The 144179-nt window shown below is 38.9% G+C and overlaps 7 protein-coding genes across 12 annotated transcripts in view; 4 read left to right on the top strand and 3 right to left on the bottom strand.

Moving 5' to 3' along the window:
- LOC102237581 (glutamate receptor ionotropic, NMDA 2C-like) overlaps positions 1-43873 on the bottom strand; it is a 61990-nt gene extending 18117 nt beyond the window's left edge. For both annotated transcript variants that reach the window (XM_023341426.1, XM_014471607.2), the window contains exons 1-8: positions 42659-43873; positions 31194-31548; positions 27620-27718; positions 11852-11917; positions 10997-11185; positions 9257-9597; positions 7776-7890; positions 5250-5461 (exon numbers count right to left, since the gene is read on the bottom strand). In XM_023341426.1, coding sequence (XP_023197194.1) covers positions 5250-5461; positions 7776-7890; positions 9257-9597; positions 10997-11185; positions 11852-11917; positions 27620-27718; positions 31194-31532 — 1361 coding nt within the window. In that variant the 5' untranslated portion in view covers positions 31533-31548; positions 42659-43873. The remainder of the gene's footprint in view (positions 1-5249; positions 5462-7775; positions 7891-9256; positions 9598-10996; positions 11186-11851; positions 11918-27619; positions 27719-31193; positions 31549-42658) is intronic.
- Positions 43874-62203: 18330 nt separating this feature from the next.
- On the bottom strand, positions 62204-80582 carry LOC102227314 (regulator of G-protein signaling 9-like). 3 transcript variants are annotated; one of them, XM_005794692.3, is made up of 19 exons: positions 79485-80582; positions 76633-76729; positions 76084-76134; positions 75846-75952; positions 74805-74856; positions 74658-74716; positions 74109-74185; positions 73941-74022; positions 70879-70941; positions 70485-70514; positions 70329-70390; positions 69366-69479; positions 69167-69282; positions 68971-69058; positions 68671-68809; positions 68313-68395; positions 68056-68179; positions 66446-66843; positions 62204-65796 (listed from the first exon to the last, which is right to left on the bottom strand). In XM_005794692.3, exons 1-19 carry the CDS (start codon positions 79551-79553, stop codon positions 65634-65636), a joined length of 1974 nt encoding a protein of 657 aa, XP_005794749.1. In that variant the 5' UTR covers positions 79554-80582; the 3' UTR covers positions 62204-65633. The 3 variants fall into 3 exon arrangements, with proteins under 3 accessions (XP_005794749.1, XP_023196489.1, XP_023196488.1); XM_023340720.1 differs by lacking the exons at positions 62204-65796; positions 66446-66843 and having other exon boundaries at positions 67375-68179; XM_023340721.1 differs by lacking the exons at positions 73941-74022; positions 74109-74185; positions 74658-74716; ... (3 more) ...; positions 76633-76729; positions 79485-80582 and having other exon boundaries at positions 70872-70932.
- Positions 80583-80694: 112 nt separating this feature from the next.
- gna13 (G protein subunit alpha 13) lies at positions 80695-100408 on the top strand. The gene is made up of 5 exons (XM_005794691.3): positions 80695-81066; positions 86843-87069; positions 93583-93633; positions 97714-97914; positions 98296-100408. Exons 1-5 carry the CDS (start codon positions 80784-80786, stop codon positions 98665-98667), a joined length of 1134 nt encoding a protein of 377 aa, XP_005794748.1. The 5' UTR covers positions 80695-80783; the 3' UTR covers positions 98668-100408.
- Positions 100409-104189: 3781 nt separating this feature from the next.
- c10h17orf80 (chromosome 10 C17orf80 homolog) lies at positions 104190-111537 on the top strand. Its single transcript, XM_023340738.1, has 5 exons — positions 104190-104722; positions 106774-108036; positions 108230-108340; positions 108873-108989; positions 109074-111537. Exons 1-5 carry the CDS (start codon positions 104713-104715, stop codon positions 109100-109102), a joined length of 1530 nt encoding a protein of 509 aa, XP_023196506.1. The 5' UTR covers positions 104190-104712; the 3' UTR covers positions 109103-111537.
- On the bottom strand, positions 110734-123072 carry bicral (BRD4 interacting chromatin remodeling complex associated protein like). 3 transcript variants are annotated; one of them, XM_023340736.1, is made up of 13 exons: positions 122972-123072; positions 120942-121006; positions 118697-118742; positions 118424-118472; positions 118279-118344; positions 116697-117941; positions 116574-116622; positions 116435-116475; positions 116320-116342; positions 116081-116226; positions 115900-115994; positions 115487-115589; positions 110734-114254 (listed from the first exon to the last, which is right to left on the bottom strand). In XM_023340736.1, exons 3-13 carry the CDS (start codon positions 118735-118737, stop codon positions 113785-113787), a joined length of 2328 nt encoding a protein of 775 aa, XP_023196504.1. In that variant the 5' UTR covers positions 118738-118742; positions 120942-121006; positions 122972-123072; the 3' UTR covers positions 110734-113784. The 3 variants fall into 3 exon arrangements, with proteins under 3 accessions (XP_023196504.1, XP_023196505.1, XP_005794871.1); XM_023340737.1 differs by lacking the exon at positions 122972-123072 and adding an exon at positions 122709-122773; XM_005794814.3 differs by lacking the exon at positions 122972-123072 and adding an exon at positions 121095-122425.
- A 2226-nt stretch (positions 123073-125298) lies between these two features.
- On the top strand, positions 125299-127745 carry tbcc (tubulin folding cofactor C). Its single transcript, XM_005794813.3, has one exon. It carries the CDS (start codon positions 125319-125321, stop codon positions 126348-126350), a length of 1032 nt encoding a protein of 343 aa, XP_005794870.1. The 5' UTR covers positions 125299-125318; the 3' UTR covers positions 126351-127745.
- Positions 127746-129684: 1939 nt separating this feature from the next.
- Positions 129685-143361, top strand: prph2 (peripherin 2). Its single transcript, XM_023340464.1, has 3 exons — positions 129685-130681; positions 133745-133991; positions 140984-143361. The coding sequence occupies exons 1-3, from the start codon at positions 130101-130103 to the stop codon at positions 141188-141190; spliced, it is 1035 nt and encodes a 344-aa protein (XP_023196232.1). The 5' UTR covers positions 129685-130100; the 3' UTR covers positions 141191-143361.
- Positions 143362-144179: the final 818 nt, after the last annotated feature.

Below are 144179 nucleotides of genomic sequence, written 5' to 3'. Positions count from 1 at the left end.
TGATAATCAAAGACTCTCTCTGTTGCTATATTTGGCTTAAGGCATCAAAGCTGTTGTACTCGTTTCGCAGAGTGAGTGCTAAATACTTCCAGACTCTCATGCTGACAGCACCCATTGTCAGCTGCAGCAAAGTGAAGGACAGGAGCGCTAAGGTTCATTAGCTAAAATCAATGGCGGTTAAAAGGAGTATTTCAAAGACTTGGAAGGGATGCCAAAAAAGCTGCACAAATCCACTTTCACACAGTCCCACGGAGGCCTTGGTGAAGGGTTGCGTGACTCCGATGGCCTCCAATCAACATCTATTATGGTCTGTTGTTTTTCCAGCTTTTTCTGTGTAACCTTGCTACTTACTGAGGTGAAAAATAAGACGAGAAAGTCCTCGTAAATATAGGCAAAATGTAATCAAACACATAGAGAAAATGTTTATTTCTAAATTAGATGGGAATTTAGGTCAACAGAAGAAACAGCAGCTACAATTCCTGCCAAAAATCTATTAGGGGCTGTGTGTTTGTGTCCTTATTAACTGAAGGATCCATTCAACATGTCAGCAAGTAAACATAAGCGTTGAAAAATGATAAAGACAACCTGTCGGTGGAATAAATGAGCCATGCATAAACAAAAAAAAAAGTCAAGTGAGCAATTAAGATTATTGTTGATTGTTTTCCAGAATGTTTATTGTGGACAACATAGCTTCACAAGGATTTGCTTCCTTCATGAGACTAACTCAGAAAATTAGAGCGTTAATTAACTGTTGTAGGAGCCGGCCACCTGTCATCATTAACCACACTCTGATTGCCATTCTCCTCACAAACAGTCTGAAACTGGGCCGCTAACGCATAAACACATGTTCACATGCAGCTCACTTCCATCTGGGAATTTGTAACAGTTATGTGTTTATGTTGCAGTGTGTGGTCGCCGGAATAATACAAAAAAAAAAAATGCATAGAAACTGGCACAGTGCGGAGGAGTGCATGAGGCAGCTGGACCAAGAAATAGGAATGGAAAGGGTAAACAGCTGACAAGTCACACATGATGAACACCCGGACAAGTACTGGGTGTTACTTGTCTGACAGGGCAGCGGCTCCGTTTGGTGGGAAAGGAGGGCAAGAGGAAAAGAGGACAAGAGGAGAAGATGAAGCAAGAGATGAGTTTATTACTTCTGGGGAGAAACTGAAAAGTAAAACAGGGTGAAGTTAGTCCAGTCCCTGAGCCACAGATCATCACAGCAACTATTTTCCTCACATAATCAAGAACCTAATGTTTCTAATTTAACTGATAACTGCTTTCATTACAAAAAAGAAAGTGAAATTGCTTTTTATTGTGAATTTAATGTGTGGACTTCACTGCAAAAACACAAAATCTTGCCAAGTATTTATGTCTTAGTTACTGGTGCAAATATCTTGGTGCACTCGAAATAAGACAAAACTGATTTACAAGCAACTTTTCTGCAAGATACAGGAACTTGTTTTAAGTCAATAATCTTTGAATATTGATAGAAAGTGCACTTACAACTAGACATTATTCCTACATTTGAGTGAAAAGTACATTGTGCACACAAATATCCTGATATGTCATGCGGCTTTGCATATTATATAAATAATCACATTGAGCCACTATAGCCAAAAATGCCAGGGCCATTTTCTGGTCCCAGTTTCTTTAGAAAGAAAACTTCTTAAATCAGTTTGAATAAAGGCCAGAAATTAATGCAACATTATAAATAGACTAAATTAGATTGTATTTGATTAAACTTCCTTTCTGACTACTACTTATTCCGAGCTCAAAATCTCATTACGATAAAACTGTTCTTTTAAATCAAAAGTTTTTAATTGTGATCTACATGACAACTAAATCATTTTTATAGGACAAGAAAACTAAAAAGAGCCCATGTTTGTCCTGGATGCTGGCTGACTCAAGATGAAAATGTCACATGTAGGAACATCCATCTTCAACAAGCAGAATCATAGCTGTGATACTGAATGATGAAACTGGATGTAAACACGAGAGCCACCTATTTTCACACTTTTATCAGATTGTTATGTTGAGAAAACAAAGTTTTTTTTCTCTCAAGAAAACTAGCTGTGTGGCTTTCAGAGAAAATCACATCTAAATTAATCATAGCAGGAACAGCTGTACACAGTTTTTGTCTTTTTTTTAAAAGAATCTTTAGGTGTTATATTTGCATGAGGTTCAAAAAATTTAATATCTATTATGTATACTTCAGAAAGCAAAGATTTGATTTTCTAATGTTCTTTTTAAAGCCTGAAATATATCAACAAAAATGGAATACCACGCAGAAGTGGGGAAGATTACCAGTACTTTTTAAAAATATGTTATAGTATACAAGCTATGCAGCACTAGAAGTTGTGATGCATAAATAAGTAGAATATGCTTCAAATATGATCTGTTTTTCCAACATGTCTGAAAGAATCAATGATAAAAACATTTTTTATAACTGTTACAGTTATAGCTGTTGAAAAACACTAACTGGAATAATAGCAAAAACAAAATGTTCTTTAATATTAATTTATAATCTTTGTCCCACGTCTTGCCAAACGGCTGCTGGAGTCTTTTCCACTCAAATGACTGCTGGAGATGGGCAACACCCCTCTAATCGATGCAGCGTCTTTTACTAAGCTAACCTGAAATAAATGCCCTCAGAAGTCACCAGATAAGTGAAGAAAGTCCATCCATGTGTCATTTATTCTCAGTATAAATCTAACTCTTCTCTTAAGGTGTGTTAGAGAACATTAGAGAACAAACAAGATCATGAAGACCAATAAATGCAGGTGGGGTTTACAGTAATGGAGATGCTAGGTTTGAAAAGCAGGCTTAGGTCATAAAACTACAGTGGTCACCAGTTGCAATGGTAGAGCAATCAGTAAAATGAGCTGAGAACACATGAATGATGCAACTAAGAAGAAAACTGCAAGCAAAAATGTTGCAATCACAGAAAAGTCATAGTCATAAAATAGGATAATGATCTAAAGCACAATAGTAAATCCATGACAAAATGGCTTAAACAAAAAAGAATGAAATCGAGTTGTTGGGATGGACCAATAGAAGTGCACACCTCAACTTGATTGAAATGGTGTAGTGAAAGAGAGATACAAATAAATAGATGTCTGGAAACCATAAGGTTTGAATTAATGTTTTTCTTTTCACTGTACATAAAGTCTTCCTAAAATAAAATTGTAAAAACATCCATTGCAGGAACTAATTGTAGCTGGTGGAAAAAAAACTTCATAGCCTCAGCTGTCTATAAGAGACTCCACTTTTCACAAGGTCAAACACTGATGCTTAGTAATAAATCTTTACCCGAATGCATCAAATCTTTCTCTAATCATTTTGTACTTATATTTTATAGGACACAACTACCAGTGACAGATCAGCGGTGTGCCATTTCAACTACTGTAAAATCAGACTTCCAGCGAAAGCACCTGAAGGCATCTGGCCTGGATCTCAAATTGGTTTCTTATCTGATGAATCTGCTACATGTATTAAACTAACTTCGAAAATCTTTGGATAAAATGTCTTGTACTGGAGAATGAGGCGTTAAAGATGATGAATGAACTCAACTTCAAAACAGTCGCGATAGAAAATGAGCACTTCATATTTTTTCTTATCACTAGATTTTGTCATCCTCAAGATTAGTCATTCCTAAACATGAAAAAAGCCTCATAAGTCACAATTCTGCATAGGATATTTACATAGGCTGCAAGTGGACACTTATTTACTCGCCAATTATGTGCTTGAAGCAGGTTAAAGGAAAAAGTGTCAGGATTTGAGTAAGTTTAGCAAGGTTTAAATTGTTAGAATTCAACAAGTGCGTCTCAGCACATCAATAAAGATGAAGGAATGGACATCGACCTGTGACCAACGCAATGTTAGAAAGGTGGTCATAATGATATGCCCACTTGGTGTGCCTCAATTTTACTTAGGTCAGAGTTGGGGGACAGCTGGATAAAACTCTGAGAAAGAAGAAAATTCTTAAATTAGTCAAAACTGGACAAAAATACCAAATCTGGTAATGAAAACAAAGCAACTTTCTGTCAAAGACCTAATTGAATTATGGGCAACTATTTCATAACCCACATTAAAATTAGCATCTGGTCAGTGCATAATTCGCCACACTATAATACATCAGATAGACAGAAGTTGGAATTTAGGGATGAATTTATGCTCTTAATCAGCACTGAGAGGTGGGCTCAGCCCCCTGGCAAAGGAAGCTATCATCTGTCCAAGGGAAGGGGGCTTAATGAGCAAGACAAAAAGTTTTAATCATGCTAAACATCTGCTGTACGGTGAAGCTTCTCAGAGTGCCACAGAAAGATTATGAGATTTATATAGCAGCAGTCCGCTCTCCTGCTTCCTGTTTGTTGGTATCAGTCCAAATGGGACAGAGCGAAATAGTGAAAGAGAACCAGAAAGAGGCTACGTTGTCCCATGCTTTGACAGATGTCCCAGTGTTGAACAGATAAATCTTCTTTACTGGCAGTCACTGTTTGGTTGCACCCAAGAACAGCCGGTACATATCTCTTTCTATAATGAATGTCCATGAAACGATTAAAAAAAATAATAAATTCAACACATGTGTTCCTCCTTTCCACTTTAGCATGATGCATTCCCACCACACAAAATACATATACAATCTGACAAAATATGCAAAAGTTCAACAGGTATGAACGCTTGTGCAGGACACTGATTCTGTTGTCGAGTCGGAAACTGTGAAGATCAAAATGAAGGCGTGTGCTAGAACATTCTCTCCGATGTTTGTACTGATTTGAACATAATGAAGAAGCTGCATCCCGCTGATGGTGTGGAAGCAGCTGGAGGTAATAGCTGTTTAATGTCTGTTTTCTGCTATGCACCAATCTGTTTGACACCAAAGGTGTGTTTTTAAACAGTTTCAAGCAAACACAATTACTCTGCGTTAAATGAACTGTGGAGGTTTGCAATGAACTTAACTAGAGCAGACAAAAAGGGAGGGGGCAGATGTCTGGCTCTTATTGGGACGTCTAGCTCTGTGGGTCTAGAATTACATTTGAACTTAAATTATTTATTTTATAGGAAAAGCTAAGGATAGGAAGGCATAATCAAAATGTTTCTATTCATAGATTTCACACATTATATATATTTTTGTCTCAGAGATCTACGACTAACTGTATCCGGGTCAAAATCTATATGTTTGTGTATATGAATATGACGGTAATTTGTATGAACATGCAAGAAGTTTGTATCCTGCTGTGTACCTGTCTGTGTGATTGGACTGACGCCTGCAGGGCACAGTGTTGCGGACGCATGTGCCGGTTCCCGGGTCCACGTTCTCGACCATGACAAAGGGATGCTCCTCGAGGGTGGCCACCGTCAGGTGGCGGTCATCAGATATGTGCTCCAGGAAGCTGCCATACCGCGGCCAGATGGGGTAGCGAACCTGAAGGATGCCGCGAGCAAACGTGCCCACCTGAAAGGTGGAGAGAAAGAGCTCATTGGTAACGCGAACATTCCCGTTCGGATCTAAAACGACCTTCATGTCAACCTTTCTTTATTTCACATGCCATTCCCCACAGGCAAGGGTGAATTTATTAAATTATTTAACAGCATTTGCATGTGCTGACCTGGGGACTGCAACATAAAAGGAAAGTAGAGTCGAGTTTATTAACAGATTCTGCACAAAGGGAGTGACAAACACCTACAGCTAAAACAATAGACAGTTTACAGCGCCACATTTATAATATAGTTCATTATGAGTTGTCTTCATTATGGGGTTTTTTTTTGTTTTTTTTACTAATACTTCAGTTAAGAATCTTTCTGATTAAACCAGCAATTAAAAGTTACACTTCATTTATGTGGACAGTTCCAATGACAATGTCTGAGAACACGGGTGACCAGAAACATTCCAGACAGATATAGTTCTGGAGAAGTTTGAGGAACATTTAGGTTGTGAAAAACATATTTCAAGGAGTACTATTCAATCCTTCATTAAATAATGAAGCAAATAGGAAATATGCAAACCCACCGAGACATGGCAGGGCATTTAAGATTGTGATGATGATGAAACAAAACGTTGAAAGTTAAAGGGATGCTCAATTCCTAGAATGTAAGTGTAGAGCAAACAAGATCAAACAATAAAAACAAAATGAAGATAATTTCTACTAAAGCAACAAATATGATTTTACCAATCCAAATTATCCCTACGGAGCACCAAACAGATATTAAAAATGATCTGCGATACCTTAAACGGCCATGTAGTCACAGTTAAGGTAAAAAGCTTCAAAAGAGCACAGTGACATGTTATTATAACAGATGAGGTGCACAACATGGCGGAGAGAGGTAGAACAGAGCACGAAGCATCAGAATGTGGTGACATGAGACCGATTTCCAACTTAACATGAGGTCTGTTTTGTTACCTGCCAACTTTGACTCTCATGGGAATATGAAGACACAACGTGACCAGAGATCCTCTGAGAGTTTTGCACATTTACAGCGCAATTACACATCTAGGTTTGTACACACATTAAAACATACAGTTCTGCCAGGAAGTGACATTGACAAAGTGGGTTAGTCTTCCCAGGACAGAAATAAATGAGTTCAACCGCAGCAGTGAGATTACATTCAGACCTTTCTGGTTAGTCGCAGTTTTTCCAATACACCCTCAGGCTCCAACCGTGTGCGTGTGCTGTAGTGTGTAAAAGGGAGTAAAAACGCTGTAGAGTGGATGGTAAGGTTGTGAATAACAAGAAAGAGAGGGCTCCTCTGCAACTCAAGACGGTAAATTATTGAATTTTGTGTCGTCTTAAACACACAAGTGCACTGCAGTAGATTAGAAATTTAGTTTAAAATGTCATAAATTCAATTAAAAACATGGAAGTGGAATGTCAGCCTACTGTAGTTTATGCACTCATTCTTGGTTGTGGTTATTTTTTCACTATTCTGTGAATCTACAATCTCTTAAATGGACTTTTTAACCTATTCAAGGGTCTCCAAAGTTGTTGCCTGTCCAGCATGTTAACAAAGGTTTTGGGTTGAGTGTCACTACTGAGTAGAACACATTGTATGAGTTCTACTGTTATAATTTAATTACTGAAAATTAAATTAAAGAGAAAGACATTTCTTCAGTCTGTCTCTCCATAATATCTAGATGAACCAGAGAATAAATTTGGAGACTCTATCTTTGCTTTAATTGATGCTCCAAATGTCTGACATTAAGAGGTTTTAGAGCTCAAAGCATCATGATGAGGGAAGTGTGCTACAAGTGTGTGTTTGTATTGCAAAGTCTGTATTTTATTTGCTGAAGCCGAGGCTTGTTTTTAACATTTTTCTACCTGTAGGTAAAATAATTTAGAAAATGTTCTCAGCAAAGCTGGAGTACAGACAGGCACAGACATCAGAGAGCAGAAACATGGACAAAGAGATGCTCCCAGGGCCATATGGCTCAGGGTGATGGCACAGCTATATTTAGCCTTCCATATTCTGTAATAACAATAAAATTAATCCCAAATCTAATTTGAAATTGCTCCGTAAAAGGAGTTTTTTTTCACTTGCATCTAATTAGAACATTAAAGTAAAAAAAAACAAAAAACGTCTTTAATGTTGGTGAGTGCAAATATCAATTTCTTGCACAACAGTTACAAATCTTTTGATTATGCACCAACACCATGGAGAACAAGGTAAACATCCTTGAATCTGAATTTTAGTGCCACAGAACAGACAAATTTTCATTAAACTTTCTTGTAGACTGAAGGTCAGTGTTTGACTCATGTCATGCTGCTGCTTACCTTGTCCCACAGTCTCTCCCGGTCCAAAGTAATGATGACCATAGAAGGGTTGGATAGAAAGCCCTGATTGTTGAATGACAGGTCTTTTTGTTCCCACGTTACATTCAGCATGTGCCTATATGTCAAACAGAGATAAAAGTACAAAAATTAAGCAATCAAAGGGTTTAGCTTTAGCATTCTACGCACTGGATGTTCCATATTCATTTAAACTAACACACACTCACAACAACCTGATTCTAATCAAGCCTAAGGCTTTCCTGGGAGGGTTTAATTTAATGTCTTGGATGGGAAGCAGCTCATCCTAGCTGATTGGTTGAATGTCAGGATGCTGCTACTAAGTGGTCTTGGTACTTTTTAAGGTCTAATTTCAAGGCACACTGAGTTTTGAACAATTAATCCAGGCTGATTTAAAATTTACAACAAATGTAAAAGAGGTGCAAACAATGTCTTTTCAACAATGTTTACTCCATGTTATGCTCTGAGGAGTTCATAAAGCAAACACAAAAACTGTCCTCGTCTGCAAACATGGAGGCAACAATCACTGCTTAGTGGAGCGGAAGAAGATCTCATATGAGATCTTACGATGTTCAAAACACCGCAATGTTTTGAATGAAATCTGTCCCAGGATGTGTGATCCACTTGCTCTCATACAGTCACTTCATTCGTGTGATGAAGTGACTGTACGTTGTTATTATTATGTTGTTACATAAGGTGTGTGCATTAGGTTGACTATTTACCTATTAATTTGCCCCTATGATTTGCTATTTCCTCTTTTCCTCTCTTTCACTCAATGTATATCAGGTGTAGTAACACATCAGAAAATGTACTCAGACTTTCATTTTTCAGGAGAAGGCTGCTAGCACCTCCCCATATGCTGTAGCAACATACAAACACACTGCTGTCTGCTGCTCCCATTCTTAGAAGCCACATTCTAATGACCGTTTATCGGTTAAACAAAATTGTAATCTGTTTAAATGTACATAGAGGTGTCACAAAACAAAGGCCAGCAAGCCACCACAGGTTATGCCAAGTAATGATGAGCAATTGACAGACGGGACACAAGTAATTTCTGAGCGCTGTGAGAATACAGCAGCTCAGCAGCTAACAATGCTGCAGTCTGAATATCCTTTGGAGCTTCCCATCAGCACCCAATTAAAGGGCAATTTCAAGGTTTTATTCAAATTTTATCTGGGCTGCATTTGATCATCTTTTGTTCCAAAATAACATAATTAGACAAGTCAAACTTGAAGAGTCATATAAGTGACTCTGTATATAATAACTATGGCTGGTATTCTTTTTGTATCTTGTCTCAATAGTTTTGGTCTGTACTGTGACTGTTTTGGCAAATTTGAACATCATTTTATATGCTGGCGCAAACTCCACAACAATATTTAGATCATCCAAAGTAAGACGAAGGGAGAGATGATTAAAAAGTCATGCTGTTAAAAAAATGAAGAAGTGATGAATTAAACATGCCCCACCTGAACAGGGTGTTGTTCTCTGACTGTTTTGCTGGTTTACTGCAATCTCCATGTCCTTCAGGAATGAAACCATAAACCTTCTTAAAACTCTCTGCCCCTTTGGCTACAATGGCGACACCCTCCCTTACTCTCTGCCGCAAGCTTTTCCTCCACTGGTCCGTGATCACACCGATCACACCTACAGGGAAGGTGGCAGGTGGGGGGCTGTTGGGGTTGCCTACGGCAAGGCTGGGGAGGATCCAGATGTAGCCGGGCCCCAGCAGACCCAACTCGCCTGCTAGACGAAAAAGGTACTGCGCTTCCTCGTGGGAGCAGTACGCCAACAGGACCTGGGAGTCCAACTGCAAAAAGACAAGAAATCTGCTGTTTATGAAATATGCAGGACACAGCATCAGATTTATAAACTTCTTCTGGTTCTTTCAAGTCAGTAATACCGCAGTATTCTGGATGTTTTAACAAATGGACAATTCAGGATTTAAAATATATGTTTCCCTTTATAACATGATACAACATCCAACGGGTTTTTTTTTTTGTTACACTTAGGACTTAAGATTTCAGCTCAGAACCTTTACAACAATTTTTGGAAAATTGCACATTTTTGGACTTTGAAACTACTGTAGAATTTGCCTGTCATTTTTATATAAAAAAATGAAAGGCCATTCACTTTTAAGAAAAAAGATTTATTTATATAGCACCATTTATGCACTGTATTTCATAGTAATCAAAATATAAAACAAAACATATTTCAGATACATGATTGATATGAAATCCTTGATTTTTACAGATAAGCTGCAGTAAACGGCAATGTTTTCAGTTTGATTTAAAGGTGCCAACGGTTTCTTCATGTTTCAGGTTTTCCAGCCTGAGAATCAACAAAACTAAATGCTCCCTCCCTTTGTTTTCTTCCCTTTTAGAAACTAGGAGAGAAACAGTGAAACCTCATTGATTGTTTTTACAGAAGCCGACTAACCCAGTGAAAATAAAAGTATGCACGCTTTTTTTTTGTCCTATAAAAATGCACTAATGGCAATACAAAGTAAAAAAAGAAAAAAAGTATTTACTTAATTATAAAACTAAACAATTAAATGGATAAAATGATGCATCAGATTCAACTTAAATACAATAATTGTGACTCAACATGTTCATGTGAGTGAATCATTACAATGTTTTACAGGTAGTGAGAATGTTAAAATACAGGTTTCGGTCCATAATAACACCAACGTCTCTTGTGTGCTGTGTGGCCTTCAGCCTAATTGAGTCTAGTTGAGTTTAGAGATCTCTAAATAAAATGGACTGACCTTGTGGTGACAGAATTAAAAGTTGTGTCACCAGTATGCACAGTGCTACAAAAACAAAAACATTTTCCTTCTCTCAGATTGCTCTGTTTTTGATACATACAAAATGTTTCAACTCAAAAACATTTGTTGACACAAATATCAAGATGTATTGTTGGCAAAAGATAAATCAAAGGTCCGCCATCTTGGTGTTACAATGGCTCTCACTGTGGTTCAACAAAGTCTTAAAACCTTAGAAATTGATTCTGTATCTTTGATCATTGTCAATTATTTTTTTCCCATCTAATCATGAATTTCTTTCTTTCCAATTATTGATTGGAAAATTATGAGTTTGCTCCATGCTTAAGAACAAAAAGAAAAAAAAATATGAGATTCATCTGGCTTCCTATTTTCATGCATCATATTTAATGTTGAGGAAAATATGCAAACTGCTGTTTAACTTTACCTGCTGCAGCATGCGTTTGGTCTTCAAATCATTGGCACCAACCGACATTTCCAGAGACATGATGTCCTGCAGATTCCAGAGAAAGTAGGATGTGTCTGTGTAGGACTGAACTATATCCACAAAGGTGTCGTAGCCCGGCATCAAGCTGGTGATTACAGCAAACTCTGCCCAGTCATACTCCTCCAAGATCTGACAAAGACAGGTAAAGGTAAAGGCAGAAAATTACAAATATGATTTGCAGTGTAGTGACCGGGTTCCCCCAACCCCATTACTCTTTATGAAATAGATCAACCTCAGTTAGATTAGCAGAACATCTGTACATATGACTATGTTTGCAAGGCACTGTAATTGTTTCTATTAGACCAAATGGTGGGATCTAGTTGTTTTACATGCTGCAGAATTACTAAATTGTTCCATAATTTCCCAACTGATCTGCTTTCAAGTTTGTCAAAGTGAACTACAACTCGACAAATAATTATGTCCTGCATGATTTTCCATAAGTGTCAAAAAGACAAAAGTTGTTGAAAATATTCTGCCCATGTGAACAAGGTGAAATTAGGGTCTGACAGATTTTACTCAGATTGTCCAATTGACTTGGAAACATGTTTTACAATGATGTTATCCAGTCCCAAGAGAACATTTACAATCTGCCATAAATCCAGATTGGACTGGTTTGTGGAAATTGGGCCAGGACTTCAAATCAGGGATTCCCCACAGGCTCTTGGGATGTCCCTTCATGGTGTTAATCGGCCTATGAAGGCCCCAGGAGTCATGATTGACCCTTTAATTAATTGTTATGATAACCCTTTTCTTTCTCAAGGGTAGAAAAGAGATTTGGCTGATTGATTTTCGTACCTTGAACATGCAGATGACCTGCTGCTCCAAAGAAGCTCCCATCTGTAGAAAGGAGGATCCTTCAGCCTGTAAAAACAAACAAAATGTACTGATACAGTTCTATGAATTATCATGAATGCTATAATTTCTCATGTTCTTTTGAATGGACTCCATCATAAGGCTACAGTGAGTAATTTGACTGCCTTGTATTATGTCCAGAATAAGGAGGTCAACAAAAGTTCAAGAAAATACCATAAATGAATCTGAACCATATTTTAAATGTTGATTTTAGATGAATTAGGTCAGTAATTGAACAATGTTCTAAACATACAAGCAATAAACTTCTATCGACTCACAGGCAATAAACATTTGCTGCAGCATGTGCCCTCCAGCAGTAATGATACAAACACAAGTGATGCTTTACATAATGAACTTTTGCTATGAATATAAATGTTACATTTTGAATATTTATTGACGCATTCATTGTACAGAAGCCTAGGATTTTTCATTTTCTGCCTCAGTCTGGTACAAGTGTGTTTAAAGTGCAAACACTCAGTTCTGCTGCTCTCTTTCTGTCAAGAAGGGGAGGTCCAACGTTGTTCATGTCCGTGTGTTTGCATACATTTGCATACCGACTCAGAGTGCATTGACAGGGGAGGGCTTGTTAAACACATTTAACAAGCTTCTGCGTAAAAATGGCAACAAGAGTGAGGGGAGGAGAAATAAATGACAGTGTGGAAACATGACAAGGACAAATCATGAAGCATGAATCATGTCTATTCTTGTCAAAGACACTTTGACAAACAGGGGTGCTTCTAGAAAGTTTTCTAAAGAGGGCACCAGATGAAGCCACTGGTGGCTCGACAAAAGATTCAATTAACTTTTTAAAAAAATAATTCAGATGTATTTTGAAGTGCTTTATATTATAGTATGATTAACTGTTTATCACATACAGGCCCTGACAAAAATATTAGTAGTCAATATTGGTTAATAGTATTATTGAAGCCCAAGGAACACAGCAGACAGATCACATAGAACACTGAGGTGTGAGGCTATAAAATAAATCCAAAATGTACTTTTAGGTACATTTTATATTTGTTTTGTAGACATCACTGACTCAATGGTTCTTTATAGGTCAAGACAAATTTCCCCAGAGGAGTCAATAAAATAATCCTCCTGCAGTCTATCAATCTAAGAAATGTTGCATTCCTATTCATTCACAAATATTATGCAGGCATGGTGTTAAGAGGACAAGCAAATAAGAAGAATCATTTTGTCATGTAAAGGAAGAACATTAAAACCGAGTCGTAATTAATCAGAATTTCACCTTTTACAAAAAAAATGAGGTCATTCGTAATTATTGTTTGAACAGACGTGTTTTCATAGTGCAAACATGAATAAACCAAATCATGTCAAGATTTCAAAGCAGGTAGTGCTGATGAAATGTTTTGAATCTCTCAAAGGATTTTACATCTTGATTTTTTTCAGAATCATTTAGAAGATTTTTTTTTTAATCCCATCACATAGTACATATTAAAAAACTACAACTGTGTACACTGTATGAAAATATAAGGCATACTGTATATATACTATTTTTATTGCTTCTGAAAATTCAGAATTATATGCAATGAGATTACCATGTATTCAAACAATTTGCAAAAGCTGAAATGGGTGTAGTGGTGGTTTGGTACACTTCACAACATTTGAATTAAGGCAACAAAGTAAACAAGCTTCATTTGGTTGAAATCTATTTAAATAAAAAGTTACATCCTCAAGTCTTTGTCATGCTGAAATTAGTTGACCTCCTTTCTCTGGGAGTTTGTTCTGTTTTGTGGCAGATATGGCATTCAGATTCGGAGTATCAGTGAACATCTATTTTAAAGCCCGAATCAGAGAGACTTGGGTCACTGCCTGACTTTGTTAGAGTTGTCTCACAGCCAGCTGTATATTTTCTGGTGGCATCATTTTTAATCCATTTTCTCCCTAGTCTGACCAGTCTGATTATCACTTCACTGCTGCAGAAAAACACATCTGCATGATTCAGTGTGGAAAGTCATTCATGTTGGAACATGCCCTTCAAAAATGCACTTAGACAGTCATTTGTCCATGCAGTGAATAAGGCCAAAGCTATCTGAGCATACTGGCAAAACTGATGTAAAGAAGAGAAGGTAAAGATATGGAAGTATCCAAAGTCTGTGCTTCATATGAGGATTCAGGATAGAGGTTATTTCTCAGCAATGACCTTTTCACCTTCAGACTCACTGACCTAATGAAGAAGCAGGGTGGCAGGATGTAACTGGATGAAGTGACAGTGAAGAAGTTTGCCAATTAATTATGAGGTATCAATGAGGAATTTATTTTTTGTGTTGTTGAGATGGAAAAGAAGGGGAAAGACGGGAAAAATAAAAGCAACGGTGTACGTAGGTAGCACAGCAAGGAGGGGCTGAATGCAAATCCACACCACACTTTTCAGCTCTTTAATTGTAAAAACATTTGAAAATGATGTGCTATTTCCTTTCAACTTTCCAGTCACACAGTACTTTGTCACATAAAATCTCTATAAAATAGATTTTAGTCTATAGTTGTAATATGACAAAACATGAAAAAGTTCAAGGATTCAAGATTAAGAAAAAAAGGAGTTAAGCTGTGTTCGAGGTTATTGCAAAGAGTTCAGACACTTATGTGAAGAGGATTTTGTGTTAATTTCACTAAATTTATAAAAAATATTCTCAATTAGGTTGTTTTTTTAATCTCAATTCTCTTGTGTGTTTTAATATTAAAGTATTACAGGATTAAAAGTGACATTTAGAAAACTTTGAATTCTCTAAAAAGAAATATGCCTCACTGTCTAAATGGTCTAACCCAACCTCTACCTCAAAGTTAACAGTGTTTGGGGATCTAAGCAGGCTAATGTTGCTGCAGAGCAGGAGCAGGTCTGTGATGTAACAAGGTGTAAGAGTATGCAGGGCTTTGACAAGTTTTCATTTTCTGAATTTGATTTGTTAACTGGCAGCTGGTGAAAGAAGATGAAGATCAGCGTAACACAGTCTTCTTAATAATTCTGAACATGTGTTTGGTCTATGAATCAAACACAGAAATATATGAAGAAGTCGGAAACGTATGTTTAAGAAAGAATGCATTGGAGAAGAAGTTAAGCCAGGGAGCACCCCCAAGGACGAGGTCTCAGATCTTTTCGTTCTGTTCGTGTCTCATAGGTGACTACCTGTCATCGCTCCCTTTTGTTGATTTTCTCTTTCCCACAGTTGAGAGCTTCTGCAAAGCCCAAGAGAGCGCCGCAGCCTGAGGACTATCACAGGAATATCAGAGCGAGGCTCTTACTTGCTGAATTTCCACAAGCTTTATCTCTGTCTGAGCTTGTTTTGAGGCTCACCTTCACAGACGAAGTGGCATCCAGACCACTGGCTGGGCTTTGCTTCAGAATAGCTCGTAAAAATAGCAGAACACAGGCATGTCAGGCTGTTACTAAAGAAATAAAAAAATTGATTGGCAGCTGGAGTTCACTGTAGTGCCCTACTTCAGCTGACATATGAGAAAACTGCTGAGGTGCATCATTTTAATGGCTATTAGACATGTTGAGCTTTTACACAAACTATTAATCTGATAAAACCTTTGGTCTGCTCGCTTTTATGTCTATCTAATTAAAGCAAAAATCAGACTTATTTCAGGATTTTCGGTTGTGGATTCTAATAGGAATTACAACAAAGTGACCTTCTTTTCCACATCTGCCTCTCACAGGAGCACATCCAAATGAAGAAACAAGAGTTCGCCCTCTCCTCCTCTCATCTATCCCTCCCAGCCGCCGTGTTGCCGCCACCTTGGCAGCACGGCTGTCACACGCAGGCGTAATTAGCAGTCTTACTGCAGGAGCGTATGGTAATGTGACAGGAAGACCGTGGACATGGTGGCTGCTCACATACTCCTTCCTTCCCAGGGGGGGTAGCTTTGTGCTGTCGAACTTCAGGCAGATCTTTTTGGCAATTGACTGCATTGATCCATTTGTGTTTTTCAAGAAATAAAACTGCGATTATTTTCGGTAAACTGGGTCACCAACGTTTTAAGTAGCTTCGCTTCGTAGATAGAGAAGAAAGGTTTTACAATAAGCCTTACGAAAAATCCTTGCCAGACCCAGCATGATATTTTGTGATTTTTTTATTCAAATTTATCTATTTCATCTGTAGAAGTTGTAATTTACCATAGAGTATGTTTCTCTAGCTAAGTTTACACATTTTCTCTCCACATAACTTTACTCAGACTTCTGACTGTAGCTCTTTTGCCAATATATAGTCTGGATCACACAATAAATACAATGGTTTGAATGGATTGTTTCAATTTGAATATTGCCGGTGAAACTTTCCATTGATTTTGCAATTAAATTAGAAACTTGAAATAGTTTCATGAATCATCATCATGTAGTTAATCTTAAATAAAAACATTCCTTATGTAAATGGGGAAAACTTCATGGGTGCTGCAGTTTGCAAACTCCTGGTGGAACTGCAAGTCTGCAAAAGGCTATAACACAAATTACTTCTCAGTGCAACGCTCCAAAGAAGAGTTGTAAACGGCATTGTAAAGGAACGCTGTTGTGATGACGTTCTGAAGATGGAGCAGGAGCTTCTTAAAGAGACAGACACCTAATTTCAAATTAAGTTTGATATGTCCAGCATTTTTATAACAACTGAAGGTGACATGGGTAATTGACTGTGCTATAAATTACACTATGTACCTGTAAAACACTGTACATTATTCCCTTGGCCGCCCCTTTAACTATACATACATAATCATATTACTTGAACTTTTTGTTACATTACAACCACAAACATAAATGTATTTTTCTTGTATTTATGGAATTTCTTTGTATTTTTTTTACAATAGACAAAGTAGTGGAGGGAAAGTTTTTCAAGTTAAGTTCTGAAGGGTGGTGGGCTTCAATGTTTTTGAAGCGCAGCATCCTTCCAAAATATTATTGCACCTTTTCATGCAATAATAACAATAAGTCATTTGTAATTCTTGCCAGATTACAGTATCAAAAATATTAGGTCATTGTTTCTTAAAAGGCTTAGGCATCAAACTGATACAAATTTGGTTGTGACTGATTAAAAAATGGTGGGATATGTAGTGACTTTTGACATCTGACCTTTTAAATATACAAAACCACAATGCAACTCCATGCATACTCTATTACATTACCAGTATGACTGACAACTTCATTAAACTTACGAGAGGCCAGCTGTCACGCTTAGTGGTGACTTGACCATTACAGTAGTTTCTAGCTTCCAGTGGGAACGCTGTGCAGCGGCTCCGATTTTTTTCAAGACCTCTTTATGAAGCCTCTGCTTTCTGAATCATGAGGGCAGGGAAGAGCCTAAACGAACGGGGGGTTGAATTGAAGACACTCAATAACAGAAGGTTAAACAGAGAAAGCAGGTCAGTTTGGCCACATAAACAAACCGACAACCCCCTCAAAAAAGAAACAAACACCATGATCCAGTAAGAGACGTTTAGCTCCTTGAACCAGTGCAATCCAACATCTCAAGTTCAGTGTGACCTTCAAATGTAGTTAGCTCTTACAATTGTCCCTGAAGCAACTACATCATGCACTTTGCTAGCAGATACAGTAGTAATAGTAACCTTGTTGATGCTCAGTTTTAAAACAAGTTAATTTTGATAACTTTTGCTGAAGCACAGATATTTAATACTGCTTCATTATTTTTAAAATGTGGTTAACAGCAAAGGTTGATCTTTCCTTTAATAAAATAATAAAAAAGATGAGGTCTAAAGCCATGTTGCATTTTATCCATTAATCTAAACTGACTAGCCAGATCATAGAGAAATAATAACAGATACAGTCAAGATGCTCATGATAATTATAGAGGAGCTGTAGCGATCCAAAGCTCAGGATTTGGAATTTATGGACAAGACAACTAGTTGTGTGCTCAACAAATTTGGCCTTCATGGAGAGAAAGCAACAGAAAAGCCATTCTTAAAACGAGTAAATTGTGAGAATCATTTCCAACTTGCCTCAAGCAAATCAGGGGACAAAGCAAACATGTAAAAATGAAGTGATCCGGTGAAATAAAACCAATACAAAACTTTTAAACTGCCCTGTAAAATACGTGGTAGAAAACAATCACTGCACATCATCCTTATGACACAATCCCTATAGTGAAACGTCATGGTGGCAGCGTCATACTTTGTGGTTGTTCTTTTGATAGTAGAAAGCAGATGGAGCAACATTTCAATTCTTGAAAACTTTTTTACAGGCTGCAGAATTCAGGATTTGGGTGGTGGTTTGTTGCACTTCCAACAGAATATAAATCATAAACATACAACCAGATATTCAAAGTAAAGCATGCTCGTTTATAAAAACGGCCCAGTCAAAGTATAGACCTATAGTGAATAGAGTAACTGTTTAAAATCTCACCTTGATACCTTTATAGATTATGCTTGTTTTCCATTATCCTCTACTTTGTTTTGGTCCAAAACGGTCTACCTTTTCAAGATACTGTAATATTAGAGCGTTTGAAGAGTGTTGCCATAATTTATCCAACTGTGGAATATTTTTGCAGTTAAGTGAAAGTTTTGTTCTATTTCATCCCTACTGACCGCCAGAGGCGGTGCTTCAAGCACTGAATGATCATTCTTGCGCATGCGCAGGTCGAGTACTAATGACAACAAAGTCACCTGTGACCTGCCGGGGACCCACGTGACTCTATATAGTCACGTGGCACCCGGCAATCAATCCCTTTTGTTCTTCTCGCGCGCAGGTGTGTTGAGGACAGGTGTGTGGTCGTGTGAAGCCGGTTGCTTCTGTGTATACCACTAATTTCCTAGCTGCTTGTTGCTGGTAGCCCCGTGACCGGGTTTGGTCGGAGCTGCGGGTAAGTCTCGCCCTCCAGGGGCTGCACAAGCTGCTTTCACCTTACCAGATCCGCGGTGACTGGTAAGTTTTTGTTCTTTTCTCAGCAGTAGTTTACTGTTCGCTTTGATTTGCCTCTTTTGTGGCTCTTTTGTCTCACAGTAGCGTTTCTGCTCGCGCTGAGTTTTCAGTTTGTTTATCTACACTCACCAGTAGCGTTTCTGCTCGCGTTGAGTTCTTCTACAGTTGTTTATCTACACTCCCCAGTAGCGTTTTCTGCTCGCGTTGAGTTCTTCTACAGTTGTTTATCTACACTCACCAGTAGCGTTTCTGCTCGCGTTGAGTTCTTCTACAGTTGTTTATCTACACTCCCCAGTAGCGTTTTCTGCTCGGGCTGAGTCCATTTTACTTTGCTGTTGTTTATCTGACTCACCAGTGGCGTCTCTGCTCGTGCTGAGTTCATCTTTGGTTGATTATCGATTTGCTAGTGGCGTTCTGCTCATGCTGAGTTTGGAACCTCTACGGGGGGTTTTCTGCAACGGAGTCGCCGGTAGCGTTTTCTGCTCGTGTTGACTTCTGTTGGTGGCAGGCTAATCACGCCTTTCAGCGGTATGATGCTGGATAATTTATGCTGCTCGTCCTGTCTGGCTCCACTTCAGCCCGACGACGGACATGACTTGTGTCCCTCCTGCCTCGGTGTGGAACATCTCCGGGAGGCGCTGTCAGATAACGCTTGCCCCAACTGTTGCGTCATGCCCCGGTCAGTCAGACTGGATCGGTTGGCTGCGCTGGAGCAGCCTACCGACTGGGCGGGCGCTGCGCCGCGTACTCATTTGCCGATGGGGAAAGCGATGTGCAAACGGTCTACTGTGGCTGCACCTTCGGTACCGACAAAACGAGCCAGACGGACCGATGCAGGGCGGTTGTCCACGAGAGTGGATCATCTCACTACTGAACTGGCCCAAATGAAAGCCCTCCTCCAGTCCTTTCAGACTGCTGATGATCGCGGCCCGGCTCTCCCTTCCGAGCAGGATGAAATGTCAGTCAACGCCGATGATGCTGTTTCTGTGGCGGCCTCTGGCACCCATTTCTGTGAGGACCTGCCGGAGCTGGGCTCCGGGGCCTCTGGGTCGGACTCCATTGCCTCCCTGGAGGATACGGCGGAATCTGTGACATCCGCTATTAGAACGGCTCTTGCCCGTTTACAGATTAGTGTTCCTCAGGCCCAGCCTACGGCTTCCAGCGCCTTCTTTAAGCGCAGTAGGTCAGAGACTGCCTTTATGGTTCCTCCCTCGGCGGAGTACGTGCGGGAACTCCATGCTTGCTGGTCAGACACCAAGGCGCTTTCGCGTCTGACGACGGATGGCAGGGTCCTGGCAGCTATGCTGGAGGCCCCCAAGGTTGGCTTGGGGCAGATGCCAGCGGTGGAACCGGGCATTGCCTCTCTTATTATCCCACCTGATGAGGCTTTGCGGTCCAATGCCCGTTGTCCGCGCCCTCAGTGCCGTATTACCGATGACCTTCTCTGCAAGGCCTATGACTCTGGGGCCCGCATGGGCCGGATTGGGAACTCTCTATCCCATCTTATGCTGGCCCTGTCTTCCTCCTTGGAATCTGTTCCACTGGATCATGCCACGCAAGGCCTGGTTGATGCATCTCTGCAGGCCTTTGCTCTTATGTCGAGGGAACTTGGACGCACACTATCCACACTGGTTCACGCTCGCCGCCAAGTCTGGTTGGCGCAGTCACCACTTACTGAGCCTTGTAGGAGGACCCTCCGGGCCCTGCCTGTGGTTCCGGGGGAACTTTTTGGTTCTGCGGCACTGGACGCCTTGGACCGTACAGCTCAGGCTTCTAGAACGAGGCAACAGCTGGCAGGGCTTCACAGACGTGATCGCCAGCCAGTCAGCACCTGGGCGGCTGCGGGTCCTTCACGGAGGTCCTCAGGGCCTTCTCCTTCTTCCACTGAGCCCCAGGGGCTGGTACCAGGTCAGAGATCGGTCCAGAGACCTGCTCCAGATCGGAGAAACAGGGCTCGAGACCAAGCTGGGACGAGGTCCTTTCATCCCTTTCGAGCCGCGCAGTCTGGCCGACGTCCTCCCGGGCCTTCGAAGGGCCGGGGGGCCCGCAGATGATGCCTTAGGGCCGGCGGTCGGTTATTTTTCCCCGGGTCAGCTCAGCTTCTGGGCTGCCCACACCCCGGACTTGTGGGTGTTGTCCACCCTGTCCCGGGGGTACCGTCTTCAATTCCGCCGCCGGCCACCTATCCCTGGCCGGGTCAGGATGACTGCGATCTGCGACCCGGTGAAGGCACAGGCACTGAACCAAGAAATCTGCACCTTGCTGGCCAAGGGTGCTATAGTGCCTGTGGACCCCCTGCTGGATCCAGGGGGCTTTTATTCTATGTATTTTCTGGTTCCGAAGAAGACCGGGGGCCTGCGTCCAGTCTTGGACCTCAGAGGCCTGAATGTGTACTTGAAGGTCATGCCCTTTCATATGCTGACCACCAAGGAAGTGTTGCAGGCGATTTCCCCAGGCGATTGGTTCACTTCCGTAGATCTCAGGGATGCTTATTTTCACATCCCAATCGCTCCGCCCCATTGGCGGTTTCTTCGTTTTGCTTTTCAGGGGAGGCATTTCCAGTTCAGGGTCCTCCCGTTCGGACTTTCACTGTCTCCCAGGGTGTTCACCCGATGTGTTGCGGCGGCCCTCTCTCCTCTGCAGGCACAAGGATTGAGGATCCTCCCATATCTGGACGACTGGCTCATTTGTGCCGCGACACAGGACCAGGCGGTTCGGGATACTCGGTTAGTGCTCCATCATGTGGGATGCTTGGGCTTGCAGGTGAACATGGAGAAAAGCACTCTGACTCCCTCACAGGAGACTGTCTTCCTGGGCATTGCCATGGATTCCATCTCAATGGCTGCTTGCCCGTCACCCCAGCGGGGGGACAGTATATTGAGCATGCTCCCGGAATTCGGGCGCGGCATGGCACCGCCTCTTGTGCGGTATCTTCGACTTTTGGGCATGCTCACAGCTGCGTCTGCCGTAGTGCCCTTGGGGCTGCTGTCATTGCGGCCCCTCCAGATGTGGTTGAACAGCTTGAATCTGGATCCCGCACGGTACACTCATCGTCTCCGCAGACTTCGGGTGGGGCCTCAGTGTCTTCAGTCTCTGTCCCAATGGAGGGTGAGGTTGTTTATGACCACAGGGGTCCCGCTCGGTTCCCTCCCGTGTCGTCGGGAAGTTGTGTTTACGGATGCATCCTCCACGGGCTGGGGTGCGACTTGGCGGGGTCAAATGGCACAGGGGACATGGTCCCGGCGGCTGAGCAGGGAACACATCAATGTCCTAGAGTTACAGGCTGTCTTTCTGGCTCTTCAGAGCTTTCTTCCAGGCTTGCAGGGGAAGCATGTGCTGGTGAGGTCAGACAACACCACAGTGGTTTTTCACATCAACCACCAGGGGGGAACCAGGTCAAGGAAACTGTTGTGCTTGACTCGACGGCTTCTGACCTGGGCAGCTCCATGCATAGCCAGCCTCAGAGCAGCCTACATACCAGGGCCGGAGAATGTGCCAGCAGATTTTCTATCCCGTCGGAAGCCGCTTCCAGGGGAGTGGAAGCTTCACCAAGAGGTAGTGGAGCGCATCTGGACGGTCTTTGGCAGGGCGGCCGTGGACCTCTTTGCCTCAAGGGACGCATTTCACTGTCCCCTTTGGTTCTCATTGGACAACACCAGCCCTCTGGGCCGCGATGCCCTGGCACACGACTGGCCCCGGGCCCTCCTTTATGCCTTTCCGCCATTCGGCCTCCTTTATCAGACTCTCCTCAGGGTGCGTCAGGAGGGGCACAGGGTTCTGCTGGTGGCCCCCTACTGGCCAGCGAGGACTTGGTTTCCTCTACTGTGCGAGCTCAGCTCCGGCTCGCCAATGCGTCTCCCCTCCAGGAGAGATCTTCTTTCCCAGGTGGGGGGTCAGATTTTGCACCCCGAACCGGACCGGCTCCAGCTCTGGATTTGGCCCCTGCAGGGCCGGGGTCCACCTTCTCAAGATACCCTGGGTCCATAGGGCATACGATGGCTAATGCATGGGCACCGTCCACGCGAGCTGTCTATGCTAACAAGTGGACGGTCTTTGCGACCTGGTGCCGTGATAGGGGGCAGGACCCGGTGCAGTGTTCAGTTTCGGACATCCTGACCTTCCTGCAGGCATTGCTGGATCAAGGACGGTCTCCATCTACCTTAAAGGTGTATGTGGCTGCCATTTCCTGTTGGCATGTTGGGCTGAATGGTTTTTCTGTGGGCCGAGACAAAGAGGTTGTACTGTTTTTAAGGGGTGCTCGGCGTTTGCACCCACCCAACCGCCCTGTGGCACCGGCCTGGGACCTTTCTCTTGTGCTTGAGGCTCTTCGGTCCCTCCCATTTGAGCCCCTGGCATCGGCAGACCTCAAATGGCTCTCACTAAAGACGGCGTTCCTTTTAGCTATGGTTTCTGCAAAACGTGTGGGGGAATTACAGGCTCTCTCGATAGCCGAGCCCTGCTGCCGGTGGAATCCTGATGGCTCGGGTGTTACACTGTGGTCTGACGTTGCATTTATTCCTAAGGTATCACTGGCGGCTGGCAGTACCCAGCCGCTCCATCTTGCTCGGCTTGACACCGGGAGCCCCTCTGAACCACTGTGTCCTGTTCGTGCCCTTGAGACGTATATCGATGCCACGGCATCCTTCCGAAAGACTAATAGCCTTTTTGTTTGCTACGCTGGCTCACGGAAAGGGCAGGCACTTTCCAAGCAGCGACTTGCACACTGGGTTGTGGATTTGATCTCCAAGGCTTATGCCTTGCAGGACCGGCCACTGCCGGCGGGAGTGAAGTGCCACTCTACACGGGGCATGTCGACGTCGTTTGCTGCCATGACTGGGGTGCCATTGGATGTTATATGCCGTGCGGCCTCCTGGAAATCACCTAGTACCTTTACTCGGTTCTACAGGGTGAATGTGGCTGCGCCCCATCCGCTTCAAGGAATTTTGGAGCAGCATGCCTCTACATCACATTAGGTGGGTGGTGTAGTCGCTGTTCCTTGTTGCTGATTCCTCGTGACCTTGTTGATATGAGTCATCCAGTGCTTGAAGCACCGCCTCTGGCGGTCAGTAGGGATGAAATAGAACGAAAGTTACTACCGTAACTACGGTTCTATGAATCCCGGATGACCGCCAGAGTGCTTGGTCCCTCGGAATCTCTGCTTTCGCGAGAAGATTGAGGGATTGATTGCCGGGTGCCACGTGACTATATAGAGTCACGTGGGTCCCCGGCAGGTCACAGGTGACTTTGTTGTCATTAGTACTCGACCTGCGCATGCGCAAGAATGATCATTCAGTGCTTGAAGCACCGCCTCTGGCGGTCATCCGGGATTCATAGAACCGTAGTTACGGTAGTAACTTTCGTTTTACATGCTTAGGTTTCTTCTTGTTTTCTCCATAACTCCCAGAAAGGCAGCACCCTCTAAAGGTCATCCAACACACTACCAGGCCTGCCATCTAAGAGCAGAGAAACTGAAAGAGAAAACTTATCCAGGCTATGATTTCCAACTCCTTCGAGAGGTGCGTGTTTTTTCCTCTTCCCTCGCAGGGCCCATTGAACAGTCTTTATGCCTTTTTCTCAACCATTCCTCACGCTTTCTCATTTCCTCCTCCTCGCTCCTTCTTGATGTATGTACCGGATGACAAAGGACACACTTCCTCTCCTCCCTTCAATCTTTTCATCTTTGTCTCATTCCCTCCTTCCTTGTTGTTAGCAATAGAAAGAGATCATTGAGACAGCAACCATAAACAGGCGGCCCGGGCGGCTGCCGCTTCTTTTTAAACCATCATCAAAGGCATTCATCATCATCAGGCTATTGATAATTAAGTAGCATTGAGCTCTTTTATCCCTTAAGAGAATCATGCGCTCATCCACGAGTCTTTCTTCATCCAATCCACCTGCCCCATTGAGCCAGACACTGCTAATTAGCTTTTTTCTTCCTAATGACAACAAACCAACGTTCAAGGAAGGAAAATACAGTATAGGTGAGAGTGTACAAGTATGAGTGAGGTGCTACACAGAGAGCTGTCACTGAACACTGTGAAATCTTAAGAAAAATAGTATCGCCAGGGCCATGGATAAACTGCTTGTCTGTTTGCTGCTGTTCTCACTTGGAGAGAATAATTAAATGATCTAGACTTGAACAAGTCCCAAAATAATAGTTATAAAATCATGGCAGACATTATGTAGGAGTGACAAACTATATAAAAATATTTAGAACCCGAGAAGTGTTGCCACAACGGCAGATTGCAACGGTGTGACATCAGTATACCAATTAATGCTCAGTCCCACATACTTCATTCGAAGCCAAACGGTCAACACACAGTCATGTGCTTCTTGGTCATTTATATTCTGACAGTGCAGATCACCTGAGGGACACACCTCCTACGTCTGTATATGTCACGCCGCTATCTGCCGCTCTTCTCCCTCCCTTCCTGCATCTTCTATTTTGCTTTTACAATATGGTAACAGAGAGGGGGCCACACTTTTCTGCAAACAGCCTCCCCCATGGGCAACAATGCTGATATTTCCAACCAGGAGATGTTAGCCATTTGACAATTTTGGTAGTTATTTAGTGAAGAATCACACAAATAAACACTCCTCAAAAGCATTTATGTTTCCTGCACAGACAAAAACTGGATAGTGGAAGTGAACTAGTTGAAGACAAATTTTAACATTGAAGTTCTAGTCCATGTTTGGATGCATGAACTTGTTAGTTCCTCTGTCCATTGTAGTAGCTGATATATTGTGAAAATCCGGTAGAAATGATGCACTAATCAGTCATGTTTACATAGAAACAACGCGCCGCGAGGCTTTGCTTGTGAGACTTGCGGTCACGTGGGTCGGTTGTGGGCGGAGCTTGGTAAGGTCCATTAAACACGGCAACAAACTTCTGACCTATAACATAATACTTTGCACAGAGCTCTGTCAAAATAGTTCGACCTGGGCATGATGTCATGAAAATGCACAGGGAGAACCTGCAGGAAGAGGCCGGGAATCAAACTCAGGACCTTCTTGCTGCAAAGCAACACTGCTACTAACTGGACAACTGTGAAGTCATATATCAAAGTATTCTGAAGCCAAATGTCAAATTATGGGCAATCATTGCAAAAAGAGCTACAAATATATGACAGCTTAAATATAAAAGAAATGAGTCAAGGAGTTGCAATTGCAACCACCTTTTCAAAGTCCAGATCTCAACTTGACATTTAAAGATAAATGGGCTGAAATTCCTGTACAGTGCAAGATTCCGATGGACAAGTAATAGTCATTTCTGTTAAAGGTTGTATTACAAGTTGCTTTAGTCCAAGTGTGTCTTTAGTTTGTTTTTATTACAGAACTGTAATGACAGTTATTGAAACTTTGTTTTTCATTGGACATAGAGAAGATGCAGCCAAAGATGGCAGACTGAATGAACAGAGAGACCGTAGACTCCTCATAAGCAAATGTTTTACAATTCCTGATTTTCAAGGGATCACAGAGGAGTGTTGGCCTCTGGCATATTTCTGGAGCATGCATTACAGAGTTTAGCAACTGCATAAAGATAAACTTACTTAAATAATTTGTCAAAGACTTTTTGGAAGAATAAAGGATCTACAAATTCAAATGACACAAATTAAGAGGGGAGGTGAACTGAAATGGAAAGCATAAAAGAAGTGTGAGAATGAGGACGATTGTTTCCCTCACAAAAGAGAGGAGGGAGACTTATCAGTGAGACAGTAAAACGCTGCCTGCAGGCAGCTGTCAGCCAAGCTTCACCGGAGCATCTTTCTCCTCTCTCAGCCTCTAACTCACTCACTTCTGTATTCTTTGCCATCAGGATACAGTAAATCAATCAGCCCCCTGCGGCTCTATTGCCTCCTGTTTAATACCCATATATAACTTGACATCTGTGGATAACTTTTGATTAACAGGAAACTGGTGACTACAACACAGTTTAAAAAAATGTGGAATCCATTATTTACAGGCGCACAGCTACACTTCAGCTCAGTGTGGAACCCTCGCTGGTGGATAGGTGTGAGAAAAAATACTTCGCCTTGCCTCTCTGCGTGCACTTGTAGGTGTGTGTGTGTGTGTGTGTGTGTGTCTTCTCATGTGTGACAGGGTTTATTTGCATGTGCTTCACTATGTGAGAGTTGGTTCTATAAATACGAGGTGCTCAAAAGTGGCAGTTCAAGCAACTAAGGAAAAAGGGCAGATGAGCGGAAAGTGGGAGAAGAAGGGGTGAATCCATTTTCCTGATTCAAAGTAGAGACAAAACAGAGATTAAAACTCCATCTGGTGCCATCAATCTTTTCTTTACAATAACTACACAGCTCATGACTTTGCCTCTCTATTCATCAAGGAGATACAAGCTACATCTAAGCAGAAAAAAACCTGCCGCTCTTCTTGTACATCGGGATGATTGATTGAAGGCAAGATTGCCTCTTAAAGTCGTCTATCTATGCAAAGTTTTGTTGCCAGCAACTCAGATTTCTTCCCAGGCAGGGATTAAACGAGTAAACAAGGGTCGAAGGATGATCTTTCACACGTCTGTATTGCTCATATCCAAATATTTGCATGCAGCAAGTTTCTTGCCAAAGTAGTTTTCACCGCTCTGACCTACATAAGTTGTTCTAAAGTGAACAATGTCAATGCAAAGAGATTCTAAGACAGGAGTCTGTGAAGAGCAAGCACAGCTTCTGACATGTTCACATATTACACCAAAACACAAACACGCCATATATATTCGTAATTTTTGCATGCTCTTTTAAAACAAGATCAGCAGTGGAGACAATTCGTCAGCTTGAATATCTATATCATTCACAGACGTCATGTCGGTGTATTGACTGTACCTTGTATGGAATAACAACTGCAGAGCCACCACTGATGCCCACAATTGGCAGAGCTGTCTGTGTGGAGAGGAAGTCCAAGATTTGTGCCACTTCTGCTACCTGAGGAAACAGATGGAAATCAGCTTTAAGACTGCTGAAAGAGAAACTGAAACATTTTTTAAAGTAAAAAAAAAATAATCCAGAGATATTTGAAACTAGCGTAAGCAGATTTTAAATCATTTTAGGTAGGATGAAGAAACACACATGGAGCCCAGGAATCGTAAAAAGTAAAGGTGGCATCAACATGTAGAAAATGAGCCATAATACTTCTTCATGGGAGACTTTTAATCTTTTGCGAAATGGTTAAAACTACTGTAGAGCTGCACAGTTGTTCCATTGTTGCCTTGAAGCTAGTGGGATTTGGGGTCTACACCTGACTGGGATTTTCTGTGTGGAGTTTCCATGTTCTCAAGATAACTTGATTTCCTCCCACAGTGCAAAAAGATTACTGTGAACTGACTCTAGGCATGACAACGGTTGTGTCTCTGTGGTATCCTGAAATGAACTGGTAAACTGCTCCTGCTCATTGACTCCTGGAGAGCAGACTAAGAACATTTGTGATTAGCTAAATCGACTGACAGTCAGGAATCCAATCATACACTCACAACCAAAAGAAACAAACTGGAATTTGGTTCTTATGCCTTGTAGGTGGGTGCTGGTCATTTTTCCCATTTCTCCATTTTATATCTTTGCGGTTTAGGTTGTCTCCTATGTAAACAAGTTGGGTACAAAACAACCAAAGGTGCCATCTGCCATGGGACAGTTTGCTTGGACAAAGCATAGAATTGAGCAAAATGGGGTGATAAATCAGGGTAGGGACAAATATGCCTAAGACAACATTACCGATACTTCATAAAGTTTGATGGACGTCACATTTTTGAGCTTGCATCAAACTGGGTGATTCTGATGTTAAATTTCCTATTGCCTAGGTGAAACAACTCTGCAATAGAAAATTGGTGGATGTCTCAAAATCATCATCAAGAAGAGCAAGTTGTGAAATTATACACTCACTAACAAATGAAATAGACTTGATGATGCTTTGTAGATAGTTTCACCATTTTACACATTTGTAGTTTTGGCTGTTTTGTGCCCAGCTTTTCCATGATGTCCAGGCATGCTACAAGTAGGAGTCTGCCAGGCATCGTTTTGTACTGATTGTGAAGTCCAACCCATCATAACCTAAACCCTAACTGTAATCCATCAACCATTTAATGTATACTGTATTTCAGTAACCTACCCATCTCCCTATGGTCTACTCATGGCCCACTGTAAGTAAATGTTAAATAACTTCTGCCAGCAGAAGGTTGCCTTCAAAGAATTTAATCAAATGCTTGAATGGAGGTTGTACTTTTGGGTTTGCATGAGGCTAGGTGATTGCATTTTGCCACTGCCAAGCATGTGAGGTACACACTTTGGGAAGGCATGTGGGTGCCCTCAAGTTCTTTACTGGTTCCAAAACTGGGCCATGGTGATTTTTCTTCTCTTAATGCTCCATTAAGTGCTTATGTCCTCCAGTACTCATTTAAAAAAATGACAATAAGATGAATTGCTGAGATAGCTAGTATTAGTTTGAATTATCGCTTGCATTATGTCAAATTAAAGAGCATTTTTAATCTATGGATTTGAGGTTATTTCTGAATGTGTTATCATATGATAACATGTGTTGGTAACAGTTGTCATACCAGCCCTTTAAAATATTAAAAGCATAAAAATGGGAAGGACTTGGAGGTGTGTGGTTTTTTTGTTTTGTTTTGGACTCTGGCCACACCGTTAATGTGAAAGTTTGCTAAGTTGAAGAGTCTCCAGTGTCCTTCACAGTTTGTTATAAAGGTACAAGAACTGAACAAGATTAAGTAGAAATCAGTTCATTCTTTAAGGGTTATTACCCTTAAAAGAATACTTTTACAAGGTACTATATTGAGCCAGTCCTGAGAATAGAGCCATATGGCATCAGTTCATTGTGATATCCTCTTTAAGATATGTTGTATCTTTTACACTTTTATGCCATCTAATTGTCAGTTAGCTTGTTTTTAGAGAGATTTTGGTCTATCTTTCTATTTTGTGAACCTAGTTTTGTGGATAACAAGATGAATAAAGGATCAATAATTTTTTTTTTTTTTGCTGTGTTCTTCTTCCTTTATGCACAGAGCTACTCAAATATATTTCCCTAGCAGGGAGATCAGCGTAACTCCCAGGATCTACATGTATGGATTCAACTTCTATGTACTTTTTTAAAGTTTGCAAACTGAGGCTGAATTTGTGTCGATCACACCTCAGTCTTTTTACGTCTGACTCAACAAAACACAACTTTTTTTTTTTTCCAGCAGTACGTCACCATTTAAGGGAACTAAATCTTCGTGAATTGAGTTAAATGGAGGCTTTGATTGGCATTTCTAGGAATCCTATAAGCATTTTCCTCTGAAATGCTTCAGACCTCAAATTGACCTCCATAGATCCTTAATTACATCATGACCAGAGAAAATAGCTTCCTATAAGTGCTTTGCTGTAGTTGTGGGTTGTGGTTGGTCTGATTGTTTGCATTGGATGAGTGTTTCTACCACAAAAATAACATTTATATGGGGAATTTGTTTGACATCAACCCAGAGAATATTTCTGTTATTTTTTATAAGTAAAGTTAAACTGTTTTTGAAACTACAAACCTCGCCACAAGTGCTTTTTATTTTTAGTGACATTCATTTTCTTCAGCTAATTATGATGCAAGAGTAGCCATGACACATACATTAGCCTTTCATTAATTGTTAAAAGTAGATTTTATCTTTCTTTTTTTACAAAAGTACATCGAGAATTTACATTGATCACAAATGAGTTTGTCTGCAGGAAGTGATCAGATTTATTTGACTGAAAAAATGGGGTTGCAAAGCAATAAATTTGTACTTCCTTCTCTTAAAGAAAGAAGTTGTTCCACTTGTCCCAATTTTGAGACATCTGTGGTCCACACCATAAATAATCTGGTTGTCTCAAGAAAAAGAAAGCTGTTGGTCTCATGGCAATGGCAAGAATTTCTTATGATCTTCATATAAAAAATCTGTGCTTAACATTTGAGTTAGAAAACTGCTTTTTTTATTTTTTATTTAAATCTGTGGGTTTTGTCTTTTGAGTATAATTGCTGAGTTTATCCATGTTTTAGACTTGCTAATCACTTCTTTTGCTCTACAAAGTTTCCTCTAGCTAGTGTTGGAGGGAACCTTCACCACTTTTCTTGTTGAGGTAGTGACTGGAGTTCAGGAGTTATCCCAAGGGTTTTCTTAGTTGACTCTGGGTTCACGGCTTACTAAGGGGCTTTGACAAAGTATAGGCTTTAGGTCCAATGTGATTGCAGTCTCGTGGTTGTTGATGTGTAAGAGTGGGTCATGGGTGTGTGTTAGCATTCTGGCAGCCACTGGCAGGTTCCCGATGTAGATTTGTGTTGCTTGGCTATTGTGTGTGGTATACCTTATTTAAATTGTGTCGATTAATTGATTGATTTACCAACTCTATGATAAAGTTAGATACAATAGAAAAAAAAGGCTTTTACCTGAGCATCTGCACCTGAGCCCACATCATCCTCAAACACCACCCCATGCAGCTTCTCCGTTGCCATCGTGTCGCAGAGATGTGTTAGCAGGTCCCGGGGGTTGGTGTCGTTGACGAGCACGGTCACAGGGCTAACTACCACTGGCAGATCGACGAAGTTCTCCCCGCTAAGGCGACCCCTGACCTCGCTCTGATAGCTGGAGCCACTGAACACTACCGCCACGTTAATGGACGAGTGGACAAGCAGTGGCCGAGCCTGCAGTGGGGGCAAGAGCAGGACAAGCAGGAACACTGGAGGCCAAGGAGAGTGAGGAGGAGGAGGTCTCCTGGGTATGGCCATGTTGGCAGCCTACTGCCTGGAAAGGAGAGGAAGAGGAAGAGGGGGGGAAGCAAAAAGAGCAACGGTCACACATTCAAGCTGCGTTACATTTCTGACATGAATCCTAATCCATCCCTATACATCCAACCCATATTTCTCTCCTCTGTTTGACCATTTGTATGACAGTATTAGCCTTGAATTTAGACTCTTGTGTCATCATGAAATCTGCACATGTATGTGTGTCAGAGTCAGTGTGCATGTAATCCTCCATAATCCAACCCCCAGTGTCATGACTGTAATCACCTCTTCATCTCTACACATCTCTGATTCAGCGCGCGCACACACCTACACACGCCTACACACATAAAGACAGGATGCCAGAATTATTGCACAGGTTCTCAATCCTCATCACTGAGATTACATTATATTACGATACTTCAGACAGAATCTCTCCACATGGTGCGATTTCATCAGTCTGCCATCAGAAGCACTCAAAGTGACAACATGACTCAAACAAGTGCATTCAGAGCCTCATTGGACAATGTCTGACTGTGTTAAACAACTTTAATCAATTTTGAAACAACCTCAAATAAAAAAAGCTGAAATGAATTAAAACAGAAATGCAAACTGAGATTACACCCACAATTGTATCGAAAACAGTCAAATCAAAATGTTATGTATAAAAGTTACAATCTGAGTCGGTTTTTTTACTGCTCCACAAGGGACTACAAAAACTGCTTGTTGTTCAACATTTGTGGTTGTTCTGTTTCAAACGGATTCAGCAGTTGTGTCGTGTTCAACAACACACCAGATTTGACCTCTCACTTATAAGGATTGTTTTTCATTAAGTTGTTTCTAAATATCTTTGACAGGAAATGGGTCCAGTTACAGCATGTTATTTTGCCACAATAAAACGATTAACTCTTGTACGACCAAAATTCTAAATAGGCTGGCTGGATTTATTTTGATTTTTATGGCAGTAGGATTACCAAACAATGTGCAGTAGGTGAATGCTTTCTTTCTGTCTTTTTCCCAAACAACTTCTATTTAAAGGTTTTGGCAGACATTCAGTATTAATGTGTTATTTTTGACTATGTATTAACAGTTTAGAGGGCTAAACTAAAAGGCAATTCTTGTCTGAACTGATTTGATGGTAGAAAGAAGTTTAGGGTTAAGAAAATGGTACACATATGTGATTTATATGTAAACTGGTTTGCTCTTCCCGTGCATGTTGTTGTTTCTTTTGATTCTCTGACTGTTTAATGAATTATATTTATGCTATCAACAGTCTATAATCACAAAATTGTCAAGTGCAGGCTCTTCTGCACTGTCATTTTTGCGGCAGCAAGAAGAGCTTTTCTGTTCGGCGCTTGCATGTTTTCCTGATGTACGCATTGGGTTTTCTCTGGGTTAATCCCATAGTACAAAAATAACTAATGCTAAATTTCCTTTCTGAAGGAGTGAGTAAGTCCATTCTTGATTGAGTTTCTGTTCCTTTATTTTGGTTTGATTGATGACCTCAGACCTGTACAACTTCCCTATTAACCACTGGACATATATAAGTAGGCAGATAACCTTTGACAACATTTGTACAATTTTCGTCTGTAGAAAATAATTTATTGAGCAACTGTCACTTTATCTTGATGACCTTCAAGGCCTTTCTTGACCTTAGTAAGGGAACTGCCACTGTTCAGTTCAACACGACTCGATTCTTTGATGCCACAGATGCCGAATGTTAGGCATCTGGGATGCGGGATTTTGACCCATCTATTCATTCTGACATAATCCCAGTGCAGACTTTATGCCTCTACAATAACATCATCCTAATTCCTGCTTGTTTATCAACGTTGAAGAGACATAAATAGTGCTGTATGTGGGTGTGTTTTTAAGTAGATATTTTTGCTACTTTTTCTAGTTGGTGTAGGGAAGGATTAGGGTTTGGATTTTTTTTATACAGTTCCTGTGATATCAAAAGAAAAATAGTGCTTGTTTTAGATAATTTGCTAACACTTTATTTGAAGGGTTGTGAATAAGACTGTCATGACATAATCATAAACATGACATAACACCTGTCATGAACATGAATAAGTCTTCATGAATATTTATGGCTGTTGTCATAAAGAGTCATTCGGTAACACTTTTAATACAAAGTTGACATTATTCAAAATGTCTTCGTTCTGACAACTTGACATTAACCAAGAATGTTTTACATTTTACACTTGTTACACAAAGAATTGGGCATACAAACTAAAATATAATTATTAGAATAACAAAGCGTTTATAATATGGTCCAAAACCAGAGGACAAAAGGAAAACAAAAATGGCAACAAGAAGATAAACCCAAAAATAATACATGTAGTTTTTCTTACAAATCTGTTGAAAGTACAGGATTGTTTGGTGAAGTTGGTCAGTTTTGTAATCATCATTTCCATATTAATTTCCTTAACAATTCACACCTTCAGAATCTGCATATGAACTAGGCTCCTTTTATTAGAACGTTTGCTGTTTGAAGATCGACCCCTGTTGGAGCAGAACCTTTGAACCTTTGGTAAAAACACGAGGGCTTTCATACAGCAAAGAATGGAAAGAAATAAGGGAGATCTTCAGGTACATGGGCATATTTAATAGGTAGAATAGGATATACAGTGAGTCGGTGGCCATCAGAGACTGTCTGCTAATGAACAACAGCTCCCAGCTTTGAATCAAAGCAACACAGAGTTAAACGTGCACCACCTCCTTTAACTCTCTTCACCAACCTGGCACACCAATCATTCATCTTAATAAGGTTTTCAGCTCCTGGGATTTTGGAGTTCATATGAAGAAAGATACAATTTGAAACCTAGAAGCAATCCATTGTTATCAGAAACAGCCGGATGTAAGCAGAAAGTCAATGGTCAAAGATTGCCTTATTTGAGCAAAGTTTACAAATTGATGTTTTAAACTTTTTCACACTTTGCCTCAATACAATCCAAAGTTTAATCAGGACTTTACCTGGCATATAATAAAAACTAGTGCATAATTATAAAGTAGAAGTAAAAATATAAATCTTAAATTGTTTAAACTTTTTAAAACCTCAAATGTGTGATGGACATTTGGGCTCATGAATAAAATATAATGGAGCCAGTTTCCTTTACAAGTCACTTAATTGGTAAACAGAGTTGTGTGCATTTTATTCTCAGTGTAAATTTAACTCTTCTGTGAAAACCAACACACATTGACATTTGTCATTGTAGTGTGGCAAAATATGAAAAGGCTTAAAGGCCTTCACATGCCTCTCAAGTTGTTTAGATCTTACAGATAAGCACAAACGCACAACTTTAGCTCAGCCGAAAAACCGTGCCCCATGTAGAGGTACTGTTTACACAAGAACTTTTAGGGGACAATAATGCACTAGTCAGTGTCAACTCAGAAGAGGAAAAGAGGAGAAGAAAGAAAATCTAAGCATGAAGTCATTTTTCACCAAATCATCAATGTAGTTTTTGCATTGTTCCTTCAGCCTCGGTGTGCAAACTTCCTCCACCTGATTTTTTTTTTAAAGAAACCTTTTGTTGTTTTACTCATTCCACAAATAATATGACCAGCACACAGTACAGACATCATACACACAAAGATCTGTATGTAGACATCGACAGAGAGTAACAAGCCCTAGCGGATTGGATGGGATGATGAAAATTAAGTTACCGGTACTCAGGATTTGCTGTTGAATGGAGAGCAGAGTGGACTAGGAGATTTAAATTAGGCCTTTAGGTTGTTTGAATACTTTAGCAAGGCAATGCAAATGAACTGAAAAGCATACTTTTGTTTTGACTATTGCAACATGCAAAACATTTTTTGATCTTTTGATTTGTGTCATTGATTCAGTAAAGACAGGGGGATTACAGTAGGAAATCCTTAACCTGGCATGTGAGAGGATTTGTCATAAAAGACCAGTGGGGAAGAGGTTCATGAAAAGTGTTTGCAAAACGACAAGGACATTAAATGATTGGATGAACCATCTGTCTCCCACCATCTGTAATAAGCGAATATCAACCAATCAGGCCAATGAAAGGGAACGAATGAACCACATCAACTCCCTGTTGAGTTAAAAAAAAGGACAGACAGTAAAGGATTTAAACCATCTCTGCCTTTGCTGCACATAGATGGACTTAAAACTAGACAGGATGGAATATTCTTTAGTAAAGATCTGCCAAAACTAATACAAATAGCTGCACTAGTTTTTAAGTCGTTGCCTGAAGAGGAGATGAATCAAATTATGCCAACCCGAAAGCAAAAGGGAATCTATCTTACAGCAATAAATGCAACTTTACAGATCTCCCTTTCTATATTAAAACAAAGTTTAGTTTGATCTTATCTTTTTAGCCTAACAATACAGTTTATAGAACAAACAAAACCTACATTTTTCTTATTAAACCTTGGCCAGTGCCACAACACTTTAATCACTACACCCAGATTTCGGGCCTGATCTCTAGTTTCTAGTTGTAATAACTGAAGCTGTGTGCTGACTCTAAGTCGTCTAATTCAAAATACCAAAGAAGAAACATTTAAATGCAACAGGACAAACCAAAGAAAATGTAATAACTAAAGCATACAACTAATTATACTGATAATAAAACAAAATACCTGCTCAAGCAAGATCTATTTAAAGTAAGACTTAAGCATACCATTGGGGAAGTATCAAATTACTGTCATTTCATCCTGAAATTAGTGGATATTATTGGGGGTTTTTCTGTGTATGAAACACAAAAAGTGAATCGAGACATGAATCATGTCCGACACAAACCACAGATACACAATCCTACTAAACCACTGCTCATTTTTTGGTTACAAAAGTATAAAAATAACCTTGTATTTGGATGAAAATTAAATAAATAAATAAATGAACTACATCAACTCAGTGACACGAATATGAAAATCACCACAGTTAATTTTGAATATAATTGTTTGTTCATAAAGTGGCTATCATTCACAGATTCTTAAGTACAGCTGATGAAATCAAAAGGAACAAATGATGCTTATGTTCTGGCAAAAACACAGAAGGGAGGTGAGAAAGCAGAAAAGTGTTTACTGGGTGGATCATTTGACTGGATATCAGGTCAAGTGTTCATTTCGCTGTGTAATCTGATTGCATAGTGCAACATAACGGGGTCACAGATAAGCACTGTGTGTGGATGCGAGTGTAGAAAGTAGAAATTTGCTCCAGATTGCTTGCAGTTACAACATCTTACAAGACACGAAATCCACACAAACTGCACAGCTTGAAAGTTTTCAATTTTAAAGAGGAGACTAGTATGTGAAACATGCGGGAAACACCTATACACACACCAATTTGCCAACCTCATGGATGTTTGATTTCCGCATGTTTTGAAGTTATCAGCATCTACAGTGGTGTCAGCAAACTGCATCTGTCATATTTCCTGTTCTTATGGAGCTCAAGCAGCTTAATCATGCAGGATAATCCTAAATCTATACCTGCACTGGCATCAACAAGATTACAAAAATTGAGACTCATCCATAAAATGGAATAATGTATACAATCTGTACAGCTGCGAAATCAAGATTAGTCTAAAATCTGTTAAAAAAAAGAAAAATCAGCAGACTTCTTAATATCTTTTTGGTTTAACAGGCTTTTCTTTTCTTATTTCAGTAAACATAAGCTCTCACTGGTCCTTCCGCTGATTAAAATATTGACCAGTCTTACATCAACATAAAGATCAAAAATTGTCAATGGTATGATCAGTGTGTAAACTCATGGGAGTCGTCCTGAAATGAGCAGAGAAGATGTAGCTAAAGGGATGAGCATCATCAGAGAATAATCTACTGTACATGTCTGCCTCGAACCTTGTTTTTTTTTTTCTTGCTTCTGATTTGAATACATTAATTGGGGAGAATTAATTGGTAGGCTTAGACTAATGCAACACACTGCCGTCTTCCCGTCAACGTGCTGCTGCCACAGCACTGTCAGCTGCATGAAACATCAGAAATCTCTGAAGATGATTTATGCAGACTTGAGGTCTAAGAACTCCCAGTGAGAGCATTTGTTCTGTGGCTGTCTTTCTAGAACGTATCCTGGCACTTCCCACCAGGCCTGGACCCGCCCTTCTTATATACAAAGTCATACCGTGCAATTTTTGATCTAGTCAGGTGACTGAACTTCCTCACGCTATAAACTATGTATCCCTCATGATTAGGAGTTTTAAAGTCCAAAATAGATTGATACAAAAGATCAATTTCATACAACATAATAGTGTTCTCCAAACATAACCACAGATTCCTCTGACTGGTCTTTATCAAGAAGTTACAGCTGTCTCACAAGTTAGTCACTCCGTCAATCACTGACTTATCAGTTTATGATGTAATTAGCTCTGGTCGATTGCACTAAATTTGTTAAACTTTTTTAAAGGTTTTTTGGCCCTACTAACTTTTATTTATCAGCAGCTTGACAGGAAGAAGGGCAAACAGAGAGATGAGAACATGCAGTAAAAGACCTGGGGCTGGGAATTGAACCCGATGTTGTAGCCTCTGTATATGACAATTCCACTCTAACACTGAGCCTCTTTTTGAACTACCAATTTTTCTCCACATTTTCTCTGTTCCTGAAGTCAGTTATCATATTTAATGCCCTGCATTCTCCGTCCAGGAGGAAACCAAGGCATGTTTTTTTTTACAGCAACACTGTCCAGCTCATTCTTGAGGTCCTAAAGTGTCCCCATGTCAAAAGGGCAGATATAGTCCCTCCTGCTGGCTCAATTCTGATTAGGAGGAGTACTGACTCCATTTTGACCTTATTTCCAAATGGCTTTTTAGCTTTAAAGATAAACAAGTCTATTGTAGCGAAGCAAGAGCTGAACTCCAGGAAGAAGATCTTAATTTACTGGGTTATGTCCAATCCGTACCAGTAGTAATGATATGTTGACCAAGGCCAAGACTGACTATACAGAAAGCAGATCTCACACATAAACATACAGATGTCCGAAGGGAAATCTCATAAATTCTATTGAATTGAAACATTAGTTCAGCGCCAAAGATCGCTTTCTAATTTACTACACATCACATTCAACAGGCTGCACTATTCTTTCTCCTTGGGGAACACCCAAAACACTGGAGTATCCGGCCAAAACTATCCAACATGATGAATACTACTGATTTGAGATCTGAGTGGTCCTGACATCCTTCCAAGTGGACTAGGTCACCCTTAACACGCCTTACATGGCAGGAATATGAGACTATACTTAGAGCCGTCATGGCTCTAAGTTTAGACTTATATAAGTTTAGTCTTAAGATTTGAAAAGCAGGAAGCTATGTGGATAGGGACTCTTGATGGCATAATGTTTTCTCTAGGTATTCTATTTTTTTGTCTGAGATTTTTTATTTTTTTTTACCTTGCAATTCTGACTTAAGGGACAGACTCAAAACTCAGGAGTAAGCATAACATAAGGGAATGCTTTATTCCCTGGTTTCCAATTTAATGCACTTTGTTTTAACATCCCAGATCTACAGCTGTAGAACCCTAATAAATTCAAATTCTTTTAACAAAGTCACTTGTTTCATTTTCTTACTGCTTTTTTTCTGAGATTTCCAAAGTGACAGTCTGAAGAAATTGTGAGCCCCTTGAGATATCTAAAAAAAGTACTTCTGCACTTACAATACATATATACACGTATGTGCACTTACTAAATATATATATATATATATATATATATATATATATATATATATATATATATATATATATATATATATATATATATATATATATATACTATATATACCCACACACCATGTAAGCCTTTTAATGACTGTTTTAGCCACACTTCTGGAGTCTCTGAGATTTTCATTGCTATAGATCTGAGTGGTGAAGGCCCAAGCCGATTTAGAAATCCTCTCACCTTGTCAACGTCAGTCATCCAGACGATAACGTCTGGCTCGCAACGATTTCCTGTAAAGCTGTCAAATCTTCATGTGTAAGAGGAGAAACCCCCCCTGGACGGACAGGGTTTCAGTGTTAGCACTTAAAATCCTAATTATGATAAATTCATGTGGCAGACGTTATGTGATATGTTTCATAATAAACTCCAGGGTTGAGCGTGACATGTATTTATTCATATTGAGAGTTTAATTTATATTTGGAAGGTTGAGTAATGATGTTAAACGTATGTGAGCGGGAGGTTGTGAGAGCCGTACGTCAGCTGGTCTCCATCAAGTCATTCACGTGGCTGGATGAAAGTGCAAAAAAGAAAAGAAAGAAAATGGTGTCTCAGTTGAGCTGACTGATGAGGACAGAGCTGCTGCTCCTGGTCCAGGGGTAATAGCGTGTTATCTGTCAAACACAGTCTTAACTCAACTGATCTGATGGCGACTTAAGGGTGAGAAGTGATTGATGTGCTTCACAGTCCCATTAATTCAAGTGTAACTGAAATCCTTTCTTTATTCTTTTCATCTTTTGATATTCTTAATAATTATGGTGGGTATATGAATTGTGAAAATCAGAGACAGAAATTAATTTCCTCTCAACATATCAGGGGGGAAATGCTCTCAATGCACCTTTGTTTACTTTACATCTATCCAATAAGAGGGGACCCAGAGATTTGAGTGAAGGTCAGACACTTGTTTCTCATTTTGCATTTTTCCTGTTTGTTACTGCGCCGATGCAACTTTTTTTGTTATTTTTGTGCAGAAATAGTCCCAGGTATCATCCTTTTAAGTAACTTACGACAAATATCTATTACATCCAGCACTGTTAATATATTCCCAACTTCAATAACAACAATGGAAAAGACTGATTATGACAAAAACAAAATAGCACAGAACTGAACAGATAACGTAAACATGGATTCTTGTATAGTTTTACATTCTTTCCATATCCCTTAAGACTCTTCTAATTTTGACAGGTTATAGCTTATGTACACTAAAATGATGACACATGCATGACACCATAACACATTCAGCTAAAAAAAAAAAAAAAGAAACATCTGAAAAAGTGCGGTGTGAATTTGTGTTAGACTCCTTCAGTCAAAGTGTTGAAGCTGTTTCAGCTGTAAGTCTTGGAACTTTGTCTCTTCTTGAAACACAACTGCTTTATGATTTGTAAAGAAGCTCAAGATCGGGTAGAATAGATTTTGTCCCACCAGGCCTGGACCTGCCCTTCTTATATTCCTGGGTGCGAAGTCATACTGAAGAAAAATTAGGTTTAGACTTTGACTAGGCCATTCTCAGCTCCTGCTGTAAGGCTCATCCTGAAAGGTGAACTTCCACTATAGTCTTATACAGCCTTCAGCAGCTTTTCCTCTACAATTGGCCCTTGTATTTAGTTCCATCCATCTTCCTATCAATGCTGACCAACTTTCTTGTCTATGCTAAAGAAATGTATTCCCACTGTATGAAGCTGCCTCTTTCACGTTTCACTTTGAAAATGTTGTGTTCACAGTGATGTGGAGTGTTAGTCTGCATCGCTGGCCAAAAATGTCCGAATAGGTCTAATTTTACAAATGTTTCACTGCTCACCGTAAACTGAAAACAATTTCTCAGGTTCATCAGGGACTTTCTTGCCAGTCTTCCACAGAGGTCAGTTTTTGGAGTTTATGATTAATAGCTTTTCTGCTTATAAATAATTCTGTCACAGAGTTACCATCAGATGAAGGATTGAGATGTTCAAAGATTGAGGCGTTGTTTTACATCATAGCTCTGTTTTAAACTTCTCCGAGACGTTTTCTCCAATCACTCTACTGTGTTCCTCTGTCTTCATGATGCTGATTTTTTTCTCTAATGTTCACTAACACATAACACTTGGACTAAAGCTGAGATTTGAACTGTTTTTAAGAATTATTTCTAAAAGTAGTTGGGTTTGCTGTATTGTATTTAGAGGTGTGAGAACAAACAGTGCTGAATGTAAAGGCTACAAATTCTACAAGCAAATGTTTAATATGCAGCTTTGATTGGTGTCACATAAAATCTTCTTTCTCTTTCCTGCATTTGAAGTAAGATGTTCAAAGTTCTTGTATATTCCCTCAAATATTTTCAATTTTGGCCACTCGGAAATATTTTGAAAACTAGTAGCTAGTAAATTTTTTGTTTTTGTTAAACTACCACTGTTTAAAATCTAGAAACGACATTTCTGTTAAGCAGCTGATTGCAGGCTAGCTAGCAGAGCACAAAACCCGATGAATGAACTAGCTAAAGTTGTAAACCTCGTGTATGTAATATTCTGTGTATAGCTAATATAAAAACTGCTATTTGATGAAATGAGTGTTTAGCTCACTATTTTTGCTTAACAATGTATAAAAGCACAAATATATGAACATGCCTACATTAATAGAATAAAATATTAATATGTTATTTTTGCAGCTATTGGAGAAATTGTCTTAAATATAAACGCTTTTATCATGTTTAGCATTATTCTTTTTGACTAACTTTTTCATTCAAGGTCATCCTACTCTCATCTAAAATCTACCCAAGCCCAGTTTTGATCCATTACTATATGTAGTATATCATGTAAGCATATTATTTTTATTAATATTATGGGCTCTAGTGAAATTATTATCATAATTATGTGTAACTCAAATGTGAAAAGCATTCACGTGAAATACAGCAGCTTGAGGTAGAAAATACATCAATACAAAATGAAAATGAAAATGAAAATGAGAATTGCTCTTTTAAATGATGAAATACTCTAATAAATTTTGTGTGACCCCCTTCTGAGCCTTAGTGAAGGGGCCCAAAGCTCCTGCTCAGGACCCACAGGTCTGCGTAGCAGTGACGCTGCAGCTCAGTGTTCAGTAGTAAAACTGGAGCAGACAGCTGCTGATGATTATAGGGCAAATCAACAGCACAACTAAAACAGGTTGAACTCAGACGCCAAGTAAGAATCAAACCCCTGAGAGGGAAATGCAAATATCTTCAGTCTCACACAGGATCTCAGTCTTCCACTAACAAAACCGTTGCTCCGTTTCTGTCAGCAACAGATGCACACTTTCTCCCGAGGAAACTCGTCACTTACAAAAACTGAAAGTGTGACTACTCACACTAGGCTCTCAGAACGCCCCTGAGCTCCCTACTCTGCCTGTATGCATTGATTTATATCCATTCATACTTGTTAGATGTAAAGGATATAGGCCTCTGATAGTGACAGAATGGCTGTTTTATGCACTTACCTCTGTTTTCTGCTCTCATCCAACTTAAACTCCAGATGCTCCATTATTATTCTCTCTTTTTCTTTCCTCAAAGCGTCTCCTTTTGCCTTCACCTGCTCCTCACCTGCCCCTCTCTCCCCTCTCAGCACCTGTAGGAGTCCACATTTAGACCACGTCTTTCAGCGAGAGCAGGAGAGTGTGAGTTCATCAGTCCCTCCGCGTGTGTGTGCGTGTGTAGGGGTGTGCAAAGCAGCCTTTGATATCCACACACTCTCCTGAAGGACTTCACAACGTGATGGCAAGTGTAGGTGTGTGTCTTTTTTTCCCCCAAAAAAGAAACTGTCTGGGCGCTCCGCTCCCCGTCTGCTTTCCTGCGTGCATCACATTCACAAGTGGTCGTGGAGGTGAAGACAGGGCATCAAAACGGGACTGGAGAGGAAAGTGACGGAGGGTGAAAGAAGGAAAGGGAGGTGTGGGAGCCCTGGCACAGCAGCCGGCGTGTGGGCGTGTATGGGTGTGTGCGTGTGTGTGTGTGTGTGTGAAGCAGCTGTGTTTGGTTTTCCGTCTGTATCCGTCAGGCTCCCCGCTGCTCGGATGAGAGGAGGAGTGAAAGAGGCAGAGAGGGAGGGAGAGTGATAAAATGTTTCCTCAATGACAGGAGCACAAACCTCTGTAACACTCCAGCACTGCTGACGGTGGAGCCTCCTCCTTCTTCTTCTACCTCTCCCTCCTCAGAGAGAGAGAAAAAAAATCCATAGGAAGTTGGAGAATTTCCCACACGCATGGGGAAAGGTCCTGTCCAAACCTAAACATGTTTGAAGAAAGTTTTCCTCCTCCTTTGCTTCACTTTTCAGGCCCCCAGTTGCTGATGCTCCTCCTCAGGTCCTGCGTTAGCAGCAAAAAGAAAGGGATCAAATTGAGGTTTGTTCCTCCCTTCCTGCCCTCCTTCCCATATGGATGTGAGGTGATCCAGATGTTATAGGATGCTGGAAGCGTCAGGAACAGAGAGAAAAAAGCAGGACAGATGGCAGGTCTGTGGGGTCGTGCAGGCTGTGCACTAGCAGGTCCTCATCCTGTTGCACTGATTTGTTTTTTCTTCTTTTTTTTCCTTCAGCAGAGTTTCTCCCTCTCCGCTGCGCTGACGCTCATCTGCCTGTGCTGTCACACCAGTAATCCTGCTTTCCTTTCCCTCTGCAACTCCATCTTTTCTCCCTGCATCTCTCTCCATCCCCTCTCACTCCATCACAGGAGGGGCTGCATGTGCGCCTTGGTAATGATGGTGCGAGGATTTAAGCCTGCCTCCCTTTTCCCCTCTCTCCTCCCTCTCCTTCACTTCAGATCAACTCCTCCTCTTCCTCCTCTACCGGCCCACATTTGCTCTAGTTTCCTCCGTTACTCACCTTCATCTTTTCAATCTCTGCTTCCTTTTTTTCCCCTCCCTCCAATCACCACTCTGTGCTGTTCACTTACATCTATATGCTTTTACAATTTTCTCCCAGCATCAACAGGTCAAACACAAATCTGACAAGCAGTTTTGTTTTCACAGTCAGGCACCCCGGACGCTCTGTTTATTGTACGTCAGTGAGTATGCAGTTTAGCAAAGTCAGTAAACCAACAGATTCTCTCACACGTCATAAGCTTTTAGACAAACTGCTAACGCGAATATCACAATGAGCTGGAATATGTCCTTTAAAGCGGTAATACACAATTGCTATGAATCTAAAGCTTAATTATCTCATGGCCCAGCTGTCAGCTCTTCAGAACACTTTCGTAAGGTTCCTCAAGTGGGGATTTTAAAGCGTATATTTAGGCTGACTCAAGCTTTGCATTGCAGAGAATCTCACAAAAACTAAATAGGTTTTAAATTTGAGCACTGCAAGCCTGGGAAAGTTTTCTGATTAAAGCTTGAGCTTATGTATACGTCGTTATTAATAGAAATATTAATAACAAAACTGGTCCGATTGTTGAGAAAAAGGATGGGGATAAATAGAGAGCAACCTTGGAAGGAAACCTGCTAAGAGCGTCACATTCAGCAGTACAACAACCCTAAACACACCGGCAATACTACAGGGAAATGGTTTGGATCCAGGAATGTTCATGTACTAGAATGATCCAGTCAAAGTCCAAACTACAATCCAGTTTCAGTTGAGAATCTGTAGCAGGAACTGAAAACTTATGTTCACGGATGCTTTTCATCCACTCTGACTTCACTAGAGTTATTTGCCAGAGAAGGATGGGCAAATCTGATTTGACTGTGATTTGCAGCTGTTGTTTCAGCAATGAGGTGTTTCTGCAAGTATTCCTCATTGCTGCGTGACATGAAGAGCACCACCTCTACCCGTTGGTCTACCCTGTATGACACCTATTGTTCTCTATTGTAACAATAGAGAATAAAGCGCAAAGAAATCCCAGAACAAAGCAAAATGCTGAAATGTTTACATACCATGAAACCTCTAAGGGGGTTATTAAACCCGCAGAGCCGGTAATAGATCAAGATCTATTGGACGCAGATTTAGCATTGTTAAATGCTAAATCTGCATTTAACAATGATAATATGTGCCATCATTATCTGTGCCATCAAAACAAGGTTTATGTATTTCTTTAATTTCAAAATCATGGTTAATTTTATTGCTAGCTCATGGGGGTAAGCCCTGTATGACACCAGAAGCTCCCATTATGTTAGACCCGTAGGAGCCAATCTGGAACTCGCATCTACCTCCTGTCCACCCACTCCGTCTACTCAGTGCAGCTGCCTCCCAATCAGGGCCTGTGGAGTTATTTGGGGGCATTAAATGTGTGTTATTAACTGGTTAAATAGGATTAAAAATAATCCCTCGGCGAATCTTTAAATCAGGCTGTTTTCAATATTTTCTAGTGTCCCAAGCAGCTGTAGCGATAGCTACAGTCTGTTGAGTTCTATGTAGACGACTCTACAGCTGTAAAGATTACTGTGTTGAGAAAAAGAGAATAAAGTTCTCTTTTCTCATGCGCCATCTACACTGAAAACTACAATCTAAATAACGCTGTTTTACAGCTTCACAGCTGCAATGCGTTTCGATGATGGAGCCATCCCTGCCAGGAGAACAGATCCATGTCTCACTATTTGCAATCATTTTCACCAATATGTGATTTCAGGTTTTTATTTTCTGAAATGTGTTCAAATTTGTGCTTGTAATTTTTTCGAAAAGGTGAGAAACCCCAAGGGTTATGAAAACGATTGCAAGACATTGCAGATTTTAATCTGGGAGTCTGTGATCAAGCTGCAGGGCAGAGAGCATATGTTCTCATCAGGCTGGTTCACACGCTGTCCAGCTTCTGACACACAGAGAAAGACCACCCGTTAAAACATGTCTGTTATTGTTACTTCGCATTCATCGGCGGGATCGCTCATTCGCTTTCCTTCTTATTACTCATACAGAAACACCTCAGTCACGCTTCTCACATCTGATATGCTATTTTAACACTTGTCTGTATTTTTAGAGCTGTGTTAAAAGGCTTGTCTTTTGGAAAATAAGCTTTTATTAGAAATGACGGCGCTGCTGTTTAAAACAGCTGTCCTACAATGTGAGTGAAAGAAAGGAGCAAAAGAAAATAATAAATGAATTTGAGCGACATGCTATGACGGCTGTTTGCGTAGACATGCTCTACTAAAACATATGAAGCAAATATCTGAGAAAGCTATTTGTTTGTTTGCAGCCTGTATGGTAACAAGTTTGGAAGAATACTTGAAACAATTGATGTTTCTTTCAGATTTTTTTTAGCTTTTTTTAAATACTTGCAAACAGATGATTGCCTTCCAACTGAGAGCTTGGATTCAGAGACACAAAGAAAGCTTTGTCTGGGCACAGCTCGCCAAGAATCATCATAGTAAAAGTAATCTTTTGTGATTTGTCTTTATAGCAAAAGACAATCAATCTCACAATCAATAAATGTCTCAATATGTTTTTCAGGATGAGTAATTTTAGATTAATCGTGGCTTCATATTGAGTATTATTAACATTCAAAGCTCCTGAAGAACTACTTTCGAACATTTCTTCTTCCCACTCAGTATGTAACTTAAAAAATTTTTGTTTTTTTTACATATTTATTAAAACTGTCACTATGTCGTCACAGCATAGTTTGAGACAGTTAACCTGTGAAAAGATCATTCTCCTCTGCCTTCTCACTTTGATCCTACTTTCATCTGCAGAAATACACCACTCCGTCAGAAACAACCAGCTCCACGGACACACAATGTCATTCCTAACTAACAAAGAGCAAGATATTAAATCTTAAACCCTAAATAATTTCCAAATAAATAGTTTTAGTTGTAACGTGGTTGGAATCATCATATGAATCAACTCTCTCAGAGGCTTTGATCAAATCCAATAAACAGAGCTCAAATTCCTTTGAGGAGTTTCACAGGTGTGTTGAGTCGTTCTGCCGGGTCATTTTCCTGCTGTGCCCAGTCCATTTTTAGAGTCAGCTGTGGAACGTGTCCCTGATTGTTTTAATGTTAGATATGGACATTTAGTTTGTAGGACAAGGTTGTGATGAAGACTTTCTCAGATCAAAGCAGATTGTTGTAAATAGAATTGAACTGAGCCTGTTTGTATTTATTTGTAAGTTAAAGCACCTCAGTTTTCATAAGCCTACTTATTGGTTACAATGTGGACATTTCTCAATTTCTCCTCGTTTCTTGCAGGTTGATTTTCTTTTCGTGAGTCTTAGAAAAACAGAGTGACTTCAGTCAGAGGCTTCTTCAAATTAGCTGTAATACAGGCCGCTACATGATGTCTTTCCTGCCATCACCATCTATAATTACCCTTTGAAGAATCTGAATTAATATGAGTAACAACAACATTTAATTTCCCTTTGGGATCATTAAAGTATTTTTGTGGATTTGAATTATAATTTTGTTTTTCGTGGAAGACAGATTTTCAGGAAACTAAATGCATGAGTTTCAAAGTTAAACAAAATTATCCGTTGTAAAAATATGTAATGGAAGTCATATTTGCTGCAAGGTCTTTTTGATGTAAATGTAAGTGGTTGTCCTTCCAGGCATTTGAACAAATGACTTATACCATCTAAAACATCCTGTTTTAATCAGATTCTTCCACTGCTGCCACAGCTTCTCCACTCTGCTCATTCATCTCAGCTGTATGCATTGCATTTAATCAGCCCCATCACTTTAATCACCTTTATTCTTCTTACTGAGGAAGATATCCGGTGTCATTTTTCCACCAATCTCCCCATGTCTGCAAAAGATGTCATCACTATGTCAGACAGAGACATTAGCTTTCTTGAAGCGCTGTATTCTGATTCATTGTCTTTCTTTTCTGACAGAGCTGGGTCAAGAAGGCAGAGAAATGTTCTTGAATACAAAATTTCTCGATAACTACACAGAAGGTTTCAAAAGTATTCCTATAAAACCATCAAATCTTAATGCATGCTACTGGAATTTTATGACATAAAATAAAAGGAGTTTATGCAGTTTTCAAAAGGTTTTATAAATTAAAATTTGAGGTTGCAGTTCTGTTCAGGTGCCTTTGCAGTGATACCACAAAATAAAATCAAGTCCAATCAAATTCCTTCAGATTTTGCCAAATGTCTACATGAGTCTACATGTATGTAATTTAATCTCAGTAAAAATCCAGCTGTTCCTTGAATGACTCAGATGTGTGTGTGAGGATATTAGAGAACAAACAGTATCAAGACTAGAAACACAGCCGACAGGTCAAAAAGTAAAGTTACGGAGAACATCTCACAGAACAATGATCCATCCATCTTCCAAACTGGAAAGTGTTTGTTAAGCTGCATCTGCCTAAACAAGTTGGAAAAATATCTTACACTCTTCAATGACCAGGCATTGTGTGAAGAATATTTAGAGAGTTTTATTACTAGAGGTAAAAATGTGTCAATCTTTTTTTTATCCAAATTAGCCCAACTGTGAGCATCGAACTGTTAATATCCCGGTCACAGAGTCAATGAAGTTACCAGTATCAGCGTGCCTCATTAAGTCTCACTTGCGACGTCATCTGCATAACAATTAGGTCCAATTTTATGCCTACAAATAAGCAAGCTCACAAATTGTGTGCCCGTAAGGAAGAGTGTAAATGCAGAACAATGTGACCAAATAAATTGAACCATGGGGAGCAGAATGGACTGAAAGGAGCCAGACTCCTGGCAGCACTGCCAAAATTTGGATTTTTCATTAACTTTCACTGAAAAGTTAATTTTGTGGTGCCAAGTCATTTGTCAAGGCAGTCGATCGTAAGGTCACCTGTGTCAAAAGTAACAGTTTCACTTTAGTTCATTTGACTATCCACGTTTAGCTGCAGTAATGCTGCCGTTATCCTTACAGCGGTCCACACATCGTGTTATTAACATCACTAATAAGGTTTTTAAAAATTAAATCAAAACAAAACAAAGATGAGAACACATGCAAATCTGTTTTTTGGCAGGAATATTGAGGTGTCTGTCAATAGTTTCTTGAAGATTTTTATCCACAGTATAAAATTACATGTTCTAAAATCAAAAGTGTAAATAAAATATTCAAAACTAAGCAGACATGGCAACATATACACTCTTTACGTTTGACTCAAATAGTTTTTTTATGCTTTCAGTCACAGTCTCCTTTGCTCAACTGCTTTATATATCTATATATATCTTTCTTTATATATATATATATATATATATATATATATATATATATATATATATATATTATTACTGGTTCAGTTCTTCTGTTTTACCCACTCATCCTCCCTTCACTGGCTCTCTGTAAAATATTGAATTGACTCAACGAAGCTGCTCACCATTCGCAGAAGAGATTGCAGGACTGAAATCAGTGTAGCATGTTTTACTGAAAGTTTCAACCTTAAAAGAATAAAGCGATGACCAATGTGGAGAGGAGAATAAAGCACGAAAGAACGAAATTCAGGACCCTCCACATAGAAATCATCTTCATGGGCCTCCAAGCTGACTTCATTAATATCTCTTATGCATATTTTCTTTCATTTCATAAGAAAAAAGTCAGTAAATAAGGTCCTAGTTTAATCTTTGTATTGAGTCAGCTTAATTATAGCCAGATGGCCAGAAATTACTCACCTTTTTTTTTTTGTCTGCAGAGAAAAGACAATTTGATGTTGTTGGATATGTGTTTGACCAAATGTGACAAAAATGGTTAAAAGTAATTGAGTTCAAATTTATTCTTGTGTAAATATCCACTGGCAGGTCTTTCTCTTTACTAAATATATATTAGTTAAAACCCATTTTGTTAATTAGCAAACCCATTTCTGTAACCCATTTCTGCGTCATGGTTTGTATTTAACGTCATGTTGTACCATGAACATACAGTGCTCTGCATTTCATAATTTAATGCAGACTGTAAATCTTTCTGATGCATTGGAGAATGTTTTTATAATTAATTAAAGGGCCAGTATTATATAGATTTAAGTAACTATGTCACCTTTACTAGTTATAAAACTAGTATATAAAATATGACTTAAAAGACATTTAACTCTGTAATATAATGCCTTGGAATTGGGACGCTGTCTCTTCAAAATCTCCTGCTTTTCCTGATACTCCACTTTCAGGAAGTCATAACAACACCGATCCTCTTTTAACCCTTAAATAACATCTTTACTAGTGTTTCACTAAGAAGTAGCTCATATAATGAAGTCAGCAGATGCACACTTCCACCAGGTATTTGCTAATTGCTGCTGCTGGTCTGAAGGAGGTGAGTGAGGGAGTCGCGGGGGAAGGCTGCTCTGTGTGGCGGTACAATTCAGTGGTTGCCACAGGAGATTAAAGGATTTCTCAAACATGCATGAAGACTCAAAGCAACACTCTAGGTATGTGTTTGACTAGAGAATAACATTCTAACGTGATGAAAAGATCAAAAAAGTAAATTTTAGACAATACTGCTACCTTTGATATCTTGACTCGGGGTAGCTGAATACCTTTATCACACCACAGTTTCAGTTTAACATAGTCATTCATCCATCCGTTCATTATCTAAACCTGTTGATCCTTGCAAGGTTGCATAAAACTCCTTATACTTAAAGGGGTCAGTTCCATCAACATCAAGCTTGTAAGGGACTTGCAAGAACCATCAACATTAAAAGAGCCGATTGTCCTATCACACTGAGCCATCTGCAGGCAGGCACTGACAGGCAGATCAATAAAGGGGAACGTCCAGCAGGATTAAAAGGGGCAGTCAATCACCGGGCGAGAGCCAGACAGGTCACCTGTCCATTGCAGACTTTAACATAACCTGTCTGATTAAATGAAGTAGATCAGAACACATGAGAAGTGTTGTCCCTACCAAAATTACTCAGAGTGCAATAAACAACTCATCCAGGAGGTCACAAACAAATCAAGAGCAGCATCTAAAGATCTGAATGCCTTATTTGCCTCTGTTAAGTAAGCAGCTAGGTAAAAATTGCATTCATGGGTGAGGTGCTTGGCCATTGTCATTGCTGACTAAATAATAAAAACACAAAGACCTGCCTGACATTTGCCAATAGACGTCCTAATATCCTTCAAGATTTATTTCTGTATTTATTTATTTCTGTATTTATTTATTTATTCTGTGTTTTTTTCCCTTAAAGAAGAAAAACACACTTCCATTATGACTTCAGGGGAAATGTTACTGTGTGCTCTCTGTTTTTTGCACTTAGTCCGTCACCCAACACTATGCCCACACACTTGTGGCAGTTCTGGGATCTCACAGAATGTCAATACATCTGCTGACATCCCTCAAGTCACTGTCTCTTGGCTCGCAATTAAGAATGTGTCTGAGACACTTGCTTCTGTCTGACTTTAAAAACTTACTATGCATCATGGTATGCTGCATAGCAGTCGCCTTTTGGATAATGCTGATTGGATTTTTTTTTTTCCTTGTTCAACTTTGCACACCCCTCCTGCTAGAAAAGAGAACCTCTCTAGCACCATTGGAGACTTTGCTGTCATTGTACGATGTAAAAGAAAAGCAGGTACACAAGATAGATCACGTGTGCTTGTTGAAGCAACAAAATAAGAAAATATTGAAAAATGGCCAAAGGATGCAGGAAGCGAGCTGGATTGCAGGCCAGGTATGGTAACATTATTACATGCCCAGAAACATACTTTCTATCTGTTGTAAGATATCAAGGCTTTTCAAATAAAAGGGTTCAAGTCAAAGTGAAGTCTCAAGTCATTGGTCTGAAAGTCCAAGTTGGCCTGAAGCCAGTAAGTTGGAGTTTGACTCGAATATCGAGTTTGCACCTCTGTTAATGGCAGTATTAAGGCATTACCAGAGAAAGGTCATTTAACATTTCTACCTTTGGAGAACAGAGACGGGTCGACTGACCTGAAGGATTTTAGCTAACAGGTGCTTTTGTTCTGTAAATAAGGCCATTACCCTGGTAATGGCCTCAACGAATCGCACAATTGCACAATTGTTCCTGCATCGATGGTTGACCTGACACTTCGCCCTTTTGCCTGAGCTGTGGAAGGTTGTTGCCGAAGCAGTTTCTCCTTGTGGGCCTTCTTCTCACTCACATGAGAGTTACCGAACTCTTTTGCAAGCTCAACCAGGAAGTCCACCCGTCTCTCCTGCACCCCAATGCATGCCTGATAAAGCACATGTGCATTCAGTGCTGCCATGTCAATCATGTTTGCCAGGTTTGCTGACCAGCTGTCACATCGTGATGGAACCTTGGTCACCCCCCGCAAGATATCAATCAATCAATCAAATTTTATTTGTATAGCACATTTCAGCAGCAAGACATTTCAAAGTGCTTTACATCATTACAAACACAGAATCACAATGCAATATAGAATCAATCATTACGTCAAGTTACATCAATAAGTTTGTAATTGATTACATTTCAAATACAATTCTAAACAAGTGGGTTTTCAGTTGAGATTTAATAGAAGTCAGTGTTTCAGCTGTTTTACAGTTTTCTGGAAGTTTGTTCCAAATTTGTGGTGCATAGATGCTGAAAGCTGCTTCTCCTCGTTTGGTTCTGGTTCTGGGGATGCAGAGCAGACCAGAACCAGAAGACCTGAGAGGTCTGGAAGGTTGATACATTAAAAGCAGATCTTTAATGTATTGTGGTGCTAAGCCGTTCAGTGATTTATAAACTAACAACAGTATTTTAAAGTCTATTCTTTGAGCTACAGGGAGCCAGTGGAGGGACTTTAAAACTGGTGTTATGTGCTCTATCTTCCTGGTTTTAGTGAGAAAGCGAGCAGCAGCATTTTGGATCAGCTGCAGCTGTTTGATTGATTTGTTGGACAGACCCGTGAAGACGCTGTTGCAATAATCAATACGACTGAAGATGAACGCATGGATGAGTTTCTCTAGATCTGGCTGAGACATTAGTCCTTTAATCCTGGAAATGTTCTTCAGGTGATAGAAGGCCGACTTTGTAACTGTCTTTATGTGGCTCTGGAGGTTCAGGTCAGAGTCCATTACTACTCCCAGGTTTCGGGCCTGGATAAAGATAATGACTGAAATAAATGCCATTAGTTCTTGTGAACTAAATAGGTGAAGCAGTCACCTATTTATCCTCCACAGCACAAAAGGCTGCATGCAAATTTGCATGTGCAAAGTCTCCCAGATCTCTTTTGCTTACAATCTTTGCATGATTTTTTTGAGGTGGATCAACACAATTAATTTGGTTAGTTTATTTCTAAACTGTCATTTTAAACCCACTTAGCTTTATTTAAAAGAAAAACATTACTAATTTCTTTTAGAAAAACCTTTGCATATTTCTCGAAACAGATTGTATGTTTTGCAAACTCTATGTACATTTGGCAAAATGACCTGGATAATGCAGCGCAACATCATGGATCAGGGAGGTTGATCTGTTGTGATGTACAGGATGTCATCAGTGAGGTCGCTGTGGGTCTGGGTCCTGCTTCTGGTCGTTGCTATGGAAACGATCAGATCAGTGACTAAATATTTAAAAAGTTTGTTTTTTTTCATTTATAGCATTACCAGGGTTTTCGACCTCTCCCCTGACGTCCCGAAAGAGGGTCAAAAGACCCGGAGTCCAAACTGACGACTCTGATGACTCAAATTAGCATCCCTTCTTCAATTGTAAATGTGGCCATTGACCGTCAGGCCAGAAGGTAGGAGTGTGAATAGTCCATGTTGGGGGTGGGTGCGATCTATGATGGACGCAGCTCTACAGTAGACTCTCCTGTAGGTAATGCTCTTCAGTTTAGTTTTGAAGCATACATGAAGTGTTTTTGGAGAGATGTGACCTTTTGCAGCTCTCTGTACAGTGTGTACAGAGTTCCCAAATAAAAAGCTACCCCGGACGGGGTAGCCCATCGCCAAAAGAAGAGAAAAAACGTTCAGTACAGTTTGTACCCATTCCTCAAATAAAATACTACCCCAAATAGAGCAGTTCAACCTCTGAAGAAGAGGATAAACTTTGAGACCGGATGTTACTGATTCCCCAAAAGAAAAGCTGATCTAGATTGTGAAGTTTTCTATGATGAACAAAAAGATCATCCTCAGATTCCAGCTGCCGTAAAGACGTCCTCTGGAGAGGACAACCTCGGTAAAAGTTTCCTAACAGGTTCAGAAATCGTTCTCAGTTTTTAAAGCTTTCTGAACTTGTTCTCAAGAAAACGTGTACAAAAGCGGGATTCATAATGAGAAGCAAACACATGAAGAGAAACGCCACACTCCACAGAAAATCCCACCTAATGGTTTCTCCTGCCACTAACCTCCAAAACAACAAAGCTGTTTTTTTAGAGGAGGAAGAAACATTGAATTTTGTGAATAAACTATCAAAAGTTAACATCCTCTTTGCAGGTTTCTCTCCGGGCGCTCCGGCTTCCTGCCACAGTCCAAAAAGATTTAAAAGATCTCATGTATTGAGAAACTTGTCACGACTTACTCAGGTGTGATTTTGACTCAGTCTTCTATAAAAACCTTCTTAATGTCTAGAAGGCTCTGGAGGTCTTTATGCGCTCTGATCTTCAGATCTTTTAATAGATTTTGAGTTGGATGCAAGTCAGTTGATTGACTGGGACATATTAATAATTTTACTTTCTTTCTAGAAATCCAAGGTTGTTTTTTTTTCGTTTTTCCTTTGAAACTAAGTTTAGCGTTTCACTGGCTTTGTGTTGGAGACTTCTGCCTTGTTTGGACATACACACTTTTTTTGTCTTCCCGTTTTTATTAAGAATGTCCAGGTACATTTCTCCATTCACGTTTCCTTCAGTTATATGAGGTCAGCTTGTACCACATGCTGTAATACAACCACAACCCACAACAAGATGTTTTAACTTGCATCTTCACTATTACCTTGACAGTTTTAGGGTGATGTCTGTTAAAAAAGAGGATAATTTAACGTTAACTTTGGACAAAGCGTTTGGCTCTTTCCTCTTTTAATCTTCCCGGGATCCTCGGCAAGTGACGTTCTCCGCTAGTGACGCTCTCCGTGGGCGACGTGCAGCGACAAGGAAACCACAACACTGCGTGTTGACGTCACAGATCACAGAGTTTAATCTCATACAAAGCAATCGACAACAAAGCTGCAGAGGAACAGAGATATGCATTTTTCTCATAAAAATAAAGACAGACACGGGGAAGACAGACAAAACACAAAACAAAGACAAAGAAAAAAGGCAAAAAAATAGTGGCCGCTCTCTTTGAATTTTAGCGCTGACCCGAAATTTTATACTGAGTGGGTGTTTCTTCAATTTAATATATGCAGTCAAGGCGTTCCGTTCTTTGACCAATTAGAAACTCCGTAGGGACTCAGAGAAACTTAAGAACCTCCCTGATTTACGGCAAAGATTGAAGGCCGTCTGGTTTTTTTCTGAGCAAAAGGGCGCCGAAAAGTCCTGAGATGAGATTTCGCAGATACCTCTGAAGTCTCTTCCCCCAAACTCCCTTACTTCTGCCCCATCGGAATGTTACTTTTATTGCTCTGTCTTCAGCGGGGGAGGGGTGCTGCTTGTCTGAATGCCTGCTATTCAGCTCCATCTCGCATCTCAGACAAAACCTGTTCCAAATAAGAGTATTGAATATACCTTTTTACACATGTCGTAGATTAACTGTATTAAGCACTAAAAATAATCATTTTTCCTTAACATGTCTTAGACCATTCTTCCGTCAACATAATGGGTAAAATGAAATCAAGAGTTCCACTTTGGACTCATTGGACCAGACTATATTTTCCCTGTATTCACGCTGTGAATCAAATTTCAAATGATTTTCAGAATGCCTTTTCTTCAGCAGTGGAGTCTTGTGCATTGAATGTGTGTTGAGACCAGTGCAGATGAAAGCAGGGTGAATTGTTTTCACAGGAGAAGCTCAACTTTATTTTTCAAGGTCTTTCTGAAGCTCTATGTGACTGCTCCTCTGCTCTTGGGATATTCTTTTGGCTATTAGTTTGACTCATTTGTCAGAAATCGTATGAGTGTACATGGTGTGTAGTAAAATCCTGTACTTTCTGCTTCCAGATTGTGGCTCCAACAGCACTCACTGAAACATTCAGAAGTTTATGTCGAAAGGTTCAACAGGTATGGATGCTCTCAGAATAAATATAAGTGCCATTCACAAATCATCCACTCTAAATGTCAAGCACACTGCTCTGCTGTAAATTGTTTTTAAGAGTTATGTAAATAACTTAATGAGCAAACCCTTCTGGTTTATTTAGACTATAAATTGAGACTGATGCCACTCAATGTCTAGAAAGCATTTGCATGTGTGGACACATTCGTGTGTGTGGTGGTGCGTACACGGTCGAGGACAGATGTTTGAACAGGCAATCATCACTCAATGAGTAAACAGCTCTAGAGATTGAACTAACATTTGCATGACAGGAGGTGAATACTAAGACAGGAGGACAGAGAGATAGAGAGAGAATCTGAAAACACAAAGGAAGCCGACGCGAGGAGGAGGAGGAGAAACTAAACCCCACAAGCCCATATTAGAAAGCAGCCATCAGGCCTGAATGCAGAATTGTGATTAGCCCACATTTGGGGTATTTTTATCACTCAACACGAGTCTTTGATCACTTATGTGTCACAAGTGGAAGAATCGTCTTAAAAGATTTTTTTCTCCCCCAAGTGTTGATTAAAATACCAACTTCTCAGGGGCTTTGCTGGCTGATCTCTTTAGCCACTGTCCCCCCACACACATTTCCCTGCGTTTGACCTGTCTGTCAGTCTTCATTTCCCTCCTCATCCACCCTCTCTCTCTGAAAAAACACTCTTTGAAAACAAAAATAGCCTGATAGCCGAAGAGACATAAGAGGTGTCAGATCTATAAATAAATTAGGTATTTGTGCACCTTGCTTGAGTTTGGTTGACATTTCGAAACGTGTCAGATATTAATATCGTTCTTCAAGAGACAAACGATAGGCTTGCATAAGCTCATGTGTGTTTGTTCATGTTTCAAATGTGCTTTAGTTTTGTGAGGCGAAATTTTATTTCTGAGGGATATGAGGCAGATTTCTGTGGAAGAAGGGACAGGCGTAACCTCAATGAGAAATAAAAAACAAAGGAGAACAGAAAAATTATGCCAGTAGGAAAATTGCATTTCTTGCAATTTTCAGAAAATGCAGTTTGAGTGCTGTAAACTGAATATTTCAAGTGAAGCATTTGAAGTCAGCTGCAACAGACCTGCAGAAATGAAAGAAATAGGCAGAAGCAGCACAATAAAGCAAATGCCTAAAAAAACGCAATTAGAAAAACTGTGAAGTGAAAACTTTCAGTCAATGCAAAAAACATGATAGAAATTTGTGCAGAACAAAGTTTACAAAGCTGAACTTCAAGATCACAATAGATTATATGCTAAAGGAGTTAAAAAGGAGTTGCTGGAACAAGTGGCTGGGGAGAGGGAAGTCTGGACCTCCCTTCTGAAGCTGCAACCCCCGCAACCTGACCCCGGCTAAAGCGGAAGAAAATGGATTGATGGATGGATGGAGTTAAAAAGCTAAAGTTAGCTTAAGTACTAATGATAACCTCTGGATTAGGACTAGCATCTTGACCTACAGTAGCATACTTCATGCAGAGTGAAAAAAAACCCAGAAATGTAGTAAGCAAAAAAAAAAAACTGCAATCTTCTTTCAAAGCAAAACTTTCTACTTATCATATGTTGAAGAATATAAAAAGGATGAAAAAAGTTTTAGCTCATCTAGAAGAGTGTAGAACCGTTTATAAACTGAAATTAGGGGCATGTAGGTAAGGATTAGGGTGAAAAGCAGCATTGCAATTGCACACAGTTTTTGAATTAGGGATAGTGTGCTGTCCTCACCCTGAGATTTCGAGTTTTCAGCAGCTAGACAGCCAGACGACGACGCTCCAATAACCAAACTTCTTTCTTTTTTACTTGTTTATTGACTTTGGCCATTGTAAACTGAAACATACAAGACTGAGTATTAGCCAATGAACATTGCAAATTAGCCATTCTTGCTGCGAGCTAAAAATAAAAGAAACATTTTCCTAAATGACTCCAGCGTACAATTATTTACACCACTGTTACAAAGAACATAAGATAGTCGTTGTTGTTAATTTTATTGCCGAGTGCTTTTACATGGACGTGCCGTCCGGTTAAACTGTAAATAAAGTAAGAAAAAACAAAACATCAATACTTAGTATTGCAGAATTCAATCAACACAAACTTAAACATAGATTTATTAGCTAGGCTTGACCAACCAGTTATAAGGCAGTTTATTCTTAGAACACTTCGTCATATAATAAACATCGGCATTCATCAGTGCAGCAAACACAGCTAGCATTGGGCTAATTAGCACTAGCAAATTCAGGAAGCTCACGCTTAGAACAGATAACAAAAAGCTAATCTCCCCACAGCTTACAGCATTAATAACTCACCACGTTGGGCAACACTCATGAACGCCAGTAGAATATGATTTTATTGTAGCTTCAGCTAACGGCAGTCTCGGTGTATTACTGGCCTGCCGTAAGTTTCTTCTCTTGTTTCACCTCCCCTCCACTACCAATGCAAAACAACTACAGAGCCCCCTAGCGGAATGGGAGGAGTGAATCCAACAACCACAGTTACATAAAACAAAGAGACAATTGTTGTTTTCACAATTGACCAATACTTACGAACAAATCTTGTCTGAAACACAACGTATAAGGATAATAATCAGCTTAATCCATGAACTGTTCGGTGATGCGTTCCACCATCTTGGATCTATATTCTTTTTTAGCGTCACCGAAACATAACAAAATATCCACCAGGGGGCGTTCTAGTGCGGTTTTCAACCTTGCTGGTCCAGCTTAATTTACAAAAGGCAGCACAGGTAGATTAACCCTCAGAGGTAGTGGGCCAGTGGGGTTTTTTTTTGTTGTTGTTTTTTCTGAAGACTGAGCATAATGCAAGCAAAAGCTTGAAGAGGGATTTTATGAAATTTGTAAAAGATACATATAAAAAAAAGCTTATATAAAGTGAAGTAGTTGAAGAATGTCACTACATTTTAAAATTTGAATGGCATTTCTAACTGAAAACACGTGAAGGTATTTAGATGTGAAAGAGCACAAAGTTTTTAGCAGAATTTTTCAGAAATTATGGGATGTTCCATTCATTTCAATTGGGCCCAAGATGATCCCAAAAAGCTGAATATTTCATAAACCATTGAAGATGTCAATACCAAAAGACATAGTCGAAATGTCCTGGGAAAAGTGGAATTAATGGTTGAAATAGCACAAAGTATGCACAAGTAGTTAACTGGCAAAAAGTGTATGGAAAAAATTGTGAATGGCTACAGCCTTTACACTAATAATGCACAAATGTAGCTTAATAGAAAAGACTAAGGAAACATACAGCAGTATAACTACTGAGAAATTTCAGAATAACCCCCAATAACTTTAGTGGCTTTTAAATAATTAAGACTCCTTTGAAGTTAGTGGTTATAACCTAACAAATTTGGGAAAAGTTTAAGGAATATAAATCATTTGGAAAGGCACTGTATGTACACAGGATTGCACCAACTTTCACTTAATGATCAAAGTCTTCAGGGACACAGTGGCAGAATTAAAAGGGCCCAAGAAGAACTTTGGTGGCTTGAGGGGAGAATCCAGGAAAAAAGGTGTAAGGAGACATCAAAATGATGTTAAAGTTTCAAGGTTGCTTCTCGCTCATCCTTTCAGATCACTTTCTCATTCTGTTAAATTTTATAAGGCAGGAGGTCACTGATAATTACCTCTTCTCGTCAAACACTGGACGCTCAGGGAGAAACATTGGGTCACCTGTGATTCTGATGGAGCTTCTGGGCACTCACACACACGTATATAGATGAAAATCACGGGGGAGCAGCAGAAGAACGTCTAGAGTTTCATTACACTTCTGATTTGGTCATTCATCATGTCACAGCAAGGTCACGCAAAGCGACCGTCTTGTCTGTATCGACAGAGTTGATATTTGATGGTGAGATGTTGGATTGCGTTCCACATGTTTTCTAAATCTTCTTATGTAAGTATTTGAGCCAGGGAGGTTTCAGCTGATAAAATATTTTCTTCAAAGTGACAGAAGAGAGTGTAATTTGTTCAACTCCTGTACTGCTGCATCCTTGTCACAGGAGCAAGTCTGGGCTGCAGGAAATCCACTTTAATGACAATGGAGCCCTTTCCCACTGTGTTGTGATGTGGATCTTACTATATGTGGCTATAAGTGTAAACAAAATACAAATAATAAATTAAACATCTTTTACTTCTTACAATGCGTTTTCCAGCACTCGTTAAGATTTTTCCAGAAACATGCCCAATGATTCTTTTTCAGAATGTAATAGATATATCTTTTATTAACCCTAGTGAGAAAATTAAAAAAATCTTTCTGTTGAATACTCTTTTTTGATGCTGTCAGTCCATGAAACTTTGAATATGATAGTTAATCAGACTTTTCTTAAAGATTAATTTACATAGTAAAAGCAAAAGAAGGAGGAAGATCAAAAGAAAGAAAGAGGCATAAGAATAGGAACCTGGGCCGTGGCTGAGTTTAAGTATGTTTACAGTTTAAACTCAGTCTTGCTTGTACAGTTACAAGAAATGCAACTGTAAAGGTTATTAGAAACAAACACCTCAATTAAAATAATTTTGAATCTTAATCTGCCATGGGTGCCATGGGTGTGTATTTGTGCACCTTGTTTGAGTTTGGTTGACATTTCAAAATGTGTCAGATATTAATATCGTTCTTCAAGAGACAAACGATAGGCTTGCATAAGTTTATGTGTGTTTGTTCATGTTTATATACACGTACAGTACAGACCAAAAGTTTGGACACACCTTCTCATTGAATTCAATCAGAAAGTGTGTCCAAACTTTTGGTCTGTACTGTATATACAGTATACACACATACAGTGTATATACGTGTGTATATGTGGAACTGACAAAGAGCATTCCAACTTTTGCACATTGATTTCATTTTCTCTCATTGTTGTAAGTATATAAATGAATAAAAATTTGATTTCAGACAATTTAGCTCAGGACTTGATGAAGAAAAACTGGAGCTTACTGATGAACATATAGTCATATATATATTTACAGTACAGACCAAAAGTTTGGACACAACTGTGTGTCCAAACCTTTGGTCCGTACTGTCATATACATATATATATATATATATATATATATATATATATATATATATATATATATATATATATATATATATATATATATATATATATATATATATATATATATATATATATATATATATATATATATTTTAATATATATTAAAATGTGCGATTTGAATGCATCTTCAGAAACGCTGCTTAACACTTGAACACCTGGATATTTTTCTGTCTCTTTGCTGGACTAATGCATCAGTGCACTTTGTGTGAATGTCCCACCGTGAGTGTTGAAAAGGAGCAATCAGATTGTTGAGCTCAGAGATGCCATAGAAAACAGAGGCAGATCAAAGCTTTGCTCCAGTCTTTGTTCAGTCACCTCAGTGATGCTGTGCTTCTTTCTGCACATCAGTCGGTAACATCAGAAACAGCAGAAGTAATGTGGTCTCAACAAACAGGCATGAGTAAAAATTGCAATTATATATGTCTGGATATTAGGTTGCTTTTACAAAAAAAAAAAACAAAAAAAAAAGGTTAAGACATTTGGGAACTCTTTGTCTGTATAATAAAACGAGGTGAAAATCTTGGAAATTCACAGAATGTAAATAAAAAAGGAGAACATGTATAAAAACTATATTGATTTCTGTAAATAATTCTGTTTTATTCAATAAACTGAACAGCTCTTGTTTGCAACAACATATATTTTTATTTTCTTCTCTATGTTGCCACCTAGTGGTAAGACATAATCGTTACAACTCAGTAATAGTTGGAACAACTATTATTGAGTTAGTTAATAACTAACGGATAGTAGCTCCGGAGCTACTATCCGGCAACTTTTAGATGTGTTCTTTCTCCACAAACTTGAATCAAATGACTGAATTTGCTCATCTGCATGATATGTAACTATGCAGACACCTGGTAATAAGACATTCATTTCATTCAGGTGCGTTGGGATGCATCTAAATGTTGCAAAACAATAGTTCTTGAGGACTGGACCTGTGTAGACCTAACAAAATACCCAAATTACATGTGAAACTGTTAAAAAGACACTTTTTTTATTGAGGCACTTGACACTAGCCATGGAATGTACATATCAAATACAACAAATTCAAGATACTTTTCACATTCTTGCATCTGTAAACATGATAAAGATAATACATTCAGTTAGTTAGATCATGTTCTGCTGTCCCTTCCCAAAAGAAGAGACCATAAACATCTCATTCTGTTTGGTGTTTGGTACACAACAGCTACACAGAGGGTACAAAATAGGGGTGGAGCCAAATACAAAACTACAACCTGTATCCTCCTTGGTAAAAAGAAAGAGCACCCTCTTTTAAATCTAGGGTTATAAGAAGACACACCAGATTTAGCATTGCCATTTATGAAACAAATACGTCCAATAATGAAATCAGTGTTTGAAAAACTAAGTACGCCTTTGCTGCGTCCATGGAGGTGAAAAGGAAAAGGGTCAGCAAGATGCAATTAAATCTACTGATTGCCATCAGTGTGACAATTGTTACAAAAGCAGGAGTTTCTGCAATACAGATGCCAAGGCAGAAAAAACATCTGTAGTGACTGTCCATCAGTCTGGGAAGGATCATAAAGCCTTTTCCAAACATTAAGAAGTCCATCATTCTAAAGAGAGAGAGATTACACCCAAGTGGAAAAACCTTTTAAGATAGCTGCTGGTCAAAACCCAAGAGCTCCATATCAGAAACTATAAGCCTCAGTCAAAATTTTGAATGTGAAAATTCATGACAGAATTACAAGAATTAAAGGGAACAACTATAGCTTTCTTGAGTATTGAATAAAAAAAGTCTCTTGTCTCTAAAAAGAGTAAAGCAACATGACATGTCCAACTTTCAGGAGCTACTTGTCTGCAACTTCTAGATGCATCCCTTCTCCAAAACACCTGAATCAAATGGGATTCATCTAAAAGTTAAACACTAAGATGAAGGCAGGGATGCTATCGAGCATCAAAAACTCGGAGCTAATTGCTAAAGCTAAATTGTTCATACCAGTGGACAATTTAACAATTTAGCTCTCAATCTTCTGAGAGATGTTCATCTCATTTTCTATCAAATGCATGGTGATGGAGAAGTGATTATTTGAGCAACAACTCCAAAATCATTCTCTGAAACACAACATCTGCCTGTAATATGAATGACAAAAGTATTCATAAACAGGGTCAATCTTTCTTGTAGAAACTATTATCAGAAAGGGTCTATTGATTGTACCATGAACTCCTGTGTATACCAGAATGCACAACATTCAGCACAAACATCTCATAAAAATTGCCAAGCATAGTTGAAGTGTGATAATATGGGCCTAGATCTGTTTTGCAACTATGTAATATTGGCGCTTCAAAGCCACTGAGTCAAACACAAACTCATCTCCAACCAAATAAGTCTAGAGTCAAAGATTAGACTTCCTGTCTGAAGTTTAGCCTAAACTGGGCCATCAAAAGTCAAAATGATCCTTAACATTCCAGCAAATCTATAACAGAATCGTTGATGAGAAGTAAGGTGGAATAATGTGGTGATATTTTAAGAAACCTGTGCAGATACAAACATCTGAAAACCTCAAACAACAAAATCAATGTTGCAAAGAAGAATGGGCCAAAATTCCTCCATAATCAAATGAAATAATCTAACTGCTTTTTGTTCATTTTTCACACACAGCTTCTCTGTATTTGACTTGATCTTTGCTTATTAAATAGCGGCAGTGTGGAATCTGCTGTCTGTTTTTGTACACTTGAGGTTAGATTTATAATTTTAAAGCTTTATAAAGACCAGATTATTTATAATCCTAGGATTAAAAAAGGGTGTACCTTTTTATACAATGACTGTATGTAGACAAGCTGTTCCTGTGCTCCCACTTTACCCCAAACTGGTCTGGCTCAGTTTTTTTTGTTGTTTTGGGTTTTTTTCACAAAATAGATAATTTAATAAACAGAGACTTCTAAATCTATCTTGCAGTACAAGAAAACGTCTCTACATTAGTAAGTATATAGAAACATCTGAACAAGCATGTGGAAGCAGAGTCTACAGGTCTCTGTCTGCTTTGGTTATTCTCCGCCGAGGGTTTTAGACTTAGTTACTTGTTGAATTAATGTTCCTTTACAGCCACAACAATGTCAGTAAATGTATGTCTATCTTTGTATTCTATTCTTCTGACTTCTTTGTCCTTGCCATTCTGAAGATACCTCCTTGGCTGTCTTTGTCTTACTTTATTGAATGTTTCAAGGTCAGACTGAGATGTGGTTTAAGGTTGCTGTTGGGCTTCAGTCCATCGTGAGATACAGAGTAAGGTAAGGCATGAAAGCTAAAGTTCAAGCTGTGAAAGCGCTTGAACTTTGGCAAACTCTGCTGTCCCCATGTGGAGTGACTATTGTTAAAACCATCCCCCGGCTTGAGCTCAGCTGGGGCTCACATCAGTCCTGGTTGGTAAGGCTGCAACTAAAGGAAGACTTAGACAGCCTTTTTTACGTCTTGTGGACCTAAACCATGTGAGCTGCTTAGCTCTGCTTTCGTTGAAAGGTAAAATGCATCCATCCATTGTCTGCTGGTGTCTCCTCCCAGTGGCTGAAACGCTGCCAAAGGGAGGTCTCCTGGCAGAATCATAATCAGATAGCCAAACCACTTCAACAGACCTTTTTCAATGCAGAGGAGCTGCAGCTCTGCTCCAATCTCCTCCCTAAAGACAAAGCTTCTTACCTTATTTTTAAATTTTATTTTTAGTTGGAATGTAAATAGGTTATTAAATAAAAGGAGATTTTTGTTGTTTATCTTTTTCTCTCGCCACAACAGAAAAGAGTAACACTCCCATCCGCCTCTAAAGGAATAGACAGACTCTGCCCTGGAAGATTAATCCATAATTTTCTTACTGAGACCCATGGATTACATACGAGAGCTGTCTCTTGACTTGGAGGTCCTGGCTTGAACAAGCAAAGATGAGACTAAGTCATGCATCCAATCCATGAACATCAGAAATAGGATTGGGGACAAGAGACAGCCCTGGTTGGGTCTGGAAAACTGTTTGGTCTTTGTGTTCAGATTATGGACACAGTTCTTGATTTGGGACTGACCTTGACCATCCCCACTTCTGCAGCCTCCCTACAAAATGTCTCTTTCAAGTCGACAAAACACGCCAAGACCAGGTGACTGAACCCCAATAAACCCTTGTTTTGAAAACAAAAATTTACCTTTTAAAATTTCAGACTGATAACACCAGTATTTTTGTTTCGCAGCTACTTTTTTCGTGGTGTTTGACAAAAAACAGGGTGAGCAATGGAACATCTCTGCAACAACCTTTCAGAGCAGCAGGCGGTCACATGTTGAAGGTTTTTGTCATTTGGTGTCCAAGACTGAGAGATTCTTGCAGGTCTTGACGTTGTTTCGTATTTGTGTTACATATTCCACCCTAAAAGTCCTGTGGCGTTACACCTGTATAAATCCAGCCAATTAGCCTGTCCCGTTCTGTCGAGTAAGACTCTCCCAGGGGCAAATGATCTCCTCCGTTCCCACTGCGTCCCGAGATGCAGGCCTGTTCTCCTCGTCCTCATCCTCAGACTCAATGGGGTAGATCCGGCACTCGGGAGGAACGTCTACTTTGATCTGGAAGAAGCTGAAAGATATTGAACACAGGATTTTGTACGTCGTTCCAGGTCTGAAGCTCATCCACAATTATTTATCTTATTCAAAAGAGACAAGGACATAATCAAAAATAATATAGCGAGGGAAACAATAAAACAAATAGAAAAAGTAATTCTGTTTAAAGCTTTGCTGTGTTATGTCAAGCAGCACTTTGCAGAAAATATTTTTAGGTGTTTAGATCCAAATAAACTGAATATTTAATGAGGTGTTCATTTTTTTGTCTCTCTAAACAAAGTCACTAAAGGAGTTTTTGTTGCCATTAACTAATGTTTCTTCATACAGAACATACTCTTGAAGAAGTGCTTCTTAGTAGGATAAAAGATGGTTTAATTATAATGTTTCTAACATATACCAAGAAGCATGTAGGGTACTAAAAATAAGCTCTTACTCTTAAAATTGCAATAGAAAGAGTGTGTGTATTATATTTTGTCCCTGGCCTTTGGTTTGTTCTTTAAATGTTTTCCCACCATTTTCACCTCTTTTGTGGTTAACATGAGTGCAGCACCACAGCTGTGGATTGTGCACTTTGATGATTGCACTACATGAACTAAAGTGTTTAATCAGAGCTAAAGCGTTGCCTAAAGGTTTTCGACTGAGGGTTGCAATTTGCCACCACTTACTTGCCGATTCTTCTGGGTGGAGCCTGGCTGGGCTCATCTGGTGTGATTGGCTGAATGCGGCTACTTGTTGTGGCCGCCGTGTGGCATTTGGGCGACAGGCTTGCGAACATGGCGGAGGGGCTGCAGCCTCTCTTCAGCAGTCGGCGCAGCGACAGGGCCATTCGAGACTTGGACAAGTTCCCCCCCTCAGGGGCCCGAACCTCTGTGTTGCCCTCACCCTCGCTGGCCTCCAGCCGCCGCTCAGAAGCCGAGGTGCTGTCTAAGGCCACACTGATTGGGGACGGACAGACTGGGGTGTGTGCGAGGAAAGGGAGAGAGGGTGAAGCGGTGGCAGAAGGTGGGTCAGGGATTCCGGTGTAGACAGCGAGGTGCGGGACAGGAGTGGTAAATCGGCACAGCTGTGGGATCAGAGAGCAAGACAACAGTCAGAGGGCATCCGGGTCGGGAAAAGTCAGTGTGTGGGATCTGGAAAATTCTAAATCGTCCTGTCCAGTATATTTCAATCAACCAACTAAGAGTTAACTGGGAGATATTGATACTAATTGATAGTTTTAAACCTTACTACAGCTGAGTATTTCATGAAACAGACAAATTACAGTCACTGGTTAATTACCTTAAAATATCTTATTGTGCAGGAGCTGAGTCAAGTTGTTGAAAGGAAGAAAGCAAAGAAAAAAGGAAGGAAGGAATGAACGAACGAATGAAGGAAGGAAAGAAGGAATGAAGGTACAATATAAGGGAAGACAGAAAGTGACAAAGGGACGTTAGGAGGAGAGAAAGAAGGAAAAAGAACAGCAGATTAGGGTAAGAAAGAAAGATGAAAACATCCAAGAAGATGAAGAAAGAGGGAGAAACAACAAATAGAATGAAAAAAGAATAGAGGAGAGAAAGATATTAGGAAGGAAGGAAGGGAGGAAAGGAGGGAGGAAAGAAAAAAGAAAGGACAGAAGGAAGGAAAGAAGAAACGAAGGAAGGAATAAATCCGATCCTAACAACGTGCATAGTAACAAACTGATTACATTGAAACACAGTAAATGACACAAACAAATAAAAATGAGGTGATTTTGATTTATTCACTTATGACTGATGACAAAGAAAGACAGAGAGCAGCACTACAGAACAACAACAGAAAAAGATGGACACTTTATGAGAAACAATGGCAGCTTTCACTGATAAGACAACAGACTTTGGTCCTATGCTTGTCGTTACTCATTATATATGCATAATAAAACTATAACAAGTGTAACTTTTCATCTGAGTTTGATTAAAACAGGATTGCTTACAAAAAACATCTTTAGTGTTGCTCAGTACATGTCACTAGGAGGCTTAGCAAAAATATATTACTATTTCTATTATTTTAATGTTTTGTACAACTAACAACAGTTTGAACATAAGTCACATTAAATTTAGTCTACAGCTTCACGTCACATTTTCCTTCAGTTTGAGATCAAAATGAATATTATTAATGTACTAATTTATTCTCAAACTAAACCTCTGCAGAAATTGAAAAAACATAAATGCTAATCATGTTTGTCGCTGAACTTGAGGTGTTTTCACTTGGAATGATGAGGACCCATTTCCTTGCCCTGCTTGCTGAGTTTGCTCATGACCTGTGTAATGTCAACTGGGGCGTTGGCGGCCATCTTGGCCCTTTGCTCCTGCTCCTGCTGCCGGATGATGATGGGGCTTAGACTGGGCCGCCTGTTCCTGGCATTCTGCTCCAACTGCACTTCACTGAGGGAAATGAAAAAGGAGACAATGGAGAGTGATGGATGTGATTTTCCAAAACATGCTTAAGTGGATAGAAGTTCAACATTCTTCAAGTATCGGACATCAAATGTAAAAACATCTAAAAGATGTCGCTCACTTGAATTTGTGCTCTTCGGGACAGATGGCTTTCTTTAAGGTTTCTTTAAACACAGGAGATTTTAGGTACCGCCCATATGAGTCCTGCAAGGAAAGAAAGACAGAAAGAAAAGCCAAAATATTCTTTATCTTCAAATAGTACAAAGATTTTTTTTATAATTATATTTACCTTATGAGACATTAGTCATCAAATTTATTGCTCTTGCTTTATTAACTCATACTTCTATATCCAGCTACTTATTACAGTGATATAATTATCTCAGGTTCTGCAGTCTTGTGAACATACTACAGAGCCTAACTGTTAAGCAGACATTGAACACTGCCAATCCTAAGGCCTGACTGCTGATGTGTTCACTGACCTTCTTCATTAGCATGTAGATGTGCGTTTGGGCTGCGTCCAGAACGTATCTGTGTGGGTGCTTCAACCCCTTCACTGTGATTTCCATTGTTTTCCCATCAATATTGATCCATCGCGGGGCGCCACGTGCCAAAAATGTCCTGGAAAAAGATGGGAGAAGGAAGGTCAAGAATGTATCGGAAAATGTTTCTAAAGTTTGAATAACTTTTCTGCTGAAAAATTACAGAAATTCATGCAGTAGGGAAAATAAAAAAGATCTTTCAAACTCAATTCCAATCAGTAGATCCCAAAAAGTCATTACTTGTAGATCTGCTCTGCTTTCTCTCTCATCGCGACAGCAGTTCCCCACTTCAGATCTTCACAGCCTTCCCAGAATGCCAAGTTCTCTCCTATAAACATACAGACAAGGAAACCACACAAGCATTCAAGTCCAACACTGCATTTTTGTTTTGTTTTTTTGTTTTTTTTTGCTCATTCTCATTCAATATAGTCCATACCACTGAATTCTTTCTTCAAGAAGAGTCTGAAATCATCCCGTCCTCGAGGATCTGAGAGAAGCTCTTTGAAGCTGAATGTCCACCTCTCTACACGCATCTTGGTGGGAATTTCCACGCTGTTGCACAAATTGAAAAATCACAGAGGAGGAAAATTAGACTGTTGAATAAGGCTGGCTGTTAGAGAACATGTCTGACTCACTTAGACATGTTCAAGGTCCAGTATGTTGTATCGTCGGTGAGCCATGGGTTGCTGGGAAGACACTTGGAGAGAAAAGGGTCGTGACCGCTATAGGTGGCGCTGTACTTCACCAGTCTGCAATGCAGGATATAAGATTCATTGTTTGATGTAGATTTGTGATCATAAATAATGTTTTACCACATGTACATGTAGACTTGCTGGAATCATTGTGCTGTTCAGGAAGAGCTTCATCTAACAGACAGATGGCCTCATTTTGACTCTAGAATCTTCTGGTAAAGAACTTCAATGTTGATTCAGTGCCTTCATTTATTTCATCACCCCTTCACTGACATGCTCGACAGTTGGCATAAGATGTTTGAGCTGATATACTATGTGTGGTTTTCTCCAAACGCATTGCATGACAGCCAAACATCTCTACTTTGGTTAAAAGCACATTGGTGCAGCGGTAATGTGCTTCTTTTAGGTCAAACTTTGCTAACCTAAGTTATGCTATTTGTATTTAGCATAAGAGGATTTCTCCTTAAAGCCTTGAAAACAGTTCACACCAATTTACATGTCTGACCACTCAGAAAGCTCTGCAGAAGTGCAGTTAGGTAAGGCATGAATAAATTGAATGGAAGAAAAATGGCAGATTTTTAACTCAAATGGTTCAAAAACAAAGCATTTTAATTTGGCAAATATCGTTTTAAAAAGTTAATTTTGTTATCCTAAAACAAAGAAAATCATCTTGTTTTCATAAGATGAGAACAAGAAAAATATTAAGGACAAATGTACTCAACTTCCATTAGAAGGCATTTTTCTAAATATGTTTTTTTTTTTTTTCAAGGCTACCATACTGTAATTGTGTCATAACGGCATATGTAATGTTTTGAGGCGCACACTTAGTGATCAGATCTAACTAAAAGGTGAATTTGTCGTTGTGGGTATCAGAGTGCAGGTAATGTAAATCTGAGGCTGTCTTACGCGCCAATGGACACAGATGACTTCACTCTGGGCCTCATGATGGACTGCTGGGTGAAGATCATCTACAACAGGTGAGACGAGGCAGAACAAAATACCAATTTTAGCTGAGCAATAACGCAAGCAGGAGGAAAATACAAGAGAGAAAATCCTACTTACAATTCTCTCGTAGTAGTCAGGTGTTTGTGTCTGAGAACAAGAATATATACAAGACATTTGATATTGTTTTTCTTAATTGTTTTTTTTTTATGGTGATTTTTTTCCAAGTCACATTTTTGAAGTTAAGATTTTTTTTTTTTATGGTATAAACTGGTGGTGTAACCAGTGGGTGGAAAAAATAGAGCCATGGGAAAATGCCTGCAGAGGAGAAAAGAACAAAAGCGAAGACAAGCAATAAGATGGAAATCAATACTGTAAGCAGACAGCATAGGCTTGAAATAGAAGGCAAGCATAATTTTATGCAACTGCATTCATGCATTAAAGCCTCTTACTGGGTTTAAGCTGATCGAGAAGAATTATGGTCCTGTAGGTCATGCGGGGACTCACCTGTTACCTCGTCTGTATTAGGATCTGTTCTTCGATCCAGCCCGTAGTCCATGGCACTCACAGTCCCTGGCTGAACACACATTACAATAAAGGCAATTAGACACTGTGGGATAAGCAAGGGACCAATTAATTAGAACAGGTGGCTATTTCTGATGCTAATGAACAGTTGATTCTGTATGATCTTCTTTTTTTTTTCTAGCCATTAGAAACAGCAAGTGGCTCGTTACAAGTGTGAAGTGACTTTTAATGAACAAATGGAACCAAAATTATTCAACCACAACTCTAAATTATGCATTTTGGTAAATTTGCAACAAAAAATTAAAAAGGAACAAAAACTGGTTGTTACAGCTAACATTATAATATTAGTTATTTCCCAAAATTCAACAAAAAAAAAAATACCATAATGATGAATGCCTTATCGACATTGTTGTAGCCCTTTATGACAAGCATGTTTGGTTTACAGTAGAGAACCCTTCTGCAGTTACGACCTCCATCGAATGTGATTTGTAGTCAGACACCAGCCTCTGACAAAGTTCCAGAGAAATGCTGTCATGGACAAAGGCCTAAAATTCAATAGTATTAACAGGCTGGTGTGGTGCAACCATTTTTCTTTTTCAAATCAAATTTTTCAAAACATTTCAAATCAACTGATTGTCATGGCCATTCTAGTAACTTCCATAACTTCATTTGAAGTCAAGTCTTGGTGGATTGTCGTCCTGTGATTAGATCAAAGCTTTAGCTGCATTGTAGATGGCGTGACATTTTCTCCCAGGATTTCCTGATGCTTGACTGAATCCATTTTATCCTCCACATCCTGCAGTTTTCCAGTACCGGAAGAAGAAAAGCAGCCCCAGAGCATCACTAAACCACTACCATGCTTCACTGTAGGGCTAGTGTTATTTTCAGAATATGTTTCATACTTCCTATTTCAGACAACCAGCTGATCCACAGACACGAACATTTCCTGTTTTGATTAGTCACTCTGTTGAACAGAAACCCTCAGAGCTCGTTGGTTTATTAATATATAGTTGTAAGTAAACTGGAGCTGATGTTTTTGTGCTTTGGGTAAGGAGTAGAGCTCATCTTGAAGGTCGGACACGGAGCCTTTAGCATTTAATATATTATATTATTTTAAACATCAGAAGCTGGAGAGCTCAGCGGCTGCTGCCAGCAATTCCTGCTGATGGCATTTTTCTGTCAATTGAGGGTTTATGGCCACCTGGCTCCTCAAGAATCTTGTTGCATTTATAGCAACTCGTTTCTGCCACCAGATGGCATAGAAATTGTTGCTTTAACTTTAAACTTGGTAAAAGGCAAATCTCAGATGAGATGTTATAATCAACAATCCAGGTATTTAAGCCTAATGTAACTGGTTACATGAGGTGTCTCTGAGATCACCCCCATTGGCAAAAACAAATATTTTTTAAGAGATTTTAATCATTTTAAGATGGTAGTTAGTTATTGAAAATATAATTTCAATTAAGTTATGAAACAACTTGTTAATTAAATATATTGTCTTGAATCGTTTTAAGTGCAACTATAAATTACTTCCACTATAACTTTTAGAACAAACTGAACTACTAATATAACCCTGAATATTTCACTGACTCCCACTGAATTTTATGGGTGACACAACAAATCCAGAAGAATTAAATACATCCGAAAACAATTATTTTGTGTTTAATGTGTAATATTTTTTTTTAAATTGATGAAATCATCAATAACAATCTCATAATTTGGCTGCTTCACTGTCCTCCTTGTTCAAATGGAGAAACGTTAGTTTATGCATAACCTGAACTACAAGATTAACAATTTATCAAGAAATTGTTTCTCCAAAACCAACTTCTTTATTTGTTAAAATAAACCCCAGACTAAAAGAAGAAGCTATCTGTTTCCACAGCATAAGTTTAGTGTCATGACCTGACTCACATTGGGCGGTGACCTACAACGCTAACTGAGTAAGTATATCTTGTTTTTATTCAATCGAAAGCTGTTACAATCGACAAAATGGTAAATTTTGAATTAATCCTTTTTTAGCTGTGATTACAGATGCATATATAGATTAAAGTACACACAGGCGTCCTAAAGCAGCTGCATATTACATAAAACACCAAAAAATCACAAGAAAATTTGTGGTTGATATATTTTATTTGGTGGATTTCTAGCTGGATCTGTCTTTATTTGAAGTAACTGATGGACAGGCTACGATTTACTCGGCTGGTCTCTGCACCAGAGTCACGACATAAGACTCTCCATGTCCCCAAGACGCAACACACTGCAACACATTCTCTAGCTCAGAAATAAAATATTAATCAGTCGTGCCCTTTTCTGCTGCCTGGACATGTAATGATAATGAGGAGTCATGGGTCGAGATAATGAGATGCCCTGGGAAGTGTGGAGAAGGCTCGCAATTTATTTTTTTGGTTTCTGTGTCGGCTGCCATTGAACATTCAGTGCACATGTAAGAACTTGCATCCAGTTTCTGACTATTATCAGTGTGTACATTTGTGAAACACAATGCTATTAAAAAGATTTCAGCTCCTTTCAGATTTGTTCTGTTTTTGCTTTTTTGTCACATTTAACATTTTCCAGATCAAACAAGACAATGATCCGAAACATATCCAAATAAAATAAGTGCAAACAAATGTAGGCTTTTTGAAGAGGTCTAGTCAAAGTTTGATCTTGTCTTACATGACCATTAAAGATAATGCTCAAAAACCCTCTGTTGTGTCTTAAAATAATTCTGCATAAAAGTGGGGAGCACAACCAGTTATTAGATTTAATTAATAGATCAAATTATCTCTTGCAGGCCTGCATTTTCATTTATTTAATCAGGTTATATTAGTCCATTATTAAAATGCAATTGCTTGTTTTGATCCTACACATGTCATAAAAAATTAAAAAGAAATATCTAAGGGGCAAATGTTACGCAACAATTTGGGGGCTGAAATCTGTTAAATGCTTGCACTATGAGGACAAAGCTCCTTCCAAAAAGGTTTTGTGTCCATTTGCTGGGGTTAAATCAACGCTACATGTGTATAGTTAAAGCTTGTGTGAATGCTTTCTAACCGGAGGTCTGTGTACAACCCAGTAGGCTCTTTCCTGGCAGTCAAACACCACTCGGTCCGGTTTCTTCCTCTCTTTTGCCGCTCTAAAAGTAAAAGAACACACAAGCACAATCGTAACACTTTCTTCACTACAAAACCTGGGATGTTGCCGAGTTTCTTTCCTGCTTACCTATACTGTTCTTTAGCCTGCATTACTACGAAGTCCCACTTGTGGTTCATCCACTTGTGAAGATGGTTGTACTGCTCCTGAGCACATTGAATATCAGCACAGTAAACAAATTTAAAAAGAAGGATTTCATCTGGCAATAATCTGCGTCTCTATGACAGAGTATTAGGCTCACTTGGAGAAATAAGTATAAGGAGGAGGCATTTGTTTTGCTACTTACATTTTTTGACAACAAAGTCAAAATGGCGATGGTGCAGAGAACTGCGACAAACACCTGCAACAGCTGTCTTGTGTGAATTGGAGAGTAACTTTTATACTTTACATAAAAATTTAAAAACAAAGAGATTATTTCCCTTTTAGCAAATAAAACTTCCTGTAAACGCACACTGCTTGGAAAGAACACAGCAGCTTCTCCAAGACATAATTTTCATGCTATTCTCAATATTTCCTTTCTTCTGTAATGGAAAAGAAGAAAAATCCACTAAAAACATTCAGGGTTGTCTTTTCCCTTCCTCCAAGTGAACCTGGTCATTTTTCATTAAGTTTCCTTGCCTGCTCGTGCAGCTCCAGGATTCCTTTCTTCCGGATGTTTCTTTTTGCTAGGTAGATTGCTTCAGGAGTTGAACACACGTAATAAATTAGTAGACTGTAAACATGACATGGGAGGAACTGTAAATAACAACTATGCGTCATTCTCACCATAATCTGTATCCTCAACGGGCCACTGTTGAGTGGGCCAGAAATATGGAGTCTGAAACACCAAAGAACCAAGTTAAAGTTCAGTCGGATTATTTCAAATTCAAGAAACAAATGTTTCAGAAATGCTTGTAGACACAATTTAGAAGAGAAAATTCACAGTTGTGCTTTTTACAAAAATAAGCAGAAATTTTTTTTTCTTGAAACGGGAAGTGTTTGATGTAACAGAGGGCAACTATCTCTTATTTTTGAGATTATCACCAGAGAAGACAGCAGCACAAACGTCCACCAACTTTTACTCAAAATCATCTTGAGCTCATCCAGTCATTAAACCTACTGCAAATATTTCATATTTCACCCTATCCCAATGCTGTTGACGACAGACCAAGAAAACACGCAAACAATTTATCCAACAAATAAGAAATTTTATGCTTGTCTTTTAGTAAAGAATATGTGTACGACCTTTTAAATGTTTCAGATTGAAGCTCATTCACGGATTCATTTTCTACAAATGTTAGCCCATTTAATACTTTAAGTTTGGCAGTTTTGGCCCACATCACTTATAATCGCAACATATATTGAAGTTTGTGATTATAATGTGACAAAGTGTCACAATAGTACCTTGCAAACTAATACTATTGCAAGGTACTGTGCTACAAATGTCATACCGCAAATGTGTGACCTGTAAAACATGGACTGCACTATAAAATATCCAATCCAAACAAAATATTTACAGATTTTTTTGGTGTGCTCTCTTATGAGAAAACCTAAATCTTTACAGTGCAATCTGACTTCATTTCAGTCATGATGCATTGCATATCTCAGGTCAAATAAAGATATAAAATGCATTTCTTTAAAATGCTATACAATGCATTTTTGCATGTAATTCATGCAGGACCAACACAAACAACATGGTCACCCACTTTACAAGGGATGCGTCAATTCAGTAGTAAAAACGGGGAATGATTCTTTAGGTGTCAGTGTTCTAGCTTGTTTGGGTTTACGGTTTGGATTTCGACCGTCTGAAATGGAGAATGTGTTCACCTGGAAGCGATAGAGGGAAGTGTCTGGTTTGATCACTAAACGTTTGTGGTCCTGCAAAGGGTAGATGTATCCCAAGGCCACCAGCATGGAGCCAAAGCTTCTGGCCTCTGGAGACAGCAGGTGGAGAGGTTAAAGCATTAAAGCTGTAATAGGTCTAAAGATTTACAAGTAACACCTTCCTGAAATTATTTCAACAACTGGCATCCATTTGGATGAGACTGGATGACTCATGTCTTACCTTGAGCATCTATTTGAAATCTGTCAGCTAACCATGCAATTATATCTTCACCTGCAGAGGAGGACAAAAGTTTATTAAGGAAAAAAATCATCACTATGAAAGAACAAAGATAAAGTTATGGGTAGGAAATGGTTGCAGAAAACGGTGCCAAAGAGATGTAAAAGAAGAAGTAAATTCCTCAGCATGTTCAGTTTCAGTCAGTTTTCTGCTGGAATTTAAAGGTAAGAAATGATGGAGAAGTCAAGACAGGAATCTTTGCTTTTGTCTCCCTCTTCCTCGTTTCCTCCTGCCTGCTCAATCATCTTCTTTCACCTCCTACTTTTCCCCCCTCCGACTCAGTCTGAGACAGCCGTGGTTGTCATGGAAATAAAAATCTGTAACTCTCGAGCCCATACATAGCTCCGGTATCCTTCAGAGACACTACACAGCCTCAATCAGAGAGTCGGCCGCTGAATGACTACACCGAGTGTGCATTTCTGTGCATGTGCATTGATCTGTTTTTGTGCTTATGTGGGAGGGTTCTATTGTTTTTTTTGTTGTTTTTTTTACCAGTGATAGCATGGGGTATGATGGTGATAACGAGTCTCTGAGGCTGCGACTTCACTCCTGTGCAGGGGTCCTGCATCTCCAGCAGCACCTTCTCTGCCTGTAAAATAACACAGTGAGAGATGAGTGAGATGAGAAAAGAAGAGGAGGAAACCACTGCGCCTGAAGAAAAAACCTGGAAATTTTTCAATGAAATCCAATTCAGATTTTTTCACATTTTGCCATTTTACAACCACAATCATCAGTGGATATCAATAGGATTTTATCTCACAGATCAACTGCAGAGTGGAAGGCATACATGGCTTTTAAAGTAATGGAAATCTGGGTGTGGGTTACATGTGTGCATTTGGACCCTTTGCTCTGACGCCCCTAAAAAAAATCCAACAATTGACCAAATGTGTCAAGAAGTTGCACTCTCGAGTTTACACATTCACATACCCACAGGTCTTTACACTTCCAACAATCCTGGAAGAAAACATGTTAAAGGCTACAACCATAAACATACTAGTCCTACAATTTAGGTTTTGGTTTGGCCCAGTCAAAGCCCATACCTAAATGTGGTAAGACTTGAAAATTGATGTTCACCAATATCTTCATCAAATCTTAATGTTGATGTGAAAAGCTGGTAGAGATATATACAAAAAGAGTTAAAGCTGCAATTGAAGGCAATGTTGTTTTTTCAAAGTCTTGAGTTGGTCCGCTTAATGCAAAGGCGTGCTATTATTTTTTATTTTTGTAAAAAACAACAACAACAAAAAAGCACCTAACCCACCATGTATCGCTTTCATACCACTTCATAATTCAGCAATATTTTATGTTGGACTATTATGTCAACTGCCAATAAAGTACATTGAAGTTTGTGATAACAACAAGACAAAATGAATACAAAATGCTGCTGGTTTTCAATATTGTCATTTTAACCACTCATAGTGCTGTTATAAAGCACATTTATGAAAGACTTAACCCTCTACCACTCTTCCACTAATAATTTAGTAACACACCTGTTGTAATTTATAATGTATTACAGGACAACTGCTCAGTGTCTTGCTCAAAAACGTTGAGGCTTCACTAGTAATTGCTAAGAGGTGACACACCATTCCTAGATCTCATGGCTTTACTTTGACTTTTGTGTGGGCGCGTTCAATGAGTCATCCTCTTCCCAAACAGAATTTCCGTTATCCTAACTGATCCCTTGGCTCCCAATACGCCCAGCAGCTCGGGTGTGCGTACCGGAAAACAAGAAATCCTGCACATAACCCATTCAGTTTGTGTAAAGGTGTGTGTGTGAGAGAGGGAGAGACAGAGTGAGAGCAAGCAGTTCAGCTGACTCTCAGGTCTATTTGAAGTGGCATTGTGCTTTGAAGTCATCCTGGAGAGGCTATAAGCCCGAAGCTGGGCCCAACCAAAGAGGGCTTTCATGGACTCGGACTGTAAGTTATTTTGTGCACATTCCCCAGGAGAGAGGGGTGCAGCATCTACAATATACCTAAACAAACTACCTGCAATTACCTGGTATTTCCATTTCCTCAACCTTTTGGTTTCTTGTGATAAATATTAAACACTAGAAAACCCAAATCTACATTTTCAAATACAATGGGCTACACTTTTTTAATAAGGAGGAATTTTATGCCATAGACCAACACAAAGCAATGCATGGTATTGTGAAGAGGAAGGATTGCTGTTCTTTATAAATCCTTCCATTGCTTTTTGGAAGTATCTAAAAATATATATACATTTTTTTGTTTTTTACCTTTTTTTAAAACTAACTTGAGCACAGAGTGAATAGGGAATATATTTGAATATCTCTTTTTTTTTTTATTTAGGTCTTAACACTGGCCAGCTTCCCATTCACTGCTATAGAAAAACGTTCCTACAGGATGTTGCTGCCACCAGCACAGGTGATGTGTTCAGGAGCAGTTGTAATTATAAACAATTGCTGTCTTCTTGCCACTCCATCAGAAGACCAGATTTGTAAAATTCCTAAAAATAGTTGTCCTTTTAGCTGATTCTACCACCTGAGCTATGGATCTATGCAGCTTCTCCAGAGTTACCATGGGTAATCTTGCTTGGACTTAGTTTTTTTACGCTGATCTTATTTTTATTCATACGTATCAGGGTAAGTGGGGCTGAATAAATATGCATGCTACGCTTCTCATATGTGTATTTAAAAAGCTTTTCAAATGTGTCATTTTGCTTTCGCTAAACAAGCTGACGTTAGGTTGTGTTAGTCTATCACATACTATTCCAATAAAATACACAGAAACACTTATGTTTTACAATATAGGTGTAAATAGTTTATGATCAGGAACTCAACCCAGAGGACCAGGCTGTTGCTTTCAAGTACACAGCTCCTGGATTAAGTTCTTCCCAGTAGCAGCTCACTATACCAGGGAGCACTTATACTGATCCATACTTAATGCTCATTAAACTGAATGACCTTATTATTGGGAAAAGGTTAAAACAAGATAGAAAACAAGTATTGATCAAATGTATCAAGAGGAAATATAATCTGGTGAATGATTTTATTCACCAGATTATTTGAAATTACTGTTTATTCAAACTCAGAAATAAAACTGAATGAATGTAGCATGTAATACATTTTCATTATTTGTGATTGTTAGTATATTTTTGGCTTTATAAGCACCCACATAACTTGTTTTGCGTCATTTTACACACTGAAGGGAGGTTGCACATTTTACGTGATATAGGAACAAATCAACAGAAGGATGTCTGAGGTTAAATGTGACCATCAGAGTCCGGTTATTAGATTGTTTATTAAGGAAAATCTGCAGGTGCTGTCATCGCCCGGGCAGAGCTGTGATTTCCATGATGTCTAATAAAAAAGGAAAGCCTACCTTCTTGAGACAAGCCATCCGAGGTCGATATCTCTGTCCATGATCCCGAAGAGCATTTCTAATGGTCATCTTTTTTTTTTATTTCCACTCACACACTCTCCTGAGTCTAATGCTGTTGTCGCCAGTGAGCTCCGTGCCTTGTGATGGGAATCGATGTAATCGATGCTGGTGATGCGTTCAAATGCCTCACCACAGCGCTTGTTTGAATAGAAATAGACATCTAGTATAATCTTTGCTTGTCCTACTTAAATAAACGTATTGTAATGAGTATTTTTTTTTTTATATATACATTGGGGAAATATGAACTGCAAATGCACTTAATAAATGAGTAACCGAAAATGTTATTTTATGTTACACTGTCTTAACATTGAATTTCTAATAATGTAAACAACTTCTATGTGTTTAAAATCAAATTTGCCAGAATAAAAGAGAAATTTTAAAAACATCTTCTGCTTTTTTGTTTTTCCAAATGTCTTTAGAGTCGTAAGACACTCCACTGGATTGGTTACTTTGTAGAAATGATCTTCCTGTGCTTCCTCTATATTGTAATTATTCTTATGCGAAATGTAGAGACGCTTTACTTATAATTTATTATTAAAGATGCAATGTCCAAGGAGTTACTTGTGTTTCATTTGTCCCAACCTGCTACATTAATTATCGACTCTTTATGAAAAATGTTTCAACAAGTCTAGGATATACATTCTTCAGAAATATCTAATAATAACTAAGAAAAATATTGCAAAAGGTTTTGGAGCGAAAGTAGGGCCTAGTATATAATGAAAGAGGTGTCTTTGTTTGTATATAATAAAACTGCCACTCACAATATGTCAACGACACTGCAATTTCACCAACATGCTCATGGGAGGTAATGTAATAGACTTCAAAAGACAGCAATGCTAGTGCTCAGAAAGCCTACAGCAGTTGAACACACCGATGTAAAAGGAAAAATGAATCGACCAATCAGAATCAAGAGTTCTTTTACACAGAAACCATAAGCCGCAATTTCTAACATAATCCAGCAGAGAGTGGTATTGAATCATTTGAAAACATTGATTTATTGAAAGTTTACTGATTATTCAGACCACGGAATTATTTATAGAGTGTTCCTATAGTTGTTATTGATATTTTGAAAATACGACCAGTCGTTTTAAACGTGAAGCTGCGGTTTCCTGATGTCATAACGCAGCGCGCTCTCATAGCAGGAGCGGTTACTTCCTGAGTTTAGGGAAGGGGCTTGGTCCTGTGCTCGCGCCTCGCGAGAACGCGCATCAAATTAGCATCGATGAAGTTAGTGCGAACATGGCGGATTTCCTGCCGACCAGGTCTATGTTAAAAGTTTGTTTGCCCACCTGCCTGCTTAACGCCGGCGAGGCGGACCAGATCCGAAAGTCCAAGGAGATCGACAGAAATCTGTCGCGGGAGAAAACGTACGTGAAGCGGCTGGTGAAGATCCTGCTGCTGGGCGCTGGCGAGAGCGGCAAGTCGACTTTCCTCAAACAAATGCGAATCATCCACGGCCAGGACTTCGACCAGCAAGCCCGAGAGGATTTCAAAGGAACGATCTACAGCAATGTTATCAAAGGTAACCTGACTTTGTGTTGCTTTACGACTGGTAGCTTTATGAGGGAGGAAGCGAGACGTTCGACTGGGACAGAAAAGCCCCAGAGAGGCGTTTAAAACGGATGGGAAAGTTTCCACATCTGTTGAGCGGCGCTGGGGCTCAGAGGACACACATAAACAGTCTTCATCTGCTGTCGGCACACCCAGTGAGCCGGGTTTCTGTTCAGATGGGGCTTTCTAACTCTCTTTTGCTGCACATAAAGTTTAAATATCCAATGTAACGCGACTGTAACCGAGTTAGCAGGCTCAAATAGCCACGGCCACGTTTTGTTTCTCAATGGAGGATAACCCACCAGTGAACTAATCTGTAAGGTGTTCCTGTTTGCGTCCACTCCCCAAACAGCACCAATAAAAACGACTTACTCATTACTAATTAGTTAAGTATTTATCTTTGTGATTTAATTTAACCTATATTTTATAGTTGTATTTCTTGAATTAAATGTATAACCTAATATCATCTTCCCCTAAAATTTCAATCACTTTTAAATTTAAAAAATTGCCCCAATTGATGCTTTCAATCTTGGAGGTGTTAAAGTATTATTATGAGGACTCTGAAGTAGAGTTATACCATAACTCTAACTCTAGTTTTTTTTTAAATTTGAAAAATTGTGTTGGTCAAGAAAAGCCTGGTTGTTTCATAGTTAGTTTAAACCAGATAAAATTTTATGAGTTTAATATTTCTATTAATTTTACTTCAAACTTGGATAAATGATGTTTATGCATCTTTGAGATTAAAAAAAAAACCTGATGGCTCTCAATTGTTCATGTCTTACAATGAGTAATGAATGAGTGATAATTGCCTGTGAACTTATTCCTTAGTTTACTTTTTCTATTTTTAAATTTGCTGACCTTTAATAATTCAGTTGATTATTCAAAACAGAAATTGGCATCAATCAGGAAAACCTTGGTCATTGCATCTTTTGTAAAACCTTATTTGCATTGACTCCTGTGGAAACTTACTAGTATCAAAATCTCAATTTTTTAGATATATTTAAGACTTACAAAAATAATTTTTCAATCTGCAACGCCTCGCTAAAATCATTGATTAAAATTGTAAAAGGCTAATTGTAGTTCAGTAACTGCAAGTTTATATGTCCTTACCACATTGCTTTATGTAGCATAGTAATGTTATTCAGGAGAAGAAACCAGTCAATAGCGTAGAGAATGGAACCAGACTATTTCCTCTTGATCAACTTTGATCAGTGATTCTGTGGTTAAATATAGACAAAAAATTATTTTTGCACTTCTTGTACGATATTTTTTGTTTTGTTTTCATCAAATTACAGAACTCCATTTGTATCATTAAAAACTTCATCTGACAGCACCTGGGGCCTTATGCATAAAAGAATGCGCAGTTTTCACACTGAAACTTGGCCTGCGGAAAAATTACGAAAGTGCGGCGCACAACAAAAAATCGGAAGCATAAATCCGTGCGCAAGCACGTGGCCGCGCACCTTTCCTTTATAAATCCTAATTTGCAGGAAATAGTGCGCAGCTGCTGGTCCGCCCTGTCGCCACCCATAAATACATATGTAAATTAGTATAAATACCCGGAAGTCTGCCACCACGTGAAGCAATAACCATGGCAACGTCCTTGGAGCAGTATAAGTATTTACAATAATAATATATTTTTATTTAAAAGGTGCTTTGAGGACACATAATGTCACCTCACAAAAATAAAAATACATTTTAAAGAAAAAAAAATCCAAATAAAAAACATAAAGAGATCCTGCAAATGCCTGTTTGAACAGTAGCACATTCAGCCGGGATTTAAAGACAGACAGCGTGTCAGAGAGTCCTTTGAGTGGGGAATGTGGACGTTTATCCTAAATAATAGAATGCTTTATGTCCATAAGGCGCATTCACAAAGCGGGCGACTCGACTGAAGGATGACTGCAGCTGGACTGGTACCGGTACCGCACAGCTCTTTTAAGTTTTGCTCAGAGCTCCAGGGTGATCAGTCAGAGTAATCTGAACGCTCATAAACCATCATCAGCATTTCCCAGCAGATCAATACGATCTCTGATCAATCGCTCCGTCTGAATCCTTCCACTGGCGATGTTCTCCATCAGAGCCAAAGCGTTCCACAATTACGCGGCACGCCTTTGCGCAGCTACTTATATACGTGTGATTGCATACACACCTTGATCACCTTAAAAATAATTGAACCTGTTGATTATTTTTAATCAACAAGTTTGAGTTAGTCTGCTGATCCAACCCTGTTTTCTTCTTTTAATGAGCATTTCATGCGCTTCGGCGCACGGACCAATGTGTTACATCTTTATGAGACAAAAACTGAGAAAAGTACCATGTACATACGAGCGAGGTTTTCACATACTTTTATTTTTATTTTCTTTATTTTGTGTGCGTGTTAGCTTATTTTCTGAGGATAAATGCGGTTCAGTTTCATTGTTTACGTGTAAACAATAAAATATTAAAATCATAAGAAACATCGGGTTTGATGTTTCTTGGTCTAGATAACACCGAATGTAGTCAGATTTCAGTGTAGTTAGGTGAGTTTTGACGCTTTGTAGTTTGATATTGTCCACTGAAAATGTTTGCGTGGCTGCTGCACATTTTCACGCCAGCAAAAAAGTGTGTGCATATTTGTGCAAACTTTGACGCAAAGTTAATTTTTATACATGCCGACTTGTGTGTAAAATATGGCGCCGCACATTTTTTGTGCGCACGCATGCTTTATGCATGAGGCCCCTGGACATGTCCTTGATGGATAGATGGAGAAATTATTGCAATTAGTTTTCAATTGGATTTAACTTAACTTATTAATCAAAGAGCCTGCAGAGCAAATTTTTTCTTCATATATTAAAGTTTTCAAGAAAAATAAACAGGAATAGCTCAAAATGAGAGCAGGCAGATCAAGCCCCAACAAAAACTGGAAATCGGTAAGAATGAGCTGGTTTAAATGGGGATAAGAATTACATTCAATGGAAATAGGGTGGAATATTAAGTCTTTAGAAAATAACGTATACTTACGTTTTCATTGCATCTGAGATTTAAGCCTCTTATTATCATTTATTTTCAGAATTTAACAAAAACAATCTGTATTAGTTCAAATCAGGTGTGACCAAGTTCAGTCCTCGAGAATAAACATCCTGCAACATTTAGATTCATGCCCTCTCCAACACACCTGAATCAAGTGAACGGCTCCTTACCAGGCCCCTGCAGAGCTGCGTGATGTACTGAGGAGGAAGTTCAGCCATTTGAGTCAGATGAGAAAGGATGCATCTAATATTTGCAGGCCAGTATCTATTAAGAAATGGAGTTGGGCACCACCTCTCAATAGAGTAATGGTTTGAGTACATAGGTATGCAACGGAAATAGAAAGAGATGAAACAGCAACTTGTGAGTATGAAATGGCAAAGGAGTAAATTGACCCAGAATAGTGGATAGTAGCTTAGCGGGCATTTTGTTCATCTTTACATATTTCCATTAAAACTGTATTTTGGACTTGCACTGTATATTTCTTAACTTCAAACTTCATGGTGGAAATTATTTGAGTGACTTTCCAGCTTGCATGTTTTGGTGACTTATTATGAGCTGGGACTCTACCTGGCCTCAGAGTCAGTTCGCCCCATTTTGTTCCACCCTACTTTGGTTTCATACCCAAAAGCAAACCAGTTCTTACTCATGTTCTTACCCATTGCAATGGCACTGTTTTTTCTCCTGGTTGTTGCATATGTTAAATTAATTATAAGGTTAACTATAAAAATACAATTTTATTAACAAGGCACTTTGAAATGAGTTATTATCGTCAGGGATTTCCCTTTCTTATGAAGCAGGAACGATGTGGTTTAACAGCATCTTTCTGTCTCTTGGTGCTTATTAACTTTACATTGCATTTGATTCATATCACCTTGCAAATAATTTATGCTAAAAATAAATATTCTTAAATGACAGCCCAAGTCTCAACATTATTGCTTGCCCAAGAGGCAAGCAATAATGTAGGCAAGCAACATCTTTGCAAAAATTGCAAAGATGTGAAATTACAAGGAACCTGTTTGAGAAGAAGTCTCTCATCAGTGATTTGCAAGGTAAAAGGGGGGAGGGGAATTTCTTTCCCCCTCTCTAATACATTAAATTAATCAAAATTAAGAGCATCTTCATATATTCTCCATCAACTTGATAGACTTTTTTTTTTTTTTAGTTAAATAAAAATCAGATTGCAGTTAGGGACATAACTGGGGATAATCGCGCAATTTCTTAATTGTTTACTAATCTACCACCTCGACTAAGAGCTTTCATCACATCTTTTCCTATTTTTCACGTGCAATAATTCTCAGAGCAAAGTACATGAGTTGGTCAAAAGGGGTGTCAGACCTCAGAATATTTATATCAGTCAGGAAGAGCCTGATTGGTTCATCTCTGAAACTGTTTGTGTATTTTTGCTCAAACCATCTCCAGCATCAGCACCTGGCAGCTTCTACATCAGTATTTAATTGTTTGTCATCTGATAATAGATTGATGACATTTGTCAGATGAACAAGTCTTGTGTATATTTATACTTTGTATTGACTTCTGGCTTACTAAGATAGCGTTGCCGGGTTAGTAGGTCATTCTTCTCCCCAGCAACACGCCTCGAATGATATAAAGTCCTTACAGGGTGTTCCTAGTCTGCCTCAGGGCCTCCTCCCAGTGGGACGTGCCCCAAAAAATCTCCTGATCACCTCTATTAATCATTTTTAAATGTTTAAAAGCTAAATAAGAGAAAATTTTAGTAAGAATTATATAGGTGTACAAACTTTTGTCTGCAAATACAAAATAATAATTTCAGGTTTTCCTGCCTACCTTAATTTTGACCAGTTATGTTTTATCTTTTCTTCTAAAGACTAACACATAGATGTCATGCAGAACATGTAAGAATCAAATAAGTATCCCCATTTATGCAAAGTGTGTTTCCCTAACCTGTTAGCTTTCAATAAGCTGTAAAAAGGACATGAATATCATTGTTAACCTGTCGATTACTGACGAGGTCAATAAAGGAACAACTGGTTGATATGTTAATGATTAATATGTTAATTATCAACAGCTGGATGATATGTGTCCAATTGATTGGTGCATCTGAGTTAGTGGCATCAAAATACATTCTGTATTTTGTGCTTGCTTTGCTATATAAGATGCTGTGTAACTTTACTCCTAATCATAATAGCATAATATTATAGTATAAAACAGTTTGACATCTAACAATACTTAATACATGTAGTGATTCAATAGTCTGTAAGGATGGTGTTGAATACTTTCATCCCGCGAATAAAATAATATTTTACTAATATGGGTGCAGTGATAAATTGGCCCCCATTTCTTTTATTATTGACGAGTCATCGATTCTTGCATATGGAACCTATTTTATTCATTGATCTTATCTAACTCTGCAAATCAGCCACTGTCCTCTTTATGCTCTGCTGTGAGAGAGAGCTGACTGACAGACCCGCCCACCAGGTCATGTCTGCATGTGTGCGGTTAACAATAGTCACCAAACTGTTGCCAACTTAGAAACTATATTTAGTGACTTTTGGGACAAAAAAAATCAGTGTCAGCCAAAATCGGAATCGGTGGGATACGCCTTTTCAAGATCGTTGATTGGTGATCGGCCCAGAAAACTGCAATTTGTGCACCCGTAATACTGATATTAGTAATCATAATAATAATATTAGTAATGGTAAATGTTTTGGCTCTGTCCTCTCTGGTCCTGATTTGCCCATTCCTCCCTCCCCATCCAGGTATGCGTGTGCTGGTGGACGCGCGGGAGAAACTGCACATCCCGTGGGGTGATGAGAACAACCAGCAGCACGGCGACCGGGTGATGGCCTTCGACACCCGGTCGGCCAAGATGGCAAACGGGCAGCTGGAGATGCTGGTGTTCCTGCAGTACGCCAAGGCACTCAAAGCACTGTGGGCGGACTCGGGCATTCAGAACGCATACGACCGGCGCAGGGAGTTTCAGCTGGTAGGTTTGACTCGACTGAAATGGAGATAACAGTGCCCCTTTTTTTTTTTTGTTCTTTTTTTTTTGTTGTTGTTCTGACGGCTGGCGCTGATAACTGTTCAGTATTGCTGCAGAGCTCCATTCCCTATCAGCTAATCTAAAACGGGTTTTCAGGTGGTTTTAGTTGGACTTTTTTTCTCTCTCTGTTAGAGAAATGAAGGCATTTAGAAAATGGCAGTAAAAAGAGAAAGTGAAACAGATTTTGAATTTATCCTCCTTTCCTGCCACTGCATCTCGAGCTTAGTTTTTGTATATTCTGCCTTCTGTTAGGCAGTCAGACATGTGATTTAGTCAGCTTCCTGTTTACACCTCTCCCTGCTCCTTATATCTCAAGCACATTTTCAAACTGTGACGTTTCCCACAGAGTGGCAGCTGTGGCTGAGGCTCTGCTCACGTGTCTCGCCGACTAGTGGGGATCTCTCGCTGTTTTTGTGTGGCGGGACTTTTACAATCTGCTGCATTTCTAAAAAGTCCTAATTTTTCTGCCTGTCTGTGATTTCATGAGATGTCATGTGACAAATGTTTGAGTCAAAGACGGGGCCCCCCACCGAGGACAGAGCAAGAGACGCACTTCTCCAAGTTGCTTTCAGTAATGAGCCAAAAGTTGTGAGTTGCACAAGTCTGGAGTGTTCTCAGTGGGATTTAGCTCTGGAGGGAATTGTTTTCTTGTTGGTTTTTTTTTTTCTTGCAGGCAGGAGGGGGAATAAGTGTTGATCAGAGCTGGAATGTTGATCTGCTCTGCAGTTTTAAACGGCTTTATGCTTACCAACAGAGTCCAGACTCTCCTATTCAGCATTATTTACACACAAACACTAAGAGTGTCACACGCCTCATGCAACATAAGCACAAGGACACACCTGCACATTCTTAACACGTGTTCCGGGCTCAAAACTCCTCATTTCAGCTCATTAGTATAAAACATAGACTCTGAATGAGAAATTTCTCACATTCTTTTTTTTATAATGGGAGGTGATGTCCTTAAATGTGACAAAGGGTGAAACTGACTTTCAAAACTCTTAAAATTATCATATAGCCACATTTTAATGCATCTCTTCATATATATTTATGCAATCACAGTGGAAGACTACCTCCTCTTTTGCATTTAAATAATTTAGTTTTAACCACAAATATGCAAAAATGTATTTATTAGATAAAGTAAAATTAGCAGAGATGTGAGAAAAACCTAATCTTTTACTGCTTCAGTAGGATTTGGGCACAAGTAGCAGCCTGGTGCTGCTGCTTTAAGTTGATTAATCAATCACCATTTTGCTGTCTGGAGCCAGACTACAATTTTGAACTGGTTAAAAAGGTGATCTTCCAGCTTTTTGAAGTCTATCGTACATCAGAGTTGAATGTGGACACTTTTAAAGTGCGTGCCAATCTTCTGAGGATTGGACATCCCAGTGAATTCCCTGGTGAATGATCAGAGAAACCAAAAGAAAAGCTAAAATAAGCTAAAGGCCTCTTAGCTTAGAGAGGTTAAAGGGGGAAGAACACTACTTACTAAAAAGACAATGGCTGCACAATGAGACCAAAGTAGAGATGTTTGAACGTAATGTGCAACACCATGTTAGGAGGTAATCACACTTGAGCATTTAAGCACAAGTGTTGAGCACAATGGTGGAGGGGCAATGATTTGAGCTTGTTTCATAGTAACATTAAGTTTTCCCTAAAGTTTGCCTTCAAAATGTATTCTGGAGTGAAATTGACGACTATCTGGCTAATTGTTGACGCTCGGTTATCGCAAACACAGCAACACATCTACAACACACTGGCTGAATGACTTAATAAACACCAGGCTGTGTGTTCTCAAAGATTCTCCGAGTCTTCTCAGAGCACTCCTATCTTGGCCTAAAATTTCCTGCCAAGGACTCTTAGGACTGAGTGAGGAGATGACAGAATTTCCCATTTTTAGTGATGTGTGGTTGACCCTGTTGTGTAGGTTTAAATAACTTTTATCTTAAGAAGTACAATTCTAAGAAAAATCTCAGAATTACAGAAATTCTAAGAATTTTCCTAAAATGACATCTCTAGTAGCTACTTTTAGTCTTATGGTGCGTTCACACCAAACGCTTTACGTGCATCAAAAATGCGCCCGACGCTTCAAGTTCGACGTGTGTGCACTTTGAGTGCAGACGCTTGACCTTTTGCTCTACAGCTAGCGTTTTACGCATCTGGTTTACATTCAAAGTTCATGTGGAGGCGCGTCAGATGCGTCAAAATCGCTCTAGCGGTTGTTTTCCATTGCCAGCCTATTTGTTGGACGCTCTTGACATCGTCAAACGCTCAAAACTCTTCAAACGGTTCAAATCACACCGTGCTAGATGCGTGAAACGAGCCGCAACGGGCTGTCTACATGCTTCCGCATAGACTTTGAATGTCAGACGCACCTGACGCTCATAACGCTTTTGGCGTGAACGCGCCATAAGGTTCTATGAGAATACGGGTCCTGATCATTTTTCTGTCCTGAACTCTAAAATACAAGAAGTGAAACAAAGGTGTACAGAACCCCACCTATTCCTGGTTCAGTCTTCACAATTTATTTTCTTGGAATGCGAGTCCTGATTACTTGTGGAAAATTTGTGTATATAATTATTATTATTCCATAGAGCAGATCTAAAATATTTTGGAGGGGAAAAAAGCGGCACGCAAAACTGAAATACCTAGCCCTGATGCTTGTTCACACGCTATTTACTGGCATTTGCAAACCAGCTAGTACGAGAGCGCTACTTATTTTTGGCTGTACGCCCAAGAACAGAAATAAGAAAAACTGTAGATATTAGCTTCTGTATTAGTTGAAGACGGTTTCTACTTAATGTGCAATAAAGTATATTTGGTGTTTGAACTGTTAAAATTTGCGGCTATAACCATGTTTAGCTGGGTTTTTAAATATGCATGCATTTCAGCATAATAAACCCCATGTGAATACCAGGGTTCTACTGTACTTTGTTTTCACAATGTCTGCAATACTCAACATGTCTCCAACAAGACTCTGTCCTCACCTAAACCCCTCTCACCCATCAGTCTACATGTAGGCACATTTAGACTGCATTTAGCCCCTGCAGTTTCATTGATTCAGCCCATGCAACCCACTGGAAATGTTGTATAAGTTCAATGAAAATCAACATGAAATATTATAATGTGCACTTTGTGACTCTGGTCTATCCAAGCGAAGCATATACAGTTAAAACAACGTAACATTAAGATGAGAGACGGTGAGCTCATTTAACTTTTAAACCATGTTAAAGCTTTGGGCGTTTGATGTTTCCGTTGTAAATTAAGCAGATGAGGGAAAAAATAATAATCTTGACTCATTTGTAAACATGGAGCTCACCACATTTTCAGCTGTTGCCCACCTTAATGGCCCAAAGTGGTTCTTTCCTCTGATCCATATGTGGGTTTTAAGTGCTAGAGTCGGCCCATCTCTACCAGGATAGCATGGAAAGTGGTTGGTGGAAAACTCCCTTTAAGACTTTGTTCTGTCCAAACATAACACACACCATTAGAAAAGGGTTGACACGCATTTCCTTGTGGATTCTGTTATGCAACATATTACTTAGCAGTTTTAGCCATAATGTTGACCTTAATTGTCGGACAAATTACATTCAGCACAGTATCAGAGGAATTGCAAATCACTCCTTGAATGCATGATTCTATATTTTTGATTTTCTTATTAGAAGTATTTGGCTTCTGGGATAAACCTTTATTGTTTTCACCCAAAATGGGTCTCGGTGACAAAGGACAAAGATGTTAGAGTTCAAGAAAATATGTTAGGACATCAGGAGGGAAAATGTGTTTATATACCTCTCTATTGATATAAATTCCTAAAAATCACTTGACCAGTTGTGGCAGAACACAAAACCTTAGATTTAGTTCAATGACAAATGAAATATATTTTTTTTCTTTATAGTAAAGCAAATGATTTCCAGCAAAATGTAAAATTGTTGGGCTGATCCAATGTCCAATCGATAAAGCACACTGAATAAAAGCACCAGAGAGATCAATCATAGAAAATGGGCACAGGACCTTAAGAGCAGTTCAGCTTTTTAACAGCTCGAAGCAGGAAGCTGTGTAGCAGTCTGGTGGTTCTGCTTTTAATGTTGCGGTACCGTTTGCTCTTTGGCAGCAGTACAGAAGGTTCACAGAGAGGGTGGGAGGAATCTGGTGATGCTTGGAGCCCTTTTCCAGCAGCAGCTCTAAAACTGAACGTGAAGTGAGGATGGGGTAGACTAAAGACGCCTTTCAGCTCCCATCACCTTCCTCTCCAGGGAGCTGTGGTTTGCCATATTACAGCAGGACTTACACACTGAGTTACAGTTCAATGCTCTTATCAACCACAGATTGTTTTGGAGATGCTCGCTGAGAAATATTCTTGTTTCAGTTTGTTGAGAAAACAATAACTGTAAGAAGTGTTGGTAAATGAATTGGGTTTAGAGTGTAAGAAAGTTGGCCAAAGCACAATATTCCTGGGTTTCCATCCAGTGCTGAACTTCACTTTTCTGGCTCCTTTCTGTCAACTGGTTTGATGTGACCAAATGTGCAGTATTGTGATGCCAGCAGAGGACAAGAATTGAACTAAAAGTTTTGAGCGTTCTCGAGGCAAACTAGATGAAAATCCACCAATAAGCTTTGCCAGTGACTGGAATCGTCTGATTTTTCACTTTCCTCACCCTGATTAGTAATTGCCCTGCTGTAAACTAAAAATCCCATTCCTTTTTCCGGTCAGCCGACTCACCTTGAGCACTGCTGATAACAACATGTTTCAGTGTGGAAGTAGTTATGTGGATAAATAACATAAGATATATAGTTATTCTGTCAAATAATAATAAATAACCCATTTGAATCAGTTTCAAATGGGTTATTATACAATAAGCGCAGACTTACAACGCAGAATAGGCCAAGATACAATAATATAAAATATACATATATTGTGGTGATTGATTGCACATCTTAAAAGTATTTTCTGTGGTTTTCCAGAACATATTTAATCCATTCATCTGTACTCATACCTGACATCTCCACTTTCACTTTCCAGCCTTTTCTAATGGAGAATCCAAGTAGATTCTTCTGAAACCTGAGTATGTGGTTGTAGTCATTGATCTGTGAGGATCAGCTTGTTTTCCCACCAGGAGGTCTCCCTGTTTTGTACCGTTTTAGTATTTCCATTTCAAAATGCTCTTACCCTACGGCTAGTTTGTAATGAATATTTAAAATCAACATAAAACCACTGTTGTCTCTGTTGTTTTCCGCATGACAGGTTCTGAACAATTGTCCTTAGGAAGTTGGGGGAGAAGACTTAATGTGATCAATACTATACCACAAAGCTGACTTTGGTGCATATTGTGTTTCAGTTTTGTTTTTTCAGCAGCCGTAGTTTAGTTTCAGGCGCCATGATGACTCATATTGAACTTCGGAGTTATTGCTCCTCTGGTTTCCCTTCCTGTTTTTTGTTGAAACAGATTTTTTTCACGATTTCAAAACCACCAATCCCTGTCAGAATTGAGCTTCTTCACTCACCCGAAGCCAAAATGTTAATTTGGCTTCACGTGGAGGAAGGTTAGCTTCTTTTCTTCCCCTTCTTCCTGGTTTTCTTGTCGTAGCAGACCATCCTGCTCCTCCCTTGTGTAATTCTACCCATGCACACACATCCGTACACTCACAGGTTTTTCAGGTCAGGCTAGTTTTTTGTTTTTTTTCTTCTTCTTCTCAAAGATCAAAAGGTTAGGACAGAGACTTACAGTGAAGGGGGGAAATGATTGGCACACATTGTCAACCCACGCGAGTACAACCAAGCCACTACATCAGGCCCAATTTGAATTTTACAATGACAATTTCCTTTCATGTTGCATTTCATGCAAATAGCATGCTAAACATCTCAGTTTTAAGGTGGAGTCAAGATGGATGGACCCCAGTGTAACTCCGAATAATATTTTGAAGTTGCTTTTAGGAGAATTCTTGCCAAAATCTCCCGCCACACGTCCATTATAATACTCATCCGCGCACAGAAACACACTCCTCTATACGCTGGGATAAAGGAATGCTCCTCAGTCCTGGCAGCTACGTGTCTGAACTTGCACTAACTGCACAAAAGCAGAGTCAGAAGTGACTCGAGAGGAAAAAAGAAAACAACCAAACCTTCTCCTGCATTCAGAGAACCCCGGCCACACTCCTCTGCACATCAAAGACACGCTTACGAACACGTGTCTGCTTCAGCACCCGATCATTTGCATCCTGCTTCAGCTCGGCTCTGAGGCGGACATGCAGCTTAGAGAGAAAAAACAAACAGATTTCCTGTGTGTTCATGAGCCTGTGTGTGGCAGATGAAGGGAGGATCTCTCATGGCGCCTCCACTCCACAACTGACTTCTAATGAATGTATTAATACATCTACACCATATTTGTTGAGGAATGAAATGGTCTAAAATGTCCTGAATGATGCGAAAGTAACAGAAGCTCCTCCTCTCTCTTGTTGCAGGGCGAGTCGGTGAAGTATTTCTTGGATAATCTGGAGAAGATCTCCCAGCCAGTAAGTTCTTCCTGCCTGCATTTACTTTTATGATCAGACATGTACATGTTATAGTTAATAAAAAGCATGTCCAGACAGCAGGAGGTTAACTGAAAAGCTGCAGGTGTGTTTGTTTGCAGGACTTAATGCTCAGTTTTATTTTAATGAAAATGAAGTTACCTAACCACCTTTGCAGCTGAAACAGCGGCTCTTTTAATGCGAAAGTTCTACCCATGGAATTAAGGCATTTTGCATTATTTATAGATATATATTTGTATGAAACATTATAGGTCTTCTATTGTCACTGTACCAAATTCCATCTTTTATGAATTACATTTCTAAACCGTACCATAACACCATAAAAGTGGATATCCTTCACATACTCTGCCTTTCAAAACCTTTTCACTTTTTAATCTGACTGTACCTAAAAACCTAATGGACCAACACTAAATAGTAAGCCTGTCCCAGTAAGCAATTAATCAATTAATCACATTATAAGTAAAAATCACTTTCCATTTTGATTAATACTTGAGGGAAATTTTGTTTACACGAACATAACGTATGTTTTTTTTTATTTTTTGGCTCCACCTGATTATTAGGCCGATTGCAGAGATTAAACGTGTAATTTAATCTCATAATAAATACAGCTGTTCTGTGACGACCTCAGAGGTTTGTTACACATGATCAGTGATCAAAGCAAACTGGAGGAGCTGTGGAGAGCCACAGCTCAGGTGGAAGGATTTGTTGACAAGTCGTGCTTTCCAAAAATCTGAGCTTATTGCAAAGCATTGTATGGAAAACTAATTGAACATATCATTCCCACCGTGAAACACAGTGGTGGCGGCGTTTCACAGTGCTCTGACTCACATCATGGTGTGTGTCAGAGCTGAATGGGACATGGATAGAGCTAAATTTGTTTTCTTTTTGGATTTTTGATACAGTATGGGTTCAGAAGAATAATGTTTTCTCCAAAACAGAATTGTAGTTTCATGTTGATTTAGAAACCTCTGTATTATATATACAAATATATATATATATATATATATATATATATATATATATTTTTAAAATCAGCTACCATATAATTATACTGTACTCGAGCTTGAGCTCAAAATTGTCTGAAAGCATTCACTGAGATGTAGCGATGTATGAAGAGGTCTTGTATGGACTACACTGAGCTAAACCTTTGAGTTTCCCAACCTTCACTTCTTATTATAAGTGATTTTGACTGAGATTTATTTCAGTCAAGATCACTGATTTTACGTCTGAGGTTGCACTGATCTACACTTAGATTATAAGATTTGACGCAGTTTAGTAGAAACCAGAAACTGCGGGTAAGAAACGTAACCACGTAATTTACAACTTCTCTCTGTAGATACAAATTTGAGGCAGACCTGTACAGCCTCCATTTCTGCACTTTAGGCTAAAAAAGTAGTTACAATGGCTACAATAACACAGGTCTGCGATGCCGGTGTACACTCAGAATAAAAGCTGAGCATATGCTTGTTGTGTGGCGTGTACAAGCGTCACATAGGCTCAATGGTTAAACCAGTGGGTAACAAAGGGCGACAACAAGTTGCATAATGTCACACTGGTCAGAACATTATGTGGGTGGTTTAACCCACCCACAGTGTCCTGCTTGACTGGGAAATGCCTGATAACGCTTTAGCTCCACTCAAGATGCTAACACTCTGTTTTTGTTGTGAATGTGGTGGAAACAGTAAATGCTGCAAATTGTCTCACTAGCAGGGAATTATTTCTGAAGACGTTCACGAGAACTTATCTCAAGGGAAAATTAAAGAAACACAAGGAATATTTTTAATATCCTTCCTGAAAATGAAGAATGAGATTACTTTGATTCTCAGACCAGTTTAAATTGATATTTGCAATGCATGGGCATTGATATGAATTTTTTTTTCTTTTTTATTAATTATTTGATCCAGGCTTTTTTTCAGTCATTATTAGAAATCAAAAACTATGTGCTCAACACTGAATTTGTCAAATTTTTACATCGTTAAAATTACACATACAGCCTCAAACCTTTTTATAATCCTCCATTAACGTTGGAAAAAATGCCACTTACATGCTTTACCTTTCGTTTCATAGCATGAACTTTACTCTTTTTGAAGAAGAAGGTAGTGACATTAGAAACGGAACGGTTGCCTGCTGTATCCACTCCGAGCCCATTTTCGTTTTGTGTTCGTTCAAACATCACAACAGCAGCAATCAGCTGTAGCCAAGTTTCAACCACTAATCTGTTGATGTCAGGTGATGCTGAAAATGTTTGAGGTAGTTCAACCGCTAGTATTATTATTACTATTCCACCCACCTTGTGCAACACTCCACTGACAGAAAATCCCAGCATGTTCCTGTTTACAATGATCCTAAATATCCTGAACAATTTCTGTTAGTCTGAAGTCGAACGTTTAGTTCTGACGGTTGAAACATGGAAACTTGGATTTTTTTTACCCCCTCTGCCCCCCCAAAATAACATTTTTTTTTAAGCATAAATAAAAAATAAATTTTCAAGAAAAACATTAGGCTTCCTGAATAGTTTCCCCAAAACCTCAAACCTATTAAAACATAAAACATGCTTAAAAAAACAAGTTTGTTGCAGAAAAACCAATTAATTTAAAGGAGCAGTACAGTTTTTTTTATGCACAGAACTAAGTGACAATGAAGTACTCTGTTGTACAACTTATAAAATGAGACCAAAACACAACAGGTTTCTAATGCAGATACAGTGGAGAATAAAAAGATGGTCCGAACCAAAACTTTATATCACTGTTTTTCATCAGCAACAAGGTACATAAAGTAGCAGCTCTGCACTTAACTTAATTACTCAGACAAAGCCACTTTTAAATCTAGCATTTAACATCACAGATACTGGCATCACAGATCATCTGACCACCAAATGGCTCCCAGTAGCACCCAAACTCTATATATCATATAAAATCCTGTTGATGATGGGTTTTTCCCAACAGCTGCTCATGCTGCCTTCAGGTACAGCTGGCAAAGGAGGTTGTCAAAATAGCAAAGCTACTCCAAAGTGTTTCAACATGTTTTATTCTAATAAAGGGAACCGTCTCTTAAAGTTCTAAACATTAACCTTGACAGTTTTAAGTGGTTATACTATTTTATAATGTATTCTTGCTTTTACTACTTTGTTCATTATAGAAATCCAACAAAACCTCCAGTCAGTTCTATCCACTTTTGTTTAGATCATAAAATCTTAATTTATTTGCTAAATTAAAAACATAACTTTTACTACAGGCCGAAGTAAAAAAATAAAATAAAATAAATCATTTTATTTATGTTTGTTTGAAGCTTGGCAAACCATGATTTTAAAACTTAAGTACTTGCCAAACTGTGATTTTTGTGTAGCGTTACACCCTTAATCTGCACATATAATTTTTTTACCCAGTGTAGATTAGGGCAAATCTACAATAAAATCACTTTATTTATTGGTTGTATAATCATGTCACCCTGTTAAAGGCTCAGATTCATCCGTAAAAGATATAAATGAACATGAAATCGTAAGACTCTGAGGTAATCGTCACGTCAAAACCGCATATATATTTTCTGTTCCTCTTCAGGATTATTTTTAAGTGACTTGGCTAACATTCTGCTGTGTTTGAGACTCATTTTGTAGCTGAGACAAATATTTTTAGATTATTAATAGTTTTTTCTATCCTAAAAGTAGGACTTTGTTGTTTTCTGAATTTATGACAATTTTTATTTACATCAGATATTCAAATCATTAAATTTACCTACTTTTATTAACTTTCTCTGCCTGATCTGCTGCATTGAGGCAGCCAGTTGGTGACAACGCATTGCCAAAACAAAAACTAACCCAGGAGAGAGAATTACCAGGAACCTCAGCCCCAGTCTTGCGTTGTTGTATGAAAGATTACCTGAAATCTTGTTTGCAGTGAAAACTTGGATGTCAGGATTTGAGGATTGAGGAGAAGATTAGTGTTTCCTGTCACACATTCGGGATGTTTTCCTTGTTTTCTTTATCTTACAAATGCAGCATCTCGTGCAGAAATTCATCTTTGAATATATAATGTTTGACACAGATCTGTGGTTTTATTTCTGCAGGACTATCTTCCCAGTCAACAGGACATCCTGCTGGCCCGTAAGCCCACCAAGGGCATCCATGAGTATGACTTTGAGATCAAGAACGTTCCCTTTAAGATGGTGGACGTCGGGGGCCAGCGGTCAGAGCGGAGGCGCTGGTTTGAGTGCTTCGACTCCGTCACCTCCATTCTCTTTCTCGTCTCTTCCTCTGAATACGATCAGGTAAAGAGAAAAGACGCTCTGCTCCACATGACCGAAGAGATGGAGCAGAAATCTGTTTGTTTTCATGACATTTGGTAAAGTTTTAGTCTTTTAGTCACATTTTGTCAGGATACAACCATGAATTTCAGTGTGTTTCATCAGGATTTTGTGTGATAGACAAACACAAAACGATTTTTTTTAAATGAGTTTAGCATAAACAATATGCATTCTGGCACAACCGGCCCTTTGTAAACATACAATGGAAGCCCTTAAAACATAGACTGAAGAGAAATGCAACTGCACACATCTTAGACAATGTATTCTCTCTATAGTTCTACCTTAAGTGTTGAGCTTACAGCAGTTCTGGCAGTAGTACCTCAACTGCCCATCAACATCTTCCAGGTGCTGATGGAGGACAGGCAGACCAACCGGCTGCGAGAGTCACTCGACATCTTCGAGACCATCGTCAACAACCGCGTCTTCATCAACGTCTCCATCATCCTCTTCCTGAACAAGACGGACCTGCTGGAGGAGAAGGTGAAGCTCGTCCCGCTCAAAGACTACTTTCCCGAGTACGCCGGGACGGAGCACAGCCTGCCAGACGTGCAGGCCTTCATGGTGGAGTGCTTCCGGGCCAAGAGGCGCGACGCCACACAGAAGCCCCTGTATCACCACTTCACCACGGCCATCAACACGGAGAACATCAGGCTGGTGTTCCGGGACGTCAAGGACACCATCCTCCACGACAACCTCAAGCAGCTCATGCTCCAATGACCCCACACACACACTCACACACCAAACACCCCCTTTTCCACTGCCACGCAACGCAGCCTGTGAACGCAAGAGGACGTGAATGGGGACAGACCCCCCCTCACTTCCTGATGAGGACTCCGGAGATCACAAATTGATGTCTGCAGTCTTTAGACTTTTTGTTTATTTTCCAGTAGTCTTTACTCCTTTTGGAAGTGTTCGTCCTGTTGTTAGCTCAGGATCTGATTGTTGGATAGGGCAAACTGTGGTATTAAAGGTATAAACAAGAAACCGCACTGGGTTTCTGAATGGTATCTGATCCCTGCTGCTTTGTCCTCCTCCCTGAGCTCCACCTTATTTAGTTGGTTATTTTGTTCTCTTATTTTTTAACCCTTAGGATGCCAGTGCTGGCACCTGTGGAAGCCGGCCTCACTTAAAAACAAACTGGTGAACAACATCTACTCTGGTAATGCAAACAGAGTAACCGTGGAGAAATGTTCAAGCGACACATAGAGAAAGTTGATTGGATTCAGTTCATGCCTAAGCACTGACTTGTAATATTTCCTCACCCCTCAGTGATGCTGAGGGTGAACCTAACTTCTTATTGACCTGAGCGTTCAGAGTTAACACGTCTGATCTGTCTCCAGCACTGACACGTCATTTATAGAAGACACACAATCACAAGACTGAACCTTTTTCATCCATGACCATATAGGTGTTGCCTTAGAATTGATTTTTTTGTTTTTTTTGTTATTATTATTATTTTTGGGATGTTGAGAGGGTAAAACGGTTACCTTCGTCAGACCATTTGGTTCCAGTAAGTTAACTAAAAGTCCGCTGTTTCCTCAGGGTTGAATCGGATCCGGTGTTGATACTGATGTGTGAAGCTCGATGTTTGGCGGTGGGAACAGGCCTCCACGCCGTTAGCTAGTTGGTGGTTTTAGGACTGCATCCTTCCCCCAATTCGTCCTTCCGCCTGTTTTGATTTTATTACTGATTATTGATGCCTTCTAAAATGACCTTCACAAGGCCCTCCTCTTTGTTTTGCCTTAATCATGAATGTGTGTTAATAATTGTACAGGGATTTGTTCTTGATTGTTTGAATAAACTGTAACCGGCCTGCGAAAACTTCGTTATTGGCACCGAGTAGTGACTCTAAACGTGTTTATGAAAAAAAAAAAAAAAAAAAAGCATTGAACATTTCCCTTTTTTGTTGTTTTTGTTTCTTTGCACACAAGCTTGTGCTGCTTTGGACTTCCCTCTAAAATGCATTGTGATTATTGCAGAAATCTGGCAGAGGGGGGAAAAGCTACTGGATTTGCATAGTTTTGAGTGACTGTAATCTGTAGGGGTGGCTGATCTTTGTTAGAGGACAATTTAAAGGCACTCAAGTGTCTTTTGCCAAATAATTCTACGCTTTATCTTCACAATTTTTCTGCATTATTATTTTATTTCTTCATAAGTAAAGCTCTGCAGAGCTTTGGTTTCTTTCCATTCCTGGCTTTGTAAATACTGTAATCTGTTTTCCTGTAAATATTATTCCAGTTTATCTTCGTATATGTAAATGGTTGTAGAAAATGCATATTTTTCCCATGCTGGATGTTCTTCAAATCACTGCATCTTACCAATGAAGATGACCTTTTGATGTAGATTTTATTTTGTAATTCCCGCCCCCCACGCACCCTTCACGTTTTTCACATTTATCATGTCAAATCCCATGCTACTCTAACCCTATCAATAAAATAAACTTTTCTAATGATACTGATAATGATGACCGTTTTTTTTCCTGACTGTTGAGCATCATTTTTATTTAGTATAGAGGCGAAAGATTTGACATTTCAGATACAATGTGATCTTCTGCTAGGATTTAATATCTTGAATGTAAAAATGTCTGTGTCAGCAGATGGTTTCATCTACAAGGTAGGTTTGACATTTTTGGTCTCGCTCTAATCTAAGGAATGTAGTTTTAGGGAGGAAAAAAAATAATCCATGTTTGTTTTTGGGTCGTCAAACATGCCGTGACATTTTCATCTGATTGGCTATTCAGCCGTCACGATGACTCCTCTCCCAGAAACTCTGGCTCCTAGGAACCTTTGCTGCTTTGGGGAAACAATCAAGAAGGTTTTCCCACCCAAATCAACAAAAGTACCAATCACCCTATCAGATTCAGTTGGAATTGTTTTGATTTTTCAGAATGATCACCCTCCTTGTTAAATAGTGAATTAGCTGTGCTTAATCATGTATTTTTAAGGTTGAATTTGATTTCTGTAACCATGCCTATTGAGTTAAAATAGGACCTGTCTGACAGCCTGAAGTCGCATCATTTATTCACATCATGCCCTGATGTGAATAAATTTAAGAAAAATACTTTTATTAAAGACTTAACAGGAAATAAAGGACTGTTTTACTTCGTGTGAAATGAAGCAAATAAAGGTTATGTTTTCAACATTACCTTCTTTGAAGCAATGTTGAAAAAGGATCACAAGGATACGCTTTAAAACCCCGCAAACAGGTCGATGATTTCCAAGAATATGGGGAGAATATCCTGGGGACTGGTGAGACAAACTCTTGCCTTCTCCGAAAGGTATTTTCTGCAAATAAAAATGCACAATCTGACAGTTATAAACCCTCCGATTTTCTCAAACGTTGCATGTTAGAGGATCTAAAATAAACTAAAGGAGGCGAAAGTAAATGTTAAAATGTAAGATGTTGGAAAAACAAATTCACAATTGTGTAAAATTGTACATGAGTTAAGAATTCAAGTCAAATTCCTTGCTTTTGTACTCAAGTTTGGCTAACAAAGCTGATTCTGATTCAGTTAACGAAAATGATACTCAAAAAGAAGCCTCAAAAATGAGTTATTTCCTGTGAGAGAATTAAGATGATAATGTCTAAGCTCTGCAGAAACATAAGTAAGTAAATATTTGTCAGATTGGGAAGAAAAAGTTTCTGTTCCAGTCAAGGGAAACGTCCACTTTGTATTTTAAAAGCTGCTACAGCACCGGTACTTAACTATGATTTCATCAGCTTCTCACGTTGTGGTGGAGGTATTTTGACCCACTCTTCTTTCCAGCATGGGCTCCATTTATTGAGGTTCGTAGGCCCACATTTAGGTTGCCATGACACCGTCACCACCACCACCTTGTTTGCTTTCTTTTTCAGTCTTATTGCTTACCGCTGCGCTTGATATCAGTTTTCTGCTGTTCTCCTCAGCTGTCAGACACATTTAACTCTAGAGTCTTTTGATACAAGGTAGAACATTTTTGCCTCAATGACTTCAAAGAGCCCTATTGTAGAAGAGAAAGCCTTTATTGTCCATTAAATCCACATTATCACAGATAATGTGGATTTATTTGGCATAATGATAAATGTAAACATACATTTTATAACTCAAAATGTATGTTTGCAAAGTAATGCTGAGCAAATAAAAAGAGGTCAGAGCATCGAAACCGAACTGAGGCAAATAAAGCCTGATTATGTCCATGTGCTCTAAGCGCTGGCCACCATCTTTTATTTGGGCAGACTCCCATTTCTCATGGAAAAGAAGAAACAAGTAAAGCAAACCAATAGATCACAATCACAAGCCAAAGACGAAAAATAGTTGACTGAAAATAGATAAGGGAACTAAAAATACATGGTTGCAAATTGAACAAATGTATTTAAATTACTCAGTGAACATTTGCTGAAAACTAGAGTAGTTAATTGTGTTTGGGTAACAATAAATATACAAAACAATAATCCAAATCACAAGACATAATCTAAAACTTAGACTCCAAGACTAGATGATTTTATGTACTGATTTGTAAAACTCTTAAATAGAGAAGCTTCTTTCTTCTTTCTTTCTCTTTTAAAAAAGCATAAGTAGATTTAGTTCCAACTTTTAATAAAAAGGAGAAGAACTGTTTGATTGGTAGTAAAGTGTTTCGTTTTTGGTGGAATTGAAATCAGAAACGCTCCTGCTGACATAACTGAAACAAAAGATGACATCACTGTCTTTTCTAACGTTATGCGTTAGATAAGACGCATAACGTTGTGTATTCGGAGGTTTGGGGGATTTACGCAAAGACGGAAGTAGTGAGTGTGAGTCGCCTCTAACCCTACCAAAGGAAATGTTGAAGTTCCATGTCCAAACAGGACTTTGACTGCCTGGCCTCTCTTTTATTACCTATAGACATAAAATAGTGCACGCCTAGACATGGAAGAGTATATGGCGGCTTTATTGCCCTGTGCAAACAATCCGTCAGCACATCCCCCATATTGAAACGGGCAAGATTTCTTTAGGCACAGACACAAGTGTGCATGGGGACGGAGTTTTCTGAGTGAACAACGCACTAAATTATAAATAGATACTATTATAAGCCATTTATAGCACTTGTATTTTAGTATTTGGCTTGAAAAGGAGCTCTTTGGACAGAAATTTAAAAAAAACCTGCTGATTAAAATATGAAGCAGCTACTACTAAGAGACAAACATGCTCAAAATACACGTAAACTTATATAAATTCACTTCTAAATTTGCATTATATTTTTATCTTGGAAAAAGATAAAACATATATCCTGTAAAAAAAAAAACATTAACAGTACCTATTGCTGTGATAACAATGTACTCTATTGCCAATCCATATAGCTTACCACTAGATCAAAGTGTATATATTTAGATGTTTTTCTCTCTTAGATGAAGCCGCTTAAGGAGCTACTGCTGCCATTAATTATCTACTTTTTCTTTAACATAAAGCGTATTCCTGGATCAGTGCTTCTGTGTTTTGTGTGTGTCAGCTCTATCTTCTCAAACCCCCAGTCCATCACAGCTGATGCCCACTCATACTGAGCCAGGTTAAGTCTGAGCAGGTGAGGAAGTTCCATTGTCACCACATTCATGGATGTGGGATTGCTACATAGTTAATGGCTCTATGCAGCAGGAAACTTGTATTATTTGGCATTATAAATTGAACATGACAGCAGAGTTTTATAAATAGGATTTGGAATATTTGTAACTGAATATGAAGCTGCTTATATGTTTAAATTGAATTGCCTATACCTTTCTACACAGGCATTGTTTGTCATGCAAAGTGACTTGAGAACAGTTGTTGTGAATTGGTGCTTCATAAATAAACTGAGTCGAACTTTTTCTTTTTTATTTTTTTTTTTATTTTAAAGTAGCCAGAATTGAAGTAATAACCTCTCCTTTTAACCAGAATGCTTGCTGCATAATTTTATATAGGCTAAAGATTTCTCACTGAATTGTGTAGGCTTCCTTAATAGAATGCAAGTGACTGATCAAGCAGTTTGTTTTTCAAGAGATAATTGTTTACCTTGTCAGTAAATATGTTCCTACAGTTTCACTGTTGCTGTTGTGACACTTGCATTTCTCCACTGTGTTACACATGTATACTTATTGGATGATGATGATCATACGCCTTGTCGTTTGTAAAATAATTCATTAATACTAAAAGACACATCCACTTCAGAAATATTTGTGTTGAAACCACATGGCATGTTCATTTTTGCTATTTGTGCCCAGCGAGCTCCACAAATAGCACTGAAATAAACACATAATTCTGTATTTAAAACTATTTAATGGAATTAGTTCATAGTGAAATTCTGCGTTTTATTCATCAGGAGTAACGGTCTCCTGTTGTTTTAGTCCGAGAATTTGCCACTCACAAAATGGCGGAATGCGCTCACGTATCGTTTCTCTCGGCGATCAAAGCAGTTTAATGTACTACACTTATAAATTCATACAAGAGTTTAACCCGTTATATAATTCTTTAATTTGATATTGGATTCTAAGGACCATTTTAATGTTGAACTATAAGACTTTAAAGTTTCTACCAAATATCTGCGTTGACCGTTTGTATTTACACTCAGGCTTCACACGTACTACCCAAAAAGGTCTTTCCCCAACATGTTGTGAAGCCAGAACTTTAAATACGCCACTCGTGTTTAAGTGTTTAAGCGTTACATTGTCGCTGGTTAATGTTATGGTAGATAGTGCTTTCCAACAAGTGGCTCCGCTGAAACTGGCGGCCCTCTCTTCATTTTGGGAGCATGCTGCATAAAACCGCCTAAAATGAGCTCTGGTAAGTGCTTTAAAAACTGATGTAATCCACATATTTAGAGCTGTCAGTTTTGAACTACATCTACAGAATGAACTATTAACTTTTTCATAAAATTTTTTAGTGATCTAAAGAGATCTTGTGAGAAACGAATAGGTCATCCCTGTTTGTCACTTTGAAATAAATAAAATAGGTTAATATCATTTAAATTGTTTTTGTTTGTGTAACTTTAAATGTTGCATTAACTTGATAAAAGAGCCAAAAACTTGTCTTTCATGTCTGATTTACAATTCATGGGAAACATACACTACTCATAAAAAGTTTGGGATATTTGCCTATGAGTTGAAATGCATATTAAATGTATGTCATCAAAGTTGGCCATATATTACAATGGTAATTTGAAGAATCTGAATTTACTCATTAAAACTAACATTATCAACAATAAAGCACAACAAAGAATCTCAATGTTTTCCACTTTTTATGAAGAGCTACCCTCAGGTCACTGGGGTTCAAGATTACAGTCCTATGCACAATTGTTCTCCAAGGTTGCCATAGGATTCAGGGCTTTAGAAACTGCAGGTCACAGTATTTGATATATAAATGTTTCCTGATGATGCTGGTGCGTTGTTGTCCATGAATATGAAATGTGTTGCTCATTCAGAAGCACAAGTACTGATATTACTCAAGTAGTAGCGGCTTGTCAGAGTACTATTAGCGAGGTACAGGCCAGTTCTGCATTGAATAATCACATGGCTTGTTCAGCGATAGCATGGCTGATGCATAACGTTTTCCTCGACACCCCCAACATTGTTGGCGTGAATCAGAGAACTGCAGTGAAGCCCACCGGTTTCTAATGCGCACATCTTCTAAGTCTAAAAAAAAACAAAAAACAAAAAACTTCAATTTCCTGAGGGAGTCTTCCCAAAGGGTCAATAAAGTCTAAGTCTATCTTTTTGTGAATTTAAATATTCATAGCTCAGTCAAAGCTCAGCTGTCAAAGATGTGATTTTTCTATCACATTGTTATGCAATTTGTGGTTATACATGATGGTCCATTTTAGATACCTCTATCTGGCATTGTGGGCAGGTTTACTTGCAGGTCATCTAGCATCCACACCATCCTGGGGACGGTCTGAAGTTACACTTGGGTGTTTCTTGCCTCCTTTAGCAGTTCCTGGTGTCGAGTTGTATTCCTCATCTGGTTCTACAGGGAGTTGCTCACAGTTTGGCATCTTCAGCATGGGTGTGGCCAAGGGCTTCCACTCCTGTGGGCCTTTCTTTGCCTCAACGAATAACACTTTATGACACTAAGTTCTGTAGACAGTTTTTCTCCTAGAGCATCCAGTTATAAGGCTTCCAATGGCCAGGTACGGTTCATCAATTGTTGGCTGACAGAACTGTTTAAATGCAAATAACCAAATTGACCCAGAACACATTGTGGTTGATTCATTGATGAGACACAGAAAAGCATGTTATGTAATTAAATGCTGAACAACAAACAGTTGAATAAGTGCATTAAGAAAAGCTCAAATTAAGTTCACCTGCAGCGATGATAATGCATTTTAGGTGCAGTCCGAAATTTGATCAGGAACTGGAATACCCCTCGCATTTGTGAACAGTGAATATGGAAGCCTATTTCATGAAAATAAAGAATTTATGTCTCCTAAATATGAACATGCATATAATAATTTGGACTTAATTAAGGTATTTTACAAAATAGATAGGAAAAGTAGCCTTTATTTTGGGCCTTCATATTGAGCTTTATAGTACTGACAACTGAGAGTTTTGGCAGGACAAGGATCCCAGCCACATAGAAACTAATATTGGATCAAACAAGTTAACAATAACCAGGAAACCTGCCATTTCTGCTGTTAAAATGGTCAAATATCCACCCAAATTACACCAAATGCTCGTTGAAGGCTATACATTTGAGCCTGTGTTTCAAAGTTTGATCAGTCCAAATTAATGACATTCACACTCATGATGAGTGAATATACATACCTCACTGCGACTGTGTGTTACTTTGACTTTGCACTCATCTCAAACGTCTCTCACTGTCATTTATTCTGCCCACAGAGGTCTGTCCATTCTGTGGAAAAACTTACAAAAGGTTGAAGAGTCACCTTCCACACTGCAAGGCAGCAGCGAGCTCTAAAGCACCTTCAACCACACAGGATGTTGCAGCCACTCAGAAACCTGCTTCCCATCCGGCTGCAGCGGTTTTCAAAACAACCTCAAAGGGAAAGAAGAGCGAGCAAATGTCCTCCGTGGCAACGTATCTACCATCAGAGAGGAGCAAAAAAGGTTCAGTGGCATCATTAAAACCAGTGCACGTAGCAACGCCAGATGACTTATCTTCATCAAGTATTGCATCAAACTCATCAACCTTGAAGAAGAAGAAACAGTCCCTGGGTGATCGAATCATTACAACAGCCCCGTCTACCTCCCCACCTTCTCCACTATCCTCTACTTTGTCCAAGCCAAAGAAGAAGAGTCTCCGTGCTTTGATAGAAGCAGCAAAATCTGAACATATTGCAAAGGAAACTCTAAAGGGAACCAGGTCAGCCTCAAAAGATTTAAGTCTGAGTAGAACCAGCAACCAAACAGAGACCAAAGCAGTTCCAGACTCATTTAAAGACACCAGTGTTGCTTCAGTGCTTGCAGAAACTAAAGCCAACAAAGAACCAAAGGTGAAGGATGTTCTTTTGACAACCAAATATACCGCTGACTTCCTGGACTCTAATGTGAATAAAAATAATATCAAGCACCCTGATTGGGGGACTGAGAGGTCTGTGGAGCCAGGAAGTGGTCACCAAATGAGAGTTACCCTGCAAGATGTTAAAGCCACACTAGGCAGAGCTGCCAGCCACCGGCTGTCCAGCCAGCCGACCATCCTGAGCCGCATCGCAGCAGCTGACAGCCTGAACAGCGAAATCAGGCTGGACACTGATCTCGGTCTGATCCGGCTTTCAGCTGCGAACCAAAAACACCCTGTAAACTATTTGGCAACACCCACAACTCAGTCAGATAAGCAACTCAGCAATAGAAAACAACCGAAAGAGCTGCAACTGTTTCAGAAAAACTCTAAACCAACTCAACAAGATACTGATCATCAGCCAGCTTCAGCATGTGCAAAAGTACAGCTTGGTACAAGTTCCTCCATCTTAAATGAGAGCCTGAAGGTGGACCCTCACAGAGGACTACTCTCAGTATTTGCATCCCCCCACCTGCTCTCCGGCCACCATCTCCATCCTGCTGAAACACAGAGTTTGCCTGGGATGGCTGAAGATTTCCAGCTCCTCACCGGGAAGAAAAACGTTGCTGAAAAGCCAACTGAAGGTCGGTGTTCCAGGAAGCAGGCCAGGTCTCGTTATTGAGGGTCCAACATTGAACAATAGAAACTGCATTTTAGATAACTCTACATCAGCAATTGTGCCTTCTGTGCAATTGCATCTGTAATTTTTAACTCTCTAAGCTGTTCCAAACCAGTGTCGTGAAGGAGATTTAGTTTTCCTCTTTTTATGAAACGCAGGATTGCTGACACAACGAAGTTTGGACCAAGTGAGACTGAGGGAGCTGCCCGATTGGCTGGCCAGCAAAACACCCAGTCGGCCCAGAGATGTTGTAAAAATGGTGGAGAGAGGTCAGGGCCATACACATCGATTTGCGTCACGAGTAAAATAATTAAACCTGTTGCTCAAAATATTTTTGTTTTGAAAAATGTTTGTGGAATTTCGTGTAGATAACTTTCATATCTTCTCACAGATTAGAAGAATGTTATTTTTTTTATTTGACTTCACTTTATGCAGAATGCTGTAAAACCACCTTGCAAATTAAAACAGCATATTATTTGGAGCCATTTTTTTGTTATTATCCGAAGCCACAACTGGCTCCTTGGACTTTCTAGGTCAACTGTAACTAACTTTGCCTAAAAATGATAAAGTGATTGGTTATAAATATAATAGCAAATGCATTATATTCAGTTTGTTCATGGAATAATTGCATTTAATTTCCACAACAGAATGACATTAGACATGTCTGTATTTATAATTTTTTAAAATCTATTTTTCTTGCTATTAGGTTGGAAACAACATGCTTTTTTACATCAGTTTTCACAAATTTCAGTATCCCATAGAGGAAAATGTGCCCATCAGCTTTTTGCTTGTTCCTTTCAGGCTGGTTGTGGTATTACAGACGGTACATCGATGTAAAGAAAGGCAGCGTCGGTGGACTGAGCATGCTGCTGGCAGGTTACTGTGTGCTCAGCTACATCTGGAGTTACCCCCATATAAGTGAGTGTGATCATTAGTGTCTTCTATCAGTGCCTTCTTATAAAATGTAGATGTGCTAATTCGTCCATATTCTTTTCTCCTCAGAGTTAAGTCGTTGGAGGAAATATCATTAATGCGAAACAAAGGATTTAAGACAATCGTGACTGTAGGGAAAAGCAGGAAGTATACACCTGAGTCTCGCCAACTATGAATTTGACTGGATTTATATTTAACTTGTGACTGATGTAAGAAGAGATTATTCATTTCAGCTACACATACATTTACTTTTAGTTCAACAGACTCCTATTGATCAGACAACATAAGGCAGCTGCTTGTGAATGTAGCTTAAATGAAGTAGGGAGTGCAAAGAAAGCAAATACATTTGCCATCTATACTTTCTGGCTGAAGGCAATGAAGTTTGTTTTTTGCATTTTTTTGATATGTTTTTATTAATATTTTATGTAACTGAGAAAGTTAAATAAAACCACTTTAAAACGATGAGCTGGCCTGGCATACCTGTAAAGTCTACAGTGAAGGGAATCTGTACAAAACTTGAAAACATTTTTTTTGTACAAACACAATATATGTAATAAATCCAAGGAAAATTCCTAAAGCAATTTGAATATCTAAAAATAATTTTCTTAAAAGTCATTTTGATGTGATTGAGACAGTTCACTTTTTGAGATAACGGGGTGAATTAGTTCTTGTGTTACATCGAGTTTCATCCAATCATTTTAAAGACACTGAAGCATTTGAAGCATGTGTTGTATTTGAAATAAATATATTAATAACGTATCTAAATTGTTCAAACTTTGCCATGTGAAATAATTATGTAATTTTACTGTTATGGAAAAACATAAGAATGATGTATCAGTTTTTTAAATAAGTGTAAACCAAGAAAATAATTTTGAAATCTTTTTTTTCCAAAATACTTCTTTGTGTTAAGAAATCAAGTTTAAGATCTTGTTATCTTTATACGAAAATAAGAAAAATATAAGCATAACCTGAAGGCTATCAAAGCAACCTGTGTTTCCATTACATTTCAGCAAATGGGAGAACAAGTCAAGGAGTATGCATACTTTCTAGTAGGCCAGCAGAAGGACTTCTGTACTTACAATATTAGCATGTGACAAAACTAGCTGCAGTTTTGTGACAGTTGAGTGCTTGAAATTTTGTGGGACTTTTTATGCTCACAGTCCACTAATGTTAACTGCTACGCTATGGTACTTTGATAGATATGGCTTCAAAATCACAAGATATTTTAAAACTGTGAAAGTTTTAAGCAGTAAATATGTAGAAAACCTGAAATGTGAATTTGTTTATTTTTTATCTAAGTGTGACTATTGTAAATATTATCCTGCCTCATGTCAATAAGAAAAGTGTCCAGAAATGATTTATTTTCGACAATTGTGCCTGTGGAACATACTGTTCTCCACCAGATGTCACTGTTGAGTTGTTACTAAAACCAAACAGCTCAAGTGTCATGAGGCAGGGTTTTTCCTCACTCTTTTGTGCAAATGCATGATCAGATGAAATGCAACCAATAGATTTAGACTCAATAAAGACTAACATATACCCCAAACATGCTGACCTAGTAGTACATGAACAGATTCTATTTAAATGTCAAATACATTTTCTTGCTTTTAACACTTCCCTTGCCACATGGTGTGATTATGCATGCTCAGTCCATCAGTACCAGCCTGCAAACTCTCACAGAATAGCAATGGCGGGGGGGAAACAGAAGAGGCTTCTCAGTCAGACTGGATCTGCTTTTGTTGTGTTCAAAATGAATTTATTGTTGAGTCTCCTCGCCGCTGTAGTGAACACACGTTAGCTACAAATGAGGAAATGACAGCCTTTTTTATATTTATATATATATATAACTACGTTTCCTGACGTCTGGCCTCCCAGCCAACACAATAAAAAAAATAATTTTCAGTCTTGTGTTTTCTTGTTTTCATGAAACAAAATTTGTTTGTTTTTTTATCCATACAAAATTATAAATATTTTATGTTTAACTTTTTTTTTTTGTACAAAAGCAAATACAAATCAAGTGAGATAAACCAACAGCAAGAAATAGATGAAAAAACAAACAAGAAACTGCAGTAAAGGAATGAAGGAAGAGAGAGAGAGCACAGTATGTTCCCACAAGAGCCCGTGACATGCATCCAGATATCGATGTTTCACCAGCGTTTGCTGCTCTGTCAAAGCACAACGTTACTATAGACGTATGTGATGTAGAGGCACAAAATCTCTCCTGCTGTCAAATCGAAAGTTTTCTCCGTGAGGCTGCTGTTAGAAGATGTCCGCAAGGGTTCAGGCAGATACAAGCAGGCTGCGATGGTCACTGGCACTCAAAAGGAGAAAAAAAATAAATAAAAATCCCCATCACCCTGCTGAAAAGGCCTTTTAAGTTTGCTCCAGGAGGACAGCAAGCGTATTTGTAAAAACAGGGGGATCAAAAGCAGTGCTGTCCAGAATCATTAACCTTTGGTCGTGAAAGCAGTCTCAGTGCAGGTTTGTTTTTAAAAAGGTAATTAAAAAAAAAAAAGTAAAAATTAATCATCAACTAAACATGAGTTTTAGATTTGAAATGATACAAGAACAACTTAAAATCAGGACATATAGCTTTAAAGAAAATTGTGGTTTGTTTTTATTCATCCAAAATTGATTAGATCTCAGGGGGGGTGGAGAAGACCACTCAGGTTCTGGTCATTTTTAACCTTTGCCATTTGTTTCGGGTGCAGAATAAAGCAGGAAACTTCTACTCTGGGTTTTTAAGTGATTTTAAGCTGCTGGGAATATGGTAATGCGGCTCTAATAAAGAATATCTACCATCAGGTCGGTTTAAGAAATTTTGATTGGATAAGGAGTCATAATCTTTCATGTTTTGTAAAAGCTGACTGGAATCAATCAATCAATAGAAAAACTGTAATAAAATATGGCTATAGACAGGAAGTAGGTAAGGATGATTTGTGTCTATGAACTGGCAAAGGGGCAACCTGACCAGAGCTGACTATTCTGCTTCCAAATGTATTTTTGGTTGTATTACTGAGGGAAAGTAGAGGAAATTGGAGAACTGCTTGTGAACGAGTGAAATGTGAAAACATGAAGCAAATAATGAGGCAAGCTACCTGAAAACAGTCATAACCGCAGTGTGGAAATGCAGATAAAACACACACAAACATCCTGACAGCATAAGAAAAAAACATAGGCAGATATGATCAATGTATAACTGCATCCAGAAGGCAGGCTTTTAAACTGGTGAACACATAAACAACTAATAAAAGAACAACCAACAACAGAACAGGAAAAATATATATATATCAACACATCTTCCTCAGTCTGAGGATGTATCTTCACTTGTTTTGAATGCTAACAAAAAGTGTCTGAGTGGAAGGTTTGAACTGTGTTTGAGTCAGGATTTGAAAACCACTAAGGTACAGAAGAGGCTTGATAGAAATATACTTAAAACTAAAACTGAGTACAGTAACACCAGTTGACAAGTTTGATGGATTTCTTTTAGTGTGATTCAGAGGTTCTTCTTAGAGGCAGCTGAAAGCAGGGGAACAAAAGGGAATTTGGTTCTGCTCCTAAAGTTCACATACAAGTACATCTCAATAAGTCAGAATATCACTGGAAAGTGGGTGTATTTCAGTCATTCAGTTCAAAAACTGACACATACATAGATTCATTGCACACAAAGTGATATATTTCAAGTGTTTATTTCAGATAATTTTGATTGTTTTGACATACAGCTAATGGAAACCCTTTCTTAGAGAGTGTGAATTTTAGATGAGACCAATAAAAACCCAGTCATGGGGAAGACTGCTGACTTCAGAATGGCATGTCACAAAAACTAATTTCTAAAGAAGCTGGCTGTCAAAAGTTCTGAATACATGCATATTAATGAAAGGTTTAGTGGAAGAAAAAAAGTACAGTAAAATGTGAAGGAATCACAGCAACTTTGAGAAGACAATGGACAGTGGCTGCAGTCGCTGCTTCAAGAACCACCAGAGAAACTGACATCTGAGTTTTTATTTGATGTAAACCATAATCATCAAAATAACATAAATACTTAAAATATATCACTTTATGTGCAATGAATGTATATATAGGTTTTACTTTTTCAGTTTAATTGCTAAGTTAAATTAACAGATGCACTTTAGTGCTGGTTAGCAATGTGGGTCTAACGTTTGTACCCTGAAAATATGGTGTGTTCAGTGCAAATTTCTACATCAACCTGTCTCTATACTGAGGTTATCTCAAAGGGAAACTTAACACAGAAACACTGTGCTCAAGCTTGTAAGGAATTATGAACACGGGGAGTAATTATTTATGAATAGAACTTCTTTTTGTAAACACTCTTTATATAAAAACCTAGAGTCAGGCACAGAGCCGCCACCTCCTTGTCATCCGCCCATGTGTTTGGGGGGAAAATTAAATGGCACAAGCTGTTAAATGTGTGAAGATAGGAACGCTCCTGCATTCAAACGTTTCAAATAAAGATTTTTAAATCAACACACGATATTTTTTTCTTCTTCTTTTTTTTTTTTTTTGCATCTGTTAATCTGCTTCATTGCACACATTCCCGGATCGTTTTAAGTGCCCGACTACACCTTTGATGCTTCGCAGACGTAATGCCTCAAAAACCTTCCAACGCAAACTACACAAATGCTACATGGCTGCGTGTCACTAGAGTAAACCTTTCTCCATACTGGAGTTTGACAAAAAAAATAAAAATAAAATAAAATACACATGTACCTACAAACAAAACAGAAATCATACATATTAGGGATGATATGGAGAATCAGTCTCAACATTCGAGGATGCTGTTGACTGCCGCCTCTAACGCAGAATCTGTGTCCGGGTGAGGGGGTGAGGTGAGCTGGGGCGAGTACTGAGGCTCGGATGAGAGGTGGGCCGACACCTGGGAGTGAGTCTGTCCTCCTGCAGCTGCTGCAAAAGGTGAGTGTTTACCTTGCGTGAAACTGTTGGCAGAGTCAGGGCTGTTGCCGGCGCTGCCCAACGCGAAGCTCTGCTGTGGTCTCTTCAGTTCCAAAACCTTCTGGTTTTCTAGGTGTGGCGGGTGGAGTCTGTCTGTGGGAAGTGCTCCCGCAACCCCGCCCCCTCCCGGGTCTCCAAACTCGGGCTGGAAGTCTGTTCTGTGCTCTGGCTCCACAGAGCCTTGTTCTGACTGATCACAAGTGTTCTCCGACGGAGAGGGAAGGGGATCTTGGAAAACTTTGGATTTCATTCCACAGCAGAATTCCTCAAGGAAGCCATCTTGGAACAAAACAGACGAAAGTGGGGGTTACATAGAATCATTTTCTTGAAAAGTACAAGGGGTAAATTCAGATGTTTTTCCAAGTGTGGTTCTGCTAAAAGGTAAGCAGTTAATATCCTGCTTGCAATACTGCCACCTTCCTAAGTCATTTTTTTGGCCTACAAGATGTTTAAAAAAAAATCCCGTTAGACAAAAAACGACTTTAAAACTCTTGGCATCTTCATTTAACTGGTTGGTGCTGGAGGCTGAAACTAACAACTAGTCTGACGGGAAACGACACAAAAGCAGTCTTGTTCCACCATAAAAAAAATGTTCAGTCTCAAAAATCTCACATCTGTTTATGTTAAAACTTCAATGCATTTCCTCTACAACTGAAAAATTACAATAAAAAAAATAGCAACACAAATACAATTATTTTTAAGGCATTCTGTCGCAATCTGAAAGTTTTAAAATTGGAATTAATGGAAATCAGGGAGTTTCAAGGTGATTGCTTGGTTCTAATAAACACTTTGCAGAGCAATGTTTGACCAACTTTGGTGTGGAGTCAGATGCATTTTTACCCAGCCTGACTGAACATTTCCCTGAGGAATAAAAGTTGAACAGAGGGAGATAAGAGGTCTTCTGTCTGATCCTCATAACCCTTTACGCCATCTGAGCTTTAATCCTTAAGGGAAAAGTTAATCTGATCTACATGGAAATGCTTCAGAATCCATGAAGGAATCTGTCGAAGGTTACTTGCTCAGAATAAGGTTCACTAAAGCTGACAAGTCACTTTAAAACTTGCTTCTTATGTTGATCCAAGTTGTTCACTACTGTTCACCTTCTAGCCTCACTCTTATTGATCCCAAGTGATCTGGATGTTCACTAACCAGAAAATAATAGCCTACCTTTTGTAATCCTGTAATTTTTTTAATAGACTAGTACAATTATTAAAAAAAGAAATGAACTTCTGGGTATGTATTGTAAAGGCTCATAAAACAGCGTTTACATATGACATTATGACTTTTTTACACTGGAAGTACCTAGGAGTCATTTTTGTCTCAGTTGTCAGCTTCAGCATCCCAGAACAATTAATCTGGATTTGCACAAAATGAAGACCCAAAGAGATTTATCTGCTGTAGGTAAAACACATTAACTGCTTAACCCTCAACTCTAATCACAACTGATTTCAAAAATGTTCCATTTAATCTTGAAATGACCATACTACATTTTCTGGTTTTTAAGTGTCTACCTGGATCCACTAGCACCATGCGTTTGTCCTGTGTCAGGTTGCTGCGCTCCTCTTGGTTGAAGGTCCTGTCGATCATCACCATTTCTGATGAAGGGCTGGAACGCTGCAAACAAAAGAGGCCAAATGAGTTTTAGAAACTGAATTTGATTTGGAAAAAATCCAAAGCTAAGCTAAAAGACCTCAATTGACCTCTAAATTCATCAGTTCTGTAAATATAACCAATGTCCAAGGAAGCACAATAATAAGGTGTGCAGAAAATCAGAGGGACACAAAATCCCAAAAAATCTTTGATACTTCACAAACAATAATATCAATTCAATAAGTTCAATAAAAACACACAACTAAATAATGCCTGTGCTCAGCTTTTATTTGTCTTAAATCCAGCTCAATAACAAATTTGCGCATGTTCTTACTTCAGCCTCCACCATCAGCAGTCGTCTGTATTTATTGACCATGGTCTGGGTCTTTGTCACCACCTGCGTCGCAACGTCCTCGAACTCGTCATCCACTGGGAATTTTCAAGCACATAGTTCAGAGCTAGTCTCGCTCTTCCTTGCCGACATGAAGTGAAATCTGTTTTTTTAACAACTTTACCTTGTGAGAACTCGTTCTGGCATGGCGGAGCGCCCTGGAACACATGATAAGGGAGTAGTCTTTGCAACGCGTCTTCAACTGATGTGAACTTTCGTCGATTTGGGTTCTGAACTCCAGCATGATCCCTCCTCAGCTGATGAAGAACCCTTTTGAATTTGGGAAAAAAATACAAACTTCAGACACCAACTAACCACTGAACTCTTAATAAAACCTGCATATCACAGCATGTGAAAACTCACTGTTCTGTCCTTGTTAGCCTTTTCTATGAAGACAAAAAAAAAATCATGCATGTGTTGTTACATTATCTCTACATTAAGATTAAAGACATTTATATAAAATCACTATTGAACATACCTCAGAGTTTAGCGTTAAATCTTGTGTTATGGTTTTCAGGGCTAAGATAGACAAATAAAGAAATGAGTTCAAATTTTAACAGATATAACTTCAAAATGTATTAAAAAAATAACGCCATAACACAGATAGTTGTAATTACCATGGATGTTGCTGGCCTGCGCCTGTTTGAATGCAGGTGATAAGGAATTCTGCAGAGAAAAGTCGGGTTCATCAAATAAGAGTTAAAAACAAAGAGAAAATAACTGATATTTGACAACTGTACCTGTCTAAAATCTTTTTGTTCCTGTGTCACATTGCTGGGTAAAGGAGACAGAGAAGTGCAGTTCTGGGTTTGAGTCACTAGAAGGCGCTGCACTGGGCAAGAGGATGCCTGGCCTTGACCTCCTATCGAACCGACCAGCGTCAGACGCCCAGGAGCGCAGGATGTTTGTACGGGTGTGGAACTTGCACAGGAAACTCCCGTCCACGTCTGAGTTACGGTCCCTACAACCTGAGTCCCACTTACTACTCCCTGATTTAGGATTAGCTGACTTCCTGGTGCAGAGAAGTTCTGCCCTGGTGCAATCTGCACTGTGGGTTGGTTGGCAATTAGGGTGCTTGAGCTGGGATTGGCAGAGCCATTGTGGATGGCGTTGGACGGAGTAAGCGTCAAGGAGTTGGGTAGTAAGAATTGTCCTTGTGATATATTTGTCTGGGCCTGCATTTGTTGCTGGTCCATTGGTGGTTGCACAACTACTGAACCATTAGCTGTATACTGTCCTCCAGGAGTAACAGTGTTAGCGTTCACAACATTACTCAGGGTAGAGGGAGTGGGCTGAAGACCAAGGCTGAAGACAGTCTGAGACGCAGCTTGAGAGGGTTTAGGCTGGATTGGTCTAACGATAGCCTGGGTCCCTCCAGGTCCTCTCTGAATGATGATGTTTTGAAGGGGGATGTTTTTGAAAGGTAAGCCCACCTGCCCTTGGGTTGGGGCAAAGACCTGCGCCCCTGCTGCAGTCACTGCTGGAGCAACAGGCACTCCTGGCCTTAGAACAATCTGAGGAGTTCTTTCCAAGCTGCTCAGAGTCATTACACCTCCACTTGCCCCAAACGAGCCCAAGACCTGGATATGCTGGGTAGAGCCATTGGCCAGTGGAGGTACTCCTTGCAGTACCTGGCCTGCTGGGAATGCAGCTGTCGCAGTGGTTACTACACCCACTCCTCCTCCATAACCCCCAGAGACCAGCTGGGAGGAGAAGGGAACTGGAGCTTGCACGAGATTTGGAGCTGGCTGGCAGTCCAACATGGCCTCCTGGGCCAAAGTCTGCTCCGTAATGTCAGCTTCCAATAGAGACTTCTGGAGAATGTCAAACGGCTGATCCTCTGCACCAAGGTCCACCCCTTCAGGGGAGCTCCCATCCTCAATAAAAGAGAGGCTACTAGAGAGGTGGAGGCCTCCTCCAGCTGGATCCTCCACAAATTCACCCATCGAAGAAGAGCCATCCTTGAGGCCAGTGTTGCAGCCAGTCTGAAGGAAACATTAAAAGTGTTGGTATTATTGTATATTTAACTTTAAAGACCTTTTATTTATTCCTGAACTATCTGTTAAAAATATTTGTCTTGTACAAGACAATTCTGAACTAGAAAGAAAATTGGTATTTGAAGATTTGTCATCAATAAAGATTATCAATGAAGCTAAATCATGGCTTGTATGTATGGTGCAAGAGAATTTTCAAGCACATAGTTAAAACCTGATAATTAATTGCAATGTAAGGCCACAAAATTCATTCTTTCAACTGCAACCACTTTTATAATTCTTGTTTGAATTATGATTGTATTTTACGTAGGTGCAAGTATATACTCACTGTCTCGTTAGCGAAAAAAGATCCATCTGACCCATAAGCTGCATTTGCCACGTCATCTTCTCCAATCTATTGAAAAAAAACAACACTTAAATTACCAATCTGCTGATTTTTTAAAAATATGTAAATAATTGCAAATGCCACTTACAGACTTGCTATTACTGCCGTGGAGATAATCGTTCAATGCTTCCACATCTCTGAAAATGGTGAAGAAGGGAAACTTACAACAGGCAAAATTAAATTGTTTACATTTGTGAATCACATAATGATTGCTGAAAACTTTTTTTTCAAAAATCTTGTTAGGGCTTTAGGTTAACTACATTAATTTGAGAGATCAATATTAACTTTAGAAACTTTAGTGTAAACATTTGTGCACTGATTTTGCATCACTTTAGGAAGGAAAAACAGGTGTTTCTTTTACCCTAAAATATCCAGAAGACGGCGATCGTCGTCATCATCCATGACACCTGAAATGGTATTGAGTAAAAACGTGAGGACTTTTTTATGTCGGTATGTGTATACTGGAAGATCTGTCACATACTAGTCACTTCTCATTCCTCTGAGGGTTTGCATAACCTAATCACAGAGTTGAATGACATGATCATTTGTGGCTTTTGACTTTTTATGTGGATCATTCATTTTTCAAGGTGAAATGATTACAAAATTAACAACTGCAATGATGTATGAGCCAAAATTACGTGCACCACCTTGAATTACTGGAGTTTCTTTAATTCACACAGTATACAAAATATGCAAACAGGCATAGATGGACACACAATCTCAATATTATTTGTTTAAATGTTCCTTAGCAAGTTGCACCTCCAACACATGCATCTATAAAATAACAAGCGTGTTTGAATTATGGTTGTTTTATACTTAGGTAGAAATAAATGTTCTCCCAGATATGAAACCACTCTTCTTGGCAGAACTAACAGAGTTAATTTAAATTGTGTCCTGGTTAAATAGAAATGAACATTATGAACATTTTAAATTTCAATGTTGGAATTAATCTCTATTACTCAACTTTACTATCTCAGTTCCTCAAGTCCAGATATGGTGTAGAGGAAGTGAAACACTGTCCAATTAGGTATTTAGGGTGTCAAAGCAGAGCACTTGAGAAGTGATATACTATCAAACATTGTATTTAAACAGTCTTTTGTGGCTGCAATATTGCACATAAAATTAGCATTGGCATGGCGATTGTAATTTAGTACATTGTTGCGCTCTTTTGATAAGACTGATGGAAGTTTTGGTAGAGACTGTCATAGCTTATTGATAACCTGAAATATCCCTTTGTAAACAAGATTTGATGTGTTTAGCATTTTAGTCCTGATGAAACAAAACTGTATAAAGTTTGACCTACCTAAATGTTAATTTTAGCCCTCTATGGCATGACTTTTTATTTTTGTGGGGAAGAAATATTTTCCTGCATTCTTTGGGAGCTTGGTGGTCCCTAATTACATGTCAATCATAAAATCGGACTCTGACACCTCCTGGAACCAGATTTGGGTTTGTTGCCTCAGGGTAACATTGGTCTAGAACACCAAGATTGTCTACACTGATTATGAGAAATGAAATACAAATCAAACAAAAACTATATTCATAAAAGAACTATTTTTTGGACAAAAATATGTCAAAAATCATGCCCCCCAAAAAATAAAATAAAGGAGCAATGTGAGGTACAGCTATGTGGTTTGTTGCCTGAGGGCAACGCCATGCCATAGAGGGTTAGAGGACACTGACGAACTACGGAGCTTTGTTCATCAGCTTTGAGTAAAGCACCAGTACCACTGGAAGCAAAACACCAACTGCATGATATTACCACAACAGCCCAAGGTTAGAAAGACTCATCTTGACTTGATCAAACATCTTGTCCCGTCATTGTGTTCACATAAGTTATTCTTTATATTGTCTGACAATATAACTTCTCTCCAGAAAACGTTTTGGTTGTGCATATAGGTAGCTGTAAATTTCAGTCAAACTTCAAAGTGTTGATTTTGGAAACAGGGGCTTTCCCTACCTGTCAATCTGCATTTCTCTTTTCACCGTGGACGGTAACACTGGTGTTTAAGAAGATTCCACTTCTATCTAGGCTTCAGCCTTGGTGATTTCTTAGTAAAAAATGTGGGCCTTCTTCCAGAACATGGTAATCAAAATACTATTTTGTACAACTATTTGAACTGATAGTCATATCAGTTTTCTGAATCCATATAAATCTACAGCTCTCTTTTCTGGGTCGTCACTGAGTTTCTTGAACCTTACCATTGAATTAACCCCTTAACTGTCATGATGACACTGGTGTCCTCCTAGACCAATTATTGACTTGCGTTTAAGTGTTTTGAGAGTGGCAGTTATGGGGTTTTAAACATTGCTTAATCTAATGAGTGCCATACTGAGGCTTTGCCACATTAAAATACATTCTAGAACCATTAGGACCACTCAAAAAGAATTCAGGCTAAATAACGTATGTACATATTGGTATATGTATGTATCATTTTGACTCAGTTTGGACAAGTAATAACCTGTTTTCATAGTAGCCATTTGTTGTAGGAACATTCCACCATGAAAGAATGGTCACAATAAACCTTTAAAAGCCCAGAGTAAATATAACAGTCATGCTGATGTTCTGTACAGTGTGATGATGATAGTAGGGGCATGTAACTCACAAGATGTCCAGCAGGAAGCATGGATTCAGTCATGTAACAGCCTTATTCTCTTGTAACAGGCTGGGCTGCAGGGTGAAAAACTGTTTTTAGTAAATTTGCAAGGTCGTTGGCCAGGGCTATTGCAAATAGTGAGTATGGTAACCTGTAACACACATTTAGAGGGTGAAATAAGGCAGTGGAAGGGGACATTTGTCATTCAGTACACAAGTGAAGAACAGGAAGGCTTTCACCACTCCTACAAATGCTTTTGACACACAAACTCCCTCCCATTACTCTTCTCTGCTGCCCTTCACTGATTATAACTTGTGCTTGCAGTGTAAAAACTTACATTCAGATGCAAATGCTGGCTTATATAATATACACATTATATAGAGATTTGTATTTCAATGTCCAGCTGAATGGCTTTATGTATCAGCCAGAATTGGTGTGCTGTAATATTTGGAGTATTTGACTAATACTCTGTAAAAGAACTCTGTAAAAGAGTGTCAGGAAAACAAACCCCCTGTAGCACTGTGGAAAAAGCAGTGAAAGACTTTATTCTGATCAGTTATTGTAAGAGTTTGGTCATTGCGTGGGCATGTGTGGAAGCAACTGCGGCACTACAAAATGGCTGCACCACACCATGGGGCTGTCTTTGTAGCCGCACCATGCTCAGCCACCATCTTTGATTCTGGGTGAACAAAGACCGAGTGGGAAACTGTACCAAAAACTAAGAATTGTGAGTGAATACAAGAAAAAAAGGCACGCCAAAGTTAAGCTTTTATCCCTCTAGACAACTTCGATTATTTTGTTGCTAAATGGCGACGATTATAGCATAGAAACGGAAATCAAACACTTAAAGGGCTATACATTAGATATTATTAATTTACTAGATTTAAATATGGGAAGCTAGTGAGAAAAAACGGTAATATTTTATACTTAAAGCAAATTATAAGGTTAACGGCTGTCTCTGCTCTTATGTTTAACCAAAATTAAGCTAGGGTCATAAAAACAAGATGAGGTTGGAAGTCAATTTCCAGTTAAAAACAACAATTGTTGTTGCCACACTTAACTAAATATTTTTGATTCAGGTGTTGGAACAGGTTTTGAAACGAAAGTTAACAACTACGAGCATTCCTATGCGGACTTTGTAACGTTTTGTTGTAGTCTAGTGCTGATTATTTCCGAAAATCCGTCCTAGCATGTAGGTAACCCCGCAGAAGAAGAAAAAAAAACAGCTTTGAGTCCGAGCTCCTTTGGCTGTTGTTTAAACGCTGGTGTTTTTAAATAAAGCGGTTGCTGAGCAGTTGAGTTTGTAGGTTTAAATCTCTCCCCCCGCGCCAAAATAAACCGAATCGAGAAAAAGATAATCGCATTGAAGCAGGACAAAACGCCCGTTCGTCTCTGACGCATTTTCTTTCCCTGCTCCTGGAAGGGGAAGCCTTCATTTGCCCTCGATGCTTGGCTCACCCGCCAGCACGGGGGGTAAAAAAAAAAAAAAAAAAACACAACACCGTCACTTTTGTGCCGAGCGGAGAGGTTTATTTTCGGGCGTTAGAGCAGGTTTCTCCCCCCCCGGTTGGGTCGCTCTTCAGTCGCGGACGCCGCATTTTCAGCTTCAACCCTCGGCCTGTTCTTGCTGTCAGGTTAGCTAGCCACAATGTCGTCGACGCCTGTTTTGAAACCGTCAGCTGGAATCCGCTGGAAAGGCTAAAGGACTAAACCGCGTCGAGCCATAAATATTTATCCCGATTAGCATAACATAAAGACGACTGAAAAGAGGCAAACCCTTTACTCCTGTCTCACTCCTCTTGAAACCCAATATCTCCATTTGGCAACTTTTAATTTGCTCCCCCCTCCTTCTCCTCCTCCTCCTTCTTCTCCCTCTCCCACTCATATATTTTTCTCACTGTCCCTGTTCTGTCTCGGATAGATTTTTCTCTCCGCTCAAACTCTCTTCCCTCCCTGAAGGAAGGGAGGAAGGAGCCTGTGTGTGTTTTTTCCTTGAAATTTTTATCACAAAATTATAATACACTCAAAGGGGAACTCACCGTCATGAAAAAGCAGTGTCTTGTCAACGGGGTTTCCTCGCCATCGCCGCACGGGTCGCTGGGGTAATGCATGCAGCGAAATCAGCGGAGCTCAACGACACCAAACGACCCCACATATTTCTACGGGAAATATACAAACACTGATAATTTATTTATAAAAAGTAATGTTGCATCAAGTTGCATTTTATATATCATATAATATCTTTTCATACGCCACTGAATAAAATACATATAGTTTATCATGACCAACAGTAGAGGGCGGTCCTGTGTTTACCACACCTTGACGTTTCTCAGGTATGAACATGTGATCCAGCTTCAGCAAAACCAGGTCAAATTTAAAGTTTTATTTTCATTTAATATCTCCCATTATTTAGGCTATTTAATGTTTGGTTTAAAAACACACACGCACACACAAACAAAGGGTTATTGTGTCCAACTATAAGATTATAAAATAGCTGAAGATGTAAAAAATTGCATATTCAATGCAGTTAGAAAGTACTATATTTATCTCAAAGGGAAATTAAATATTGTTATAACTTATATAGTCCAAGTATCTTCAAAGAGTCACGGAAGGGTTCTCCAGTAGCAGTCAGTGTTGCAACGAATATCAAGAAGCATATGACTGAAATATGTTGCTGTATGACAGCAACAGCTCAGCTCAACAGCACTGCTAATCCATTGTATCTGCTTTTGCTTTTCTTCTTTAAATTTATGTCTGACCATATAGTTAGAAAGCTGGTTACATAACTGTTGAGGTCAGGGATATGATATGATCCTTACCCATTATGGAAGTGAAGGTTTGAACTTCCTCTTTCTATATCTGCTCTTTGATCCTTCTCTGCCTCCATGAAGCCTTCTTTTCAACCCCTCTGGGATTTGGGTTGTAGTTCAGGTATTTGAGCTTTTGAGATACTAATCAGTTGCTCCCAGATGAAAAAGTAATACCTTGTTCCCAAGGTTACGCATCATAACAACTGTCAAAAATTAAAATAGTGACAGCAAAAATTCTAGCTGCACATCATCCAAACCAAAGAGAATGGTGATCATGTCAACGCAATCTTTCAAACAAAGAAGTTATTAATAAAAGTCTATAAAAAGAACAAATCAGAACTAATCTGAAATAGCTTCTCTAACATCCTGGCAATATTACAACATTATTAAAATGACTCTTCCTCTCTCTCATTTTCTCTCTTTCTCTCTCTATTTATATAATTTTCTGTAACATACAACAAGTTTTATAACTTTAGAAACATTTTCAGGCAATATTTATGGTGCATTGAACTCTGGTAAATTCTGACAAGAGGTAATTTAATTCTTGCCCTGAAATTACATTGTAAAGCTAAGGGTGTCAGTACTTTGGCCTGAAAACACAAAATTAAGTCACATGACCTAACTGAGGCGACATCACACAGGGGTGTTGTCAGCATAATATATGAAGCTAAGTTTACAGTGTTTTTAATCAATCTCTTTATTTACTCATTTTAACAAATTTCATCATTAATTTACAAAAACATTCTCAGCAACAGCTTTTTTTATCTTTAGATGCAGATAAGATGCTTCAGATGACGTCTCAGTTTCAAGAGTTACTTATCAGAAGGGGTATCAGGAGTGATATGTACTTGATATATCACTGTCAATTGGCGGCTCACCAAGCTCTGACTATTGTGTTGATTCAAAAATTAAACTAAAGCGCAGAGAAAAGTTAAAACAGTTATGAATTAATTGGGTTTAATACAATTTAAAAATGTATATTTATGGTAACTGATACTCTTTTGGTTAAATAGCCTTAGGGCGACCCATAAATTTGCCCTGGTCAATGATCCTTGTTGCTTGTGTCACTTTTTCCTTTCTGTCAACTTTTCATTAATGTGGTCTCAGCTCTAAGTGAATAACCAGATTTTTTAACGTGTACCTTTTGTGACTTACCCTGTCAATGTCTGTCTGTTTGACAACTGTTAAGTCAGTGGTCTTTCCCATGATTATGGAGGACATAACATAACATTTCTGCATTAAAAATCCTGAATGTTTTTTTTCTTGCCAGTCATACTAATCACAAGATACACCTGAATTACATCACTTTTTGAACATTGTAGCTGTATAACATTTGAATTCACTTCTTAAACTTAATTAAGTTTCACCAAAATTGATTAACTGTAGCATGATTAATTATATATATATATATATATATATATATATATATATATATATATATATATATATATATATATAGATTTACAGGGTTGTAGTTTTAAAAGCTTTTCTGTTAGGTCTCCATACCAGCAGGTGGCAGTGTGGAATTTTGCTGGGTTTGTAGTGGTCGTGACATCACATCCGTAACCGTATCAACATGGACGCCACTCTGGAAACAAGTGAAGAAAATGGGTTTTATGACAGAAATGCAGCCGCCAAACTACATGAGCGAATCGAGAAACGTCAGCAGGTGTTGGCAGAAGACGTTGAACGAAGAAAAGAGGCGAGACAGAGCCAATCGGTGGCTGAGGAGAAGAGTGAGTATTTTGTGAGCAGTTTTAACGCGGAGCGGGCGGGTATCCAGGAGCTTCTTTCCGACTGTTCTGGAGCTGACCGACCCACTGTGACCCAGAAACTGGAAGAGGCCACGGCCAAGATGACGCAGCTACAGAAATTTCTGAACGACAGCATGATATTTCTGAGCCAGTACCAAATAAGAGTAGCTCAGGGCGCTCTGCAGAAGCTCCAGGCATCTCTGAATGAGACCAGAGAGGAGGCCCTGCCCAAGAAAAAGTTCACATTTAGATCGAGAACCAAAGCTGCGGAGAAGGTCTCTGATTCTCCTCCTCCTCCTTCATCTGAGACTGTGAGTTCAGGTGTCACTAAAGTGGAGGAAGCCGCAATCTCAGAGCAGACTGGCTTCTCCAACATCAGCAACGAGTCTCTAACAAAGACATCAGAGGAGATCCAAAGCAGAGATGTGCTGCTGACTCACCTGACCAACTGCAAGGTTCGTCTGTATGGTTCTCCCAGCACCCTGCACCTGAAACACATCACAGCCTGTGAGGTTCTCTGTGGACCTGTAGCTACCTCTGTGTTCGTGGATCACTGTAGCAACAGTGTCCTAGGCTTCGCCTGCCAGCAGCTGAGGACCCACAACACCACCGACACCCAGGTGTACCTGCACGTCACCAGCCGGGCCATCATCGAGGACTGCCGAGGGGTGAGCTTTGCCCCGTTCTGCTGGTCTTATCCCACCCTGGACCAGGATTTTACTGCATCTGGCCTGGACCAGGACAGAAACAACTGGAGCCAGGTGGACGACTTCAACTGGCTGGCTGCTGGGACGCCGTCCCCAAACTGGACTGTTATTCCAGAAGCAGACAGAAAAACCACCTGGGACCCTTAAAATTGAATGTTTTAAGATGTTCTCCAAGTTCACATGTTCAATTAAATTAAGTGCTATTAAAAAGCCCACCTGATTATTGTCATAGATCCACTCAGTTTTGGGTGATGCACTTAAATGTAATTTATGTAAACATTTAATCTTTAAAATAAAGTTTCTTGCATGTTATTTGTACTTCTTATTACTCTAAAACCCATGTGATCCTTTATCTACTTGTTTAAAAAAAAAGTCAAATTTTAGTTTGTTTCTTTACAGTCGGCATTGGTCACTGCTATTAGTGTATGTAGATTTATGATATTTAAAAGTTTCCATGTTTAAAAGCAGAAAATATTCCATCATTTCGTTCTTACGGTTTAAAGTTGTCTTAATGTCATACCAAATAAATTACTGCAGTGACTTTCAGATTATAATAATGCACTCATTTGAGTTTAGAAATCTGTATAAGATGTAAGTTTCACTTTTTGAACTGAATTTCTAAAATAAATTAATGTGATAATCTAACTTATTAAATGCAGTAGTAATACTGGTTTGAACAGTGTTTCCTGTTGATATCCTCTGAAAAAAATAAATTCAATAACAAACAATAATGGTGAAGCATATTTTTAAATGTTAAAGCAGATTAAACCATCACTTAAAAGTGGATGAAATCACTTACAGCAGCCCAGTATATTTGCTGTTGAAAATACGTTTTTAACATTGCGTCTCTCTCTAGTTAACATAGCAAAAATGCTTGTAAACGCAACAATCAGTGTGGGTCATGAGTCACTGCCACTTGTTGTTTTAGGTCAGAAACACAAAGGTTTGGGAACCAACGGGTTAAAATTTAATCCTGTTCATTTCAGTACAGTCACAGTAGCTGACAATGGAGAGAAAAAAGTCCCTGTAGGTGTTCAAATCTTTTCTCTCTAAGTAATATTTTGTGAAACAATTGGCTATTCTGTCTAAATTTTGTGCTGACAAGCGGTGAGGCTTAAAAAGTGTTAGCGTGCAGTGTTTGTGTGGAGTGTTCAGGAACACTAACCTAATTACCTGAGCACCCAGTGATCTGATAATCCTATCAACAACACTGATCCGTTAAAAGTCGGAGCCAAGTTGTTTTTAAAAGCACTTTTAAAATAATTTTTAATATATCAGTATGTTAATATGTGAATTTCTACTATATTTGTTACTGATAGTACTCAGGTGCAAAACAGGCTGGTACATTTGTAAACTCTAAAATATATAAAAATGTAATCATTACTTGAGCTTTTAACATGGTCCAAAATGCCAAACATGTCTGCCTTATGATCAGACAGATATTTTACATTGTTTCACAGACAGATTTTTGTAGAATGTGTCTCTGATTTTAAGTAGTGGCAGACTTAGGTTGGGTAAAAATATAATTTTAAAACTAAATTGACAAATTTGTTGCTGTCTGACTCTTGTTTTTTGAGCATTTATACATAAAAACTTTTGTTCCCTTAAAGCTGCAAATAAATAATACATAAATCAAATGACTTGCTGTATCCATTTCAAATAAAAGAGAAATTCAACTAACAAGTACGGGGCCAAACTTTCTTTAATTAAATGAACAAATCAATAAAAGAACAGTAGATTTAATAATGAGGTACTACAAGAGCATGTGGGAATACAAACATTTCAAGAAAATAGCTCATCTTTTATAAAATGACTAGACTGAAAGGTGTTGCTTTCACTCAACACTCTTTATTTCTCATTTCATCCCATTTATGCAATGGGGGTTTTTCAAAGCCTCACCTTACCACTTTCAAGTATACTTTTTGTCGCTTCCAAATAACTCAATCTTTTTTTCATCTGACCATAACAAAGTAAAAATAAAACATGAATAAAACTTGTGCAACCAGGTCTTATTTTAAAGCATCAAGTAACTGTCACTTTCTTGTCCTTATTGAGAGGATTTAAGCACATGACATGAGCTGTAGAATGGCAATATAGTAAATTACATTTCATAAAATTCAGTTAAAAGTACTTTAATAATTGCACATGAAAATTTAATATCAATTGATTGTACAATACATATTATTTCTACTATAAGGGTTAAAATGTATGAGACCCACAATGCAGAAAATAGCAATTATTATATGGATTGTTATATCCTAAACCCAGAGGACAGTAGTAGTAGAAAACGACAGCCCTTTTCCACCCAAAGCTTGTGTTGTAGTACAATAAATGTAGCATTATTTAATTGTAAAGTGGGTACATTCATCATGACTTCCCTAAACCCAAGTATAGTAGTAGTGCAACTTTTGTGTCAGTGTTGCATAGAGTGTCAGAAAATGGGTGAGGTTAAGATGTGTTGCATGTGACACTTCATGCACCAGACTGGAATAGTTTAACTTAAAATGTGTCTAACTTATTTTTGCAACTGTAAATAGGTGAGGTAAGGTGCACCTGAAGACTGACATTGTTGCACGTTCTCTTTTGTAAAATACATCAATCTCATTAGATTGCGGGTGACTGTGAACATCAAGACCCTTTGATCTAAACCTCTCCATTGTGGCTCTTATGATGTGTTTAAGGCCCTTGTCGTGCTGGAAGGTGAACCTTTTAGTTTAGTCTCAAGTCTTTGCAGCCGCCAACATGTTTTGTTCCAGGATTGTCTTTCTTTCAGCTCCATCCAGCTGAATAAAGCTTAAGAATAGCACTCCCAGAGCATGAAGCTGCCACACCATGGCTTACATGTTGAGTTCAAGACGATGTGCAGTCTTAATTTTAATATTTTAAATTCTCCTAGAGTGTTATTGTAACTAGTTAGTGGCAAATAATCCTAGAGGTCAACCTTGAAGATGAGATGGTTGGTGGGATGAGTAATATATAGCCCTGATGCCCAAACTCACTATCTGAAAAATGCATCTTGGAGCAGGCTTTGACGCTGAAACATCCAAGACTGCGGGACTGCACAACTGTTAATATATTGCCTGAAAATAGGTTGACTGGTCATGAAAAGACTTAGTTGCCACAAAATTGACTTGCAGTGACTCTTACACTGAAGCCATTGATGTGTGAACCTGATGTGTTTAAGCGAGCCTCTTTGTTTTAATGAAAACATGGACCCTAAACCCATTCATAAACATACTCCAGTTGTATCACTTCTGTTGTGTTCGTGATCTTTGTGAGTCTCCCGGCTCCTGCTGTGCTCCATCAAGGTTGACATAACCACGTGAACACTCAAACCAATTATGGCCCCTGGCAGCAGCTTATGATCAGGTTCATCTTGTGTGTGGGGGGGATTTCTGCTCTGTTAATTGGATCAGGTTGCTTACAGAAGCTTAGCATGACGTACAGCAACTTTGAGTTTAATCATTAGCTTCTTCAGCAATCCTCCGCGTCTCTGGGAGAACGCTGCATCAGGATTAGCCTCACCTGTTTGTTTAGAAAAGAAAAAAACCCACCCAATTTTGGTGAGGTTGGGCTTTATGAGCTTATTTTTGTCTGGCACAATGGGAAAGGAGATGGTTTTGAAAAAATAAGACTGTGAGGTCTGGCTGAATTACCTTACCTTTGTTTCTTTGCTGTGGGATGGATTCTACATTGAGTTGATTCTCATGTCTGTCAACTATCTTGAGGAAATCCTGATAAACAAGCATCAAGGAAGCAAGAACCCCAGGTTGGCTTATTAAGGAACATTTCTAACATTTAAGTAGAGTGTGGAAACCTTAAATCTCCTGCAACCGTACACCATTTGGCTCTCTTCTTCAGTAGCAAGGACACAAAGGGCACAAAGGACTTTACACAATGGCTTTGTTGGTAGTCAAGTTTGATTTGAAGAAGCGAGTGAAGCTTGCTCAGACGGTCTGGTTTATGTACTGGTTTGCTGTACTGGCTGGTATTCTTGTGCTCAGCTTGGGCCTATTCTTCAAGATTGAGCTGCGAAAGCGCTCAGAACTTATGGACAACAATGAAAGCCACTTCTTGCCCAACGTGCTCATAGCTATGGGTCTTATAGCTTGTGGTATCAATGCCTTCGGAGGCAAAGTTTGCTATGACTCCTTGGACCCTACAAAGTTTGCAAAATGGAAACCAATGTTAAAGACCTTTTTGGTTTTCTGCATGGGGTTCAATGCCCTCCTTATTGTCACATCCCTGCTATGCTTTATAATGAGGATCCCTTTGCAGTTCACCCTGGCTGAGGGTCTGAAGAATGGCATGAAATACTACAAGGACACGGACACGCCAGGACGCTGCTACATGAAGAGGACCCTGGACCTGATGCAGATGGAGTTTCGTTGCTGTGGGAATGATAACTACAGGGATTGGTTTGAAATTCAGTGGGTCAGCAATCGATACCTGGACTTCAGCGCAAAGGAAGTCAAAGAGTGAGTGTAAAGAGTTAAACTCCTAAATTAGCTCTGTATTAGCCTTAATGTACAAGCTCAAATCCTGCAGAGTCGATAGTATTTGGGATTGTTTATGTTGAGTTGGGTATAAGCGGATTTACAGCTGGGATAGGTCAGATCACAGGCATTCATCAGCTCCCAATACTAATAATACACATCTGGGCAGTGCTGGCAGCCGGGAAGGACCAGTCGGGGTTGTTAAAGTGAAAGTTTTCAAAAATATACATTTTAAGATGATACTTGCAAGATTTTAATATGTGTTGTAACAGTCCAGCAATATATGATTGGTTTGTCTCAATCACCCTTTATTAACAAATGAGAAAGGGAGAGTTTTGAAACCTGGGGCATAATTAGTGTTTAATCTACAGGATTACATGTCCTTCAAGAATCAGTGTCCTCTCCAATCTGCAAAGACCTGACAGCAGCTGCCCAAGAATAGCACTGCTCAACGTCAGACTTTAACATCGACAGGAAGGAGAGCAAGAGGCACATTTGTTTTATTGTTTAACGTCACCTAATTTCCCACAGACCTTTTGAATGGTCAAAGTTATCATGATCCCATTAGAGACCTTTATTACTTTTCAAATCCTGTCACTGTAAATAGCATATTTGTAGTAACCAGAGATAGGCAGAGTAGGCAAAAAATGTATTCAAGGAAGAGTAGAGCTACTTCAACATGAGTACAAAGTAGTCATCCAATAAATTACTCAAGTAATAGCGAAAAGGTATTTTGTAGAAAGTCTACTTAAGAGTTGGGTGAATGATCATAACATCTGATTTAATATTTAAATATGATGTAGTCAGACAGGAAAATGTAAACTTAGGTATAAATTCTTATATTTTAAAAACATGAGAAGGGGTGAGTTTTAATAAGTTTATATTTCCACCCACTCTTTTGAATATTTATTGTTTGCATTGCTGTAATTTTAATTGTAACTTGACGTCCTCAAGAAATACAAAAAAAGGTAAAATAGAACAATAACAAATCAATAACATAATTACAAAATAAATTTTGGCAGATGAAACACTTATTTATTTACTTATTTTTTTTTTACCTAATACTCAGTTTAATATAACTTGTAAGTATGTACTTGTCTCTTGTACATCTTTGGGTAAATGTATTTGCTCCTCATTCAGTGAAGTAACTCCAGATTGATACAGTTACCAGACATTTTATCCAGGTAAAAATTGCTTTATGTCATAACAATATAACTCAAGTTAAGGTGAAAAGTATGGTGCTCTCAAACTACCTGGAAGTACTTTATTTTTTCACTTGAGTAAATGTAACTAGTTACTAGCGACCTCTGGTAGCTTTATCTGAATTAAAAACTTTCTTTATATGCACTATAGATTTCCTTTAACTCTGGGGAGCTCTTACTAAAGTGCGATTTGGGGCATGATTGTTTGCGTGCAATTAGAATGTGGAAGTTTCTGTAAATAACTGATGCTTTGTGATCCAATTTCACTTGGCTTTCCATTGACCTACTACTATCAGTCACAGATGAGATCAGCTTCTGAGAATGATCTCTGACCCAGATTTACTCATTTAGCTGACTGCTTTGCAATTCATTGCAGCTATTTATCTATCTGCATGCTATCTGGGACACTATGAGTAGCAGGAGTTTTTTTCCACAAATTTGATCTCTAGTTCTTCAAACCATGCACATGGTAAACACAATAATAAATATTATGGAGCAACGTGAAAAATGACTATCAAATTCAAAGATATTTCATTTCAATTACCTTGGTAAAATATATTTTTGAATAGGGACTGTGAAGTCTCCGTTTTTAGATAGTTTTTTTGTTGTTGTTGTTTTAGACTACATCATGTAGCCCTCAAAAGCTTAACACTTTCATTGACCTCAAAACATTGTGTTCTCTATTATAGGAAATAAACCTCTCATGTTCATATCCTGAATAAACAAAGGTTCCCCTCTTTGCAATTCCCTACTTATGTAGTTTTGATCGCTCATACCCAAAAACGTCAGGTACGACATGTCGTCAGAGTCAAATGACTGAACTGAGGTTAAGAACCAAAATAAATGCAAATAACTCTGGATAATTTATTTACTTTACAAATGTGTGCATCCATTTTGCAACTCTTCCATTTACCACAAGCAAACTAATCATTTTATAGTAATATTCTGAAACCATTGTTTATTTAGTTTTTGTGGATGCATGTTATACCTTTGGACTTTTAGCTATTTAATAATTGACTTTTTGGAGCTGTCTGGCAAGTTTGTTTTGACCGTGCATCATTATGTGCCAACCAGAGACAAGTTTTGTACCCACTTTTACAACTGAGGACCTAAAGTAATGTCTGCAATTTAACATGGTTTGCCACATGAAGATGTGGTTTTATAACTCCCAATAAATAATTCCTACCAGCAAAAGGTCCCTTCTGAGTAATTTTGAATTGATCAGTGATAATCAACAAGATTTTACAGTATATGATCAATTTCAGTAGAATATTACCAAAGGTTTTCAGATAATATATCTAAGATTTAAGTATCTTTATGATTGGTAGTGACATGAAAATATTCATCCACAATCAAAAACAAAGTACCTGGTTATGACAGATACCAAATAAAAGGAGAAATGGACAAAAACATAATACATCTGTATGAATTGGTGAAAGGATGAATTAACCCAAAGCTGGTTGTGTGACCCAAGTAAGTAATTTCCGAAATGGTCTTTTTCCTTTTTGCTACTTCATTTCTTTGGTCTTTTGGATTGTTTTGTATCTGACACACTGGTGTCACATCTGATATCTGATACACACTGGTGCCACCTACTGCGCAACATATTGTACAGACAATGTCACAAGTTGTACCCAGGTTACATGTGTAACCTGAAAATGTACAAAATTAGGGTATGATTGGCAATTATTGGACTAGAAAGATGTTTTCTTTAAGTCAAGGAAGTTTATTACACTTTTGTAAAAGTTTCTGTCTGTATTTTTTCCTCCCACACTGAAAGAAAGAATGGAAAGTTCTTGAGCTTTTTCCTCATTTCACGTTCACCTTTGTTTTGCCCTCTTAGTCGAATCGGGAGCAACGTGGATGGACAGTATTTGATGGACGGAGTCCCGTTCAGCTGCTGCAACCCCAGCTCCCCCAGACCCTGCATCCAATACCAGATGACCAACAACTCCGCTCACTACAGCTATGACCACTACACCGAGGAGCTGAACGTGTGGAGACGTGGCTGTCGGGACGCCTTGCTGTCTTATTACGGAGGCATAATGAATACCATCGGAGCTCTAGTGTTGCTGGTCACTATGCTGGAGGTTAGCACTGCCAAAATACAAAATTTTAAATAATTTGATAATTTTGTCACGTTGGTGTTTTTTTATATTACTGATTTTTCTGGAATTTACTAGGAGAGACTAAACTGAGTCTTGGTTTGTTTGTTTCACAGAGTTATTTATATTTTTAAAAGAAATAAGTCTTCACGAATGAGAAATTTAAAAAGATTAGTTGCACACAACACATAGATTGAATTATGTAAAATGGGGGAAAAGAAGGACATTGATTATTATTGTTAATAGATTAGTAGATATAAATAAGCATATATTGATAGAAGGCTGTTCTACAATCAGTTAAATAACCTGTTAATTATAAACAATTACAATTATGTAAACTTTATGTTGTAAGTTTATGTATAGAGTAGAATATACTTTATTGAAATTGCTTACTTTTTTATTATTAAGATTATACAGTTAAATATGGGGCATTCATAGATAGCATAGACTGTATATCCTGGAGGATGAGTGAAATAAAAATAAGATTTAGTTGCTTGTCCTCCATAAAATATATATGAATATATTTTAGTAAATTGTTTCACTTAAAGCATTTGTAGATCTAGGTGTCATCTGCAAAGCTATGACAGTAGATGTGTGCAGAGTCTCCGTCCTCCTGAATAAAGACATTTGCTCTAATTGGTCAGCTTTGCTGGCCTAAACAGAGGCTACCATCACAAAGCAATAAGGCTTCATTTCAAATTTCTAGACTCAATTTCACTGAGTCGTTACAAGGAAACTGCCTACAGTCATGCAAGATAGATTATATAGAAAAAACAAAAGATGACATATGCTTATTAAAACTTTATTGAGCACAATAAATTCAAATTTACAATATATTTATTTATTAAAAGTAAAGAATGTAAGTATTTCTAATGACTTGGTAAATACTTTGCTGGGTTAGTCCTATTGAATTCTAGAAATCAGGCATTATCCATAAGGAGTGTTTCAAGTAGTTCTGAGCTTTTCCTTTTCTTTAGTTTGTAGCAAGATTGTCATAAAAACAAGTTATGTTTATTATATTCAAACACACTACATCTGAATCATGTGAATAGATATTTAGCTTGGCTTTTTTGTATTTTTTTCAACTCTGGGAAGAGACTCGTTTGAGGAATTTGAAACACAGCTACGCGAAACACAACACGCTGTAGGCTTAAGTTATGGTTTCTGATGCTTTTCGCTATGGTCTCTCATGATCGCGCACAACTCGACAGCCTGATACAAGTCATGCAGTTGAAACGGTTGAATACTGTACAGTCCAAATGCATAAGCGTTCCAGATGGCTATTTCTACAAGCATCCATGCGATCAATCAATGCAAGTAGTCTTTTCCAACCTTAACAGAATGAGGATTAATGAAAGTGAAAGTCCTAAATGTGGTCTGTTTTGAATTCAGGACGCGTTGCTTCAAAAGTGTTTGCTGCATGGATTAAAAAGCTTTCAGTAAAAGTACCACAGCCAAATTTAAGACCATGTGGACTATGGGTTTTCCACTCTCAGCTCCTTTTTTAGAAGAAAGCTATTTTATAAATTATTGTGGAAACAGTCTGTAATTTAGCTATTGTTGCTCCATGTTTCATTTATAACTAATTTATAAACATAGAGAATAAAACAGTGACCAAACATAGAGTTGTGTCACTCACCTCTTGATATAGAGCCATTCACTGAAAACACAGACTGTTTTAATTATTTAAGTTAATTGTAACGACTGACAACACAACATTTAAGATTAAACTGTTACAACAGAGCAATAAAAAAAGCAAAAAACAGTCAGCGCATAATGGACTTGTGAACGCTCCACAGCCTGATTCAGGAGGGTTTGAGTGACTATAAAAATGACAGTGTCATCTACTTATAAGTATGTTTCAGCTATAGGTTCTCCCAACCCAACCTTATTTAAAATAACAGAAAACACAAAGGAAAACGTAAAGGAACTACCAGCCGAAGAACAGCCCTGTGAAGAAAGGACATCGTAAGGAAAGAGAGAAAAGATTTTAGCAATTTGGACACCAGAGGCATTGATCCACTTGATATTTTTGTCATTTGTTTCCTTCTTCCTGTTCTTCTCCTGCTTCCAAAACACCTTTATCCAATTTACCTTGATATTGCTTCTTCTGGCCTCGCTAGTAATACCAACCTGCAAACTTTGTAATCTTTAGCAGTCATATACACTGTTAGACCTTTTATTGTAATTTTACAGTAACTTACTGGCAACACTGTTGCCAGTAAGTTACTGTAATTACCATTCTACAGTACCCTTACTGGCAACAGTGTTGCCAGTAAGTTACTGTAATTACCATTCTACAGTACCTTTACTGTTATGATATTTCACAGTTAATTTTTACTGTGAGTGTGCTTTACAGTTATAACTGCATTACTGTAAATGTAGTTTCTAGTATAATACAGTAATTGTATTTTATAGTAAAGCTGGTCTACTGTAAACTTGTTTCACAACATAATGTCAGAGTTTTACTGTAAATTAACGTTTACATTTCTTTAAGATAAGAATATTTTACCATAAACCGAAAAATTTCATAAAAGAAATTTTAGTCCAAGTACTGTGAATAACAGGTATTTATTTTCAGCAGATTTGTAGAAATAAAATCCATTTACATATTCGCAATGTCATAAAAAACAATGTCACAATACAATATAATGTGCTGTAAAACAACAAAACCATAGAACACATTTCCTACATCAGAAGAACTTTTATTCCATTTGTCAAACAAAATCAGTGGGATCCATCTTGTGGAAGCTGAACTGTAAAGAATAAGACAGACAATGTGGGAGGTCATGAGATGGTCAGGAAGTCATCTACATTTTCAAATCGACAGGAAGTTGACAAATTAAGCTGAAGTGACAATGTTCACATGCATAAAATCTTTGTCATAAAGCAGCATTAAGTTGATAATTTGTTTAAAAAAAATCAATTGGACTGAAGTGATAATAGAAGCTGCATAAAGAATGAGCAGGACTGGCTTCACTTCAGGTTTTTGGATTGTTTATGGCAAAAGCAGTCAGTCTTCAGTAATTCAAAAGATTGCGTACTACAAATGTCCCCAAGGGGACAATGAAGTACAACAATCTTTTTAGTCATTTTGTTGGTGCTGACGGATTACTGCAAAGGTGTGCCTAATAAACTGAAAACTGCATAGTATAAAAATACACCACACTTAAACGACTACACACTTATACATTTCTGTGATTTATTAAGAGATGCAGCGACATCCACTTTTTACCACGGACACAGAAAAGATGCAGGCTACTCTAAAGGGCTATTGTGTAGGAATCACATGCCATTTATAAATAATCATTAAAATCATATTAAAAAGGCTAAAGTAAAGTCAGAGCATGCAAGATAGGAGGAAAAGACAACAAAATAATAAACATTTACATTTGGTAAAATACTTACCTAGTTGGAAGTCCTCCATTCAAATTCAGCAAGTTGTTGGAAGAAGGTGGTGATCTGGGAGTTGACACTGACTACTTTCCTCTTGACAAGACTTCCCGTCTTGCGGCTTGTACCGACTTTGGCTGTGCATTTGGTACCAACATCTGGATTGATCCTCACAAAGAATCTTTTAACAGAAATAAAATATATTAATTGTATTTTTTAATGAAGACGTACAATACAGCAATCAGCTATGGTTCTTCATCATCAGTCAAACTGTCATTAAATTTAATTCATAAATGGCTTGGTGTAGAGTACTTGCCATTGTATCATCTCCAGCGTGGTGGATGCTGACTCCTAATACTCCAGATTGAAGACATAATATGACCCAAAAAAGACAGCAAGGACACTGGCAAAGTCATGTAGTTGCTCAGGCTGGAAAAATACCTTCTCCTCCATACTGACCATCCACCGGGTTGCAGACATCGAGCTATTTCCTAAAATAGACAAACCCTTGTCAGGCTAACGCTAGTGAGTAAAAGTACAGACTACCATAACAATTACATACATTGCTACGAAAAAATTATAGTGATAGAAAATATTCCTCTTACCAAGCATGATTACCCTTGGTGTAGTGGGTAAGGTCATTTCCATTTCAACAGACATCTTGGTGGAAGATACCTTTAAAACATAAAAGGAATACTCTCTTAAATATGAATTACTGGTAGTAATTTATATTTAAAGGGCCAGTTCACCCAGATTACAACAGGTTTTTGAGAACCTCATCCCGGAGACTAGACTAGACTTTACCCCTACATCCTGCTACCACTCTGAAACAGCGGATGTGAATGACAGTTTGTGGGGCTAAATGCATTTTTTAAAGCATTACATTCCACAAGTGTTCAGTCTGACTTCTGCTATGGCGGTGACTCCGGTGCATGTGGGACCTGAATGCAGAAAATGTTCTGAAGGAAGCAGGACATTGCTCTATTCCACATGCAAACCGATAATTAGCTGTGTGTTGATGTTTCTTCACGACTACAAAATTCAGTAAATTCTGAAGTACAAATGCTGCAGAATTTACACCTGTACATAGTTGCACCTGTTAGTACTGACTTAACTTTAAATTTGCAGGAGCATGGTTTAAACATGTGAACAGTCCTTATATGTAACCAGGGTTGGAAATTAACTTTTTTGTCCACCTGCCACTGTGGCTGAACAAACTCAAAAAATAACAGAAACTACTTTAATTTTTTTCACCTTTGTCCTCATTTACAGACTCTTATACACTATGTTGGAGATGTAATGGTACTTTAGCAGGCTAACCAGCTGTAGCAAGCTCAAAGTTATAGATTAGGTTAGCTGCTCCTCTACATTTCCAGACTATTTTGTGGATTCAAATATGTTTGAAGAGCTTTTTACCTGTTGTCTTGTCTTTTGAAGAGATGAAGCTATGTTAGCAGTCAGCAGGACAGAACTGCACAGCCACTTGGAGGGAAAAAGCTTGGGAGTTAAAACAAAAATCATCTGAAGAAAAGAAAAAAAAAGAACAATGTTAGAAATTCATCCTTGCTGACCTACGTAGCTAATCTGCACTTTTAACATTTGCAAGATCGTGGTTTAAACAAATGAACAGTCATTAGATGTAAAAAAAAAAAGAGAAGGGGGGGATCAATTATCAGTTAAGGTTATATTGTTCCACAAAGGATGTAACAACAATGCTAATAGACACTCAGCACTGAGCTCATCTCAACCTAAAGCCGCCCGAGGAAGATTAAGCGGCAAAAGTCAAGCTAAAACCTTCAACGGTAAAATTAGCACCTTAGCTAACGTTAATTCCGAACCAGCTCAAAAAATAACAACATCATATTTTCCTTTCTTTCACCTCATTTACAGACACGTAACTTATAACGTTGCAATATGCCAGTTATATAAAACACCAGAGTTAGTAACGTAAAGATAACGTTATTTTACCAGGCTAACCAGCACAAACCAGCTCATGCTATAATGCTAAGTTATAGCATGATGCTATAAGCTACGTTAACTCCATCTAAAATGTACATTTCCAGACTAGGTTTTGGCTTCAAACAGTTTTCTAAGAAGTGGTTTTTTACCTGTCTTGAAGAGCTGAAGCAGTGTGAGCCCACAGCACGGAGACAGAGCTGCACTTGGAGAGAAAAAGCTTCGGAGTTTAAAACAAACGTCATCAGAAAACAGTCGGAAGCGAAGCCACGCTTGATGACGTAGCTAGATAAACTGCATGTTAATGTTAGCTAGGATGTGAAAAAAACAAAAGTACATGCTCTCTTTCTGCCTTAAAAATATGTTAACCACTAAAGGAGTAAAAATACAGAAACAGGGAACCACGATGAAGCAGCTATGATGACCGTTGGAAATCAAATATAATTCTTACTGTATATTATAAGTACAGTACCACTACTGTAATGTGTAAACAGTAAATTACTGCAACTTCAAAACATACAGTAAGTTACTGTAATACTATGTACTATACCCATAATGCAATGCAAACTACAATAACTACTTGTAAAGATGTCTTATGGTAGGGTGACCAAACGTACGTATGTCCCGGGACATGTCCGTATTTCACGTCCTGTCCCGGGCGTCCCGGGTTTTTTTTTTAGAAAGTGAGGAAATGTCCTGTTTTTTAAATTACCTTCATTGGACCATTATATTTACAGGCACTAGGGCACTGCGCACGGCCCTGCGTGTGACGTAATCCCTGAGCCGTGTCAGTGCGGGCAGCCCTGTTCTTAATCAGAAGATAGATAGCGTGGCTGTCAGTACGCCAACAACATACGAAAGCGCAAATGTATGTTTACCTACTATTTACAAAAGAGTTTCCCTCGCTACAACGTGTCCTGGTTTTCCCAACTGAAAATATGGTCACCCTATTTATGGTAGTTTTACTGGGCATTTTGTGGTATTTAACTGTAAAAAATACAGCAAAGGCTAACAGTGTATGATGACCGTTGGGAATCAAATATAATTCTTACTGTATATTATAAGTACAGTACCACTACTGTAATGTGTAAACAGTAAATTACTGCAAATTCAAAACATACAGTAAGTTACTGTAATACTATGTACTATACCCATGATGCAATGCAAATTACAATAACTACTTGTAAAGATGTCTTATGGTAGTTTTACTGGGCATTTTGTGGTATTTAGCTGTAGAAAATACAGCAAAGGATAACAGTGAAGTAATGGGTCAATCTGCGGGAGATTGAGTTCCAAAACCTGAAACGTCATCTTCAAAACTAATGTCTCCAAAAACTTTTAGAGATTACAGATGGTGTCAACAATTGTTTCTAAAAGTTCCTCCAAAACTAAATGTATTTGATTCATACAGGCTTTGTTGTTTGCTTTGCCTCAGTTCAGTTTCATAATAACACATCTGACTTAGCAGTGACTGGTGCCGGCTGGGAGAAATAGTCTTTCTTGGTTGTCAATGAGAAACTGCATCAAGTAGTGGATTACACATATGTTAACTCATTATATTCATATTTGCCATCTTGCTACAGTCACACTCATATTTAAACTCAACTGGTACTCTTGACCCTCTGCAGGTTGCTGTGACCATCGGCCTGCAGTACGTTGACACCTCCCTGTCCACGCTGGCCAACCCGGAGGACATGGAGAGCGAGAGCGAGGGCTTCCTCCTGGAGAAGACAGTGAAGGAGACATTCACTGACATCATGGCTAAAATGAAAACCATGGGGAAAGGGGCAAAGGTGGAGGAAGGGGGTGAGGAGGGCGTCGCTACTGTCAGCTGAACAAACTCCAGCCACCTGCAGAAACTGTGAAAACTTCCACCTGAAGTGGAGATGACAAGAGGACATTTTCTACCAGACTTTATTTTCCAGCTCCACCAACTCACCCAATCTGATAAAAACAAAGTGATTTAAGCTTTCGAAATAAATTGATTTTTTAAAATTTCTGCAGTATAATTTCACATTGATAATGTTATTTTAAAAAATATGTTTTTAACGTCAATACAGTCAGAGAACATTTTAAAGATAACAGTTTTTAACAAACAATGGCAGAGTTTTTGGTGCCACCGCTGCTACTGAATTACTTTAACTTCAGATTTCCAAGTTGAGCCATGTATACATTTTCTAATTGTTCTGAATTTTAACTTGAACTTTTAAAGAATAGATGGCTTTACAGTGCAGTAAAGCACTATGTTTTGTCATCCATCAGTCTTCATCAACAGTCCTGTGTTTTCTCTTATGCTTCTCCACCTTCAGCTCCAATCATAGCTTTTCTGTATAATGTAGCTCTGGAAACTAAGAGAGCCATCAAAGAAGACTGATTTTGTATGTGGTGAATCATTTCTGTGTTGATATGGGCATATGTTATAGCTCAATGTCCTGCTGAAAGACCCAGTGGCAACCCATTTCCAGTCTCTGGCTGAAGCCAGCATATTGTTTCATAAGGCATTTCAAAGAGTTCATGATGCAGTGAACTTCAACAAGGTTCCAGGGGCTTTTGGAAGACATAGCAGCCCACGGCCTCACAGATCCTATACTGAACTTTGACAGGCTTTTAGGAGATGTCCCTTGTATTTATTATTATTTATTGTTTCAAAATAGATCCACTTGGAGCACCTGTTGCAAGAAACCTCCCTCTTGGTCTCATCTGACCAAGGCACCCACTTTCATTTAAAGTTACAGATTAGCATGATCTGCTTTTTTACACAATATTAGGACTTTTTCTTGGGATGCCTCTTAAACAACAAGTTGGCATGTTGCGAGCTCTGCATCTCTTTAAGAATGGGCTTTAGAGATTTTAATTTAGGCTCTAATTTTGGGTAAATTTAGGTAAGTATCTATTTTCTTGTAGCTATTTCCTGATTTAAGGGGATCTACACACATCTGCTTTGCTTTACTGGCATGTTCTCTTGTCTTTCCCATTTGAAGAGTGCCTAAGAGAAATGGGTCACCGTGTCACATCACAATCCCAGGCAAGCAGCAGGTTATGTATTACTAGTTATTCATTTTTTAAAAACTCGGTTCGACTTTAAAAAGCAAGTATTCGTAAAAATGATTTGATTTCATTTATTTTTAAAGGGGTTGTTAGTTTCATTTTTCTACTTCTGAAGGTTGCATGTTTCTAAATTTCTTCGGTGATAGTCTATGCTACTGCAATGACATATTAATAAATCTTGAGGTTTTTTTGACGTCTTTACCAGGATGGCCAACAAATGTGTCCGCATCTGTACATGATAACTTTCCTACAATTGAACTGGTTCATTCTTGAATGAATTAATCAGTACACGTAAGAATATAAAAGATAGAAACCTCCCACTGGGTTTCCGTTCTATTGCAAAACTCATTATCCAACTTTGCTTAACAGTTTATATCTAAACACATTCATGGTTTGGCTTTTTAGTTTTATCTCCATCCAAATGCACAGAGTTGTAATAAAAAAAATAAAAATTCTATAACATTATGACAGACAAAAAAAAAAACATACCCACCAACCCATAGCTTGCCCTTCCAAAGATACTCATACTCTAGACCACATTTAAAACCTGGATAGGCTCCTCACGTGGAGAAAAAAATCTGAATTAAGTGAATAATTTGTGAATGTTTGGGCAGCGAAGGATGAGAATCAGGAGTTGTGCCCTGAAGTGAAGCATTTTAGAGTGAATTGGCAGCTAAAATTTGGCCTCCTGACCCCTGTCCTGTATCTATTTATTGAAACATACAGTATGTATGTATGCTTGCATGTATGTATGTATATTGTAACAACTGGATCTTTGTAAATAGTGTAGAAAATATTCTACTTTTTTTTTTTAAAAAGAGATACATATTGTACTTAAGTTAAATATTGAATTCTATGTTAAATTTGCTTTTTTTTCCCCCCAAGGGATATTTTTGACTTTGTGTGTTTATGTAGATAAACCAAGAACATGTAAATGAATAAAGGATTTTAGAGATATGATCTGACTGTAAAACAACAGCTTGGTGTTTTGTCCCGACCTTGAAAGTGCAGAGACCTGAAACGGTCAGGGAAGCCATACTGCAAGTGCCCCAGGGTTCCTGATTAAGGCAATAGGATAAGGGTAATTATGGTATTACTGCTTTCACATGGACATGGGATGACTTTTCACATGTCTTGTGTCAGAGCATGAGAGTGTCCTAAAGCGTAAACACATTTCTACTGGTCAATTTAGTGTGTAAAATGCACAATGCAGCTGCTGACTCTCTTGATTTTCAAGCATAACGTGCCTTAAATCTGCTGCAGCGTAAGATTTGACTTCACAGCATGCAAATCACAAACCCATGATCCTTTCAGCCTAGATATTGATAAATAATGACTAGCATGGCCCTGTTTATCCATCCTCTTCAGACTCAATCCACTAATAACATGTGCATGTGAGCTGAGATCCACATTTTGTGTAAACTCCCACCACGAGGAATGAGAGGCCCTGATATCAAAGCTGGTGTGGCTTACTGAGAGCACACGGGGAGGGGCGTGAAGAGTCAGCAGGAATGGTGAGGAGGCCAACTCTGCGCAGTATTTTTGTTGGGCCAAAGCACATAACCAGAGCTGAGCAGATAAGAAGTCTAATCGGCTTGAGATTAGCGTGAGCCCCTCAGCCAGGTGAACGGGCGAGGTCCTGTTCACAACAGGGAGGAGGAGACGCTGCAAGACGAGGCAAGAGAAAGTGAAGATCAGGGAAAGATGAAAGGAAAATAAGGTGTAAAACCAGCTAAAAGGTGAATAAACAGTCTTATTCTGCTTGGTAAAAGTGCT

The sequence above is a fragment of the Xiphophorus maculatus genome, chromosome 10 (genome assembly GCF_002775205.1).
Source record: "Xiphophorus maculatus strain JP 163 A chromosome 10, X_maculatus-5.0-male, whole genome shotgun sequence".
Lineage (NCBI taxonomy): Eukaryota > Metazoa > Chordata > Actinopteri > Cyprinodontiformes > Poeciliidae > Xiphophorus > Xiphophorus maculatus.
The sequence above is the reverse complement of the archived record's forward strand: the minus strand, read 5'-3'. Positions and strand labels throughout refer to the sequence as shown.

Bases quoted from the DNA above. Each gene is read 5' to 3' on its own strand.
- prph2 (XM_023340464.1), top strand. From the start codon at position 130,101: ATGGCTTTGTTGGTAGTCAAGTTTGATTTGAAGAAGCGAGTGAAGCTT. The intron at 130,682-133,744 runs GTGAGTGTAAAG...TTGCCCTCTTAG, and splicing joins AGCGCAAAGGAAGTCAAAGA to TCGAATCGGGAGCAACGTGG. The intron at 133,992-140,983 runs GTTAGCACTGCC...GACCCTCTGCAG, and splicing joins TGCTGGTCACTATGCTGGAG to GTTGCTGTGACCATCGGCCT.
- gna13 (XM_005794691.3), top strand. From the start codon at position 80,784: ATGGCGGATTTCCTGCCGACCAGGTCTATGTTAAAAGTTTGTTTGCCC. The intron at 93,634-97,713 runs GTAAGTTCTTCC...TTATTTCTGCAG, and splicing joins TGGAGAAGATCTCCCAGCCA to GACTATCTTCCCAGTCAACA. The intron at 97,915-98,295 runs GTAAAGAGAAAA...AACATCTTCCAG, and splicing joins CTTCCTCTGAATACGATCAG to GTGCTGATGGAGGACAGGCA.
- c10h17orf80 (XM_023340738.1), top strand. The intron at 108,037-108,229 runs GTCGGTGTTCCA...TATGAAACGCAG, and splicing joins TGCTGAAAAGCCAACTGAAG to GATTGCTGACACAACGAAGT. The intron at 108,341-108,872 runs GTCAGGGCCATA...TGTTCCTTTCAG, and splicing joins TGTAAAAATGGTGGAGAGAG to GCTGGTTGTGGTATTACAGA.
- tbcc (XM_005794813.3), top strand. From the start codon at position 125,319: ATGGACGCCACTCTGGAAACAAGTGAAGAAAATGGGTTTTATGACAGA.
- LOC102227314 (XM_005794692.3), bottom strand. From the start codon at position 79,553: ATGACCATTAGAAATGCTCTTCGGGATCATGGACAGAGATATCGACCT. The intron at 70,515-70,878 runs GTAACAGGTGAG...TCTTGTTCTCAG, and splicing joins CAGATCCTAATACAGACGAG to ACACAAACACCTGACTACTA. The intron at 69,283-69,365 runs GTGAGTCAGACA...TTTGTGCAACAG, and splicing joins TGGACCTTGAACATGTCTAA to CGTGGAAATTCCCACCAAGA.
- bicral (XM_023340736.1), bottom strand. From the start codon at position 118,737: ATGGATGATGACGACGATCGCCGTCTTCTGGATATTTTAGG. The intron at 116,623-116,696 runs GTACAGTTGTCA...TTTTCTCTGCAG, and splicing joins AACAAAAAGATTTTAGACAG to AATTCCTTATCACCTGCATT. The intron at 116,476-116,573 runs GTAATTACAACT...TGTCTATCTTAG, and splicing joins GCAGGCCAGCAACATCCATG to CCCTGAAAACCATAACACAA.